Source organism: Coenobita brevimanus, chromosome 102 (genome assembly GCF_032717465.1).
Source record: "Coenobita brevimanus isolate Jiangsu-jjx chromosome 102, ASM3271746v2, whole genome shotgun sequence".
Lineage (NCBI taxonomy): Eukaryota > Metazoa > Arthropoda > Malacostraca > Decapoda > Coenobitidae > Coenobita > Coenobita brevimanus.
The window spans coordinates 40,950,406-41,064,677 of NC_137055.1; the positions used below are offsets into that span (position 1 = coordinate 40,950,406).

At 41.6% G+C, this 114,272-nt stretch overlaps 1 protein-coding gene across 1 annotated transcript; it reads right to left on the minus strand.

Annotated features, from left to right (window-relative positions):
• Positions 1-19,364: 19,364 nt before the first annotated feature.
• Positions 19,365-91,712, minus strand: LOC145415381 (uncharacterized). The gene is made up of 9 exons (XM_080284665.1): positions 91,650-91,712; positions 86,790-87,338; positions 83,615-83,803; positions 81,254-81,434; positions 74,129-74,190; positions 26,734-26,860; positions 23,922-24,235; positions 21,132-21,258; positions 19,365-20,728 (listed from the first exon to the last, which is right to left on the minus strand). The coding sequence occupies exons 2-9, from the start codon at positions 87,315-87,317 to the stop codon at positions 19,437-19,439; spliced, it is 2,820 nt and encodes a 939-aa protein (XP_080140791.1). The 5' UTR covers positions 87,318-87,338; positions 91,650-91,712; the 3' UTR covers positions 19,365-19,436.
• Between the last annotated feature and the right edge of the window lie 22,560 nt (positions 91,713-114,272).

Sequence of the window (114,272 nt, forward strand, 5' to 3'; positions counted from 1 at the left end):
TGGTGCTTAGTTAAAGACTTAATAAAAACAATATTTTTGATGGACATCAACTCCTCTGCTATGAGAAGTCTCTCCATGGAGAAATAATGTACTACACATCATTCTGGCAGAAAAAATTACCAGTATTCAGAAGAATTAAATGGAGACTGGTGTACATACAGCCAGAGAAACAATTTCTACCCCTTTTACTATAACAGGTCTCTCCTAAGGAGAATATAACTGGTGGCAGTCACAACAAAACACTGAGGATATATTAATACTGCATAAATTGTACAGGCAGAGTTGAATATGTCTGTGGGAAAGCTGTTTTACTTTCATCACAGAGACAGAGTAACTTGCAAATCCCTGGAAATAAGAAGAAAAATACTACCTACATATTCTTTGCATTCCATAAAAGGGATATATATATATATATATATATAAAGTATTTCAAAGGCAACAAATTCATACAGCAGTATTTTATAATGTGTATTGGGTTATTAATGATCACATATCCTATATATTGATACTATATAAGTGTACAGGCTGTGGAAGGATATATGTATTTTCTTAATTTGCAATATGCACAGTATATTTCACATATCACCTTCCATGTACAAATGCAGTCTTAAATGTATTGTGGTAAAATGAGTTAAACAAAAATAAGAGAGGTCACATCTGGCGGGAATTTTTAATTAAATGCTTTGCATCATGTAATTTTTTTTTTCACATACCAGTAAGATGTCTGTATAAAACACCCTGTTATATGAGTACCAAAACAAGCTAACTATGTAGTCTTGGATTTGATACACTATGTAATGGATAGTACAGGTAATATATTATAGTCTATTTGATTGACCTGTGCAGCTGAGATGTTTGCAGCAAGTAGTGTGTGTTTGTTACGCGGCTGCTGATTGGCTGCCGATGATGTCATTGAAGTAAATGCAAGCATGTAGTGTTGTGCAAACATGCAGATGTGGGTGTACACCGTGGGTGGATATTATAGCATAACATGCAGACGTAGGTGTACACAGTGCGTGGATGTAATGCAACGTGTGGATGTGGATGTACACCGTGCGTGGATGATTTATTTCAAACGTCACTCATCGTTTTATGAAACTTTATAATCAACTTTAATTTTCTTTGATAACAGTAATCTTTTAAAGCTAATTTTGACCTCTTCAGCCTCGAAAATTATTCCATATTTAATCTGGCAGCTTGTACAGAAGGCAGTTTAAAAATATAAATATTTATGTGTTCAAATAAGAAGTGTAGATTTAAATCATCGGCGGCCAATCAGCAGTCGCATAAAAAACACACCCTACTCAGTCCATGCATCTCAGTTGCACAGGTCAATCAAATAGACTATAGTATGAATGATTTATTTATTTATTTATTTATTTTTTGTGTGCGTGTCCGACTCCGGGCATAGGCTTCACAGCCTGTTCCCAACATCCAGTAGTCCTCCTATATACCATACACCTCTGCATTTCACCACTTCGATGTTAAGACCAACCATTCATATTGAATGCAACCCAGGGATGTCTCATACAGGACTGGCGTATTGGTATTAGTGGGGATATACTCATGACATGTCGGTGGGTCTTCTGGTACATCTGCAAAGTCTGATTATCTGAAATTCAAATCCTTCAAATGTTCCCTGCCCCAGCAGGGGTTTGAACCTGAATCTGGTAGGACTGGGGGCCACCTCTCTACCGATTATGCCACCGCCTCCCCCTTTCCCCCGATCAACTGAGAAATGAACAATGTGCCTTTTCCAGACTTCATTTTAGCTTCTGAGAGGACTAAAAGATAAAGTATTGCCTGGCAGATCATTTTTCGTTTTTGTTTTTAAAGGCTCCAACGTACTCGCATGCGTCGGCCTTGGTCACCTAATGGCGGCTCTCCATGCTGCACAATCTACTGCAGCCTCCCTGTTCAGTCCCTTAACCCTGAGGTCACACTTAATGACCTCATCCCATGTTTTTTTCGGTCTACCCCTCACAACCCCAACCCCAATATTAATACTTCTCACCTTCCTCACTCAATTATCATCCCCCATCCTCTCCACATGCCCAAACCATCTCAATCTACCTCTCCTCATCACAATACCAATACACTCCAGCCCCATCCTGCCTCTTAACTCTTCCATCGTAAACCCATCCCCCTCAAACCTTGCATGCAGGGACACACTACACATCCACCTAATCATTGTCATTTCTGTACATCTAAGCCTGCGAATATCCTCCTCCATTACTGCCCAGGTTTCACTACCATACAGCATTACACTCCTAACACATGCTGCATACAAAGACCCCTTAGCACGTAGGCAGAGTCCTCTCACTGTCAGGAGAGGCAAGAGCTCCCTGAACTTCTTCCAACCACTTCTCACCCTAGCCCCACCTCCAGCACACATTATGTCTCCCAAATAACAAAACTCCTCCATGCACTAAAGAGATTCACCAGCAAGTTCAATCCTTTCACACCTGACAATCACCACCTGCTCTCCCGGGCATGCCGTTCACATAAACTTGGCATTATCTCACAGTCTGTCTCTGATACCACTACATCTCTTGTGCACTCATTTATCACAAACACCGCACAAGATGGAATTACTTCCCATGCCCTTGTGACAAACTGTACATGGCCACTCTCCCTCGTCTGACAGTATCGCCACCAACCCTAGATATCATCACTTTTGTTTTATCTGCATTTACCCTTAAGTCCTTGTGCCCCATACCATCTCTCCACTTCCTAAACCTTTCCTTCACCTCCCTTTTGTTTTCTGCAATCTACACCAAATCATCAACATACAACATCTCCCATGGAAGTCCATTTCTGAAGTCATGTAAGAGGGTTTCATATACCATGATAAACAACATGGGACTCAAAACTGACCCCTGATGCACACCAACGTTCACGGAAAACTCATCACTCAAATCTTCATTCACTCTTACCTGGGTGCGATCACCCACATACACAGCCATAACCACCCTAACCAGCCACTCCTCCAAGCCAAGCTTTCTCATTGCCCACTTCACCACCCCTCTTGGGACTCTGTCAAAGGCCTTTTCCAAATCAACAAAAACAAAATACAGATCCCTTCTCCTACCAATATATTTTTCCTGAAGCTGTCAAACAATGAATATGGCATCAGTGGTCCCCCTACCTGGTATAAACCCACACTGCATCACTATTCACTCTTTCTCTAATCATACCTTCTAAAATGCTCGCCATTACCTTCATTATCTGATCTATGCTTTATACCTCTATAATTTCCTCTTTCCAGGGCATCACTCTTCCCTTTATAAACATTTACAATTACACTCTTCAGGCAATCATCTGGGACAACACACTCATAAATAATCCTATTTATCAGGTCAGTGACTAACCTCACCCCTATATCTCCTGAGGCCTTCAACATTTCGGCAGTCAACCCAGACACACCTGCTGCCTTTCCCACCTTCATCCTGCCTATTGCCTCACTCACAGCAGCAGCATCAATCAAAGGCCAAGGACCAAACACTGGATCTGCTGGCTCCATGCCTTCCCTGTCCCAGTCAAACTCCTCATTCAACAATTGGCTATAATGCTCTCTCCATGCATCTTAATATCCTCACTGTTCACCACTACCCTTCCTTCATTATTCTTCACACAATGCTCACCTATAATATCCTGCGTATCCCTCTTCATCTGATTTGCCACCTTAAACATCATATTTTTCCTTTCCCCATGATTTAGGTTATCAAGTAAGTCTCTGTGACTCAGACTTCATCCCGTATACCTCTCTTCTAGCCCTACGCTTGGCAGCCAAGTATTCCTCCTTGCTACCACCCTTCTTCCATTCCCGGAAAAGCCTTCTTTTCTCCTTAACAGCAGCTTCTACACCCTCATCCCACCACCAAGTTCCTTTAAGTCTAGGTGGTCCTCTTGTCCAACCGTATATTACATCAGTAACTCACAAGAGATTGTTCTTGAGGGCTCTGTACTGTTCATTAACGCCTCTGTCTACGGTTCCCTGTTCAGCCACCACCCTCCTCATCTCGCTATAGAAGGCATCCCTTACTACCTGGTTTTCCAGCTTCCATATTTTCCTCCTAAGTACATAAATCCTCTTTTTCATCGCTCATTCTTTAAGCACCATATCACAAATCAATAGTGTGTGCTGCTGCACACACTCCTCACTTCCTATAACTTTAACATCCCTCACTAACCTCCTATCAGCCCTCCTAACCAGAAAATAATCTATCTGACTGCTATTTCCCCCAGCCTCATACGTAATTAACCTACCCTCTCTTTTCCTAAAATATGTATTGCACACAATCATGTCCATTGACTCCCCAGACTCGAGTATCCTTTCCCCTTCCACATTCCTTATACCATATGCACATCCCCCATGTACTCCTTCATAACCTTGTGCTGCTTCACCTACATGACCATTTAATTCCCCTCCTAAAACCACTATCTCTTCACTCCGCATACCATCTACTACACGTATTAAATCATCCCAGAATCTATCTATCTCTACTTCATCCAATCCTGCCTGTGGAGCATATGCTGAAATAATTGCAGTTATCTTTCTACTGTACAGAATTTTCACTACCAATATCCTATCGCTTACTCTCAAAACATTCATAACATATTCCACCCATTTCACTGCAACAATCACACCGACACCCCCAGATGTTCAGAAAAACACCTCGCTGTCAACCCACACCTTGCCTCTTATCATAATGAAGTACTATATTACAGTAGTACAATGGTTCCTTTTTCACATGACTTTCCCAAGACTTTATTCTACATACTTCTTCCTCTCCAAGCCATTGCAACATTCACAGTTTAATATTCTCACAGGTTCAATACTTTACTTTTCTTCTTCTTTTCAAGAAGTCTCTCCCTTGTCATCTCAAGAGTGATCAGGCTGTAATGAAACATTGTAAAGCCATGTGCCGCTTAGTGTCTATGATACAGTCAGAAAAATAAGACGTTCAGTGATCTGGACGTTAAGTGACCACCGTAACTTATGTACTGTATGCTGTATACAGTACTGTATACGGTTGGGTGGCCGGCCGGCCTCTCCGGCTGCACACTGGTAATAGACCCTAACCCATCAGCTGGGCAAAAATGACTGTCTCCACACTGGAAATTGACCCTAACCCACCAGCTGAGCAAGAATTGCCATCCGCCTCCTCACCATAAAGTCAAAGCTGTCTGGCCGGCCTCTTGTGCCGTGTGCTGGTAATAAACCTTAACCCACCAGCTAAGCAAAAATGGCCGTTCGCATCCCTACCGAATAGTCAAAATTGCCTGGCCGGTCTCTTCAAGCCGTGCGCTGCCCACCGGCTGAGCAAAAATGATCTATATATACAGGTATATGGTATATACTGTACTGTATATTACTTTTAAAGTACAGTACCATACAGGTATACCCTGATATCCAGCAGTATTGCCTGCCGGTGGGAGTGTACGGTCAGCGAGTATGTTGGATATAGAAGCAATTTTCCACATAAGATAGATGCATTCCAGGCAGAAACCCAAACTCTCATATACCTTACTCACTCAATAGAGACTGACAAAGAAACATCAGAGGTAATGTTATAAACAATACTTTACTAAAAAATGGGACATCAAACATCACATGCAGGAAGTTAAGGTGGTGGGAGGTGCAGTGGTAAGATGCATTCAGGACAAGACAACACAGGAGTGGAGAGTGCAGAGCCAGGCAGGCAGCATGCTAATGGGGGTGAGGGAGGGTGGGGGGATGGGGAGGGAGACATGCCTGGCAAAGCAGACTCGGCAAACGTGAGGAGAAATGAAGGAGAGAAGATGGTGCCATGGAAACCTAAGACACACAAACCACCTCTCTCTCTTTCTCTCTCTCTCTCACACACACACACACACACAAACTTCCTCCTGTCTGAATTTTCACTCTCATTTCTTTTCCTCCTTCTACATCTTTCGAATTCTTTTTCATCTCATTCCCTCTCTGTTTCTTCCTTTCCTCCCTCTTGCACATCCTTCACATTCTCCCTGTTTTTTTCCCTTTCTTCTCTAATCTTCCTTTCCTACTTAACCTTCCTGTCTCATGTTTCCTGCACCCTCTTTCCCTCCCCCAATGTCATTTTCTTCCCTCCCTCTGCTTCTCACAGCCTCTTATCTTCCCTCCCTTCCCTTTCTTTTCACATTCTTTTTCCTTCCCTTCTGGCTTAGTCTCTCTCTCTTCCCCCATTTTCTTCTCTCCTCCTCACTTTATCCCTCTTTCCCTCCCACATTTTCCTTTTCTTCCCTCCCTCTGTTTCTCACATTTTATCTTCTCTCCCTCCCGCCCTCTTCTTCTCATGTTTCCTTTCTTTCCCTCTCTCCCTCCCTTCTCCCTATTTCTCCCACTGTTTTCCTCCTCCCTCCCTCTTCTTCTCATGTTTTCTTTCTTTCCCTCCCTCCCTCCCTCCCAGTTCTCTCTCCCTTCTCTCTATTTCTTTCACTATTTTCTTCTCTCCCTTCATTTTCTTCCTTTTTCCCTCCCTCTCTCTTCTTTCCCTCCCTTTGCTTCTCACACCTCCCTCCCTCCTCCTTCTTCTTCTCATACTCTCTTTTTTTCCTTCCCTTCCTCCCTATTCTCTCTCTCCCCCTCTGTTTTCTTCTCTTCCCCGCACTTGCTCCCTCTCTCCCTCCCCCATATTGTTATCCTTCTTTCCCTTTGTCATTTATCACTCATTCTGCTTCTCACACTTTATCTTCCTCTCTTCCCTTTTCTCATATTTTCTTTCATTTCCCTCCTCCCTAGCCTCTCTACCCCCCCTTGTTTGCTTCTTTCCCCCTCACATTCTCCCTTCCCCATGTTCCTTTTCTTCCCATCCTCTCTCTTCTTTCACTCCCTGTGCTTCTCACACCTCTTCCCTCCCTCCCTCTTTTCTTGGCCAGGTGACTTTAATCACTTGGTAGAGTGGTAACATGGCTATTTTTGCACAGCTGGTGGGTTCAGGGTTTATTTGCTGCACATCGCTCGAGGCCGGCTAAGCAACTCTGACCATTCGGTGAGGCGGCAGACGGCCATTTTCACTCAGCTGGGGGGGGTGATGGAGGGAGGATGGGGAGAGCCATACACACCACCACATTCGTGTTTGGATGCATGCGTTTCAAACCTAGGGAGTGGCAGAGTGTTCGGACTAGTGAAGTGAGTAGCAACGGCTGTTTGGATTGTGAGAATGTTCCTAAATATCTTTTGTTCAGTGTAGAGAGTTGTCAGTTATTGATGAGCTGGATATTGGGGTATGCCTGTACAGTATAAAAAGCCCCAAATTAAGACAATAATACAATATGTAATAATAATAATGTTATGTAAACCTGATGCAGGGATGCACAAGAACACTTGAAAGCAGCAGTAAACACACGACTAGACGCGGCTGCCTGTGGCTGATATTGATGACACTGTTATATGGTAAACTTTTTACTGCTTTTAAGCAAAGTTTTTAACATTTCTTTGTATTTTTTACTGCGTTTATGTAAGCAGAGATAAAAAGGAAAATATTAAGACAAATGAACAGTATTATAGGGTATACATATTGGTTAAACATGTTCAATGTATCGGACAGCCTGGAGTGTAATCACTTTGTTTTGGGATGCTGGCTGGCCGTCATGCAGGAACACTGCTTTGAGTCCACATACACTGAGAGTGTCCCGTTCTTTGGATTATTTATTTATTTATTTAAATTTCTATTATATTCTCATGGGTCCCTAAAAGATAAATCTAACAGACGTAGTGCAGCAGGACGTTATGCGGCGCATGACTGTACTTGGCATATTCCAGATTTCTGCAAGAGTGAACAACGTCATTGTACACCCGAGGAATGTTCTGCTTTATACAGCTGCCTGCCAGTTTGGACCTTTATGTGTGAGACAACCTCTAGTGAAGCAGTAGCCAGACACTTAAATGTCTGGTACCACTGTGTGGGAGGGGAGAGGTTAAGGGAGGAGAAAGGCTGGGGGAGCTGATAGTTCCCACCCTTCTCTCTTCCAACCCCATCTTCTCACACAGTTAGAAGACAGATGAATGTTGACTACCGCTTCGCTACCACTTGTCTCACATTCACTATTTCGAAGTGGTGAGCAAATGTATAATGCGGAACTTTCCTTGGGTGTACATGTGGAATTATGGCGATTCTCCCCTCACCTCTTCTTTAACCTTAAGGCTCAAGAATGTTCAAGTGGAAATCTCCCTTCTTACAATCCTAGATATGGGGGAGGCGGTGGCTGAATCGGTAGAGAGGCGGCCTCCAGTCCTGATGGACCCAGGTTCGAATCCTGGCTGGGGCAGGGAATAGTTTAAGGATTTGAATTTCATAAAAGCAGACTTTCCTGATCTACCAGATGACACGCTGACATGTCATAAAAGTACCCCTGCTAATACCAGTATACCAATCCTGTATGAGACAGCCCTAGCATGTATTCAATATGGACGCTGGGTGTTAGTGCCGAGGTGGTGACATGTAGAGAGTATGGTATGTAGGAGGACTACTGGGCCTTGAGAGCAGGCTGTGAAGCCTATGCCCAGGGTCGGACACATTAAAAAAAAAAAAAACTGCACACATTTATATTTCTTTTCTTACAGTACAGTGATCCCTTGGTTATCAAGCATAACTGGTAACGAGCCTAGTGCATGATAACAAAATCAGGTGATAACAAAAGCACAGAACCTATGGAATCTATCCTCATTGGTACCAGGCATCCCAAATGCAAGCACAAATTTTCCCTTTACGATAATTTAGACCTCCTAAATACATACATACATACTGTTACAGTATCAGAAACACACAAAAGCATGGTTAGGCTAATAGAAAGTGATGAAAAGGGCACAATTAGGTAGAAACACATATCATATGGGGACCTGAGAAGGGCATGAGGTAAGGAGTTCTGGGGCTAGAGGGTGGAGAGTTAGTGGTCTCTACCACCAGGGATTAACCTCTCAAGTAGGGCCTCACCTCTGAATCCATCACAGCCATTATAAACCACAGAAACTGGACATTCACTGTCAGCAGAAACATCCCTCAAAGCCATTGTAAATCACAGAAACTGCACCTTCACTGTCAGCAGAAACATCCCTCAAAACCATTGTAAATTAAAGAAACTGCACCTTCACTGATAGCAGAATTCAGCTCAGGTGCACGATAATGATGTTTTTAGCCAAAAAATGAATGATAACAGCGAGTGCAGATTTCATCTCGTAGTGATAATGAAAACTGCAATAAACCACATGCATGATAACTCAGGGATCATTGTACTGTATTATAAAAATAACTTCATTAATTCAGTTCTTTATCAGTATTTCTTCCTACTCTACTATCTCTAAATATATGACTTGAGTGTCAGAATTGGTGTTTTGCAAAGTTTGTGTATGCTCCTGGGAAAGACCTTCTGTGAATGCGTGTTGCACATGAACTGCATCATCCCTATCCACCATCTGCAGTGTCTCCCCCATCTCCTGCACATCCCCTTCTCTGACCCCCTCAACCACCTCCACTACGAGGCCTTCTTCTCTAACCTCTGTGATCAACTGACAAGTAACATCTCTCTCCCCATCCACACTCTGTGCATCTGAAGTACCAGAAGGTTCTTGCAAACTAACTAACTTCCCAGGCAAAGTCTCATTAGTGGATCTATCACTCCTGTCAGAGAGATTCATGGATGGGACATGTGGGGCAGCTGTGCGAATGTAACTCCTTGCATGGTGATGTATGCCATGCACTCGTGCTAAGTGGGTTGTAAGCTCAGATGGGCGAATGAAGGAAGCATCACATTTGGTACATTTGTGAGGGCGCTCACCAGTGTGAGTTCTTCGGTGATAAGTCAAGTCGCCAGCCTTAAAATATGCTCGGGGGCAATATTCACACTTATACCGTCGCTGGTTCTGGTGAGAAGCCATGTGACGTACCAGCTCACTACGTGTAATATAAGATTTGGTGCACTGCTCGCACGAGAATTTGGCATACTGATCACGCATGTGGTGACGCTTTACGTGGTCTAAAAGCCTGGACCGGCTATAAAATGTCTGATTACAATATGAACATTTTTTCTTGTGTTCTTTAGTGTGTTTCTCATTAATGTGGGTTGCAATAAAATATTTACTAAACTGCTTGCCACAGTACTCACAACCTACCTGTTCTGCATGGCGAGTTACCCTATGCTGGCTAAGCTCCCTACCAGAATGAAACTTTTCCCCACACCCTGTGCATTGAACATCACGAGCTAAGCCAAGCTGGTCAGGATGACGAATAACAGCATGAGTAAATAAAGTATTAATTGACTTTGCAACAAAAGAGCAGTACTGGCAATAGAATGATGCTGTGGCACCATGCACAACATCACAGTGATTCCTTAAATGTGCAAATTTGGCAAACTGTTGTTCACATAAAGGACAGTTAATGGCTCCCTTGACATGAGTCTCCGTGTGGTCCAACAAGCCACCACTGGACTGGTACCTTAAGAAGCACACTTTACATTGGAAGTTTGGCTGCTTTCCATGTGCTCGCTGCAGGTGAGATCTGAGTTCTGCAGCTGATTTAAGACTTTTCTGGCATACATCACACCAACTACTTTCTTCTCTACTACCACACACTGACTCAGAACTATCTTGTTTTACTTTGTCCATAATTGCTCCAGCTTCAGCCTGATGAATTTCCATGTGAGAGCAATAGTCTTCAACAGTTACAAGAGAATCTCGACAAACCACACATGTAAATGCTGATGGAACCTCCATGTGGGACTCTTGCAAATGAGCTCGAAAATCAGGTATATCCGGGAAGGCTATAGAACAGGTTGGGCAGACCAGAGTTGGGCCATGAACTCTCAGAACATGGTTACTCAGCTGGCGGAAGGTGCGGAATCGAGAATTGCACAAAGAGCACAGACGAGTCAGTGTTTCTGGGTGGTGTTCAGCATAATGGCGTTCTGCATTGCCAAACGGTATGATTCCACACAAATCACAGGGTCGGTAGGAAGCTGGGCGGGGGCGGGAGCCAGAGGAACGTGTGGGGCGGAGCACGATGGGATTACTGGGACAAGGTGCCTCTTGAGGCCACTCATTCTTTGGAATGTTTGCAGCCTGTCCAATCGTCACTTCCCCCACGCTGCCCTGGAACATATACACACGTCCTCACTGCCTGCATGCCTCTTCTCTCTACCACCAACACAGAGACCTCACCACTACCCAACAATACATTATAGCTATGATACATTCACAGACCACCAAAATTATCAATATTCTATCTCACTGTCACACATGGACAACCTGCAAAATAAATATTTATGGTGTCCTGTATCTTATGAGAGCAAGGAATTCACTGATACTAAGTAAACAGTTAAGGTAAATCTTATAGTGGAATGAGAAGGCACCATGATTTTGCTTCATACTTGTGAAAAGATAAAAATAAATGAATGGTAAATAAAATGAAAACAGATACTAATCGACAAATGTGATACATACGCACAACCAATAAAAAAGATCTATAATATACAGCAAGACCCAGAAGGGCAACCAATTTCTCAAACACATATCAAAACAAACAGTATAGAGAAGAGTACTCCATATCATCACTAGACACACATAACATCTATACACGCACGCACACACACATGCATGCATGCATGCACACACAAAATCTGACTTAGGGTCTAACACAATACATGGGGAGTACAGTTTACTGTCTCAGCACACAACACCCCAGCAACACGTTCATAAATGTATATGGTAATGGTATAGTAAGGTAACAGCCAAACCCGTATCATCCCTACCACAGTAAAGGGGACCCATGGCTACTGCAGTCATCATAACTTCCTTGGCAGTACAGGTATTTTATAAAAAACTAAATCTTCATGTGGTCTGAACTGTGGTACATGCAAGGCATTCATTCCCAATCTGAGGGCTCTACCACTACACCATATGCATCACATCATGAATATTAATATTAATAATAATAAAATGGATGGATAATAATAATAATAATAATAATAAATAATAATACTGTAATAATAGAGATTAGATAATGAACTCGATGTAGTGCTGGTCTCAGGTGTCTGCCTTTTCCTCTCCTCCATCCTTCCTTCCTTCCATCCTCTTCTGTCTTTCTTTCTTCATTGTTTCCTCATTCTTCTGCCTACAGGTGATTTTACCCTCCCTCTTCTGTCTTTCTTTCCTTCATTTTTTCCTCTTCCTTCTGCCTGCGGATGACTCTACACTAAGTGACGAGCCAAATGGTTTCCTGTACACCAGTGAACCATTTACTTTGCTGGGTGGTAACCATATAACCAAATTATGGCACCTGGTGGATTAGTGGGTAATTACAGAGCTCCAATTGGACTGAGCCAGTGAAGGTTTATATCCCAGGGATGGTTGGGGCTTACTGCTCATAATGCCACCCAGGGATGAGTGAGGTTGGTCACTCTCATCTTAAATGTCAGGACCGACTTGCCTAGCCCAGGGCTCCTACACTCCTCATGGGCCAACACAGGACTGGATGATGGATGGATGGACAGATGATGAATGAATAGATGAATAATAGTTTATCTATCTATCTATCTACTGCCAAACACCTTAATTCCATTAGGGGTGGCTACAAACACATTGCCTCCATATTGCCCTGTTCCCCATCATTTCACTGCCCTCTTCCCAGCTCACCCCCCACCTCTCTCATATACCTCTCCACTCCATCCCTCCATCTCATCCTTGGCCTCCTCCTCCCTCTCCCCCCTTCCACCTCATTCAGACACAATCTCCTCATTAGTTTCTCGCTCTCCATCCTCTCCACGTGACCAAACCACCTCACTGTATTCTCCTAACACTTTTTATTACATCCATATCCAACCACAATGCTCCTTCACTTCCTCATTCGTCAATCTGTCTCTCCATATAACTCCACATGCTCCTCCCAAATAACTCATTTCCACTGCTCTCACTCTTGACTTTTGTCCTTCCAATCGGTGAACACTATCATCACTACTCATATCATTACAAATGTGTTTGGAGAGAGTACTGTATACTGTTTGATACTGTACAATACTGTAATGAATACAGTACTATACATGAATATGAAAAATAAAGAAATTAGTGAACATACTGTATATAAATGTAATGGTACAGCAGGCCTACAAGTTCACATGCACTTACCTAAACTTATAGTAGGTTCCTTATTTACATATGTACAATAGAAGGGGTTGATTGGAGTCTGCTACTGCTGGAAGAAGTCCCCAGCAGTAGAGGGTCCTGCAACAGGCTCTAAGGACTTTTCCCCCTGTTGCTGCGGCAGTAGAGCTTGAGGTTCAGAGACTGCTGTTGGTGATGGTGGCGGAAGAATGGCGAAACAGATTCTCTTTCCCATGCTAGACTCACTACATGATTGTCCTCTCTTTATGCTATGGGAGAAAGGGCTAGCCTCTGAGCTTCATGGCAGTGGTAGACTCGTTCCATCACTTCCACTATCTCACTCACTAAGGCGGGTAAAGGCGGGTAGCTAGCTGGCGAGCCTCATGGAGAATTTCAAGACTGACGAAAAAAATCGGAAAATCTGCCGAACAATCAGAGATTTTCGTAAATGGGACTATTTCTCAAAACTGCCGAAATGTCAGATTTGCCGGGGAATTGGATGCTGAAGAATTGGACTTTTACTGTATATATATATATATATATATATATATATATATATATATATATATATACTGTATATAGTGTCCTCGCACAGTAAACGTATTCAGAGTAAACGATTCGCCTAGTGAATGAGCAGGGGGTAATCAGGTCCACAAAACCATAATGAACAAGTTGAACCCTGAGTGAAGGAAATCGGGGGAAAGAGTAGGCCATAACCACCATCTCCCATATTGAACGACCCCCCCCCCCTTCCCCCAGTAGACGCTGCACAAGAGGCCAGATCTGAGCAACCTTTAGAGCAGAATGAAATGGAGGACAAATATTTGCCTATGTCTGTTTGCCTGAGATAAGTAAAATTCTAGTGGCAATGTATGTTCTGAGAGAAGAGGTCAATGCAACTGAAACCAGCTACCTTAGGACACAGGAAGTGCTCAGTGGAGTGGAAACCACTTTTTGTCATTACATTGAAAGACACAATAAGGAAGTCAACATGAGAAAACAAACACTCATCACACGCTACTACTGAACTCAAGAACAACAGGAACCAATTGCCTCTACATCGTCTGCTACACTTCCTGGGGAAGACGATGATGATGTGATGTCAGTGGTGTCATCTTTAGATTTTGAAGGTTTTATGGTAGAGGTGAATGAGGTTGAGGTGAATGAGGTTGAGGCACATGAGAAAGTGGTTCAGTCAAGTGATGAGAGCGAGACTGGTGACAGGAACGAGGGAGTGGAAGGATGTGGCTGGACAAACTAAGTGTATCTCCCTGCCTCGGAAGTTCGGAACCACCTGTATTCAAGCCAATCAGCGCCGCCATATGCGTCATTAAAGGTAAATAACCACGTGTTTTATATTTTATATATCTGAACTGTATGTGTTTGAAATGTGCCCTTTAGTACATTTCTATGGCTCAAAAAGTGGACTTTGAAGAAGCGGTGTCACCCATAAGCTATTTTTTCCATAAGATATGTTGTTCACAGTGAACAAATTCACTTTGAACGAGCTCGTCTGCCGCCCATAAACTCATTGACTGTGCGAAGGCATTGTATATATATATATATATATATATACGAATGGGGTGATGAGAGATGTAAAAACATAAGTAATGCAGAAAGGGAAGGTTTTGGTAATGAATGGTGATGGATGGAACATCTCAAATTTGTTGTACACTGATGATGCAGTGCTACTTGCATTTACCAGGCAAGAACATGGTAGACTAGTGCAGTTTTGTTGATGTCTGTGAGCATCGTGCCTTGAGAATAAATGTAAAAATGAATAAAGTGATGGTTATTGAGTGAGAAGGTGACTCCCAGTGTGATGTTACATAGAATGGAGAGAGACTGTGACTGGTGAGAGCATTCAAATACCTGGGTACAGTGATAGAAAAGAGAGGAAAATGTGCAAAAGAAGTGGAAAGTGACACAAGGACAGTAAGTACCTGGTGCAATGAAGGCCTTGATAAGAAACAGAGGCTTGAGTGTTGCAGCTCCTCGAGGCTTACATGAGGTGTTAGTGCCAACTTTAACATATGGATGTGAGACTATGGTGTGGCATGAAAATGATAAGTCAAGAGTGACAGCAGTGAAGATGGGACTGCTGAAGGATGTAAGTGGAGTACAAAGAGTGGATAGGATATGAAGTACAGGCATATTCCAGTTTAATAATGTAATTGGTTAGGTAAAACCTCATCGTTAGGCAAGGTATCGTATATTGGTGTACTTTTAACATGTAAAGCAATGTGGAGCGTTTATCAGCCTTGGGTTTTCCCCCAAACCAAGCTCAAAACCCACCCAAATGAGCCCCAAAACAAGTTTAAAGCCAATCTAAATGGCCTAACATCTGTCAAGGAAGCTAACCTAAGCATAACACCTGTAAATAACTAAAACCAACAAATATCTGAAAATTGTTAAATGTCTGGAAAAAATCAAGCTTAGTAAGCTGTAAACCATAATGACAATATTCACCCCACCTATGGCTAAAACACATTAATCTAAGTCTAAAAAGTATATAAATCAACCTAAAAACACAATTTTCGACTAAAATATCATCAAAATTGGTAAAAAACAAAACAAAACCCATCGTTAAACCGGGTTTTGGCCATCAAGGTGGGGTATGGTGGTACTTCTACCCCCACTGTTCAGTTGGGTATCGCATCTAGGGGTATCATATATCGAGGTACTGTATTATTGTCATGTGATTCATGAAAGATGTGGAGTGAGGAAGTCTGTGGACACCAGACTCGAAGAGAGTGTACTGAGATGGTATGGTCATGTGGAGAGAATGGATGATAACAGATTGGTGAAAAAGGTATATCTGAGCGAATCTGAAGGAGGAAAGAGGCGAGGTAGGCCAATGAGAAGGTGGAGGGATATGGTGGATGAGTGTGTGAGGAAGAGAGGTATTGATGTCAGTGAGGTGAGGGGACTGACAAGAGATCGAGCTGGCTGGAGGAAAGTTGCAAGAAGAAGTGCATGATCAGGGATTTAACCCCCCTTTAAAAGTGACAGCGTTCGGACTGGCTCTATCGGATACTTTTATGTGAAGCTGCAGAATGTGGCGAAGCTTTTTGGCGTATCAGATAAAGCCAGGATTCTGGTGGCTTGAATCATGAGTGCATGGAAGCATTGCCCATTGAATTGGGCAAACTTGGGTTGTCTGGACGTTGCTACTCCTCACCCTGCCCTAGGGTGGGAAAGGAAATCCAGATGATGATGACGATGATTTTATATATATACAGACAAGAACTTGGTAGACTATTGCAGAGTTTTGCTGATGTGTGTGAGTGTCATGCCTTGGGAGTAAATGTAGAAAAGAGTAAAGTGATGGTTATTGAGAAAGAAGGTGGCCCAGTGTGATGTTACAGTTAATGGAGACAGACTGGAATTGGTGAGAGAGTTCAGATACCTGGGTACAGCGATAGAAAAGAGAGGAAAATATGCAAAAGAAGTGGAAAGTAGAGTGACACAAGGAAGGAAAGTAGCTGGTGCAATGAAGGCCTCGATAAGAAACAGAGGCTCGAGTGTTGCAGCTGCACGAGGCTTACATAAGGAGTTTAAGTGCCAACTTTTAACATATGGATGTGAGACTATGGTGTGGCATGAAAATGAAAGGTCAAGAGTAAGAGCAGTGGAGATGAGACTGCTGAGGAATGTCTGTGGACTAAAGAGAGTGGATAGGATACGAAATAATGTGACGTGAAAGATGTGGAGTGAGGAAGTCTGTGGACACCAGAATCGAAGACAGTGTACTGAGATAGTATGGTCATATGGAGAGAATGGAAAACAACAGAGTGGTGAAAAAGGTATATCTGAGCAAATCTGAAGGAGATTGGAGGTGAGGTAGACCAAGGAGAATGTGGAGGGATATGGTGGATGAGTGTGCGAGGAAGAGAGGTATGGAAGTCAGTGAGGCTAAGACACTGACAAGAGATCTAGTTGGCTGGATGAATATTGTGAAATGCGCATGATTAGGGACTTTACACCCCTTTTTAATGTGACAGAGTTCGGACTGACTCTATCGGATGCGTTTATGTGACGCTACAGAATGTGGTGACTGTTTTTGGTGTACCAGATAAAGCCAGGATTCCGGGGGCTTGAATGGTGACAGAATGAAAGTGTGGCCCATTGGACTAGGCAAATTTGAGATGTCTGGACATTGCTACTCCTCTACCTGCCCTAGAGTGAGAAAGGAGGTCCAGATGATGATGATGATGATGATGACGATATATATATACTGTATATATATACATATATATGATATTTAAGATGAAAGCCACCATTCTCATTCATCCCTGAGTGGCATCATTTGAGCAATAAACCCTAACCACCCCTTGGATATAACCTGCACAGACTCAATCCAATTGGAGCACCATTATTACCCATTAAACCACCAAGCACCATAATTTGGTTATATGGTTATCACCCAGTGTAGGAAAAGGTTTCCTGGTGTACAGGAAACCATTAGGTTTGTCACTCAGTGCAAAGTCACCAGTAGGCAGAAGGAAGAGGAAAGAATGACAGTTGAAGACGGAAGGAAAGAAGGAAGGAAGTGAGGAAAGCGCAGTCACCCAAGAGCAGTACTACATCGAGTGAGTGGATGGTGAAGGACCCCATCTATATATGTGTGTGTGTGTGTGTGTATATATATATATATATATACAGAGAGAGAGAGAGAGAGAGAGAGAGAGAATTAGACGGATATACCATATACTACATCTTTACTCTAAGTAAAGTTAACTTTATGAATAACCCCTTCAGTAGCATGATGTCTTTTTATTACAGTATACAGCTTAAGAAAGACTTCTCACACGAAAGAGGGCACACAAATACTGTGCATCATCCTAATGCTGAAGTTACTCATATTACTGTGTACCCTTGTGATAAATCAGTAAAAGACACCAAACATCCATTATTATTGTTATTATTTTTATTTTTTTAAGTATATTGGTGCAGAAAAGGGAAGCCTTCCTGTGGTGGCACCAACATAGCCAGGCAGCTGTGTTGCCTAGTTACTAAATTTCCTTCAACTTACTCCCCACCCCTTGAAAGGAGAATGGCAGGCTGCAGGAAGGGGGGGAATCTTCAACCAAAAGTCTATTGGATTCATATTCTGGTAAACCTCAGATTTCAACTACAGTATTATTACTGTCTGTACATATCCATCCAAAGAAATTTGGAACTACCTTTTCATTGTCAGAAGCCCACTTAGATAGTTCATTGTAGCTAATGTCAGACAACTTTAACCCGCCCCGTCCCGGAGATGTGAATTCATGTCCTCACATGATGTGCACTCATATCCCGGAGACGTAAATTAATGCGGCAACATTGCAAGGTCCCTAATTTGCACAATTTTCAATTTTCGCAAGTGATTTTTGGCACGTATACACGGGACATCTTCCTCTACAAGATGCCAGGCAGGGACAATGCCTTACCCAGCATGACCTCCTCTGCATGACCTTTTCTTAGCAATTCACCTGTTATCAGTGACCTGGCCAGTAAAGCCATGTCATGCCACGGTACGAAATTCAGGGCCAGAGTGATTCCCCAATCGATGACAATGTGGAGGACAAACATTAGTGGAAGAAACAGTCAGAAATGATGATCAGGTAATGTGGTAAAAAAAGGTCAGGAATGGTGATAAGTGAGTGAAACAATGCTTATAATGCCTATATTACCGTTTGAAAACCAATATACTCTCGTACTTCATATAAATTTGTACCAAATAAATAAATAAATAACGTTTATGAGTGGTGTAGAATAGTTATTCTCCCACAGAACTCGTTTTCTTTGCAGCCAGCCTGATAGAAAACCCTGTAAGGTAAGGAGGTACTCCTACCTGGATCGAGTATTTTAAACCTCAGGTGAGCGATTTCTCTATGAATTTTCGATGTTTCTCACCAAAAGCGGATGTTTGAGGGAAAAAAAAAAAAAAAGTCCAAAAATGTCGGGACTGGGGCGTACCATTGCCCAGAAAATGTCAGGATGGGGTGGGTTAAACAGACAAACCTCTTGGCAATCAAAATATTAATATCCATTTACTAACTCCGTACAGTACTGTATTTTTCTTCCTCCAACTACTGATTTGCCTAAATCACTTAAATTATTTCATCAAGCTCATCATTTTTCATGTGCACTGCAACACTCACCTACAATAAATATAAACTGAGAAATTACAAAAAAATTGTGCATAAAAGGTTTTCAATTCAATATACATAATAGTAAATATCCTTTATTATGAGCAACATAATTAAAAATTCTATACAGGGCAATTATAAGTGAACTTCCTTTCACTTCTTCATGCTAACTGACGACATGAGTGCTAGTCTGCACCAAGATCTGGACCATTGAACAATGCCACATGATTCAAGAGATCCAATGGTGAAATTTCATGCCTAGCAAAACATTCCCAGTGTTCAAAGATTTTTGCCTGCAGACGTGAGTACTTAGCTCTCTGACATTTCACTTGTTCTTCTTCAGAAACCAGGTACACTTGGCTCTCATCAAACACAGACTCTTTGTACAACAAGGTAATAAGCTGGTAGAATCCCATGTTCCGCTTGCTTGCTTTGTGAGTCAACCGTTTCAACCAACCCTCAAAGTCATTCTTGGTTCTGATGGGACGCTTAAATACAGACCATCTTGGAGGTGGCCACAGAGGATTTTCCAACCATGTGTACTTAACGAAATTTACCAAGTCCTTGTAACACTGGCTAGAGTCCTCAGTGGATTCTGTAAACTCTACAAACATAGTTGGAATTTCTGTCACAGGAAGGAAAGGTAATGCCATAACCTGCCTGCAAAACTTCTGTGTAGACTCACTGTTATGATAACTTGGCACTAGTTCGAGCTCATGAATTTTCTGCCAAACAATTTGGTTGAAACTGAAGTGGCAGCCATACAATCTGACAGTGGGAAGAATCTCCATGGCTGCTGCCCACAGTGTTGCCTCAAAATCTAGAGTAATACTTAGGACATGAGGCACTGCAGGCATGAGTTCTAGGATCTTCAGCAACACAGCAACATAATCCTCTTTCCGTCTTTCTGACATAAGTACAAACACCATTGGTACTTGTTTTGATGAGGACCCAGACTTGATGAAAACATGGATAGAGAAAAGTTGCTCAAAAGGCCTGGCTACAATTGAATACCTTGCATCACAATACCAACTGCGAGCTTTTGAAAGCAAACTAGCCATGGTGGGAGTAGTGAAGATCAAATGTCTCTTTCCAGCAATGAAAATATCAGCTTGCAGGAAACCTTGCGGGATAGCAGACTCATTAAGCTCGAACTCCAGAGATGAGGGGTCTTTGGGTCTAGCAGCTCGCCTTTGGTAATTAACACTTCTGATTAAGTTTGCTAGCTTTATTGGTCCCGGTGTTTCTGTATTGAACTCAGATGCAAGAACTCGCTTTACTATTGACGCTGCTGATTCATGGGGTCGTGCTCGGGCCTCCCTGTTGAGCCTGCCAAGGAATTTTGCCTTGGATAGAGCATTTACATCGGGTGGATGGCAGTGCTCTACATGGCCACATATGAAAACAAAGCCATTCTGACGCACAGTAGCCCGGCAATATACTTTGTCGTTTCTGATGGTGCACCTCCATACTGCAGCTGGAATTAAGAAGGCATAATGATAGCTACTTAATGAAAGCTTACCTAAAAAAAAAAAAAAAAAAAAAAAAAAAAAAAAAAAAAAAAAAAATGTACTTTGGAGCTCCGTGTATCGAATCAATGGAATTTTCAAGAAAAAAAAATCTATCAGCAACTGATAAGCATAAAATGTTTCAAACATTTTAGCATATATGTATTGAATACTGCATTAACTCTACAGCAGAGCAATACTGTATAGTACTAGATATTACTAGTATGAACAGTGAAACCCCTTAAATAATCTGGTTAACAAATTAAACAAAAATACATCACACAAACATTATGAAGCTAACCTAATATCTTTACTGTATAGTATACAGATTATTTCACAATTATTACGAGAGTGAGTCTATGGCAACAGTACCAGTGGCAGTGCCCTTCGCCTGGGTGTATGAATATCCACGACTGTCAAGAAGTCTGGGTTTGCCACGCTTTGTGGCATCTTCTACCACTTCGAATGTCCAAGGGGCTGGCTCCTCATCTACCAGCATCTACCATACGGGACAATAAGAACAGTCAGAGTTTGTGTGTGGTTTCACTTCACGTTAAAAATACTTGAGATTTGCTTTATCATAAGAGAAGTTGCTATGGATATTCATCACAATTTATTTGCATTACTGTATTAGTTTATACTGCACACAATTATAAACTTCATGATTTTACACAATGGATTCATCATCTATAAAGTTACATATGATTATAAGCAGTCTTTATAGTGTTATGGTTGACAGCACAATAGCCATGCATGATGAAGCAAACTAATTTTTTACGGGTAAACCAATGTACCCATTATGTAAGTGTTAATTTATAACACAAAGTTTTTATATTCATCAAGCAGATATGAGATGGGGTGGAAGATGATCAGCAATGACTCAATGTGCACGAGAAATTGAAAACCCATGGCAGGTTTAGACCTTGCTTCTTTCAGTGGATAAACTCCATATGCATCTACTACATTTTTTACTCTAGTAAAAAATATACAGGAAAGAAAACTGAGCTGTACTTTGTTTCTGCTCAATTGGAGAAGGCCTTTGACAGAGTCCCTGGGGAGATAGTGAGGTGGGCAATTAAAAAGCTTGGGGCTTTAGATTGGTTAGTTAGAGTGGTTATGGCTATTTATGTGGGTGAGAGTGAATGGGGATTTGAGTGACAAGTTTTCTCTGAAAACTGGCATGTATCTGGGGTCAGTCTTGAGCCTCTTATTGTTTGTCATGGTGCTTGAAGTTTTCTTACATGACTTCAGAAATGGACTCCCAAGGGAGATGTATGATGACTTGGTGTTGATTGCCAAGAATGAAAGGGAGGCGGAGGAAAGATTTAGGAAATGATGAAAGAGAACAGGACACAAGGGTTTGAGAGTAAATGTGGATAAAACAAAAGTGACATCTATGGATGGTTGCAGTACACTCAAACCTCGATTTAAGGGACTAAATGGGGAATCAACTTGTCCCTTACTTGAAAATGTCCATTGTTTTACCACATATAAAGACAATCTTATTATGAAATGCAATGATTGTTTCACTTATCTTATTTATTTACATGATTATATTATTTTGGGGGTACTGTATAAAGAAACATATTAATGTGTATACCCTTGACATTACATATCATTTTTTAATGGTCTTGTCCATTTGTCAGGTAGAATATGGAGTCCCTTAAATCCAAAATCCCTTAAACAGAGGTCCCTTAAATCGAGGTTTGAGTGTACAGTCAAAGCAGAGGAAGTGTGACCAGGAGCAGTTTGCCACAAGGGTGTGGGAAGTAACTTCATCTTGAGTAGTGTTTGTGACAGGTGGATGCATAAGAGATGTAATGGTACTAGAGGTAGGCTGCAAAAACTAATGCTGATTTCGAGTGTGCACTGTGTTGGAGAGAGCATGTAGCAATTGTCAGGAATGAAAGGACTGATCTTGCTGGGGAGTCTTAAGTGCGTGGAGGAGTTCTGTTATTTGGGGGACATATTACGTGCTGGAGGTAGAGCTGGAGCTAGCCCTGTGGGTAGGGAAAGGAGTGGTTGGAGGAAGTTCCGGAAGCTGCTCTCTCTCCTAACACAGAGAGGGTTCTCCTTCCGTGCTAAGGGATCTTTGTATGTAGCTTGTGTTAGGAGTGTAATGCTGTCCGGCAGTGTGGCCTGGGCAGTAAAGGATGAGGATTTTCATAGGCTCAAACATACAGAAATGACAGTGATTACATAGATGTATAGTGCATCCTTAAATTTGAATGAAAGGCCTGGGGGGGGCTAAGACTGCAACTGATGAGTTGAGTGGAAAGATGGGACTTGATTGTATTGGTATTGTGATTAGGAGGGGGTAGACTGAGATGGTTTGGGCATGCTGAGAGGATGGAGGATGACAACTGGGTGAGGAAGGTAATACCTATGAACACTGGGGGTGAGGTTGTGAGAGGCAAGCCAAAAAAGACCTGGGATGAGATCAAAGTGTGTGACCTCAGGGATAAGCGACTGAACAGGGAGGCTGCCAGATATCAAGCAACATGGACAGCCAGCATGTAAGCATGGTGGAGCCATTATAAATGATATGATACGAGCGTAAGTTCCTCTAATAATGAACAATATGTAATTAAATATCCATTATGAAAACAATAGTAATAATAATATTATAATAACTGTTATTATTCTTACTACAGAAACTGAAGTGCATGCATAGAAATTAAAGAGCAATGGAGCAACATTCCGTGAAAAAGAAATTTACAAAAAACAGCATGGTTTCTATAATACTGTTCAATTCTTTCCAAATACACCATCATGGAGGTAGCAAAAATAACAAAAGCCAGATAGAGGAGGGGCTTATTTCTCAGAAAAGACAGCTATATAGAAAAAATGAATAATCCATAACAACTTCCACATATTATTGAAACCTTTCCTTTATATCACCAACTAAGAATTATTAAATACATTAAAAATCCACACATATATCAAAATTCAACTTACACATGATTCTATTCAGAATAGAAAGCATGTTACATAACAGAATATGCATGCTTTGCTTCTATTTACTACTCAAGAATACTACTTCATGTTATGTCTACGTTTCTGTCCACTGTGTTTATACTCCAACTGATACAGCAAATCTCTCACATACACACACTAACACATTAGTGCACAAAATTATAAGCTCAGCGAAAGGTGATTCACCTTAACATTCCTGGGCTGCAGTGATCGCCTATGATATTTTGCCCGTCTAATCAGTTTGGCCTGAGTGGCAGCATCTAAACCCTCCTCAGGAAACTCTGCTGTAATGATCTCCTTTGCCACAGCTCCGGGGGGATCTAAGGGACGAGCCTTAACTTCCTGATTGATCCTACTGAAGGCCTTGGCTACTGAAAGGGCATCATTCTCTGGGGTGTGACAGTGACCCATAGTCCCAGGCAGGAAGAGGTAACCCCTCTGGCGCACTGTGGCCTTGCAATAAGTTTTGGTGTTCCTGATGGTACACCGCCATAAGACGCCTGCAAGTGTGGTGAAAAAAATAATAATAAGAATATGAATACTGACCAATATCACACTTTCTGAACTCTCAACTGAAATACTATTATGTACAGTATATACAAAAATAAGTATACCTGTATATATTACCAATCATCATTACAGGATATCCCTTTTATTATAGCACTGTATCCCAAGCTCTAACTTGACAACAAATATATCATGGCTACATAGTCCACTTGCCAACACACTGGGTTTCATTGTGGACATGAATGTTCTATAGTACAAGGCTTCTTGTTGGATTTGTAATCCTAAGGGTATTGACGACCATGGGCATTTTTTTTTAATGCAAATTAGGGCCATCAATAAAAAAATAAATAAAAAAAAAATATATATATATATCTTTGGGTTGGAGCATGATAGAAGAGACAATTATGGTGTCTAAACCTATGTTTTTAAGGTCAAGGATTAACATAAAGCCATTGAATAATTTGTCACATGCATTTGTCTAAACAGAGAACATTTTACCAGAAGTGGCAGGAAATGCCTATCTGCATTACTAACGATATGGTTGCAAGAGGGTAAAACGGAAGGCAGAAAAGATATAAATCTATCTCAGTCTGCTGCTCCTTTATTCTACAACCAAGAAAACTATGCCACTGCAACTAGTCAATATTAACAGAGAATTAGCTCTGGAAGGATGATAATCGGAACCAGATGTAGTTAACTTTATTTCTAGGATTTGGGGTTTGGCATTGTATTGTAATATACAGTATATACTTTTCTGTTTGCAAGCATCTGTCTCTGGCATGAAGCATTAGTTCCTGCATGTATAGCTAGTGATCAGAAGCATCAGTTCCTGCATGTATAGCTGGTGATCCAAACTAAATTATATGGTTCCTGCATGAAATCAGAACAGTAGAGATAAGCATATCTAATTTGAAAAGTCTGGATTTACCTACAACTGCTTTGATTTGTCATTATTTATAATGCCAGGGTATAATGACATTGATGAAATTCTTTTGCTCATTAGCATTACTTAGTATGGGAACGGTGGTAGTATATGATGTAGCAAACTCTGGGGACTTATTATGGTGCAAATACTAATTACAGTAAATTGGCAGTTTTTGCTTTGTTGGCAGCATTTTACATGGTTTACGTGAAATTTACATTTTAATGGGACCTGTAAGAAGCTGAGTCCTAAATGTTTGCAGTTATTGGGCATGCATGGCTGGTTGTGATACTGTATCGCATCCATTTCAAAAGAGGAAAATTGGCGCTCTAAATATCTTGCAGGCAGGAAATTTCCCTGGATTGGATGAGATACTGGGTGAGGAAGATGCCACAAAATGTGCCCTTATGGAAACAGGACAGGAGTTCTTTGCAGCATTATATGGTCAGTCGTTGGTCACCTTAATGAATGCAGCCCTCTATAAGATCTATACAAGGAAAAAAGGGAACCCAATGCGTATCATGGCCCTGCCTCACAAAGATGCCAACCTGTTTCTCCATGTACAGTGAGAACATCTCCAAATGATATTGTGGAAAGCAACTGATCAGTAAGGCCCTCTAACACCGGATGTCGAGAAGTTTGAATGGAATGTGAAGGATGGAATCCCATCACTCACATTTGCTGCAGATCCTCCAGATCCTACTGGCCTAATTGACATTCTTCGTTGTGGTTGCAAAGCAGAAGGCAGAGCCTGCAGCTATACAACCTGCTCTTGTCACAGAAACCAATTATTTTGCAGTATTTACTTCATATGTGGAGGCATAGATGGATGTCATAACCCATTCTTGTTTAAAGCCAATAATCAACTGGATGAGACTAATAACTATGATTATTTTGATTTGGATGATAATTAGCTAGATGACATTTCCAATGGTATTTTGTTCACTTTTGGCATGTTTGCATGCTTTACCACAGTGTTTGTCTTAGGTGCCATTTAACTGATCTAGGTGTGTATTAACACTGCTAGCGATACACACTATATAATACACATTAATTTTAAAGTAACTGAGGTTCTCACAAACAAAACTGAATTACCTTAAATACACCATAGGATTGCAAAATTAGTACATCATAAAACCCTGAGCAGTAGACCATAGTGAAACATATATTAGTGGCAAATGGACTGTATCATTAACAAAGCAAAAAAGCGTTTCCCCTCATTTCTTGGTACAGTAACAGATATTTCCGTTTGGATGAAATATATGCATATGGCAACATATTCAGTGGCTTTAGGTTACTCCTTGACTTACAAAGCACAGGCTTAGATACCACATTTGTCTAATTGTCATGCTCAGACCCTAAGATATTGATGAAAATAGATAATTCAAAAATGATGGCCCAAATTTGCATTTTAAAAAAACTGCCCAGGTCATCATGAGGGCAACCACCTTGAAATACCCCCCAAACATCTCAGGATTGCAAATCCACCAAGAAACCTTGTACTATAGAACATTCATAGGTCCACCATGTTGGCAAATGGACTAACACAAGCATTTCACATATATTTACCTTTGGGTGTTTCTTTCCCTCTTGTGTAGGTATAGCCTCTGTTGTCAACCAGCAACGACTTTCCCCGACTAGTGGCATCATCGACTAGTTCAAAAGTCAAGGGTCCACCATCGTCATCGAACACAACCTGAACAGGCAGGTTGTTATGTTCAGTGGGTTGTGCTCGGTTCATAGTCTCTCCTACAATGACAACCAACCTCCCTACCATCAATACCATTCATCTTAACAATACCACCCAATCCTTTCACTACCACGATGTCTGTTATACAGGCATTTCATTCTTGCAATCGCCTGAATATTGTTTTGCTGAACCTCTTGAATCTGGGTAACACCCTTTTCAATTAATACTTGCTGCTCTCTGGTTCTTTTATTCATCACAGTAAAGCCCTGTTGTATTAAAGGGATTTATTAATCCAACATCTAAGCTCTCCAGCTTGAAAATACATTTGCCAGGAAATGGCAAGAATAAAATGAAAACGCTATTCCTAGGCTCTAGGGGTTAAGAGAAAGATCAGGTAATAAAAGAATCACAATCTCCATTAACCCCTTCTGTACTTTTTTTTTTCCCCCCCCACTCCCCCACTACAAGACAATTTTCTTCTGCTTAAAGGAGACCTACCATATTAAAGGGATTATATCCTGCAAGCTCTCAATATTGTTGAAAAGAAAAATCCCTTGCATATAATCAACTTATATAGCTTACAACAAATGATACTACAATATACTGTATAATACTGTACAGTATTCATGGCCCTATCAAGGAGCCAAATCACGCCAACCTTTAAAAGAACTCATGGTGTATACAGATACTACTTTTCATCGTGATCATCGCCATCATAAACCTCTTTTTCAACAGTATACATTAGGTGGATAAGATATAAAAACTGGCGCAGGAATGTATAAAATCAGAACTATCATACAATTATCCAATGAGATGGATGGATATATACATACAGTATATACAGTATACATATTATACATCTATCTATCTATAGCCCGACGCCCTAATCCCGCAAAGGGTGGCCGCCGACAAATGCCTCCAAGTCACTGTCACCCATCATTTGACTACCCTCCCCCCCCTCCCTCATATACCTCTCAACTCGATCCCTCTAACTCATCCTCAGTCTACCCCTCCCTCTCCCTCCCTCCACCTCACCTACATACACCCTCTTAGTCAGTCTTTCATTCTCCATTCTTTCCACATGTCCAAACCACCTCAGTGTATTTCTTCTAATCTTCTCAACCACATCCACATCCACCCCACAACATTCCTTCACTTCTTCATTCGTCAACCTGTCCCTCCACATCACTCCACATGCTCCTCTCAAGTAACTCATTTCCACTGCTCTCACTCTTGACTTGTTCCCCTCTTGCAAGGTCCACGCCTCGCTTCCATACGTCAGGGTAGGGATCACAATAGTGTACTATCATGCAGTGACTTCTTAACTTCCATACTCACCTCCCGATTTCTCATCACTGCTTTCAGTGAACCAACAACCTTCCTTCCCTGCTGTACCCTTTCATGCACTTCATCCCCCAAAGTTCCATCCTTACTCATCACACTACCCAAGTACTTGAATGCACTCACATTCTCCATATCCTCACCATCCAACCTCACTGTACATTCTGTGACTTCATTCCTCTCAAACACCATAACTTTATTTTTGTTTACATTAACATTCAGCTTCCTCCTCCTCCTACACTGTCCCAAATTCTTTCACCAAACCTTGTAACTCCCATTCATCATCACTCAACAATACTGTATCATCAGCAAAACAGTAACAACGGAATCTTCCAAATCTCTTTGTTAGAGCCACCCCCACATCCACTGCCCTACCTTGCACCTCCTTTACAACCCCATCCATGTATATATTAAACAGCCATGGAGACATCACACAACCCTGTTTAGGTCCCACACTGAGATCAAAGAACTCTCTCAGCTCACCATCCACTCGCACCATAGCCCTAGTTCCTTTGTACGTACTCTTCACAGCACACAACAATTTCCCCTCCACCCCATATATTCTTAATACCTTCCATATACCTTACCTATCAATTCTGTCATAAGCTTCCTCCAAGTCCATGAAGGCAGCATACACTTTCTTTCCCTTCTCTAGATACTTCTCCACTAAACATCTTAAAACTAATATCTGATCTATACACCCTTTTCCCTTCCTAAATCCCCCTTGTTCTTTTCCAACTAGCCCCTCTGTCATATGCCTAACCCTATCAATGAGTATTCTACCATATATTTTACCAGTCACACTAAGAAGGCAAATACCCCTATGGTTACCACATACTTCTCTCTCCCCTTTTCCTTTGTATAAAGGAACAATTATACCTGATTTCCAGTCCTCTGGAACCCTTTCCTCCTCCCAAGCCAATCTACACAACTTCCATATCCACTTCACAACAATCTCACCCCTATACCTCAGCATTTCACCACACATTCCATCAATTCCTGGGGCCTTACCCAACTTGATCTTCTTCATTGCTTTCACTACTTCTGCCCTACTGATCTCTTCCTCCCTCCTCTCATCTCTTCTTCTCCTAACCATTCCCCAGCCACTTATACTCGCACTGCTCTCTCTCTCTACATTCAACAAATCCTCAAAGTGCTCCTTCCATCTCCTCAGTTTCTCTCTCTTCTCCACCAACAGTCTATTATTCCTATCTTTCACTCCCCTACTATTTCCCCATTCACACTGCCTTACTTTCTTTACCTCCTTCCAAAACAATTTCTTACTCTCCCTCCAATTCACACTCAGATTCCTCCCAAACTCTTCATCCACTTTCTTCTTACTCTCCTTCACCAGTCTCTTCACCTCCCTTCTGCTCACATATACCTCTCCCTTCTCTCTCTCATCTTCTCCCCTACTTCTATTCATCCACTTTCTTCTTACTCTCCTTCACCAGTCTCTTCACCTCCCTTCTGCTCACATATACCTCTCCCTTCTCTTTCTCATCTTCTCCCCTACCTCTATTCGCTAACTATTCACTATATGCCTTCTTCTTTTGTTCCACAGCTCGTTTCACCTCATCATTCCACCATGCTGTCCCTTGCACACCCTTGCATCTCCTCCTCACTCCACAAACCACCTCACAAGCTGCGCTTATCTCTTCCGTGAATATCTTACATACGTCTTCCGCCCCTTCCATCTGCTCTAGATCATACCTTCCCAATCTTTCTTCCACTATGCTCTTATACTCTGCCATTTTCTCATTATCTTGCAAATTCTTCACTCTTCTCACAGGAGCTGTTTCCTCCTGTCTTCCCCTTTGTCTCCTCAACCATTTACTTTGCAGCTTTACCTTGGCCATCACTAAGTGATGGTCTGAGACTACATTCCCCCACCCTCTCCACACTCTTGCATCCAACACTTGTCTTCTCATTCGCTCATCCACACACATGTAGTCTATCATTGCCTTTCGTTCAACAAGTTCACCATCCATCCTCCTCATTACTCTCCATGTATACCGGTGGATCATCTTATGCCGAAAGTAGGTGTTGGCTATTGCCAACCCCTTACCAGCACAGATGTCCACCAAAGCACTACCATTCCCATCTACTTCAGCTGGCACACCCCACTGACCAACCACTCCATCCACTCGTACATTCCCAACTTTGCCATTCATGTCTCCAATCAAAAGAACTTTCTTGCTCCTCTCAAATTTGTCCATACATGCTTCTACTCTCGTCCAAAACTCATCTTTCACTCTTGCCACTCGGTCCTCTGTCAGAGAATACACACACACAATCGCCCACGCTTGTATACCTACTTTCATCCTCACCCATACAATCCTTGCACCCTCTGTTCCATACTCTCTTACATTCTCCTTCCATTTCTTGCTTATCATCAGACATACTCCCTCTCTTGCCCTCTCATTCTCATTAACTCCCGCACATATACCTAAACCATATTCCCATTCTCTCACCCTTTCACCTTTCCAATTAGTTTCAGTCAATCCACATATATCCACTCTTGCATCCTCAAGCACCTGAACAATCTCTCTCTCACTTCATCATTCATTCCTCTCACATTCCACATTCCCACCCTCAGAATGTCCTTTGTCCGTTCCTTAGTCATCAACGTATGGTCCGTCCCGGTCCGAGGTGTTTTATTCGCTTGTTTAGTTAGTTCTTTTTACGGGGTGGGGCACTAACCCACCACCAACCCTTTTAGTCGCCTCGTACGACAAGCAGGGATACTGGGGGAGTACTCTTGAAACCCCCCTACATATATATAAAATAATAATAATTTGGTTTTACGCCTGGTGTCCCTGAAGGGCTAAGGCGTTGCCCCTGGGTAGAGGACATTTGGACTGGAGCGTGTAGCATTTTATGACCGGATGCCCTTCCTGATGTCTACCAATGACCCTTGGGTAGATTCGATCCTCCGACCCTTCGGTCAGAGCAGAGCACTCTAACCCACTGAGCCATGGCTACATATATATATATATATACACAGTATGTCTACCTATATACTGTATATCTATATCTATCTATCTATCTATCTATAGAGAGAGAGAGAGAGAGATATACAGTATATCTATTTATCTATCTATCTATTGCCAGACGCCTCAATCCCGTTTGGGGTGGCCACAAACAAATCGCCTCCAAGTCGCCCTGTCCCCCGCCATTTCACTCCCCTGCTCCCAGCTCACACCCCCCTCTCTCATATACCTCTCCACCCCATCCCTCCATCTCATCCTCGGCCTCCCCCTCCCTCTTTCCCCCTCCACCTCACTCACATACACTCTCTTCGTCAGTCTTTCACCCTATTTATCTATCTATCTATATATATATAAAGCAGTGCTTTAGTGGACATTTGTGCCAGGTGGGGGTTGGTGATAGCCAATACTCTCCTCAGGCACACAATGATCCACAGGTATACATGGCGAAAGATGAGAAGGATGGATGGTGAACTGAATGAAAGGAAGGCAATGATTGATTATGTGTGTGTGGATGAAAGGATGTGAAGATGTGTATTGGATGCAAATGCATATAGAGGTTGGGGGAGTGGACTTTCTGACCACCACTTGGTGGTGGTCAAAATCAAGGTCCAAGTAAAATGGAGAAATAGAAGAACAGAAGGACAGGAGGAAGGAGTTGATGAAAGGAGAGTGGAAAGGTTACAAGAGGATGAGAAAAAGGCAGAATATACAAGAGAAGTGGAGGAACGATTGGGTAAATATGAACTGGAGCAGATGGGGGATGTGGAAGGTGTGTGCAAGTTATTCACAGAGGAAATACATGCAGCATATGAGGTGGTGTGTGGGGTGAAGAGAAGACAAAAAGGGGGTGGAAGGAATAGCATGGTGGAATGAAGAGGTGAGACAGGCTGTGGCACAAAAGAAGAAAGCATATAATCAATGGATGAGAAATAGGGGCGTGGAAGAAGTTGAGAAACGTAAGAGAGAGTTATATGTAGAAGAGAGAGGTGAAAAAATTAGTAGGAGAGAGTAAGAAGGGAGTGGATGAGGAATTTGGAAGGAATTTGAGTGTCAAGTGGAGGGACAGCAAGAATTTGTTCTGGAAAGAGGTAGAGAGAGTCAGACAGGGTGGCAATGAAGTTAGTAGGGGAGTAAAAGATAAAAATGGTAGATTACTAGTTGAGATGGGAGAAGAAGTGAGCACATGGAGTGAACACTTTAAGGAACTGTTGAACATAGAGAATGAAAGTAATGCAAGTATAAGTGGCTGGGGAATGGCTGGGAGAAGGAGGGAGGTGAGAAGACAGGAAGAAATCAGTAGGATGGAAGTTGTGGAATCATTGAAGAAAGTCAAAATGGGGAAAGCCCCAGGAATTGATGGAGTGTGTGGTGAAATGCTGAAGCATGGGGGAGAGATAGCAGCAGAATGGATGTGGAAGATGTGCAGATTGGCCTGGGAGGAAGGTAGAGTTCCAGGGGATTGGAAGTCAGCTATAATTATTCCCTTGTACAAGGAAAAGGGGAAATCATAGAGGCATTGGTCTTCTTAGTGTAACAGGAAAATTGTATGGTAGGATACTTATTGACAGAGTTAGGGAAATAACAGAGGAATTAGTTGGAAAAGAACAGGGAGGCTTTAGGAAGGGAAGAGGTTGTGTAGATCAGATATTCATTCTTAGATCTTTAGTGGAAAAGTTTCTAGAGGAGGGAAAGAAGTTGTATGCAGCCTTGACAGGGTAGATAGAACGGAATCTAAAGGTGAATGTAGGGAAGAGTAAAGTGATGGTCTTTGACAGAAGTGAAGTCAGTGAATGTACAGTGAGGTTGGATGTTGAGGAAATGGAAAATGTGAGTACATTTAAGTACTTGAGGAGTGTGATGAATAAGGATGGAAGTTTGGTGGGTGAAGTGCTTGAAAGGGTACAACAAGAAAGAAAGGTTGCTGGTTCCTTGAAAGCAGTGATAAGAAGCAGGGAAGTGAGCATGGAAGTGAAAAAATGACTACATGACGGTATTGTGATAACAACTCTTAACGTATGGAAGTGAAGCTTGGATGTTGTTGGAAGGACACAAGTCAAGAGTGAGAGCAGTGGAAATGAGTTAAGAGGAGCCTGTGGAGTCACATGGAGAGACGGGCTGACAAATGAGGATATAAAGGAGCATTGTGGTGTGGATGTGGATGTGATAGGAAGCGTTAGGAGGAACACACTGTGGTGGTATGGCCATGTGGAGAGGATGGAGGGTGAGAGACTGACGAGGAGAATGTATATGAGTGAGGTGAAAGGGGGGAGAGGGAGGGGGAGGCTGAGGATGAGATGGAGGGATGAAGTGGAGAGGTATATGAGAGAGAGGTGTGTGTGTTGGGAGTAGGACAGTGAAATGGCGGGGGACAGGGCAACGTGGAGGTGATTTGTTTGTGGCCACCCCGTGTGGGATTGAGGTGTCTGGCAATATATAGACAGATAGATAGACAGATAGACAGATATACTACATATATATACATACATATATGTTTTGTGTGTGTGTGTGTGTGTGTGTGTGTGTGTGTGTGTGTGTGTGTGTGTGTGTGTGTGTGTGTGTGTGTGTGTGTCCGACTCTGGGCATAGGCTTCACAGCCTGCTATCAAGGTCCAGCAGTCCTCCTACATACCATACACCTCTACATGTCACCACTTCGGCGCTAACACCCACCATCCATATTGAATACATGCTAGGGCTCTCTCATACAGGACTGGTGTATTGGTATTAGCGGGGGTATTTTTACGACATGTCGGCGGGTTTTCTGGTAGATCAGTAAAGCCTGATTTAATGAAATTCAAATCCTTAAACTGTTCCCTGCCCCAGCCAGGATTTGAACCTGGGTCCGTTAGAACTGCAGGCCACCTCTCTACCGATTGAGCCATGCCTCCCCCTTGCTCATCATTCAACTCTTCAAAGCCCACAGCTATGCTTCACAGGTTTTATATTACTTTTTTCTTAATAATCCTGTGGGATGGAAATCATTCACCAAATGCCAGGTTCAATACAGAGGGCCAATCATTATTATGTGCATAGCCATTCTGTTGCTACCAGACTTCATCAAATACTTCAGTCATCCATCAATTCTTCTGCTTCCCCAATTTCCACACTGTACTTCACTTCCTCACACATGAATTACATTACTATATCCAGCCATCTTCCACAGTTCCAATCATCAAACTAATGGTCTTCCTTATCTAGAAAAAGAGATTCTATCTTCAACAAATAGACCACTTACTCTATAATTTTCATCCAAAATTTCTTATACAATCCAACCTAAGACGCCAGTGTGTGCATTCCAAAACTGGCCGACTTGCACAGATCTCACACTCAACTTTTAAAACACATTCCATGTGAGTTTCACAAATACCTCAATATGGGTTACTCTGTGATCACATAATGCACCTCTGGACCTTCTGCTAACAATCCACAAGTAGAACAAGACAATTAAATAAAGTAGGCCTCCCCAGACTGTGCAAATACCAGGATCAATTACTTTATAAATGATCAACTAACAACTAATAAAAGCCCATTTATTACATCAAACTTCATTCAAATGCATAATAAATTCACAAAGTTATTAACCCTTTGTGAGAAAGATTTCTCCCTAAGTTGAATAACATTTCTGACCCATTACAGGTGCTGAACTATACGATCATGTGGCATGGCAAGTCACTGTCCAGTGAAAAAAGGATGACACATGCTTGCATGTACAGGAATTCCTCACAGAACATTACAGATGTGCTCCTAAAAGCTATCAAATTAAGTGAAAATTGCTTAAAGTGAGGGACATGTTCCAGGAAGAATGTTTATATTCTCACATTGGAGAGAGAAAAAAAAATAATGGCTGAAAATAATTATCAAAATAGACTTATGTTGCAGCTGGGAAGATCAGTGAGTATTAAATTATTACAGTCTATATGCAAATTAAAGAATACAGTAATGATATACTGAAATCTCTCTTGGTGTAAGCTGTAGCAAGCCTGGCCATTCACTGCACACCCTGACCTCTAACAGTGAAGAACAGCAACTTAAGTAAAAAGTGTTTCAGTGTTGATTAGCAACTTTATAGTGGTGAAAAATGTGCTCTGTGAAAGTGTGTTCAGTGATGAACTACAGTATGTTTAAAATTAAACAGAACATTTTACAGTGCTGGACTTTCCACTTAACTGATCATCATCAAATCTCATTAGCCTGAATTCTGTATAAGCTTTTCACTACGAAGAGTCTCTCCCAAGATAAAATGAACAGAACGGCAGCATTCAGAAAAAATATGTCATTGCACTGCCATGGTTTTAATGTCTTCACAATACAGAGCTTTTCCTGAGTTGAATCAAACTGTCTACTGGCAGAAAAAATTAAATAACCTATACAGTAAGTCATCACTGAACGGAGGGGATTACAAATAAATATGAGCCACTGCTACAGCAATTTATTTCTATATACATAAACTACAGTATACTCAAGATGTAGCCTCATTCTCTATAGCTGGTACCATGTTACTAATTTCACACCTCAAGGAACAGCAAAAAATAAGGTTAAACTAGCAATTCATCAAAGAAGTAACAGCCTGCTCTTTACATTAGGAAAAATTCTGTTACAGGTGATATCCACATTCTGTGTATAATAATACAAAAGGTTGCTGACAACAGACATAAACTATACAGCACAAATTAATTAAGTACAGGTAATCTAGGATTCCTCAAGTGCTCAGAAGCACACTTTGCTTCTTCATACTTAAAAATAAAAAAAAATAAAAAAATAAAATAAAAAAAAGGGGGGGGGGCAAGTATTTTAATGAATAATTACACATCAAATAGTCTTCAGTCCCAGTCAGAGGGGGGGGGGGGGGAATCACGCCAGGTATCCCCGAAGGGCTAACGCGTTGCCCCTGGGTAGAGGACTTTTGGATTGGAGCGTGTAGCATTTTATGACCGGATGCCCTTCCTGATGCCCACCAATGATCCTTGGGTGGATTCGATCCTACGACCCTTCGGTCAGAGTAGAGCACTCTAACCCACTAAGCCACAGCTGCTACCAGAGATGGTTAAATGCTCTGTGCATATCAGTTTCAATGTCCAAGAGATTGTAGATTTTTCATATGGTAAAACCACAAATGGTAAAATGTTGTCAATTACTATTAATCATTTAGAATTAAAGTAACCTAGCCTTGGACCCCTACAGATTTCAAGGAGTATATAGCCAGGTCTCCATTGGTGGTGAGAACTGCCTGCAAATACTGCATCATACAGATACAGGCAAAAGACTATATGGCGTTGGTTCTGGCTCATCTGACTCCCTTTTGATCCACCTAGTTTCCACTCCTATATAACAAACATACCACACATTACTGATTGCAGTCTCACACACACTATACACATCACCCTCCACAAGCACTCCACAATCTAGAAATCATTTGATGCATACTACATGCTCATTTACTTAGTGTGTCAGCAGTGTTTATGCATGAATGGTGGAATGTCTGCAAAGTGTTCATTTTTTCGATCACTTCACCCATAATACTGACAATTCTGATCCTGTTATGAATGCTAAATATGTAAATGTAATATTATTATAAACCGGCTGCTTCTTATAGATCATTAACCTCTGCACTAAAGTTGCTGCACTATTACGCTGGTCTCATTCCATGCAAAGTTTAAACGACGGGAGAAGATAACTATTAAGCATCCTGCCACATTGCAAGAGGTGCAGGTGATATACTATGCTACCCATACTCATTCCATTAACTGACTGTCATTTTCAACATAAGTCTGTCAATCTCTCATACTTGCTCAATTCTCTACATTCACCTTTTTCCTTCCCTTCTTTTTACAATTTTATGATCTAGTAAGCATAATCATATATAAAGTAAGAGTCCAATTATTCGGCAGCTGATTATTCGGTAGATCCAATATTTCAGCAGTTTTGAGAAACAGTCGCATTTACGAAAGTCTATGACTGTTCGGCAGATATTCTGAATCATCTCGGCAGTATCATACAGTACAGTCACCCCCCTCCCCTCAAATCAGCAAAGGGTTATGTTCCAAACCTCCTCGCTAATTCTTGCAATTTGCTCATTCTTGACGCCTTCCTGAAAATGACATTTACCAGTACAGTAATTGCGTAGCCTATGAACCACTGATACTGTAGTGCATCACCCATAAATAAACATTTCTTGTTAAATCTGTTTCCCCGTCGTTTTTAGCTTTTCGGTTGTGGCAATTCTTGTTTGATTCATCTGTGTAATTGTGGGAAGGACTGTCCTAAGTGTTTAACTAAACCTAACCTAACCTAGTTTAACTGTACAGTACCTACTAATTAAACCAAACTGAAACTGGGAATTGAAATCCATCTTTGAGTTCACAGAGAAAGTTTCTTTCATTGCAAAGGAAACAAGCAATGGTAGGCATGGCTTATCGGCTTAACCCCTCAATGGTCATGGGTTCAAAAATTTGCAAGTGCCCCTGGTCGGCCCTGGAACAATTTTTAAAGAGTTCTAAAATCAATTTACTTTTCTTAAAGATGTGAAGAGAATCATCTGGCACACCAAGTAATGTGTTTTTTAGCTTCCTAAACCCATTCTATGATTCGCTATGATTCATGGAAGAATGAATAAAATTATGGTGCATGTGCCATATAGGCGAAAACATCTGAGATTATGTGACCGCCTGACTGCTTGGGATGGTAGAATAGAGTCGTGTAAACATATCAGAGATCTTCATTCCCTTCCCATAGTTGTTCACAACTTTTTATAACTTGATTTCACTAACACCAGTACCGTATAGGGTTGTTCAATGCTGGGGGTTATTAAGGGGTTAATGGAATACATTAGTTTGCATCATTACTCTCTCTTCACATATACACAAAAACAAACAAATGAATGAGTGCTACATGTATGATAAACTTTCAGCAGAAAGACCTTACCAATTCAATTCATATTCCTCCAGTTTATTTTCTATACTTTTCCAACTAATTTTTTAAGAAGAAATCGCTAATTACTGAAGCTGTTTATTATGAGTTCAGAAATTATGAGGTATACAGTACTCTCTCCAAACAAATTTGTAATACTGTAATATATGGTAAGTAGTGATGACAGCATTCACTAATATATATAGGGTACTTAGTGGGTAGGTAATATTCTGTATCATCTCAGCAGTCCAGGAAGTGTTATTGACTTGTAGGCCTACTGGGTTATTACACATGTATTTTCACTAATTTATTTTTCATATTCAGGTATAGTACTGTATTGATTTTAATACTGTACAGTATCATGCAGTATACAGGACTCTCTCCAAACACATTTGTAATATAGGTAGTCATTGCAGTGTTCACCAATACATATGGGTAAGTTTTTTATTATTTGGCAAGTCTGATTACTCAGCATCGGTCTGGTCCCATGGATGCTGAGTAACTGGACTTTTACTGTACATACAGTAAAACCCCCATAAGTCAGAACCCTTTTAGTCAGGATCGCATTTAAGTCGGCATGGCATATGATATTCTTTGATGAAAATAATCTAAATGGGGGGGGGGGATCATCGTAAAAATCCCGGAAAAAACTCCCCTAAGTTGTAAAATGTCGTCTAATGGAAACCCAACCTCGGCATGAAGCACTAGGTTCATCCTGCTTTAGCCTGTGAGGGCCCATCATCCGCCCCCTGCGTCAGTCTAGGATCAACATGCAGCCTCCTAAGCAGTGTGTTGTCAGAGCTTCCTGCACAAATCTTCTGCAGTGACTCTGACAGTGATTAAGTTAGCATACCATAGTGCTTGACAGTACTGAGTAAGGCCTATATATAAAGTGTATACAAAGTGAAATAGTGTTCTCAATCCCTAACAGGCAGGCGACGTTACGTAACGTCCATGTGTGACGAGGCGGGCGACGTAACATACCATCCAGCCATTTTCAGTCCTAATCTATTGGTGAAATTGTGTGATATGGCATCTCTGTCACCTACTGTCCTGCCCTCTACTCTCCCAAGCCTTGAAACAAGTAAAATAGAATATATGATACATATATAAGTTGCAGTGTTATAATTGTTCAAGTAAAATAACATATACATACGTAGGTTTTATTGTTATAAATGTTCAAGTATAACAGAAAACACATACATAAGATTTTGAAGACAATGAACAGTGTAAAGAATGCATAAATGATAAACATAGCGTTCAGTGGTGAAGAAAAAGCAAATGAGTGAAAAGTTTGCTAGCCTCACCCCAGGAGCGCCTGGTGATAAGCTGCCTGCCTGCACTCCTCCCTCACTCCTCCCCTCCTCCCACAGCCAGCAGAGATGTATTACCATGCATGTAACACCTCTTGCCTTCGTTTTTCATCCATTTTCATCAATTTATGAATGTTTAGGCTTATTCCTTGATACATTATTTTTCTGAAAATATGCCGCCCCACAGGGTTGTATAATTGACAAGTTGCCTGCCCATAAGCGGTTAAGCCCTGTATATAAAGTGTCTAGTGTAAGGCGGTGCAATTATGATTATGGTCAAAAAATGTTGCACAGAAGCAATCAAGTGCCCCTCTAACACCTCTATATTCTACCAAATGGCCCTCCTTATCCTTGGATTGCACCCTCTGCCAACGTGGTAAGTGATTTTTTTTTTTTTTTTTTTTTCTGGTTAGTCAGGAGGCCTCACACATTCCATAAGTCAGAATTTCAGTGAAGTACGAATAGCCTCAGCCCCTATTATTCCAACTTAATGAGGTTTTACTGTGTGTGTGTGTGTGTGTGTGTGTGTGTGTGTGTGTGTGTGTGTGTGTGTGTGTGTGTGTGTGTATCTATCTATAACTATCTATCTATCTATCTAGATAGATAGATAGATACACTCGACCCTCGATTTGGCGGACCTCTATTTCTCGGATTTCGGATTTCCCGGACATGGGCTGAGGCCGGACAATATTATCAAATGCCGGACAAATGCCCGTACAACACTGGGAATCTCACGAAAGTCCGGCCATTATTCTCATATAAAATTATAAGCAGTCTGCTGCACAACACAGTAGAATTTTAGCAAGGTTTTGACTCGATAAAGGCCATTTGTAACATAAACAAGAATATATTTTCATACATGAAATGCCTCTTGGCCACCAACCTGCTTCACCCCACCAGTTCCTAACTCTTAGCAATATCCCATTTGCCACTTACCTTTCTCAAATGCCACTATAAACAGTTTATTGCATAACAGTAAAATTTCAGGAAGGCTTGGACACAATAAAATTCATAAGGAATCCATCCATCCATCCATCATCCAATCCTACATTGTCCCATGAGGAGCGTAGGAGCCCGGGGCTAAGCAATTGGTCCCGACATTTAAGATGAGATGAGAGTGACCAGCCTCACTCATCCCTGAGTGGCATTACATGAGCAATCAACCCCAACCACCCCTTGGATATAAACTTTCACCAGCTCAATCGGATTGGAGCGCAATAATTACTCACTAAACCACAAGGCGCCAAAATTTGGTTATATGGTTACAAAAAATATACATATTTTCTTACGGACAAAGTCAATGAGATCCAATCCTAATCATTTAACTCACCTAACTTGGTGCGACTAAATACCGAACAGGCACTTTTCACTGGAAAATATATATATATTTTTTTTTTGCCACAGTGGCTCATACACACCTAATTATCTGAAATCTGCTCAAATAAATTATACTTAATATAAATTACTTAAAAGATCAGGTTTCAGAGCTAAAATGCACCTGTGTTAGCAGATATTTCCCCTTCAGATCGTCAGCATGCCTTGACAGACTTCCATTTTGCATATTTATTTTGAGTTAAAAAAAAGTATCTGCATTGTAAATCGATATTTATACAAAACAAAAGTTCATCAAGGCGAGTTGTTAGGCTAGAGACAAAACACTTCTGTTAACTAAGAAATTTTTGCTCTGAATCCTGATTTTCTGTTAATAATTTAATTAAGTACAAACTTTTGACTGAATTTCAAATAATCAGGTGTACAAACCTACATCGTGATAAAGATTAAAATACTGTATTATCCAATTAAAATTGCCGATTCTGTCCAGGATCGAGATCACATTCGATGACTGTATCTCAATCAGCTGATTATCTTACTTCTATCGTACTTCTACGATGGAACACATTGTATCCATTTCTCCTTTCTCTGAAATCTCCATTCTAGGAGATTTCACTGTTCATCACCACTTTTGGCTCTCCTCTCCTTTCACTGATTCACCTGGTGAACAAGCCTACATCTTTTCTATCCTAAACAACCTAGAGCAAGCTTGTACATAACCCTACCAGTATCCCTGACTGCCTTGGAGAAAGCTCCAACATACCTGACCTCTTCCTTACAGCTAAACCGTCTGCTTCCACTGTTAATCTTTCCTCTCCGTTGGGCTCCTCCGATCACAGCCTTATTACCTTCACCTGTCCTATCACTCTGATATGGCCTGTGGACCCTCTAAAGAGACGTCGTCTGTGGCACTTTGGAGCTGCAGATTCGGAGGCCCTCAGGCAGTACTTCTTTGATTTTCCCTGGAATGATTATTGCTTCCACGGCTGGGAGCCATCTGAGTGTGCCTTGCGCATTACGGAGGTTATTCTCTCGGGTATGGAAGCTTACACTCCTATCTCATATCCTTTGACTAATGCAAGAAAGCATTGGTTTAATCACGTTTGTTCTAATGCTATCTGCAACAAGGAGAGGGCCTATAAAAGGTACCGGAGCCAACCCACCTCTGAATCACATCTTTTTTATGTTCTGCCCGGAATCGTGCTAAGTCTCTTCTTCGCATTGCTAAAAATAATTTCATCCGTACTAAATGCTCTCAACTCTCCAACTCGAATTCTTCCCGCTCCTTCTGGCACCTTGCCAAAAACCTTTCTAACAACTTAACCTCATCATCCTTCCCTCCTCTTTTCTATTCTGATAGCTTTCTAGCTATTTCTTCTGCTGATAAAGCAGATCTGTTTGCTCAGACTTTCTCCTCCAATTCCACCTTAGACAATTCCAGTGCTGTTCCTCCATCCCTTCCCCCCTCTGACTTCCTCATGACTGACATTAAAATTTCTTCAGCTGATGTATTTTCTGCCATCACTGGCCTCAATACTAACAAGGCATATGGGCCTAATGGAGTCCCTCCTGTTGTTCTCGAGAACTGTGCTTCTGTGCTTACACCCTGCCTAGGTAAACTCTTTCGCCTTTGTCTTTCAACTTGTACCTTTCCTTCTTAGAGGAGTTTGCTCTCATTCAGCTAGTCCCAAAGAAAGGTGACCATTCCCAACCCTCTAACTATCGTCCAATTGCTTTAACATCCTGTGTCTCAAAAGTTTTCGAGTCTATTCTTAACAGAAAAATTTTAAAGCATCTTTCCTATCACAACCTTCTTTCTGATCATCAGTATGGGTTCTGTCAGGGATGCTCCACTGGCAATCTTCTCACCTACCTTTCAGACTATTGGTCATCCTCCTTTTGGGACTCTGGCGAATGCTTTGCCACTGCACTTGACATCTCAAAGGCTTTTGATCTTTAATTTCCAAACTGCTCTCTTATGGTTTCTATCCTTCAATCTGTGCCTTCCTCAATACCTTCCTTTCTGGTCGTTTTATAGCTGCTGTTGTAGACTGCAATCATTCTTTTTTTTTTTTTTCCGACTCTGGGCATAGGCTTCACAGCCTGCTTTCAAGGCCCAGGGGTCCTCCTACGTACCGTACACCTCTACATATATATATATATATATATATATATATATAGAGGTACCAGATGACAGGAAGGACATCCATCACCCCACGAAGACACTGAGGCTGCTTTGCACGGCCAACAATAACGGGCTTAAGTTGGTGCATGCCGTTAGCATTGACACAACACAAAGCAGATATCCGTTGCTTGGAGAGCTTGCGGCCAGGTACACGCTTCTCCGTCTCCTCGGCTAGAGTGTTCGTTGGCAAAGAGCGATAGAATAAACCAGTTTCGCCAGCATTGTAGACTTGACCGAGAGTGAAGCCCTCCCTGTCGATCAAGCGCTTCACTTTGTGCCGAAACTCCCTCTACTCCATCCTCGTTGGCGCCCAAACCTTCACCAGGGGCCTTACGGTTGGTAAGGCCATGTCGTAACTTGCATGCGAAGAGCCAATCCTCGGATGCCTTGAAGCCTGGGGCGTCGTGAAGCCTTGCGAACTTCTCAGCAGCAGCCTTCAGCTCCGTGCCATGCACCAGCACACCTGCAGCACATTGCTGTCGATACCAAATCAACATGGAACGGTCAACTTCAGCATACTTGGGAGTAAACATCATCTTCCCCTCCAAGTTGCGTTTGCTTTTCGATGAGAAGTCAGCCATGTACTGCATGAGTTTGTCGTGGGATCTCTTGATATCAAACAAAGTAGATCGGGCCAGGCTGGATTCACGAAGGATGCGTGAGGTTGACCATCCCACATCCACCTTGTCCAATATCTCCCTCTTCTTCTCCAGAGTCAAAACCACTCTTTTCCTCTTCTCAGGCGGTGGGGCCATCATCATGCACACTAACAAGAGGCAGGAGAGCAGCAGCAGAGCCTGCAGCAGGTATAGAACCACCACAAAAGCGAGCACGTGGGCGGCCATGATCACAAGCGTGCACTGACAACAAGACGGAAGGTAAGTGTGGAGGATGCAGGGGCGCTCTAGCAGACGGCGGCGGAACTATGCACCAAAACACAGCTGGTCCACGCCGCGTGTGCCGAGTTCAAATAACGAGCAGATAAAATTCAGATTTTTTTTAATTTTTTGCGATTTTTGGCCCATTTTGGGAGTATTGGATCCCGGGACCAAAATATCTGGTAAGTGGGGATGTCCGGAAAGTGGGCGTCCGGATAGTATGGGGATTACTGTATATATATATATATATACTGTATTATACATATATATATATAATTTGAATGGCAGGGGACTGAGGGTCTTTCGGACTACTGCTTTTTCGGAATATCGGGAGGGACCTTTGAAAACATTAGAAATATGTACAGAATCATTAAATAAACACTTAAAATTACATGGATTATTGTTTTATTCTCCGGAAATGAATACACGTGTAATAAATAGTTTCAGGCAGGTACATACAAGTCCAGAGGCAAGTTCAAGCCACGTAAATCTTAGATAAAGCCCAGAAAAATTAGGAAAAAATATATAAAATAAAAATTTCGCCCTGAAAAATCTGGAGGACTGGATTATTCGGATTACTGGTGGTCGGATTGGAGGACTTCTACTGAATGCAGTAATCACTCGTTTATCCATACATAATTGAGCCAAAGGCATGTCCGAGTAGTGGCAACATCCGGATAATGAACACTATTCCCCCTATTATACCCAGACCCTACCTATACCCAACCTCCAACCTATACCTAACCTATTTGTACCGTACCTCTGCTTACTCTGGCAATGTTTCCAGTCATATTTAGACATCAAAACACTCTTATGAATATCCAAAGTAATGCTAAACACCAAGACTACCCTTAAAAAAAAACTATGTACAGTACCCCTCCTAATTTAGGCATTGTTTTCAGGTCAATCTGCCATATTTAGACATCAAAACACACATAGGAATATAAAAAAAAAAAAAAAAAACTGAAAACCAAAAAACACCCTACCTATAAACTACTGTATGTACGGTACCCCTCCTAATTTTGGCACTGTCTTCTGGTCATTCTGCCATGTTGAAGCATGAAAACACACATTGGATTATCCATGTTAACGCTAAACATCAAGAAAACAATGCACAAAGAACAAAAATCCAAAAAAAAATCTGAAGACGGTTTGAAAATCAGTTATCTGTGACGAGTGATTGCTCCTGGGGCTTTAAAAAAAAATAAATAAAAAAAATAAAAAAATAAAAAAAACATCATGGCCAAATATCTATCTATCTATCTATAGCCCGACGCCCTAATCCCGCAAAGGGTGGCCGCAGACAAAACGCCTCCAAGTCACTCTGTCACCCACCATTTGACTCCCCTCCCCCCAACTCACCCCCCCCTCCCTCATATACCTCTCAACTCCATCCCTCCACCTCATCCTCGTTCTACCCCTCCCTCTCCCTCCCTCCACCTCACCCACATACACCCTCTTAGTCAGTCTTTCACTCTCCAGCCAAATATGCTACCGGAAATTGGTTATATTGGTATAAATGGTATACCATCATCTTTGCTGGTGTTTATACTATAAGCTAATAAAAACACAAAACTGAGAAGTAAAAGTATAGAAATGCAGTGAGAATAAAGTGTTCTCAAGTAAAACTTACTTCATATAACTTCCCACCATCCTAGCGCAAAATTCTGCCAGGACCTTCCAGGAGTTAAGCATATGTCTAGATACAGAATTTCATGAGCTTTCTCGTGGATTTTTCATTATTTCGATATGACCAATAGTAATTGAATAGCCTAAATTGCAAAAAAAAAATAAAAACTCATGAGTCAAGTGTTATCACCACTGAGGGGGGTAGGGAGTGAGGGAATGAGGGGGGAGCTGGGAGGGTATGGAGGAGGGATGGGAGGGGGGCAGAAGCGAGGCTGTGGGCAGGATTTTCACCCTTTTCATGAGGAGGGCGGGCGCTTTTACCATACTGTACATTTACCTGTGGCTTGCAGTGTGTTAGATGCCCCGTGGCCACGTGGAAACACAACTCTCAGTAACAAGGCGACTTTGGACGTTTGACAGAGAGGCAGATGGTCGCTGTCACCGAACATGTACTGTACTCGTGGCTTGTGGTCTGTGTTACACTCTCAATGGCAGTTAGGAAAGACTTAGCCCAGTGGCTGTGCGACTTTGGACATTTGGTGGGGATGCGTAAGGACATTTTGACACCGCTTGTGGGTTACAGTCGTATTATTCGGGTTCTGGAGGTTTGTTGGGAGTGATTGGACAAGTGCGTAACATTGACCATTGATTGGGAGGGGGGGGGGAGATATTTTACCCCTGGTTGTGGGTGACGGCCTACTTCCCACTCACAGCTTCAGCACAGTGACCACGATACTGAATGTTTGAACGTGTTGGCTGGCCGACCAAAGTTCTCGAGAATTTTTAGGTCCAGATAATAACAAATAAACTTGGATAATGGTTTAATAAAGCCAGGGTCTAGCGTCCAGACAATGATCACATGTGGACAAATGAGGGACTACTGTGTATGTCTCTCTCCCTCTATACACACACAGACACCACAAAAATTGCTGGCTTAGTTTCAAAGGTCACCTCAATACTGTACTGACAAAGTGCTACACGAGCCTAACGACACCTTAGCCTGAACAAGCTCAACTCACATGAACCCCAAGGTTCATTTAATCATTCTTTGTTCAGTAATTATGTCCCCACAGGGAGGGGGGGGGTGGAAGAAAAAAAAAAGAAAATGAAATGAAAGATAAAAGAAATGTCAAGCAGGTGGATGTCTATACATATAACAAATAGCAATGACGGAGAACCACAGTGCACAATCACTGGCAGCCTCCCTTACCCCTGAGGTAACACTCTATGACCTCTTCCTAGATATTTTTCGGTCTGCCTCTCACAACCCTACCACCGACGTTCACGTTTCTAACCATCAGCATCCAATTGTCATCCTCCATCCTCTCAATATGCCTAAACCACCTCAATCTACCCTTCCTCATCAGAACACCAATACACTCCAGTCCCATCCTACATCTCAAGTCTTCAATTGTAATCCTAGCCCCAACCCAGACCTTGCATTCAAGGATGCACTACACATCCGTCTAATCACTCATTTCTGTACATTGGAGCCTAGGAATATGCTTTTCTTTTGCTGCCCATTCTCACTACCATACAGCATTATATTCCTGACACAAGTCACATACACAGATCCCTTAGAACTGAGGGAGAGGCCTCTCAACATCAGGAGAGGCAACACCTCCCTGAACTTCCTCCAACCACTCCAAATCCTTGCCACAGAGTTCACTCCAGCCCCACCTCCAGCACATAACATGTCCCCCAAAGAACAATACTCTTCCACACTCTTAAGAGACTTGCCAGCAAGATAAATCCTTTCAAGCCTGACAATCTCTACATGCTCTCCCCAACCACCGCACCCACAAAATCAGCATTATCTCAGTCTAGCCTTAATACTACTACTACATCTCTTATGCACCACTTATCACAAATACTGCACAAGACGGAGTTACTTCCCACACCCTCATGGCAAACCACACATGGCCACACCCCCTTTGCTTTGACAGTACTGTACTGCAACGAGCCGCAGATATCATTGTTGTTTTATCTGCATTTAATTTCAGCCCCTTGTAATCCATTCTGTCTCTCTGTTTCCTACATCCTTCCTCCGCCTCCCTTTCATTCTCTGCAATCAACACTAGGTCATCAGCAGACAACATTTCCTATGGAGGTACACTTCTGAAGCCATGTGAGAGAGCTTCAAGCTTCATGACCAACACTAAGGGGCTCAAGATGATCCCTGATGCACAACAACATACACAGAATACTCATCACTCAATCTCCATTCACTTTCATCTGGGTGTGAGCAACCACATACATAGCCATAACCAATCTAACCAGCCACTCCTCAATTCCAGGCTTTCTCACTGCCCATTTCACCACCTCCCTAGGGACTCTGTCAATGGTTTTCTCCAAACAACAAAAACAAAGTACACCTCCCTTTTCTTTCCGATATATTTTTCCTGAAGCTGTCGGACAACGAACATGGCTTCAGCGGTCCTTTTCCTGGGGTGAATCCAAACTGCATCTCACTAACATTCACTCTTTCCCTAAACATACTCTCTACAAATCCCTCCATTTTCTGGTCCAAAAGTTTCATGCCTTTTTAATTTTCTCTTTCCAAGGCATCACTCTTCCTCTTGTACACATTTATAATCATACTTCAGCCAGTCAACTACGACAATACACTCATATACAATTGCATTTATCATATCATTAACTAAACCCACTAATACACCTCCTGAGGCCTTCAGCATTTCAGCAGTCAACCTAGACACACCTGCCATCTTCTCCAACTGCATCCTGCCTTTTGCCCTGCTCACAGCCGCAGCATTAAGCAAAGGCCATGGGCCAAGAACTGGCTCCAAACCATCAATCACTGCAACTCTTGGACTGATGATGAGATCATGTTTAAACCTAATCTAAGGTGATCCTACTTGCATGAGGGTAAGTATTTCTCCAGACTCATCTTGCAAGATAGCACCTGGCTGGACCACAATCCGAGCTCCATCCCAATCCTCAGTCATCACCTGTCCCCCTTCTGTGTCTGTTGGTAATATTAAGTCCCAACCTTCAGCAATCATAATCTTAGCTCTTTCACTTGCTTGGGAATAGCTTGCCTCACTCACAGACTCCATTGTTGCAGTGTTAAAGTTTGCAGCTGATGGCAGATTTGAGTTCGTAGTGGTCATATCAGTTTCATCAACCCCTGAAGAACTAAGTCCTACCTCAAAGGCATCAACAGTATGAACTAAAGGATTCTTGGAATCATCGTATGACACAATCTGAATGATATCTTCAACATCCTTCCCTGGAACACTTACAACAGTCTCCTCTAAACCTATACCTAGTGTGGTAGAGTTTTCTCCATCTAGGACATTTAAATGTTGGTCATGATCAACCATTCTACTATGTCCCTCAGGAGGAATTATATAGAGAGATGACTCATCTTTTTTAATGGCTTGCAGGATCCCATGCTGCTTTGTGTACTCCTTAACACAAGACACTCCATGAACACGTTTCATATGTGCACTCCAACCTACATAATTCTTAAATTTGGCCTGGCAATCCTGGCACACAAACATGATATTGGAATGCTTTTGCATGTGATATCTAAGTGTTGATGAGGATAAATAGGCTTCTTTACATATGTTACACCTATATGGCCTCTCACCTGTGTGGGCTTTTATGTGATATTTTAGTTCCGAATTTGTGAAAAATGTTCGGCCACACAGTTTGCACTCCTTATCTCTCACTTGGTCAACATCTTCATGAATTCTTCTCATGTGATCAAGTAGGGTGTACTTCGTTACAAATGACTTTTCACAAATATTGCACTTGTAGGCTGTCTCTCTAGAGTGGGTTTTCATGTGTGTTGCAAGGGAATATTTGTTTGAGAGAACTTTCCCACAGATTTCACATGCACATGCCTTGGCAACTTTTAATCTGTCATGCACCCTAAGGTGTCTTACAAGATTCCCTCTAACCATAAATTTCATCCCACACTCACCACAACTAAATCTGGCCTTTTGAGATTCTTCTGATTCAGGATGCTCCTTTCGCCTATGGCATATAAGGGTAACCTGGTCACGGAATTCCTTGTTACAGTATTCACATACTTTAGTTGGAGTCACTTTGTGTACTTTTTCCTCATGAATTGTTAGTTGATGGAGTGAAGCAAATTTGATGTTACACTCACAACACTCATAATCTCCAAACTGGTGTGTAATTAGATGATCTTGCAAGAGTGCTGGTGTTGGATAAGTGCTTTGGCAATGCTGACACACAAACCTCCGACTCCTGTGAATTTTTTCATGAGCAAGGTACAAGGAGGCTTTTTTAAACCTCTTCTGGCACAAAGAACAAACTAAGGATCCTCTAGTACCCCATATCATACCATCAATGTTCACTAAACCTTTGTGAAGCTTTACAACATGGATCACAAATTTGGCTCTAATTCCATATGTCTTATTGCACACTGGGCATGAATAATTCTCCTTATCCTTCATGACATGCATCAAATTTATATGATTTGTAAGTTCATCAGTGGTTCCAAACTTTATGCCACATGTAACACATATGTACTGGCCACTGATATGTGATAACTGATGATTACTGAAGCCTTGGGAATCTAAGAACTTTAGGGAGCACACTTCACATGTTAAAAAACACATTGGATGCTCCTCCTGCAGGTGTTTTGAGAGAACTAGTCGTGTGGATGTGTGCTGACAAAAGGGACAAAAGTACTGCTGATGTTCATGGCTATCCAAGTGGCTCATAAGATGAATAACAGGAACTTCTTCCTGACAGTAAGAACAAGTTTTTGTTTTCACCATTCCTTGCTGACCAAGATGACCCTCCTCCACTTCAGCTGCATATTCTTTACCCTCTCCTCTTTCAGCAATATTATCTCCATCCAACTCCTGTAATGGAGAGGGGTGCTCTGTAGCGAAATATCAGGCACAGGAGACTGGGGTAATACCAACTGGGTATCAAGTAGGGTAGACAAGAATATTGTACATGGGTGAAACAAAGTAACTCTGAAATACTTCAGGTTTACATGAAAACACAACTTTATTTTCTTGTACATTTCCTGTATTATATAAATTACACTCAGTTACTATAATGCCAGCCATGGTTTACACTTCATAGTCATCTACCTTTATTATATCAATAATCTGCTGATTATGCTTAAGGCTACTTTCCTCTACTTCATATACAATGGCAATTTCCTGCTTCTCATTTGCAGTTGTGGCAACATCCTCCAGTACCATACTGTCTGGAATCACAACCTGAAGTGGAGGTTTCTGCTCCCCTTCCATGCAATATACTGTGATATGTTCAGAATCTACTTCCTCCAACATTCCATCCACTTTTGCTCCTGCCACTTTTTTCCCTTCCTGTCCACCACTTGCAACCATCTCTATCTGAGATAACTCTCGGGCTTTCTCAAGACCATGACGAGAGCAGAGGTCCATAAACTGACCAGGATGAAGAACTTTGTGAACCCTTCGGAGATGATTCTTGGTATCAACATCACGACGGAACATCTGAGAACAAATAGGGCATTCAGAGTCACGTGTAGTTTTGTGTGTGGCCTTGTGATATCTCATCCGAGAGAGGGTGTAAAAGCCATCGCCACAAACATCACACTTGTAGTTTCTCTCATTTGTGTGGGTTTTGTTATGAAGTGTTAGTTCCCACTCCTGAAGATACACTTTTCCACACTGTTGACATCTGAACTGAAAATCACTACGATCACTGTGAACTCTCTTAACATGCATTTGCAACAAGTGCTTCGCAAAGAACTCTTTGTTGCAGTGGCCACAAAAAAATGAATGCTCCCTTGTATGAACCATGTTGATATGAATATCAAGAGAAGCTTTTGAACTCAAAAATCTCTCACAATATTTACACTGATATGACCTGACATGTGAAAGCATATGGCGCCGGAGACCAGATTTAGAAGGATACTTTTCACTGCAGTAAGTACAAATTTCAGGACAATCGACATTTTCTCTATGTTCCATTTCCTTATGGGTCTTTAGAGATGTTGGGCTGCTGAAGAACCTGTTACACACATCACACATTAAAACCTTCTTTTGCCCATGAACATAATACATATGATCAACAAGGTGGGATTCAGTTCCAAACTTCACACTACATCTTGAACACTCAACTGACCCATTTATATGTGTCTTTAAATGGCTTTCTAGGAGTTTTGGCTTGGTGAATCTTCTTAGACACACTTTACATTCATGAGGGTATAAATGTATATGTTCATTGTATTTATGGGTCTGATATGCTATCATGTTTTTGCAAATATTTCCACATTCTTCACAAATTATGCTGCTGGTTGGTATCTCAGGCTTATCAGTACTAACAAGCTTTCTTTTGCCTCTTTTATGCTTCTGTTCATTATGGAAATGAAGCTGTTCTTCGTTAATAAAAGTTGCATTGCAACGAGTACAAGTATTGGCAGTGTTTGGGTGAAGATCTTTAAGGTGTTTTATTAATAATGCAGCAGTTGGGAATCCCACACCACACTCTTGACAAGAGTGATTATTTGGGGTGTGATTAATTAAGTGGGAATCAAGATCATATCTGCGGTCAAAAACAAGTGGACAATGAGGACATTTGGCACTGGTGGACTCTACATGAGCCTCAGAACAATGAATTTTGTATAAAGGTTCACTATTGAAAAGTTCACCACACTCTGAACAAGACAAGAGCTCGCTTAAATAAACATGTGTTATGACATTTGCTGTTCTGCTTCGTCTCTTCCCCCCACCTCCCTCTGAACTCTGAAATCCAGATTTAACCTTAACTGGTTGATTCCCCTCGACACTCACTATGCTCTCCTCCTTCTTTAACCTTCCTTCAACGCTACTCTGTACACACGCCTGTAACAAGAAAAAATTGCTCTTAGTCATACAGACAGTCCTCGTTATACGGGATGTGTTCTAAAATATCACAGCTTACTACAGCTTTTTACACAGAATTAGCTCTGTAACTTTGGTGAAACTTGCAAATCATCTTCATAAGTAGCAATGAAACTACTAAGTTTACCAGTCATTTATAGGCTTAAAAGCAAAAATGAACATAAATAGGAAACTAATAACGAGGACTTTCTGTACTCTTTGCTTCCTTTCTCATTTCCTACGCTGAACCTCTCCAAATGAACTTTAAAGAAAATATCACTGTCTCTCTTTGTCAATAATTATTATGCACTGTTTACAGTAATGAAAGACTTATGTTGCTGCAAGCATAAGCATTGTCAATCTATTAAAAAAAAAAAAAAAAAAAAAAAAAAAAAAGCTGCATTGCCTAAACCTGTTCCATTCCTTACAGGTCCTACCATACATCATCTAATCATCTAATTCAGTGTTGCTCCATGAGGAACGTAGGAACCCGGGGCTAGGTAAGTTGGTCCTGATATTTAAGATGAGAGTGGCCAGCCTCACGCATCCATTAGTGGCATTACGTAAGCAAGAAACCCCAACCATCCCTTCTCCCTTGGATATAAACCTACACAGGCTCAATCCAACTGGAGCACCTTAATTACCCACTAAACCACTAGGTGCCACAATCTAGTTATATAGTTACCACCCAGTATAGTAAATGGCTTCCTGGTGTACAGGAAACCATTTGGCTTGTCACTCAGTGTAGTCACCCACAGGCAGAAGGAAGAGGAAACAATGAAGTTAAGAAAGACAGAAAAGGGACTTTAAAGTCACCTGTAGGCAGAAGGAGGAGGAAAGAAAGACAGGAGAGGAAGGAAATGAGTGAAGAAAGGGAATTCACCCAAAGCAGCACTACATCGAGTGAGTGGGTGGTGAGCGTCCCCACTACAAATGATAAATACACTTCACCAATAATTCTTGGGAATAACTGAAGCACAATACTGTCTATCAACAAATTCAACTACTGCAACAAAATATTTAAACACAATGGAGGCCTCTGACCGCAGATCCTCTTGGTAGCGGGAGAGGACATAGGCTTGAAAAACAAGGAGACATTAGCTTGGACCATCCTTGGCTTCTGCAGCTGTGTCAGCTTCAACCCAATGAGCTGCATGATCTCATAATAATGAGAAAGAGGCCCACAGGCCTGCAATCTCTGTCTATGACGTTAAGGATTGTGACTGCAGCCAATGATGGTCCACGTGCCTCCTCCTTTACTTTGTTTCCTCCTTTGCCTGACTATTCTTGTTGCGCTTCAGCAGCAGTCTCCTTTTCCACCTGGTGATAACTGCCAGGTGCACCAGCATCCTCATCCAGCCACCTTGCAGCTCCTCCTGAGCAAGCTTCCCCTGCTTTGCAGTTGCAAATATTTCTGTCATCCCTGGTGACTTAAACACCTCAAAATCATGCACTGATGCTGGAGTTTTGAGGGATTTGTGGAGTCTGCACCACCCACTCTTAAGCAGGGCAAGACATACTTTCTTTGACACCTCTGCCCAACTAAATATGGCATCCATGATGGTGTACTTCTTGAAGAATGGTTTTCTTGCCTCTGGTGTCCTCATAGCTTTCCTGGTCCAACCCATCGTGTCACAAGGCACTGGTGTAGGTACAGGTTTCTGCAGTGCCATTTTACACTCAGTAACTCACTGGTCCACAGGCTGGATACGGGCAGTGGAGTTTGGCTGGCAGGAATAAAGTCTTGATTCATCCATCCTTGCTGCAGAGTTTGATGGAGGAAGGATGGGTTGGTGCATTATCCAAGAGCAGCACGGCCTTCATATCATCAAGACTGATGCCATACCTTTTTTGGAACTGCCTCATGGAAGGGCTGAGGCTGTGGTGGAACCAGTCATGACTGATATCCTAGGTATACCACACAATCACGGTACTCCACAGAAAACTTGGCCATGATGCCCTTCACAGACCATGGTCACTACTATGACTGGCTGTAAGTGACGAGTGCCATCAGCATTGGCACAGGCCTGACTGGAATGATGTTCCTTCATTGTCATCTGCCCTGGATTGCTGCCAATATCCTTCAATGCCTGGATATTTTGAGGTAGCGCACACAAGCAGAAACCAGTTTTGTCGGCAGTGTAAGTATGGAATTCATGCATGCCCTCATCCTCCATCAGCTTCTTGAAGATGCTGAAGAAACAGCTCCACAGCACTAACATAGGCAATGAACATCTCCCCAGTTATTGCCTTCTGAACAATGCCATGTCGCTTCCTAAACCTCTACAGCCGGTCATTACAACACTTGAAATATTCAACTCCGAGTAGCAAGCTTTTGTGCTGTGTGCTGGATGTCCAGGCCATGCAGAGAACAACCACAGTTCACTCCTGTGTGTACCATTTATACACCACTTCATCCAGTTTCTCTTTGGGCAGCTTCCAGCTCCTGAACACATCCTTACCCTTCGTCAGGCCTTCCATTTTCTTCATAACCAAGTCTGTTTTGTCCTTGACCTTCAGGATGTCCTGCAGGGCTGACCTCTTTATGCCACATGTGTGAATGAGGTTGCTCCTGCTTGTGCATTTCTCATGTGCCTCAATCAATTCCATCTTCCCCACAATAATCATAATTGTCCTCTTTGCTTTCTCACCAGAGGAGGGGATGGGTGATTCCTTACAAGAAGCCATTCATCACAATCACTATTTTGTAACATTTTTCACACAAGAGACACGAGATGCAGAGGTGGAAATGTTAACACAATAAAAGACACAGCAAGACTGAGCTTGACCATGTGCGGTGCAAAGTCGCCACAACCTCCGGTTACGCCCAGGCCTTCCGGAAGTAGCCCCAAAATACCCTAACATGCCACTGCTTCCCTTTCATTACTTCCCAACCTAACCCAAGAGTGTAAGAAAAATCCCTGCCAGCACTGGTAACTGTGTTCTGCATCATCCTGGGCACTGGGAGTAATCTGGTATGCCTGTGTCATGCAGCAGACTCCATGTAACAAATAGCATAAATGAAAAAAAGAAAAAAAAAAAATTGGTTTGGCCCACAGATGTCCAAATAGTCCATGTGGTTTTTCCAATTTAACAGATGATATCCAGTACATCCAACAGTTTGTCTGGAGGCCCTAAAATTGTCTGTTAAATTTGATATCTGGTCTAGGAGGGTCCAAAGAGGAAAAATGAGGGCGTTGTTCTTTGTTTCTGTCGATTTGGAGAAGATCTTGGCAGTCCCTAGGGAGGTGGTGAAGTGGACAATGAGCAAAATCAGAATCCACAAGCGACTGATTGAAGTGGTTACAGCAATGCACGAGGATGCTCGCACCCACGTGAGTGAATAGAGATTTGAGTGAGTTTTCTGTGAATGTTGGTGTGAGGTGGTCAGTCCTGAGCCCCTTAGTGTTTATCATGGTGCCTGATGCTCCCTCTCAAGACTTAACCCCTACACGCCAGGGGTTTTCTGATGTTGCATGCTCCTCCCTACAGGGTATATCCGTGACAGAAAAATACCCTTACTTCAAACCCTAATATCTGCCAAACTATAACGGCTAGAGAAAAAATTAAAGATACATAAGACTCACCAACTCTTCCTCTTTCAAATGAAAGTATCCCCACGTCCCCAGGTGGTCCTGTCAATAAGTAACGAAAAATTTAAAGTCCAAAGGGTGGTGGGAAGACGCCTGTGGCTATACACACCAACTGGCAATGCTCTGCGTCCAAATGCGTGACGGCTATATATGTCAACCAGAGCGTAGAGGTTAAGGAATGGGCTCCATGGGAGAAGTTGTACGCTGAAGACTTGGTCTTGATTGCAGTGAATAAGAGGAAGGTGGTGGAAAGACTTAGGAAGTGGAGAGATGGATTAGGGTACAAGGGTCTGAGAGTACCTGTATCATCATCGTCATCATCATTATCATCCAATCCTGTGTTCCCCTATGAGAAGCACAGCCCAGGGCTAGGCAAGTTGGTCCTAACATTTAAGATGAAAGTGACCAGCCTCACTATTCACTGAGTGACATTACATGAACAATGAACCCAACCATCCCTTGGATATAAACCTGTCCAGGCTCAATACGATCGCAGTACCTTAATTACCTACTAAACCACCAGGTGCCATAATTTGGGTACAGGGTTATCACCCAGCATAATAAATGGTTTCCCGTACCATTTGGCTTGTCACTCAGTGTAGTCACCCACAGAAATAAGGAAGAGGAAAGAATGAAGGAGAGAAAGACATATGAGAAAGGAAGGAAAGAAGGAAGAGATGAACATGCAGTCACCCGAGAGCAGCACTACATTGAATGAGTGGATGGTGTGCACCACCACCAATCACAAAACATGGTTAAAACAAAGGTGACTGTATCTAGGGATGGTGGTGGTACTGTCAAAGCCGAGGGAAAATGGCCTTGTGCAGTTTGTCACAAGGGTGTGGGAAATAACTCTATCTTGTTCAGTGTTTATTATAGCCTATGTGGGTGCATGACAGATGTAATGGTCTCAGAGGCAGGCTGCTTTCACGTGTGCAGTATGTCAGCATGACCATGGATACACTGAGGGGCAAGAAAGGACAAACCTTGCAGGAGAGTCTCTTCAGGAAGTGGAGGAGTTTTGCTATTTAGGGGACATGGTATGTGCTGGAGGTAGGGCTGGTGCTAGCTCTGTGGCATGGTATGGAATAGTTGGAGGAAGTTCAGAGGGCTGTTGCCTCTCCAGCTTCTGAGAGGGCTTCCCTCCATTCTAAGGGGTCCTTGAGTGCAGATGTGTTGGAGGAGTAATACTATGAGGTAGTAAGACCTGCACAGTAAAGGAAGATGATATTCACAGACTGAAGCATACAGAAATGATAATGGCCAGGTGGATGTGTAGTGTGTCCTTGAATATGAGGCATGGGAGGGATTAGGATTGCAAATGAACAGTTGAGGAGAATGACGGGACTTGAATGTATTAGTGCTACGAAGAGGAGGGCTAGATTGAGGTGGTTTGGGCATGCTGAGGGGATGAATATAACAAACAGCTGCCGAAGGTGACAGTGTGAACGTCGGTGGTAGGGTTAAGAAAGGCAGACCAAGAAAAGACCTGGGATGAGGTCATTGAGTGTGACCTCATGGATAAGGGACTGAACAGGACAGCAGTCAAAGACTGGGCAGCATGGAAAGCTGCCACTAGGTGACCAAGGCCAATTCATGAAAGCTAGTTGGAGCCATTATGAAAGAAAAGAACATCAGAAAGACACACACACACACATAGAGAGAGAGAGAGAGAGAGAGAGAGAGAGAAATTAATATCAATAATTTAAATCATTGTGGTAGCTGGGGGCACTCACCATCCACTCACTCAATGTAGTGCTGCTCTCGGGTGTCTGCCCTGTCCTCTCCTTCATCTGTTTCTATCTTTCTTTCATCCTTTCCTTGTCCTACTGCCTACGGGTGACTTTACACTCCCTCTTCTGTCTTTCATTCCTTCATTCTTTCCTCTTTCTTCTGCCTATGGGTGACTCTACACTGAATGACAAGCCAAATGGTTTCCTGTACACCAGGAAACTATTTACTACGCTGGGTGGTAACCATATAACCAAATTTTGGCGCCTGGTGGTTTAGTGGGTAATTATTGTGCTCCAATCGGATTGAGCCAGTGAAGGTTTATATCCAAGGGATGGTTGGCATTTACTGCTCAAGTAATGCCACTCAGGGATGAGTGAGGTTGGTCACTCTCATCTTAAATGTCAGGACCAACTGCCTAGCCCCGGGCTCCTACGCTCCTCATGGGGCAACGTAGGATTGGATGATGATGATGATGATGATTAAAAATCATAGCAGATAAAGGATGGGCATGAAATTTCAGCACCAAGAAACTTGATCCTGATCATTAATAGCAGTCAAGTACAGTCTATCCTCATCTAACACAGTTTTCACTAACATGAAAACGGTCTAACACGGCACAATTTTCTGGAAGCACTATGGCTTCTAACACAGCCATCGATGAGGCTAAAATGGTTATTTGAACCTGATGGGCGGTGATGAGATGAATCATAGGAGTGTTGCCTTGCCAACGGGCGTCATCTGCTTACTAACTGTGCCAGGAAGGGATGCTGTTGTCACCATGGGCTGATTTGCGACATTCCACCGCATTTAGTGACGCTTGTTCGCAAAATCCAGGGGAAGTTCAGTCGTGATCTGGCTGTTCACTATATCCAAAATTCGCAGTACTGGGGTTCATTATATCAAGGGTTTACTGTATATGTATAGTAAAACCTTGATATAAGATACCTCTAGATGCGACACCCCGGTTTAACAATAGGGGTAGAAATACCACCATACCCCACCCAACGATGGCCAAAACCCAGTTTAATGAGCATTTTTTTTTTTTTTTTTTTTTAGGTTGACTTATAAACTTTGATTAATATGTTTCAGCCATAGGTGGGGTGAAGATTGTCATTTTGGGGTACACTTTAGTAAGCTTGAAATTTTCCAGACTTATATTTGAAAATTTTCATATTTTATTTGTTAGTTTTAGTTAGTTATTTACAGGTGTTAGGGTTAGGTTAGCTTCCTTGACAGCTGTTAGACCATTTAGACTGACTTTAAACTTATTTTTAGGCTCATTTGGGTGGGTTTTGGACTTGGATGGGGGGGGGGGGAATCCAAGGCTGAAAAATGTATCCCATTACATTACATGTTAAAGCTACTCCGATATTTGATACCTCACCTAACGATGGGTTTTTCTCTGACCAACTGCATTGTTAAACCAGGGTATATCTGCATACAGTATATACAGTAAACAGTAATCCCTCAATTATCTAAACATTCCATATCTAGTCATGCTCTGTATATGGATGTTGGGAATTGACGCTATTAGGTCCGTATCCAGATTTATTTGTCCGTAACCCAACATAAAAGTTCTGGCATCGGCGGCTGGCCGGCCTTAAGAAAAAAAAAAAAGGTCATTGGGTGGCTTGCTGGCCTCTCTGTTCATGTGCAGGTAATAGACCATAACCCACAAGCGGGGCTAAAACGAATGTCCGGGTCCCTACTGAATGGAGAAAGGCTGCCAAGATCACCCATCACGTATCGCCAGCATGCAAGTAATACCGAACGCAACCCACAAAGCTGACTTCAAACGCCTGCCTGTCTCCCAACCAATGGCCAAAGTTGTCCGGCAGTCAGGATCACTTGAACATACTGCCAGCACGCGAGAAATACCTACAGCAACCCACAAGCTAACTGAAAACCCTCGTCAGCTTCCTCACCATATGAGGAAAGTCCTCCAGTCAGTCTCGCTCCCCCCCCCATCCCTCCTCCATCCCCTTCCATGCTCCCTGCCGCCAGGGCCCAGGCTTATCTCCCACCCCTTCCTGTTCCTCAGTCCTACCACACCACTGTGCCGACAACCATCCATCAGTGAGCTTTTAAGGTTTTTGGCAAATTATTCGAATACTTGGCCATATCAAAATTCCAAAAACACCACATGAAAGCTCATGAAATTCGGCATCTCGACATATGCTTAGCTCTTGCACGGAGTGGGCAATTTTTGTGCTAGGATGTTGGGATTTTTTTTTTTTTTAACAACTTTATTCTCACTGCATATCTGTACTATTACTCATCAGTTTTGTGTGTTTTTATTAGCTTATAGTATAAACACCAGCAAAGATGATGATATACAAATTATCTATCTATCTATCTACTGTCAGACGCCATAATCCCGTAAGGGGTGGCCATTATACCGGGGTCATATTTGGCTGTGGATTTTTTATTTTATTTTAATTTAATTTTTTTTTGCTGTGGAAGCAGGCATCACTCAAGTGTCCCATAAACTTAACTCTTCTTGCAACCTTCATCAGTGATTTTTTGTGTGGATTTTTTTATTTTTTTTATTTTTTTAATGGATTGCTTTCTTAAGTGTCTAGCATTACACTGGATATCCCACATGTGTTCTGATGTCTACATAGATGAAAGACTGAAGAAGACTGTCACAATTATCGGGGGTACTATACATCATTGGAAGGGAATTTGTGGATTCTTTTTTGTTTATTCATTGTTTTTTTTAGTGTCTGGCATTACACTGGATACTTCCATGTGTCTTTTGATGTCTAAATACAGCTGACAGACCAGAGAACACTGCCAAAATTAGGAGTAGTACTGTACATATAGGATGTGTTTTTGTGGATTCTTATTGTTTTTAATGCATTGTTTCCTTAGTGCTCAGCAATATTTTGGACATTATTATTATGCGTTTTGATGTCTAAATAAGGCAGAAAGACCAGAGAACACTACCAAAATTAGAAGGGGTACTGTAAATATACATAGTTTTTTTTCTTTCTTTCTTTTTTTTATGCACTGTTTTCTTAGTGTTACGCAATATTTTGAATATTATTGTGTGTTTTGATGTCTAAGTACGGTAGAACGACCAGAGAACATTGCCAAAATTAGGAGTACTATACATATAGATAGTTTTTATTTTTTTTACACATTGTTTTTTTAGTGTTTAGCATTATTTTGGATATTCCTATATGTGTTTTGATGTCTCAATATGGCAGAAACGCCAGTAAACACTGCCAAAATAGGAAGGATACTATGTATATAGGAATGCTTTTTTCTTTTTCTTTTTTCTTGTTAATGCAGTCTTTTCTTTGTGTTTGGGATTATACTGAATATTCCAATATGTGTTTTGATGTAAAAAAAAAAGCCAAAAGACTGCAGAACACTGACAAAATTTGGAGGGGTACTGTGCATAGCGATAGCTGTTTTTTCTGTTGTTGTTTAAGCATTGTTTTCTTAGTGTTCAGGATAATACTGCATATTCCAATGTACCTTTTGATATCTAAAAAGAGCTGAAAGACTCCAGAACACTGCCAAAATTAGGAGAGGTACTGTACAGTACATATTGGTAGGGTTATGCATATTGGTGTTTTTTTTTCCAGTGTTTTCTTGGTGTTTAGGATTAAACTGCATATTTCAATGTGTGTTTTGATGTCCAAAAATAGCTGAAAGACCACAGAACACAGTCAAAATGAGAAGTAGTACTGTGAATATTAGTAGGGTTTTTTGTTCTTTATGCACTGTTTTCTTAGTGTTTAGGATTATCTTCCATACTGCAATGTGTGTTTTGATGTCTAAAAACAGCCAAAAGACTGCAGAACGCTGCCAAAATTGGGAGAGGTACAGTACATATAGGTTGGGTAGGTACTGTACATATGGGTTGGGTATGGGTACAGTAAAGGATATTGTTCCGTATTTGGACATTGCCCACGTCCGGATATGCCTTTGGCTCTATTATGTCAGATAATCAAGGGATTACTGTACAGCATATACAGTATATGAGAGAGAGAGAGAGAGAGAGAGAGAGAGCGCGCGCCACTGATTGCGTTTGCTTCTCCTCCATGTTCTTTTTCTCAATTTTGTTCAAGATGAAACTTAATGACAACAGTTTCGAATAAAACATAGTGCAGTAAAAATCTTGCAAAATTTATAATCACGTACACTCATACCTTTAAACATTTCCTCTCCACAATAGTTAATACAGTATAAAGGAGCGATTGAGTAATATGATATGGAGCAGATGGGGGACGTGGATGATGAGTGCAAGATATTCACAGAAGAAATCTGTACAGCATGTGAGGTGTGTGTGGGGTGATACGAAGACAAAAGGGGGTGCAAGGAACAGCATGGAGGAATGAAGAGGTGGGACACGCTGTGGCACAAAAGAAGAAAGCACACAGTGAGTGGATGAGAAACAGGGGTGTGGAGGAAGTTGAGAGAGAGAAGAGAGAGTTACATGTAGAAAGAAAAACAAGAGGTGAAAAGATTAGTAAGAGAAGGTAAGAAGACAGTGGATGAGGAATTTGGAAGGAATTTGAGTGTAATGTGGAGGGAATATAAGAAAATGTTCTGGAAAGAGGTACGGAGAATTAGACAGGGTGTTGAAGAAGTTAGTCGGGGAGTGAAAGATAAAAATGGTATACATCTAGTGGAGAATGAAGAAAAAGTGTGCAGATGTAAAGAACACTTTAAAAAATTGTTGAACAAAAAAATGAAAGTAATGTGAGTATATATGGCTGTGGAATGGCTAGGAGAATGAGGGATGTGAGAAAAGAAGAAGAAATCAGCTGGATGGAAGTTGTGTTTCATCAATGAATGAAGTCCAAATGGGGAAAGCCCTAAGAACTGATGGAGTGTGGCAAGAGTTTGGTGATGCATGGGGGCAAGACAGTAGTAGAATGGATGTGGAAGATGTGCAGATTGGCATGGGAGGAAGGTGGAGTCCCAGAGGATTGGAAGTCAGGTATAATTATTCCCCTCTACAAAGGAAAAGGCAACGTTGGGTCTGGTTAGTACTTGGATGGGTGACCGCCTGGGAACACCAGATGCTGTTGGCATCCCTACGTCAAGTGGGGTTGGTGGAGGATTAGTGCCCCTCCCTGTAAAACAATTAACTCTAAGCCCTTGGCCACCCCGTCTGGGATACATGGCGTCTGGCAATGAATGAATGAATGAAAAACAAAGGAAAAGGGGAAAAATAAGTGTGTGCTAATCATAGGGGCATTTGTCTTCTTCGTGTAAAAGGAAAAGTATGTGGCAAGAAATTACTGACAGACATGGGGAAATAACAAAATTAGTTGGAGAAGAACAGGGAGGTTTTAGGAAGGGAAGAGGCTGTGTAGATCAGATGTTCATTCTTAGGTCTTTAGTGGAAAAGTTTCTAGAGATGGGAAAAAAGTTGTATGTGGCCTTCATGGACTTGAAGAAAGCATATGACAGGGTGGATTTACAAGGACTGTGGAAAGTATTAAGAATCCATCCATCCATCCATCCATCCATCATCCAATCCTATGTTGCCTCACAAAGAGGTAGGAGCCCAGGACTAGGCAAGTTGGTCCTGACATTTAAGATGAAAGTGACAAGCCACACTCATCCCTGGGTGGCATTACGTGACCAATAAACCCCAACCACCCCTGGGATATAAACCTTCACCGGCTCAATCCAATTGGGGCACAGCAATGGCATAAATGGCAAGTTGTTGAATGCCCCGAAGACTATGAATGAGGGTGCTAAGGCTGAGTGCGTGTGGACAGTGGACTTAGTGAATTTCTCTATTTAAAGGTTGAATTGAAACAGGGACGTGTCATGTCTCCATGGTTGTTCAATCTGTATATGGATGAGTCTATAAAAGAAATATGAAGCAGGGCAGTGCATGTTGGAGCGGCCCTAATGAGAGAGGACATCATGTGGAAACTCCCTGTACTAGTGTTTGAAGATGACACTGTGTTCTTAAGTGAAGACAAAGGGGAGCTGCATGGCTTGGTGAATGAGTCTGGGAGAGTGCTTAAAAAACGGAATCTAAAAGTGAATGCAGGGAAGAGTAAAGCTATGGTCTTCGAGAAAAATGTAAGTCACTGAATGTACAGGGAGGTTGGATGAGGAGGAAAGGGAAAAATGTGAGTGCGATTAAGTACTTGGGTAGTATGATGAGTAAGGAGGGAAGTTTATAGGGTGAAGTGCTTGAAAGAGTACAACAAGGAAGAAAGGTTGCTGGTTCTTTGAATGCAGTGATAAGAAACAGGAAAGTGTGCATGGATGTGATTACTGCATGACAGTATTGTGATACCAGCTCTAACGTAGGGAAGTGAAGCTTGGATCTTGTTGGAGGGAGACAAGTCAAGAGTGAGGGCAATGGAAATGAGTTATTTGAGAGGAGCATGTGGAGTCACATGGAAAGACTGACTGACAAATGAGGAAGTGAAGGAGCATTGTGGTGTGGATGTGGGTGTAATAGGAAGTGTTAGGAGATACTTAGGTGGTTTGGCCATGTGGAGAGGATAAAGAGTGAGTGAATGACGAAGAGAGAGTATGTGAGTGAGGTGGAGACAGGGAGAGGGAGGGGGAGGCCAAGAATGAGACAGAGGAATGAAGTGGAGAGGTATATGAGAGAGGGAGGTGTGAGCTGGGAGCAGGGCAGTGAAATTGCGGGGGACAGGGCGACATGGAGGCAATTTGTTTGTGGCCACCAATTATGGGATTATGGCATCTGGCAATAGATAGATAGATCATTCTCCTTCTTCCCATCTCGTCCCTGCTCAAGCATCCTGTAGGCTGCTATCCTGGTTAAGCAATCATAACAAAGGTTCATAGCAACTGAGACACAGCAGGGCACTGTGTGTGCATATGTAGGCATACACTAAGTTACTCCTCACTTAACACTATACGAGGTGCTACCCAAAAGTTCCAGTAATTTGAACAGGGGGAGCCAACTGTTTGCAGTTTTGCTTTTTGCCGCTAGGAGGAGTCAGCAGCATCCTTTGCGCATCAGTGTGGCCCCGGCTGTATGTGAGTGGACGTGTTGTTGAGTTATGCTTACTATTGTAAAGTGGTGTGTAGATGGTTTGGTGGTTTTGCAATAGTGGACCTCATGGAACAAAGAACCTGCATCAAGTTCTGCTTCAAGATCAACAAGACAGCTGCAGAAACTCACTGTTTGCTTCAGCAAGCCTTTGGTGACAATGCCATGTCCCAGAGCTGAACATTTTTCTGGTACACGCAGTTCAAGGAAAGATGAATGTCTGTCGAAGACGATGACCGTTCTGGACGACCGTCAACGGCAACAACAACAGAAAACTTCAGAAATGTTCATCAGGCTATCCTTGCAGATCGTAGACGAACTATCCATGAGGTCAGTGATATCGTTGGACTGTCGTACAAAAGTGTGCAACGCATTTTGTCGGACGTGTTGGGCATGACACGCATCGCTGCAAAATATGTGCCAGGACTGCTGAGTGACGAGCAGAAGGCACATAGCGTTGCAGTTTGCAGGGATCTCAAGAATCAAGTCAGAGATTAAGCCACCTTCATCTCCAAGGTCATAACTGGTGATGAATCATGGGTTTATGGTTATGACCCAGAGACAAAGCAGCAGTCATCACAATGGAAGTCTCCCAATTCACCGAGGCCGAAAAAAAAACGTCAAGTTCAGGGCAATGTCAAGTTGATGTTGATTGTTTTCTTCAATATCCAAGGGGTTGTTCACGAGGAATTCGTCCCACCTGGTCAATCTGTCAGCGGAAGGTTTTACTGTGGAGTTTTGCAGCGTCTGAGGGAGAACATCTGCTGCAAACGTCCAGAACAGTGGATGAACAAGGAATGGGTCCTGCATCATGACAACGCCCCCACCCACACATCAATTGTTGTCCGGCAGTTCCTGGCTTCCACTAACAGGTTAGTCGTTCTATAGCCGCTGTTGTAGACGGCCATCATTCTTCTCCTAGATCTATCAACAGTGGTGTTCCTCAGGGCTCTGTCCTATCATCAATTCTCTTCCTTTTATTCATCACTGACCTTCTAAGCAGTACATCTAACCCTATCCACTCATACGCTGATGACTCCACCCTTCACCTTTCCATTCGGTTCCCACAACGCCTATCTCAGCAGTTACTTAAACAAACAAGGGAAGAGGCTATGGCACACCCAATGTCTGACTTGGCTCGTATCTCTGACTAGGGTAAAAATAATCTGGTTGTTTTTAATGCATCCAAGACAGTTCTTACACCTATCAACCCGACAAAATCTTCCACAGGTATACCCACTAATGTTTAATAATATTCAGCTTAATCCTGCATCATCCTTGAACATGCTTGGGGTTTCATTTACTCAGGACTTATCTTGTAAAGATCATATTACAACTCTCGTAAATCTGCTTCCAAGAGATTAGGTGTGCTAAGCCAACTGTGTTCTTTCTTTACCCCTGCACAATTGTTGACTCTATACAGGGGTTTTATCCGCCCCTGTGTGGAGTACAACTCTCACATCTCTCATAAAATCTGCTTCCAAGAGATTAGGTGTGCTAAGCTGACTCCGTTCTTTCTTTACCCCTGCACAATTGTTGACTCTAGACACAGGTTTTATCCACTCCTGTGTGGAGTACAACTCTCATGTGTGGGGAGGCTCCCCACATACAGCTCTTCTCAATAGGGTGGAGTCAAAGGCTTTTCGTCTCATTAACTCTCCTCTTCTTACTGACTCCCTTCAACCTGTCTCTTCGCCGCACTGTTGCATCTTTATCTCTCTTCTATCGCTACTTCAATTGTCACTGCTCCTCTAAACTGTGCATGCATTCCTCCACCTTTACGTTGGGCGCGTAGCACACGTCTAGCAGCAAACTCTCATCTCTTTTCTGTCCAACTCTCTAATGCAAGAGTTAACCGTTACTCCCATTCCTTCAGTTATGCAACAGGTCAACTCTGGAACTGTCTCCCACTGTCTGTATTTCCTGCTGCCTATGATCTCCAGTCTTTCAAACGCACTGTGTCCAGGCATCTCGAAATGAATGGATCTTGAATTTGGCTCTCTATTGTATTTTGTTTTTTTCTTGGAGGGAACTGTTACTGCGGGCTCATGGCCTTTGGTTCCTTCTTCCTCACAGTATAAAAAAAAAAAAAAAAAAAGTTCCCCATCCACCCTATTCGCCTGAACTTGCCCCCTGTGACTTTTTTCCTGTTTCCCAAGCTGAAATTACAATGGAAAGGACATCGATTTGACTTGATTGAGGAGCTCCAGACAGAATCACAGGAGGTGCTCAAGACTATCACACCTGAAGCCTTCCAGGGATGCATGGACCCAAGGAAAAAATGCTGGGACCACTGCACACATGGCCAAGAGGACTACTTCAAAGGTGACAGTGAATATTAGGAGGTAGGGTAACTTATTTTCCTACAATATTCCAAGTACCGGAATTTTTTGGTAGCACCTCATAGATGCGTTCCTAAAAACTACCATGTCAAGTGAAAGTTATGCCAAGTAAGGGCTGTGTTCAAGCAAGATTATTATAAAAAAAAAACACGTTCTGTGTTGCAAATAATTATCAAACTTACTTTTATGTTATGACTGAGTGGATCAGCAAGTAAATGACAAAATGACAGCGCACCTACTGAAATCTGCACTAGTGAGAGTTCTATCAACCCTGACTCTTCACAGTGCATCCCGACTACTTAACAGTGGATATTATGGTGAAAAACATGTTCTGATAGTGTGCTATATACAAAGAATTACAGCAATCAGAAAAGCACTGCATTTTAACTTTGCTCAACACTTCCAATATAAATTTGGGAGGCTACTTTTAATAGGGTCATTCCATGGTTATAGCGCACTTTGTTATCACAGATTTCATTACAGCTGCAAGATTAAAATCTGCACATTTGTCGAGGGAGGAGGGGGAGCCATCATGTGTCTGCGCTGTGCCAACCGCTAGGTTCACAAACACACATGCACTCATACATGTCTCATGCACAAATCTGCCTAGTGCTTCAGCCCACAACGTCTTCATATGAGTAAATGGTTTTCACGGGCCAGGACCTTTTAGTTGTCAAAGCTCACTGTTCGCTGGCCCCCACCATCAATGTTAGATAAAAACAACAGGAAAACAAAAAAACCTAACCTATTCCTACTTAGCCTAACTAAACCAAACCTAACCTAACCTAGTCTAAACTAACCTACTTAACCATAACCTAAGCCATCCAGTGGTAACTTAACAAAACATGCCAAAATTAAAAACCAAAGTATAACCCTCAAAAATGGGTGCTGTAGGCTTAATAGCAAGGGACTATGAGTGTATACCCATTGGAAATTGCTGCTGCAGGCTCAATGGAAGGGGACCAGGAGTATACCCTGAGAAAATGGGTGCCTGAGGCTAAACAGGAGAGGACCATAAGAGTATACTCCATGAAAATGGGTGCTGCAGGCTTAATAAGAAGGGACCATAAGAGTATACCCCATGAAAATGGGTGCTGTAGACTAGAGGACCATGAGAGTATACCCCATGAAAATGGGTGCTGTAGACTAGGGGACCATGAGAGTACACCCTGTGAAAATGGCTCCTGTAGATTAGGGGACCATGAGTGTATACCCTGTGAAAATGGGTGCTGTAGACTAGGGGACCACAAGAGTATACCCTGTGAAAATGGGTGCTGTAGACTTAATGATTTGGAAGTAGTGAAGTTCATTTCAAAGTCTTCAACAACAACAGTAAGAACAAAATGAGCTTGCTTTGCATTAATCAGCCTGGCATTTTGCAATGGACCAGTAAAAATCATAAAATTGTCACAAGCTAATTCACAAACATTATGCATCATCACCGTAAATACAACAGGGCAGGTATTACGAAGGAATGAAAACTCAAGAGCCATTAAAAAAAAAAAAAAAAAAAAAAAAATGCGACCGTCAGTCTGATGACAGCATGAATAAATTACGTGACAATCACAACAAAGGAGTTAATCCAGCAGTATAATGACACCTTTCCTGTTCCATTTTTGCCACTGCTGGAATATTTTAAAGTATGTATACAGCTTACGAGATACATTTGTTGAAAGTGTTGACCATTTCATTCCAACAATGAACTAATTCTTCCAACCTTTAGACAACTTTATTCAGCTCAGGAAAGACTTTTCTGATTCCAGGGGTTTGATACAGTCTTCATTAATCCATTAAAAACAAGAGCTCTCTCCTAAGCTGAATAAATCCATTCGGGGTATCAAGTACAACATGAAAATCTGTTCTCTGCTTGCAAAGGCTAAAGAAGAGTACCTGCTGAAGAAATCTTATCACTCAATTTGAGGGATAGTACTTATAAAATAAATAAATCTTTCACTGATGAGATACTTATCCTTCCTTTTTTTCCAAAATCATTCCATGTTTCATCTGCTTGACTACAGAGCAGCATTTTTGAAAATGAATCATATATGTACCACGTCATGAAAACGGAACCATCAGACCTTTCCTTAACTTACACTGACAACAGTATATATGCCCTGGAAACTAATAAGTGTATTGTAATCAAATAATTCTCACAGATGGATAACTCTTTCAGTAAGTGAGGTGCTTCTGAGAGAGAGAGAGAGAGAGAGAGAGAGAGAGAGAGAGAGAGAGAGAGAGAGAGAAAGTTAACCCTTTCATTAATTATTTTAGGTAATATGGTAATCTGTGCTACCTCCAGATAATTTCATTAAGCTTAGGAAAGATCTCTCTTACTGAAGGAGTTAGTGTGTATCCAAAGAGTTACTATAAGAATGAGACAGCCCTGTCCTGAATGTACATTAGCCAATTCAATAAGAAAAATACATCATATTCTTCCATCTCTCAAGACGCATATATTCAGCTTAAGAGACGTCTGCCTGTACGTGGGTTAGCTTAAAATTCTGTTAAGCTTTTCACAATGGCAGGGTTCCCTTCAGCTGAATAAAACTGTCTGGTGGTAGCAAAAAAGTAAATACATATACTGCCAACATAAGGAAATGGTTAAAAAGTTAATAAACTGCATAGCTGACCCTAAGTTTAGCTCACCTGGTGTTGATGGACCCACAGCAAGAGGAAAATACACTGCAGAAATAATTCAATAACCTAAAAATTTACATACTAGGATACACTATACTAAATCTTGGACATAATGTACTGAATCATGAGGTGTTACTGAATTTGTGAGGGAATATTGTAATCATCACCACCATCATCATCATCATCATCATCACCACCACCATCATCCTACCCGACTTTTCCTTGATCCAGTTGTGTGGTTAAGATCTAGAAACAATCAAGTATAAGGAAAGCAACATAAGGAGAAGGTTGCAACACTACCAAGTGAAACACACTTAATATCCATTTATATATCATTCAACATTTCTGGTTTTATTACATGGATATGGCTCTTGTCACAATTAACTGATTTAGTATTAATAATCCATCCATCCATCCATCACCTAATCCTATTTTTGCCCCATGAGGAGCGTAGGAGCTCAGGGCTAGGAAAGTTGGTCCTGGCATTTAAGATAAGAATAACCACCCTCGCTCATCTCTGAGTGGCATTACGTGAGCAATAAACCCCAACCACCCCTTGGATATAAACCTTCACTGGCTCAATTCAATTGGAGCACCTTTATTACCCACTAAACCACCAGGAGCCAAAATTTGGTTATATGGTTACCACCCAGCATAGTAAATGGTTTCCTGGTGTACAGGAAACCATTTGGCTTGTCACTCAGTGTAGCGTCACCCACAGGCAGAAGGAAGAGGAAAGAATGAAGGAAAGAAAGACACAAGAGGGAGTTAATTAATAATACTACTACCAATAATAATAATTATCCATTCATCCATCATCCAATCCCGTGTTACCCCATGAGAAGCGTAGCAGCCCGGGGCTAACCAAGTTGGTCCTGGCATATAAGATGAGAATGACCCACCTCACTCATCCCTGAGTGGCATTACATAAGCAATAAACCCCAACCACCCCTTGGATATAAACATACACAGGCTCAATCCGAATGGAGCAACTTAACCTGATAGCTGCTACATACATCACATGAAGAATAGATTGCGTCTGCTATATACATCATGTGATCAAGCTTTTTTTTTTTTTTTTTTTTTTTTTTTTTTTTTTTAAGGCATGCTATATTTTTCACCCAAATGTCCATAAACAGCATACCACGGCCAAACTAAGGTAAATAATAAATTCACATTTGGTATTCCTATTTTTTCCATGCACTCTTTCATTTATATGAGCAAAAATGTTTTTTTTTTTTTTTTTTTTTTTTTTTTTTTTTTTTCCATGGGGGGAAAAACCATGAAACCTAATGCTGCAGTTAACAGGTTAATTACCCACTAAACCACCAGGAGCCACAATGTGGTTATATGGTTACCACTCAGCACAGTAAATGGTTTCCTGGTGTAAGAGAAAGCTTTTGGCTTGTCACTCAGTACAGAGTAACCCATAGGTAGAAGAAAGAGGAAAGAATGAAGGAAAAAAAAGAATGGAATGTAAAGTCACCTGTAGGCAGAAGGAAGAGAAAAGAATGAAGGAAAGAAACACAGAAGGGAGTGTAAAGTCACCTGTAGGCAGGAGGAGGAGGAAAGAATGAAGGAAAAAGAAAGACAGAAGAAGAAGGAAGGAAGAAAGGAAAGGGCAGACACCCAAAGCAGCACTACATCGAGTGGGTGGATGGTGAGTGCCCCCAGCTACCATAAATAATAATAATAATAATAATTATCATCATTGTTATTATTCAATAATGCCTTTACTGAGCTCACGAGGATGCGAGAGTAGGCTACCAGCCTTGACCATCAGAAGCTGTAGGAGACCATCCTAAGTTCCTAGTAGCATTTACATAATGCAAAAACTGTAGCATCTCTTGGATTTAGACTGTGTACTTGTTAGCACATAACCTATAAGACCCACGAATTCTACCATCATGCAAATGATACAGTACCATAAAAAGTAGGTGGGACTATCTACAATAAATAGTGAATTAAGCCATCACTCAACAAGTTCAACAGGAGGTGGCAACTGGAGGAGCCATTGAACAGACAGGCCTATGACTCTCTGGTCCCTGGCAATTGAGCAAGATGATCTAGACTCTGGAAGACTCAGAACACCCATTACCATGTAGACAATGAAGTCCCAAGCAAAACAAGGATTTCAGAATCAGAGATGAAGCCCCAGAAGACCAAAACTGACAACCCAACAAAAGCACCACTGATTCCATATGGCAAAACAACAAAACCAAACAGAATGAAGAAAACACAGAGGAAGATGACTCCTGGCCTACCATATGGAGGAGTGAAGGAAAGAGCAACCATTAAATATCAACTCCTTTCCAATGAAATCTCTCTGGTCAGCTACGTACTGAGTGAGAGGTTCAGCTAAGAAAGTATGAGTGAGAAGCCATGGAAGGGGGACGTTCTGCTCTGTCTTTCATATTTTTCTCACTTCTTCCTTCCCCTCTCCCACCTACTCCACACACATTCCACTTTTGCCCCCCTCCCCTTTTTCTAGCTGTTAACCCCTCTGGTGCCAATTGGATCGATTTTCAGAATTACGCAAGATTTCTAATGTGATCAATAGAGGGGCTTCAGGGAAAAACTGGGGACACCATGCTCTGCCCCGATTGTGACGTATATCCCTTCCAACCAATCAGAACTAAGTGCTGAATAGGTGGGAGGGGAGATCCAGGCCCGTACCCACGGTGGGGGGAGGGGGGCTCTCCCACGGCCCTCTCGTGTCCCCCCTTTACTCCCCTACCTTTGTTCCCTCTCCCCCTCCCTCGCCTCTGACTGCCTCCTGCTCCCCCCCCTTCCTCCCCTCCCTGTCTCCTTGGGGAGGGTTATATCCCCACTACCCACCCTCCACACCCCTGTACTCCTGCTCTGCCTGTACTTTTTATCAGGTGACTGTCTGTCTCCCACCTCTATACCCCCATAGCACCCCTCCAGGCCTCTCCCCACTCCACCTCCACCTCCTGTAGTACGCTGTAAGCTTACAACTCCCCCCTCCCCCCCTCACCTACAGTATTATACGTCAATGTTACTATTCATTTTGCGTGTTTTCATTCATTACCAGATTACTGTTTGTGTAACTGCATACACCGACACATGAAACATACAATGTATGTTTTTTCATGTTTTTTAAAATGAATTTCCACATTTTTTGCAGCAGCGGCGGTGGCGGGGTGGGGGGGGGGTTATGTGCACAATTATGTACCTGCCAAAGGTTTTTTTGCATATCCTTTTGATTTTTTTTTTTTCCTATACAGCTATGAGGGAAGGGGATAGGGGGAGGGAAGGTGGGGAGGGGAGAAGTGTTGGGGGGGAAGGGGATTGGGTGTAACACCGAGAATTATTTTGCATGCTATTGATTGGGGGGGGGGGATAAAGCTAAAAAATTCTGAAGGGGGAAAGGGGGGGAGGGTGATAGGAGTGGGCGAGGAAGGTCATGGGAGGGGAGGAATGAGGGAGGAATGGGGTGGGAGCACATAGAAAACGTAAGGTGCTCCGCCTGGAAGGGTAACTTCATTCAACTTTGATGGGCTATACAGTAGTTCATGAACCAGTTGGTCAAAATGTTCTGGTTTTGGCATAAGGTGTGTAAATTCAAACTCTAAAACTTCGGCATAACAAATTTTACTTCTGCAATAGTCGAATAATCGGCTCCACATACAGATTTTCAGTCCGTTTCGGTCGATCGAATTGTGTACCCTAGGGATTAACTACATACTCTGGCTGGATGGCAACTGTTTGCTGGTTCTATTTCCAACCTGCATATTCTCATGATCAGTCCCTTTACCATTTGTAGTAAAGATGATGATGATAATGAAGCATTATAATAAAACATATCATGGAAAGCATTTCAAAGTTGCTGAATATCACTGCTTTTTATTTTTAATATCTCATTTTACCCAACATGATTCAGCACACCTCTGTAATGTTTATAATCAGGTACCAAGAGAAGAAAGATGATTAAAAAAAAAAAAAAAATCAAAGTAAAAAAAAAATCCCTTATCGGAAATTCTACCGTAATGGACAATGAACAAAATGTGAGCTTAAAGTCAATTCTACTCTGTATCAAACTGGCAAAACCAGTTTGAACAGCAATGTAATACAATATATCGGGATTAGGACACATTTACTGTACATATACATTAACAACAAATCATCTGGTAAATGCATGAATTCACATCACATTACCATGACTGGTCTGATCAAACAAAGCAATACTTGTTACATACAATGGGCATGTTTTAGTTGTAAGGAAACTAACACAGATTCGTTATTATTACTGAAAGAACATTAAAGTTCACAATTAAGGGCAACATTTGTATCAAACTACATATAGCTTAAAGACCCTTCATTTCACTTAAACCAATTCAATCGACAAAATTACTTTTGCTTCTTGAAAATCGAATTAACAACTTCCAAACCATGGGTGTTAGCTTATTCAAAAATGAATTCATGACATAACATTATCTTCTCTTAGTACCTGTCAACAGTGAAATACAAAATACAGACTACTGTATTTCATCCCTTACCTTTGGTTTCACTGCATCTTTCCGTGGACGTCCTCTTTTTCGCTTAGGTGGCAACCCAGTATCTAGAAAATAAAACAAGAGTGTCTACATGCAGTCCATTAATAAAAAATATAAAGTCCTATCGCTCATACAATCTTACAAAATTGTTACTCTTAAAGCATGGCCAATGTACAAGGGTTAAATGAAAGGTAATTCTGTCACAATTATAAACATTCAACATGTGGTGGCACAGATGTGTCATGTGTTTAAAATGACCAATACCATTTCTTCACTGTTCCCAGTTAGGGTTGATTTCATGTGTTGAGCAGTTGTGTTGCTGTTATGCATGATATGAATGTCTGTGCTGAACACTTGTCAGTGCTTTTTAAGTTGTGTGCCATGACTGAAAATCTGATTGCCGAATTACTCTCTCCTAACGAAGTTCACCGATGAATATAAGTTGTTTAAGGTGCTGACTGTATATTGGAATTCTATCACAAAAATTCACCTATAAAGAGAAAATTCAAACCCATGGATTCAACAGGAAAACTAATGGCTTTAGTTTTCTGGGATGTAAATGGCATTATTCATATGGATTTCCATGAACCTGGGAGCAGTAGGACAGGTGAAGGTAATAAGGCTGTGATCGGAGGAGCCCAACGGAGAGGAAAGATTAACAGTGTAAGCAGAAGGATTAGTTGTAAGGAAGAGGTCAAGTATGTTGGAGCTATCTCCAAGGTGGTCAGGGATATGGGTAGGGTGCTGTACAAGCTGCTTTAGGTCATTAGGGATAGAAAAGATGTAGGCTTGTTCACCAGGTGGATCAGTGATAGGAGAGGAGAGCCAAAGGCAGTGGTGAACATTGAAATCTCCTAGAATGGAGATTTCAGAGAAATGAGGAATGGAGAGAATGTGTTCCATCATAAAAGATAGTCAAAGAATTTTTGATGGTCAGTAGAATTAGGGGTTAAGTAAACAATGCAGATATACTTAGTCAGAGAATGACAAGAAAGCCAAAGCCAGACAGTAGAGAATTCAGAAGAATCAAGTTCAGGAACACGAGAGCAAGATAAATCGTTACATACATATACACAACATCCACCTTTGGCTTTGAAATGAGTATAGAGAAAGCAGAAGGAAAAAGAAAAGGGTTTGCTGTCAGTTGCCTCAGACAGCTGAGTCTCTGTCAAGAAGGTGAGGTTTAGTGGAGGAGAGGTGGTGTTCAACAGAGAGAAAGTTTGAGGAAAGGCCGCGACTGTTGCAGAAATAAAGAAGAAGTGAGTCAGACAGTGGTTCCAGGCATCTCTTTGAGTCATCACTGGGAGAGGGGCTGATGGTGGGGGAATTTATCGTCCTACCCCCGGGGACTCTGAGGCCTGATTTTACAGACATTACAAAATACAATACCTGTTATGTTATACTGAAGAGTGAAAAACTAGTCAGTAATAGTAAATACTTGTAATGCTAAACTCAACGAAATATAATTATTTAATTTACACCAGACACTTTCACTTTCCAAATATTTTATTCACTTACAATTAGTTTCTTTCACTTATTTACATTATATGAGTTACAGTACAGGTAAGCCCTTAATTCACGCGAGGGTTACGTTCCCAGACCCTTCGCGTATGTGGTAAATTCGCGTATACATTCTGCCCTTGTGTGCACAATTACGCATGTCTACTAAGTATATTACATCTGAATAATACTGTTTATGCACTACATACACCTTATAAACTAGCATAAAGTATGAAAAACAACAAAAATGTAAGAAATTTAACACTGAAACCTGACAAGCACAGGCATAGGTGGAGACACTTCAGCAGTCTGGTGCACAAACCCTCACTGCCATTCCATATGCTACATTCTGCCTTCTTTATTGTCCAAACAGTTGACTCATTCACCCCAAACATACAGTTCCAAGCCAGTTCACAGGCGTAGGTGGAGACACTTTAGCACAGTCTGGTGCACTAGCCCTCACTGACTCCCGTATGCTACGTTCTGTCTTCTTTATTGTAAGAACAGTTGACTCACCCCAAACACACGGTTCAGAGACAATTCACCATCAAGTCAATTCACCATCAAAACATGGACGATTCCCTGTCATTCTATAAATATACTTATTATTGATTAATTAATACTTTAATAAATAATTTTCAGGGGGATTTTATAACTCATATAAGTAAAAAACTAGCGTACTGTACTTGCTAAATAAACTGGTATGTAAATAAATGACGGGGAATTGTCCTGACGGAGAATTGTCGCCGACATTCCTCCCTTAAGTTTGTCCAACACTTTAACTTTCTCTGTCAGCAACATCACTTTACGAGTCCATTTTGGTGTGTTACCACATGCATCACTAGCACTACGCTTAGGCCCCATGTTGACAGACAAGGCAAGCAATCACTGGAAGGCAGAAAAATAAGCCACAAATAACGATTCGAGAGTCACGCATGGTTCGACCGTCAGATTCAAACTGACTGTGTGGTGCAGGGTAGACCGACAGGGTTGCCAAGTCGCACCCAGCTCTACCCATGGAAACCCAACTGAAAACCAGCCCAAAAGTAGCCCAACACCAATAATTATTTTAAAAATCCTCTTATTATGCAAAATTAGTGTTTTATATAAATAATTCATGATCATCATCATTGTGTTCTTTGTTGTGTACATTACATCATATGTGAAATTTGCTAACATCATTTTGTTTGATGTGAATCATTACAACACATTTTATGTCTTTGCATATTATTATGCTCTGACATGAAGAGTGTTTTCAACTGTTTCATGCTGCAGTCTGTTTCTAAATTTACTTTTCACTAAATTATATTGAAAGAAAACCCTCTCTACTGCGGCAATGCTTCCTGGCAACGATAGCAGGGATAAAACAAAACTGCCTAATTCTTGGAAGTCCCTCTCTCCGCACGAATCTGTACGGTTATATAGTTATCCAGAACTGCTCTGAATCTCTCGTGGGCTGCACCCACTGGTTCCTATGGGAGTATTAGAGGTTCTCTCTCTCTGCCGTATGTTTAAACAACTCTCTCTTTCTCCCTCTCTCACTCTCTATCTCAGTAATTTGCCGTGATGTGGTTTAACTCCAAACTAGCCCAAAAAACCGCAACCCGCAACCAATAAAATTTGCCCGCGGAAGAGCTTCAAAACCAGCCCAATTTGGCGGGAAAACCGCGACCTTGGCAACCCAGTAGACCGACCTCCCACACACACACACGCACACACATACATAAATTGTATGCACATGGGCAGCAGGTAGGAATTTTTATATTTTATTTATTTCTCTTGTATATTAAAATTATTTATTGGAATACTATAATTTTAAGTTTTAATTATTGTACAAAAAATTCGTGGATAACCGAAATCACATGAAAAAAGTTCGCGTGAATTAAGGGCTTACCTGTATGTACTTTTCTAAAAGTTGACGAGTGTGTGAAAGTCATGGTAGCAATCTCCCAGACATGCCAACCTAATACTGTGGGCACCATATTGTCATTTTCCTTCATACTTGTTCACGTCTGCTTGTGTTCATGCAGACATAGCAGGAGGTTAAAATGATGAACTGGGAACCCCAAGCATGACTGGACGAATACGCAGTGTTCACAGGGCAGAATTCAGGGCGCAACTTTTGAAACAGAATTGTGGATTTTAAAATGAACGCCACAGTCTGTCAATAGGTCCAATCAGATGGAATGTAGCAGTTCAGCGGTTAAATCAAGCATAAATCCATTTAGAAAATTCCGTACACAATACCACATTTCTGGGGGTATTAAATATGCGTGCAAGCTGCTGTGTGTAGCTTTGAGTCAGCATAGGCTGCTACATTTGGGTTGGTTTCAAGGACACCTTTATACTGACTCTTGATCATGGAACTTGATCTGGCGAAAAATTCGAGATACAGTAATGGAATGGGGGTTGGGGGTTAGCTAAATTAGTTCGATAAATTCAGCATCTACTTTACTTCCTGTTGGTGGAGTAAACAAGACCATCTGTAGCAAAATGAAATCATTTCACTAAACCTTTTCTTCATTTCACTTTCTGAAATATATACAGTAGATACTCTCTCAGCGATAATGTACTGAGAAATAGTTGTAGGTAACTTTCTTTTCAGCACAACCGAAAAACAAAAGTTCCTAAAGCTCAATTAGAAATAAGTTTAAGATAAGAAGATGTTCCCCTAGCTCTGGCCATGGGAGTGGCTTCTTCCATCCATCCATTGCCAGACGCCATGTATCCCAAATGGGGTGGCTTCTTACAGTGATGAAAGAAGTTTACGGTACACCGGGCACTCCACATTTGCAGGCTTCAAAGATTCGCAGATTGCCCGTCTTTGGAGTCAAGACTGAATATAATGGGTGTGTTTTTTTTTTTTTTTTTTTTTTTTTTTTTTTTTTTTAAATGCTAGGAAGAAGGAACCAAAGGCCATGAGCCTGCAATAACTGTTCCTTCCATCATCATCACCATCATCCAGACCTCCTTTCCCACCCAAGGGCAGGGTGAGGAGTAGCAATGTCCAGACAGCCCAAAATTGCCCAATCCAATAGGCCATGCTTCCATTCACTCATCATTCAGGCCCCTGGAATCCTGGCTCTATCAGATACACCAAAAACATTCACCACGTTCTGTAGCTTCACATAAGCGTATCCAATAGTCAATCCAGATGCTGCCACGTTAAAAAGGGGTGCCGAAAATCCCTGATCATGCACTTCTCCTCACAAAATTCATCCAGCCAGTTCGATCTCCTGTCAGTTCCCTAGCCTCACCAACTTCCAAACCTCTCTTCCTCACACATTCATCCACCATATCTCTCCACCGTCTCCTTGGCCTACCTCGCCTCCTCCCTTCTTAGAATTCGCTCAGATATACCTTCTTCACCACTCTATTGTTATCCATTCTCTCCACATGACCATACCATCTCAGTACACTCTCTTTAATTCTTGTGTCCACCGACTTCCTCACTTCGCATCTTTCACGAATCACAGTATTTCGTATCCTATCCACCCTCTGTACTCCACATACAATCCTCAGTAGTCCCATCTCCACTGCTCTTACTCTTGACTTTTCATTTTCATGCCACACCATAGTCTCACATCATTATATGATAAAGATGGCACTAACACTCCTTCAGGTAAGCCTCGTGCAGCTGCAACACTCAAGCCTCTGTTTGTTATCAAGGCCTTCATTGCACCATCTACTTTTCTTCCTTGTGTCACTCTACTTTCAACTTCTTTTGCACATTTTCCTCTCTTTTCGATCACTGTACCCAGGTATTTGAACTCTCTCACCAATTCCAGTTCCTCTCCATTCACTGTTACATTGCACTGGAAGTCACCTTCTCTCTCAATAACCATCACTTTACTCTTGTCTACATTTACTCTCAAGGAACGACACTTACAGGCATCAGCAAAACTCTGCACTAGCCTACCAAGTTCTTGTCCAGTAATTGCAAGCAGTACTGCATCATCAGCATACAAAAAATTTGAGATATTCCATCCATCACCATTCATTACCAATGCCATCCCTCTCTCCATTACTCGTGTTTTCACTTCTCACATCACCCCATCCATATATATATTGAACAACCATGGTAACATCACACAACCTTGTCGCACGCCCACACTGATCGTGAACCATTCACTTAGATGCCCATTAACCCTGACACATGCTTCACTACCATCATAAAAACTTCCGACAGCACCTAGCAGCTTACCCTCTACACCATACACGTGCAAAACTTTCCACAATCCTTCTCTGTCCACTTTGTCGTATCCCTTTTCCAGATCCATGAATGTCATAAACACCTTATGGTCCTTCTCACAAGCCTTGTTGGACTGGTTACTGCTCCTTCCAAGAGAAAAATAAAATACAAGAGAGAGCCAAATTCAAGATCCGATCATTTTGAGATTTCTGGACACACTGCAGCTGAAAGACTGGAGATCACAGCTAGCAGGAAATACAGACAGAGGGAGACAGCTCCAGAGTTGACCTGTTGCATAAATGATGGACTGGGAGTAACGGTTAACGCTTGCATTACAGAGTTGGACAGAAAAGGGATGAGAGTTTGCTGCTAGACAGGTTCCACGCACCTGTTGTAGAGGTGGAGGAATGCAAGCAGACAGTTCAGAGGACCAGTGACCATTAAAGTAGCGACAGAAAAGAGATAAAGAAGAAACAGTGCGGCAAACAGACAGAGGTTGAAGGGAGCCAATAAGAGGAGGAGAGTTAGAGACAAAAAGCCTTTGACTCCACCCCACTGAGAAGAGCTGTATGTGGGAAGCCTCCACACATGAGAGTTGTACTCTACACAGGGGCAGATAAAACCCGTGTATAGAGTCAACAAATGTGCAGGGGTAAAGATGGAACGGAGTTGGCTTTGCACACCTAATCTCTTGGAAGCAGATTTTACAAGAGATGTAATATGATCCTTCCCAGATAAGTCTCAAGTGAATGAAACCCCACTCATGTTCAAGGATGATGCAAGATTAAGCAAGAAGTTGGGGTATGTATGTAGCTGATGACTCATCAGCTATTTGTAATATTTTATGCTGATTTCAGGTCCCACATATGGTATATTTGGTACAGTATGTGCACACTTGCTCACGGGAGATGATTTGTGGCTGTAGAGGTATTGCCCCTCTGTGGAGCCAAGACTGAATGGGTATGATTGCAAGAAGTTGGGATCATCAGCTATTTGTGATATTTTATGCTGGAGATATCACTTGTCCTTGACAGGTATGCAAACCTCACAGACGGATGTTTCGCCCAATTCATAACAAATGTATACAGCTCAACAGGGCATAGATTGTTTTTTCCTTGAGTGTACCAAGGCCCAAGCACATCGATGGATGATCATAGGACTTCAGGGGTTAAAGAGTTAATCATGTCTCCACTACACCTTTATACAGCTGTTCCTTTACTACTCCGCCTTTCACAGCACTCTTCGTTTCCATGAACGATACTTCAGATAACACATTCCTCCTCTGTGTACTATCACATGATAGCTACCCATTTTTAGTCTCTTAGCATTTCCATTCATCATATGATCTGAAATTTCATGAATAACTAATTCCTATGTACCTACACTCATCTCCCTCAAGAGCCAAGCCTGACCACTACTTGCATCATTCAACCTACCAGTATCGATGATCTCTCTCTTGATTCTGGGTCTCTTGAACTCGGGCTCCCATTCTTCATCATCTGCATTGATATCCTCACGACGGTCATGTTCCTCTTCCATCAGGTCCTCGAGACGAGGCTCAAAGGTTCCATCTGTTTCTAGCCCAACCATTTGCTCATCTTCATCCTCTGGTTCAATCTGAAATAATGTAAATATTCAGCAATTGTGCAGGAAGTCACAAACCACTACCACTCAGGCCCATTCACCAAGAACACACACTTCAGAATTACTGATGCACGTCTGTGAGTGTCGTACCTTGAGACTAAACGCGGAAAAGAGAAAAGTGATGGTTATTGAGAGAGAAGGTGACCCCCAGTGTAATGTTACAGTGAATGGAGAGAAACTGGAATTGGTGAAAGAGTTCAAATACCTGGGCACAATGATAGAAAAGAGAGGAAAATGTGCAAAAGATGTGGAAAGTAGAATGACAAAATGAAGAAAAGTAGCTGGTGCTATGAAGGCACTAATAGGAAATAGCAGCTTCAGTTTTGTAAATGCATGAGGCTTAACAGAAGGAGTGTTAGTGTCAACTTTAACATACAGATGTGAGACTATGGTGTGGCATGAAAATTAAAAGCCAAGAGTGAGGGCAGTAGAGATGGGACTGCTGAGGAATGTATGTGGAATGCAGAGAGTGGATAGGATACGAAACAATGTGATTCATAAAAGACGTGGAGTGAGGAAGTCTGTGGACACCAGAGTCGAGGAGAGTGTACTGATATGGTATGGCCATGTGGAGACAATGGATAACAAGAGAGTGGTGAAAAAAGGTATATCTGAGCGAATTTGAAGGAGGGAGGAGGTGAGGCAGGCCAAGGGGAAAGTGGAGGGATATGGTGGATGAGTGTGTGAGGAAGAGAGATATGGAAGTCGGTAAGCCTTGGGCACTGACAAGAGATCAGGCTGGCTGGATGAATGCTGTAAGAAGAAATGCATGATCAGCGATCTGGCACCCCTTTTAGACATGACAGCGTCCGTACTGACTCTATTGGATACGTTTCTGTGAAACTACAGAATGTGGTGAATGTTTTGATGTATCAGGTAGAGGCAGGATTCTGAGGACTTAAATGATGAGTGAATGGAAGCGTGGCTCATTGGACTGGGTAAACTTGGGCTGTCTGGATGTTGCTACTCCTCACCCTGCACTAAGGTGGGAAAGGAGGTCAGGATGATGATAATGATGATAAAATAATTTTTCCAAAATAAATCCAACAAGAGTGAAACCCAAAGAATGTTCTAAGATGATGCAAACTGAGTTGGGTACTGTTAAAAATTAGAGGATGCTCCTATGGTAGATTCTGACCAGTCTAGAGATGTAAGAACTGAGTTTCTAATGCATTAAAAACAAGATTACTTTTGCCCTAATCAGAAATATCAGCCAAGTCAGAGATTAGGTGTACCACAGCCTCATCCAGTGTTTATTGAAGTGACTGCTGAAATGGATGCAGTGAGAAGCAAATGGAAAGGTGAAGGGTGGAGTCATCAGCATATGAGTGAATACACAGATATTCTCTAAACTGCCTATCACCGGTAAAATATCCATCCATCATCCAATCCTACATTGCCCCCTCAGGAGCACAGAAGCCCAGGGCTAGGCAGTTGGTCCCGACATTTAAGATGAGAGTGACCAGCCTCACTCATCCCTGGATGGCATTACATAAGCAATCAACCCCAGCCATCCCTTGGATATAAACTTTCACACAATTAAAAAATAATAATATTAATAATATAACTATTTTTACTGATAAATTGTGAAAAACAAGATGCACTTGAAAGTTTACTATAAAAAAAAAAAAAAAACAGAGCCACAACTCTTGAATTTACACACTGACTGTGCTGCCACCTGGTGTCTGCTTGTGAACATTAACATTCTCAATGAAAGCACAGATTTTTAGGATGAACAAGTGTTTGTTACTGTTTATTGGTCGCCCCCATCTTTTTTTATTCACTTTGCATGAACCATACTGATACTTCACATGCAGTGGAGGACAAACCCATCTGGTTCAAGCTCAAAACAGACGAAGGGTGGACAGAAACAATCTAGTTACTTATGTATGACCTACAGATTTTCACTTTTATAAAGTACACTGATGAATAGCACTGAATAGAGATAATGAGAGGTCAATATGTATTTACAAATCCACCCAAGTCAAACCCAGTAAAAAAAAAAAAGCAGAGGGGTGGACAGAAGTAATTTCAAGTGTAAATATGTATGACCGGTGGATTTCCATTATTGTAGTTCTTTTATTTAATAATCCTGAAACAACTGATTGGGCACAGTAAACTAAATTCATGCAAGGCTTTATGCAAAAGCTCACCTTTGGGAACACATAATCAGTTTTCTTTGCTGTTGCTGGTCTTCTTCGTCTGGCCCGTCCTCCATGAACCGACAGTGTTTCATGGTACTTGTTGACTAATTCTTCCTTTGTCTCCCGGATCTCCACCTCCAGTGTGTCAACACGATCCAGGAGACCAAAGCATCGCCGGCATATGATATCGCTGTGGGCCTGGAAAAAGGTGAATGGCTTTTTTTTTCTTTTCTTTTCTTTTTAATGGTAGGACTGAGAAGAATGACATTAACAATCATCTTCTGTCCTCTCCTTCCTTTATCTTTATACTATTAGTACATACCATATTTTTATGATTATCTTTAGTGTGACACACCCAAAACACTTGACTACACTTTTCTTCTGTTCTCATCTACAAAAATAAAGCATATTTCTTTCTAATGTCAAAAGTAGTCCTGGTGAGAAAGATTTTAACACAATGGCATTGACGACTGTGCATCAAGTTACACAAACATCCCTTAATTTTCATGTCTACACACATATATGTTCACATATGATCTACAACAATAAAGCATACATGTTTCTTTCTAACTTCAAAACTATTCCTGGTAACAGACTTCCACACAATGGCACTGACATATTCAGGCATCAAAGTTATACAAACATCCTTTATCTACCTTCCTATCCCCTGAAACTGGGAGGAGGACAGACTGCAGGTCAAGGGCAACTACAGCCAGCAGTTCACTAAGCTCATGTTCAGATGAGCCTGGAGCCACAATAACATGAACAAAAACAAACTACTGTAGGCACTTACTCCAGCAGCTGTCCAACTTGTAAAATTATTTCCATGAATCAATGTACCTTTTCCAGGAACAATGCTTACCTGCATTTCATGTATATTAACTTTCCCCTATCTGTGTAACAAGAACCATTACTACAACAGTATACTGTACTGGACATTTTCGTCCCGGGATCCAGTATTCCCAAAATGGGCCAAAAACCGCAAAAAATTAAAAAAAAAAATCCAACTTTTTCCTTCCTTTTAGGTCCTAGCCTGTCTTTATGTTGGGGAATTGTGTATTTTGGCAGGTGGCAGGCAGCAGCGAGGAGTGCCATAATGGTAGATTTTCCTCACCCAGTTCGAATACAAATATCCTTAATTTTTACATTTTCCTCTCTCATAGTTAAAATTCGGGCTTTTTCTACATCAGTTAATGGCTTGGGACCAATCTCCAATGATTCACTAAGGATTTGGAGGGTGTGAAAACGAGAGCTTTGAAATTAACAAGGGCCAGGCAGGACAAGAAAATCTGACGTGCTTTCCCATCCAAAGTCAGGCAGGCACTGAGCTCATAATCTCACAGCATTTGGTGGTAAGCCTATAAAGTTGACAGAAGCCACCAGAAAAAAATCCACCGACTATAGGAATTTTCCTACAATATTTCTTGGACCCTACCAAATATATGGTGCGAATTAGAGGGTCCAGACTTCCATTAAGCTGACTGTACATATATATATATATATCCATCCATTATCCAGTCCTACTTCGCCCCATGAGGAGCATAGGAGCCCGGGGCTAGGCAAGATGGTCCTAACATTTAAGATGAAAGTGACTAGCCTCACTCATCCCTGAATGGCATCACATGAGCAATAATCCCCAACCACCCCTTGGATATAAACCTTCACCGGCTCAATCCGATTGGAGCGCCTTAATTACCCACTAAACCAACAGGCGCCATAATTTGGTTATATGGTTACCACCCAGCGTAGTAAATGGTTTCCTGGTGTACAGGAAACCATTTGGCTTGTCACTCAGTGTAGAGTCACCCACAGGCAGTAGGAAGAGGAAAGAATGAAGGAACGAAAGACAGAAGGGGGAGTGTAGAGTCACCCGTAGGCAGGAGGAAGAGGAAAGAATGAAGGAAAGAAAGACAGAAGAGGATGGAAGGAAAGAAGGACAAAGGAGAGGAAAGGGCAGACACCTGAGAGTGGCACTACATCAAGTGAGTGGATGGTGAGCGCCCTCACCTACCACAATATATATATACAGTATATATATATATATATATATATATATATATATATATATATATATTATAATATAATATAATATAATATAATATATATATATATATATATATATATATATATATATAGGCACACCTCAGTTTAATGATGTAATTGATTAGGTAAAACCCCATTGTTAGTCGGAGTTATCATATATCGCGGTACTTTCAACATGTAAAGTAATGTGAAGCGATTACCAGCCTTGGGTTTCCCCCCAAACCAAGCCCAGAACCCACCCACATGAGCTCAAAAAGAAGTTTAAATGGCCTAACAGCTGTCAAGGAAACTAACGTAAGCCTAACACCTGTAAATAACTTGCTAAAACCAACAAATAAAATCTGAAAATCGTCAAATATACTGTATCCGGAAAAAATCAAGCTTAGTAAACTGTACCCCAAAATGACAATGTTCACCCCACTTATGGCTAAAACACATTAATCTAAGTCTGAAAATGGTTTATAAATCAACCTAAACACAATTTTGGTCTAAAATATCATGAAAATCTATTTTTTAAAAATCAAAACCCATTATTAAACTGGGGTTTGGCCATCATTCGGCAAGGTACGGTGGTATTTCTATCCCCATCGTTAAGCTGGGGTATCGCATCAAGGGGTATCGTATATCGAGGCATTACTGTATGCGTACATATACTGTGTATATATATATATTATATATATATATGTCCATCCACCCATTATCCAATCCTATAGGGGAGCGTAGAAGCCCAGGGCTAGGCAGTTGGTCCCGACATTTATGAGAGTATATATTTTAAATAACAGAACAGAGGAAGGAAAAACAAATGAGTTAAAAAAAAATAATCCACACACCAGATTACTGGCATCCTCCATTCATAAAATATCTGTAACAGTTGGAGTTGAACTGCTGTAGCTTGAAGTTAGTAGGGAAACAACCCTGGGGAAGCGAGCTCCAGAGAGAGGCAGTATATCTGGTCACTTAGCATAAAGCTATCTGGTCACTTAGCATATAACTAAAGCTAACTCTGATAACAAGGCATACAAACAAAGAATCAAACAAACAAACCAATACTGGCAAAAACATAATCTCCTTGGCAGAGGGGGGGGGGGATCTCATCACTCGCACACAGTACTTTAATTACTTGTACTATTAGTATTCTTACCTTGCGTGAGGTTAGTTTCTGTCCAATGAAAGACCCAAAAAATATGGAAAGTCTTCTGGTTGTTGCAGTAGTTTGCGTTTTGAAAAAGGACACCTGCTCCTCTGGGTCACTCATCCCCATGTCTGCATTACATATCAGGCAATGCTGACCAACTGGTTCATTTTCCTCTTCCTCTGCTTCCTCCATCCCCTCCCCAAAAGTCTCAGACAGTTTGGTTTCTACTTCACCACTGCTTTGTTCAGGTAGCTCATGGTCTGGGTTCGAAATGTTTGATATGATGGGTAGGTCTTCTGTCCCCATGTGTGTTTCAGTAACAGATTCTAAAATACTCTTAGGTCCATGGCCTTCATTTGAAACAACTAAGAGGCTGCTATTTTCTACACTGCTGCTGTGTGCATGAACTGATGTAACCAGAGAGGAATCAAGTGCCGTATTTTCCAAAGCAGATGGATCCATGATGGTGATAGTGATAGCCTGGGGAGTCTCTTGAGACTCCCCAACAGGCAGGATCTTCTCCTCCTCAGCCATGGTTACTTCAGTTTATTACTCCTGCAAAAAAGAGAAATGTTGGTAATTTTAATCCCTAGAGTACTGTAACATTAGCACACCAAAATGAGCCGTAGAGTACTGTAACATTAGCACACCAAAATGAGCCCTAGAGTACTGTAACATTAGCACACCAAAATGAGGTGACTTAAGACATATTTCATTTTTATTGGAGTAAGTGAACTTTTCCTTTTTATATATACTGTATTTTTAATGTTTATTTTTTTGGCTGCAGTCAGACTGAAGGCTAACAATGATATTATGGATGCCATGATACTTCAATTAATTAAAGTTGAGTATATCGCCACCAACTTGGCATATGAAGTCTGTTCAGAAAGTATCCAACCACGGGCTCTAAAACAACAAACAGCTAACCTGTTCAGCTAGGACATTAATCCCCCTCAAAGGAGGCCCTTTCTGATTAGACACACGTAGCCCATCGTATTTTCCACTGCCTGAAACATTTTTTTAAAAGTAGTTTTTTGGTATCTCCTGCAGGTGCTCCTGTCGCATTCGTTATGATCTCTTCTCTCAGATAAATGTTGCCCGAGACATGTTGGAGTGTGGAAATGCGATCCAGAATTTCTGAAGACTGTTATCACTGGAGATGAGACTTAGGTGTAGCGGTAGGACCCAGAAACCAAAGCACAGTCGTCCCAATGGAAGCATGCAAGGTTGCCTTGGAAAAAAAAAAAAAAAGAAGAAGAAGATGAAGAAGAAGACAGTTCCATGGCAAGGTGAAATGTGCTTGCACGTTGACAGTTTTGTTAACTACTGTGGTGTTGTGCATCACAAATACGCACCAGAAGGTGAGACTGTCAACAAACACTACTACCTCGATGTTATCTGTCGTCTCCCTTCGCAGTTTAAAGGAACAGACCAGACCTTTGGAAGGTGGCAAGCTGGAAGCTGCATCATGACAATGCCCCTGGCCAAGCACAACATCCAGCAGGTCTGGCAGGCTCCCTACTTACTAGACATGGCTCTGTGCTACTTTTGGTTATTCCCCGTGCTCAAAACTTCTCTGAAGGGTTCCCGATTTGAGACAAGAGAAGATCATAACAAGCGCGATGAAGCACCTGAACAAGACACCAAAAACCGACTTTGAAAATTTTTTCACGCAGTGGAAAGAATGCTGGGCTAAGTTTGTGAAGTCAGAAGAGGGCCTACTTTGAGGGGGTTTAGTGTCCTCGCTCAACAGATTAGCTATCTAATTTTTTAGAGCCTAAGGTCAGATACTTTCTGAACAGACCTCATATCATATTTTTTCTGAAGAAATACTGGTGTCTGAAATTACCCTAAGCTGTGTTTTAGAGATTTTAATAAAAATTTCCCACTTGGTCTACCAGCTGAGCCGCTCTGGTGTTCAAAAGAACAAGAAAACAGGAAAATTAAAAGGTGGTTCTGTCTCCTTAAGGATTACCTTTAAAAAAAATAAAAAACTGAAACTTGAAAAAGCAATGAGAAAATACAGTGGAATCTCCTAAATTGTGGTCTTATGTGACTGGGCACAGGTCGCAATTTGAGAATTCCATGAGTTAAAAATAATTAATCTTATAGGAAAAATTACTTATGAGTCTGTCATCTTGGAAAGTAGCCCCCCTTACCCCCAAACTTACATCAAACTTGTCAAAACAATTGGCAAGAGTAATAAAATGCAAAGGCTCATAAACAAATCACTGAGAATTTTTTTCCCAAGGAGAAGACACAAGATATTGTTGAAAAGTGTGTTCCCAAAAAGTCATTCATTGATGGCAACACAAAAAGGAGGCTAAACAGGAACTTACCAAAACATGAAACTATGGAGGAAACAAAGACTATGGGAACAAATGAAAAGAATGAAAGACAATTACTATAGGATCTGTGAGAACAGAATGGAAGGAAGGATGTACACTGAAACTGAAATAGAATATAGGAGAGTCAACAACCAAGCGAGAGGGGAAACAAGGAAAGCGGTGAAGAACACGGAGAAAGAAATAGCAAGGCTTGTGAAGGAGAACCCAAAATTATTCTAGAAATATGTCCTGTCAAAGACTAGAACCAAGGCAAGAATTCCAGAGTTGTGAGTTGGTCAAGACAAATCTAACAGGACGGTAAGTGACATAAAAAGCTGAGGTTCTTTCAAGGCACTTCTCTAACGTATGTGTAAAGGAACCAGATAGGGGCTCCCAGAAGGGGACACAGGAGGCAATATCACCTCTGCCGAGACTAGACATCACCAGGAAGCAAATTAGGAGCGTTATACAGAAGATGAAGAGGGACAAATCACCAGACCCTGGTTAGCTATATTCAAGGATAGTTAAAGAGGTGATGGAGGAAACAATAATGCTATTGAGAATCCTCTGTAAGTGTTCCTTCCACACGCAGCAATTACCAACAGATTGGAGGATGCAGACATCATAGCAATATTCAAAAAAGGGGACAAGTGACCTGGGAACTTACAGACCTTTAAGCCTGACCAGTGTTATCCATAAGTGTATGGAGAGTTTGACTGGGGAGAAGATAATGGCTCACATGAGGAAAAATAACTTGTTCATTAAAAAGCTGTAAGGATTCATCTCGGGAAGATCCACGGTCGTACAGCTTATCAAAGTACTTGACAGCTGGACAAAGGCAGTGCACGATGGGAAAGCTGTTGATATAATTTATTGTGATTTCATGAAGGCCTTTGATTGTGTTCCACTTAAGAGACTCCTGGAAAAAAGTTCCTGTTGTGGCATAAGGGGTAACTACCTGGGTTGGATTAAAGAGTTTCTCACAAGAGTGTTGGTCTCTCTCCCTGTCGCGGGGGCTCCCGGGCATGACGTCATGCCACTACAGAGCATGCTTGGCCGTCACGGTCAATGAAATGAAAATCAACCAAAACGTGGGCCAATCAAATCATTGATAGCATTAGGAGATTTTCAAATTTCAAACATCCCTTACTTTAGTCAGTTCCACGATGGCTTCCACTTGCAGCGGGTGTGCTGTAACTGAATACGAGGCCATCGCTCTTTTTTTTTTTTTTTTTTTTTTTTTTTTTTAAAGAATAATCAGGAAAGTGTGAATTTCCTAGGCAGTCACGGTGTTCTGCCTTCCTCCCTGAAGTGTAAGAAGTGTAGAAGTGACCTACATTATAGATAGGACCTTCACCGGTGGTACTGTAAGAATTTTAAGAATTACGCAAATTCAAAGGAGCAGAGGACATGTGGGTTTAGAGGACTGAGGCAAACCTCTCCACCTCATTCTCCGACGACATTTAAGGTATGATAAGGTTAGGTTAGGTTGGGTTGGGTTAATGTTAGGTTTGGTTAGGTTAATAATACGGGAGGTTCTAGGGGGGCTTTTTAGGGTATACGGTTCAATCCACTTCCTCGATTTCAAAACCGAAAATATTTATCCTGGTCAACTTTAGTGTGATTTGAATGAATTTGACCTTCGCTTTTGTCTGAAATAACTTGTTTTGGTGATAGGCTTGGGTAAGCCAAACTCCAAAATGAGTGATTTCCAACAAAAATAAAGGTCAAATTCATTCAAATTACAGTGAAACTGACCAGAAAAAATATTTTTGGTTTCAAAATGGAGAAATGTAGTTTCTAAAAACTGACCCAATCCACCAAAGAGCTCAATTGATATGGTGTGTCTTCTGCTTAAACTAAGCTGTTGCTTTACCAACAGTCAAAAGAAAATTATTGTCATTCATAGGACCATGAAATGACTTCATGCCTGACACTACAGCAAACTGACATCTCAGATCTACACAGCACTGCCATGAACCATTATCAGGACTGGCAGTTACCAGGAACAACATTGCCCTAGGTAAGGCTTAGGGATGGCTAAGATTTATCACCCATTTTATAAACAGGATTGCAAAGCATGTTCTTAATACCTAACCTAATGTACCCTAGTCTGCCCTAAACAAAGCGTAGTCAATAGTGTTCTTATTAATTACTGCTCGCTGGACTGACCACCACCCAGCTTAGCATTCATGGAGAGTCGGTGCCGAACCTCTCCTGGCGTGTAGGGGCGAGTTTAGTGGTCGCCGAGATAGTTTTAAACTCCCCCCTTGTTATAACGCTGCCATTCCAGCTCTTACTTACGATGTCACCCCCTACGGAACTCAGAGTACTAATGGACTGGATCTATAGTTACTTACAACGATTGGAGAAGCCGTATTGGTAAACACTGCGTAATACTACAAACTACGAGAGGACGACACCTATTCCTCTTGTATTGAAGGGTTTCCTTGATTAATAAATATCATCACAACTGAGAATTGAGGAATAAATGTTTCTAACTGATTGGTATTGCTAAATAATGAGCACAGGGCAGGACAGTACCTTGATAACACAAAGCGAAGCCGTGCATGTAATCAGCCGCCATACAACGCCATTTTCCAAAGCAACAATGGCGCTCGTTCGATTCTGAGTCACTGTTTACATGGAATTAATATCTATCCTTCAGGCTATCTTACGCTAAATTTTCAGCTATCATTTTAATATGATGGATTAGCCTACTCTGGTTCTTAATTAAATTTATATACAAGCAATCACATAAAAAAATATAAATTCGTTGGTACAAATGCCAGATGCCACGTACACAAAACCTCTCAATTATTATCCCGGTAACTGGTTTGCAGTAGCCCTGATAAACATATTCACGAAATCGTAACAGATATAATTAGTGTGCAGCAATGATCTCACTGGGATTCAGTGTACCACATTGCATATAAATGCATTATGGTCTGGCAACATGCACCGAGAAGAGTATTGGAACGAAATCTCTTTAGAGTTGCGTTCCCGCTGGAGTTCTCACCACTTATTCCCGCGCTTTTTTAAAAATGACACCTTTTAAGGCCTAATCACAAGGACGCATTATACTCAAGCTAAAACAGAACATTTTTTAATGCTTCTGGTGCATCACAGACGCTCTTAGCTATTATAGCCATTTCACTCAGGCTAAAACCTGACGATTTTTCCTTCTGCAGCACCACATGAACGCACGCAGCTATTACAAACTTTTTTTTTTTCTTTTTTTTTAAGCTGTGGGGAATCTTTGCTGTCAGGCTAAAAATATATCAATTAGCCCTTTTCGCTGCTATAGACACACTTAGGTGATTTATCCGGGCAATCACTTGAACGACTTCCGCTGAGAAATTCTTCTATTCTATCTATTGCCAGACGCCTTAATCCCGTACGGGGTGGCCACAAACAAATCGCCTCCAAGTCGCCCTGACCCCGCCATTTCACTGCCCTGCTCCCAACTCACACCCCCCTCTCATATACCTCTCCACCCCATCCCTCCATCTCATCCTCGGCCTCCCCCTCCCTTTTCCCCCTTCCACCTCACTCACATACACTCTCTTCGTCAGTCTTTCACCCTCCATTCTCTCCACATGGAAAAACCACCTCAGTGTTTTCCTCATAACGCTTCCTATCACATCCCCAACCACACCACAACGCTCCTTTATATCCTCATTCGTCAGCCTGTCTCTCCATGTGACTCCACAGGCTCCTCTTAAATAACTCATTTCCACTGCTCTCACTCTTGACTTGTGTCCTTCCAACAACGTCCAAGCTTCACTTCCATAAGTTAGAGTTGGTATCACAATACGTGTCATGTAGTAACTTTTTCACTTCCATGCTCACTTCCCTGTTTCTTATCACTGCTTTCAAAGAACCAGCAACCTTTCTTCCCTGCTGTACCCTTTCAAGCACTTCACCCTCTAAACCTCCATCCTTACTCATCACACTACCCAAGTACTTAAACGTACTCACATTTTCCAATTCCCCACCATCCAACCTCGCTGTACATTCACTGACTTCACCTCTCTCAAAGACCATCATTTTACTCTTCCCTACATTCACCTTTAGATTCCGTTTCTTACACACTCTCCCAAACTCGCCCACCAAGCCTTGCAGCTCCCCTTCGTCTTCACTCAACAACACAGTATCATCTGCAAACAACAGTACAGGGAGTTTCCAAACACTATCCTCTCTCACCAGGGCCACTCCAACATCCACTACCCTACATTGTACCTCTTTTATTACCCCATCCATGTTCAGATTGAACAACCATGGAAACATGACACATCCTTGTTTCAACCCAACTTTCAAAGAGAAAAATTCACTTAGTTCACCATCCACACGCACTGCAGCCTTCGCACCATCGCACATACTCTTCACAGCATTCAACAACTTCCCATCTACTCCATATATTCTTAACACTTTCCACAATCCTTGTCTATCCACCCTGTCATATGCTTTCTCCAAATCCATGAAAGCCGCATACAACTTCTTTCCCTTCTCTAGAAACTTTTCCACTAAAGATCTAAGAATGAATATCTGATCTACACAACCTCTTCCCTTCCTAAAGCCTCCCTGTCCTGTTCTTCTCCAACTAATTTCTCTGTTCTTTCTCTAACTCTGTCAATAAGTATCCTACCATACACTTTTCCTATTATACTAAGAAGACAAATGCCCCTATGAGTACCACACACTTCTTTTTCCCCTTTTCCATTGTACAAGGGAATAATTATACCTGACTTCCAATCCTCCGGAACTCTACCTTCCTCCCAGGCCTATCTGCATATCTTCCACATCCATTCTACTACTATCTCTCCCCCATGCATCAACATTTCACCACACACGTCTACCAGCTACACTCCTGCAAAACTGATGCTGGGCCACGAGTTACGTTTACCCGTTGAATTGTTAATGGGAAAACCACCTGGTGAGAAGCTGTCTACAGACACCTTCAGCTATGCTAAGCAACTTCAGGAACGACTGGCTGATGTACATCACCATGTGCGAGAAGCTCTAAAGTTTTCAAGTGAAGTGATGAAGTGCAAGTATGATGCCAAGGCAAGTGAGGTGAGCTTCAAGGGTGGTGATAAAGTTTGGTTATACAATCCTCAGCAGAAGATAGGACAGTCACCGAAGCTGCAGAGCCCGTGAGACGGACCTTACACTATACTGGACCACCTATCAGACGTACCGTACCAGTTCGGGGAGGCAGGAAGTCTCGCCCAAAGGTGGTACACGTGAATCGTCTGTGGCAGTACCATGGGCGAGGACAGTACAGCTGGGACGTCTCCGAGGAATTGTGCTCTCTCGCAGCCGAGGATGTTGAGGAGGACCAAGGAGCTGAAGTGCAAGAGGATGGTGACAGTTTCCCAAAAGAAGAAGCGCATCAGGAAGAGGAGCAAGACATTTCAGGTGCAGTGGACTGTGTGAAGGAGCAAGGACTTCGTCGGAAGCGGTATGGAGAAGACCTGATAAGTTGAAGGCATATTTTGTGTATAATTAAATGCTTCGTTTAGATTAAATATTATGTTTGTATACATTGTGTAGTTTTGTCGGGACGACAAAAGGATTAGGGAGGGGGTAATGTTGAGAAGCGGGATTTGCTAGTTAGGTGGTGCTGGAGTATTACCGATGATTCTCATAGTTCAGTTACGTGTCAGAGTTGCCAGTTAGCCTGCTGTTTGTGAGCGTAGTTATTTTGTAAGTTGTACATTGATTTTTGTGCTCTTTTTCTCTATAATGTTTTATTTATGTGATTATCTGTTAAATTATGTGCTTTTATCTCAGTTCGTACGCTAATAATTTAGTGTTATGTAGTGCAGGAAAACTCTGGCATGTTTTAGATGTCTCTGATTTGGTAACTGTAAATAGGTGCTAGAGTAAACTAGAAGCTTCAAGAGCAATGCAAGGCTATATAAGGTTGGGGAAAGGACTAGAGCGGTTTCAGTCAGTCTCATTTCTGTCAGAGTTAGTTCAGTGTCAGTTCAGTGCAGATTGTATAGCTCCGGTATTTGTGAAAACAGTGAAGTGCGGTTGGTAAGCATTAAGTGTAAATGCAGTTAGTGAAGACTGTATGGTTCCGGTACTTGTAAAAACGGTGAATTGAAGTTGCCAAGCATTAAGTGTAATTATCTGGAAAATAAAGACAGTGAACTTAAGAAGCCAGTGTTTATTTGCTACGCCTCAACTGATATTGCTGATCACACCAAAAGGCTGACTATAGGAAGAACAGTTCACTGGGCAACGTCCTTCCTTTACTGCACCACTGCTGTTGGAGCCTGTGGCAATGTGGTACGGGGACGTAACAGTACTCATAACACAAGTATAGCTATATTCTGCACTATCAGGAGAATCCAGCTGCAGAGCTTTATAAGCAAAATAGCTTTTTCATTGAGGGGTATCCCAACATGGGAAGGAATCCATGTGAAATGGACTTTATGAACTGTGCAGTAAATCCACCAGATGGTTGACAGACATCTACTGACTACATCAGTATTTAGGAGTATTACACAGTAATTATAACAGAGCTCTCTGACTGTCAACAAAGAAATAAACATCCTTAGATAACGATACTATACAATCAGATCCCTCTTCTATAGAATATAGCTCAGCCTTTGCACAAGAAAGACAGCCTTTCTGAGGTTATCCCCCTCCTCACTATCTCCTCGGGTCAACCCTGATCGTGGGCCAAAAATTTTGAGAACCACTGCTGTAGGTTGTCAAGATGACAGCATGGACTGGACATGAGACGGATGATGAGGGTGTATCTGTAAATAAGGGTTAGCCAAGGGCTAATTTCAGCTGTGTCGTTGGTGAGTCTAAACATGGGACTATAATCAATCCACCACTGCAGGGGCGCAAACAGGGAGGAGATCCGTATTCTCAAATGACGCATCAGAATAACAGCTGGACGCTCGTTTCGCTTCGTTTATAAAGGCTCCAACATGCTTGCATGCGTCGGCCTTGGTCGCCTAAAGGCGGCTCTCAATGCTTCTCGATCTCTAGCAGCCACCCTATTCAGTCCCTTATCCCTGAGGTCACACTATACAGCCTCGTCCCAGGCCTTTTTCCGTCTGCCTCTCGCAACCCTATCCCCAACTTTCGCACTTCTCACTTTCTGCACCCAGTTATCATCTCCCATTCTCTACACATACCCAAACCATCTCAATATCCTCTCTTCACCACGACACCAATACACTCCAGTCCCATCCTTCCTCTTAATTCTTCCATCGTACCCTAGCCCCTCCTGGCCTCGCATTCAAGGACGCACATTACATCCACCTAATCATTGTCATTTCTGTACGTTTGAGCGTGCGAATATTCTTTTCCTGTCCTGACCACTGAGCTCTATAATAGAGGTCAGTGGTACTATTATAGAGCTCAGTGGTACTGACCAGGTCTCACTACCATACAACATTACACTCCTAACACATGCCGCATGCAAAGATCTCTTAGAACGGTAGTTCGGAAAAAAAAAAAATGAAATAAAACTCACGCTGAAACTTGTATTTTGATTACTAGTTTCTTTCCTGCCCATTACATACCGCCAAGGAGAATACAGTCACTAAGGATCAAAGAGAGATTTAAGGGGAGATGCAAAAGGTACTTGCTATTATATTAAAACAATAGTTTGCCCTCCCTGACGGAAAACACCGTTTTCCTTCGAGTATCTGCTCGAGGGGACACTATATCCATTGATATATACATTACAATATCAGTGGTGTCCCACACACACCACAAACTCAGCCAGGAGACAGGGCGTGTGTGCTGAGCATTCCCCAGGCCCTGTCTTCCCCCTTACTCCACTGAAGCCAACCACCACCAACCGGGCTACAGCAAGGCCCGGTCTCCTCTAATGAGGAAAGAATCAAAACAACAACAAAAAGTGGTGTCCCCAGTTTCCTAAGGGCACGTTTTGGCGAGAGAAAGTTTAATCCCGAATCGAAAGTCGATCCCGACAGCCGACCCTGTTTTGGCGAGGCACAGTCCTGGTCATGGACTGGAGTGAAAGTTGATTCCGGATCGATCTGAGGCATTCCATCTCCCCTAGGACTGAGCTGGACGATCCTGGATTGTGATGTCACATCAAAACAAACACTGCGTCAGCTCGTACACTGTAAGTGCCGTATTTATTTACTTTTTTGTAATAACATACTGATACAATGCTACTGCCAGTTCTTAAGGTGGGTGTCTGGTTTCATCAGTAATGGGACCGTATTGATGAAAATGAAAGCAGAATTACTGCTGACCAAATCATCCCACTCTGAACTTTCAGCCGCCATCGTTTTGTTTACAATCACGTGAGGCAGTGGGGTGTCGCCATGGCAACAGGACAAGCCGATCCGAAACTGCTGGACTGTTCCAGTGTGACCTACTGACCTCTGTATTATGGAGGGGCTATCTCACAGTAAGCGTGTGACTTTGGCCGCCACATTGAAACACCCGCATGAGTGTAACCCTTCTTGATCAAAATCCGCCTCGATCCTTATCCGATCCCATTTGACACCGCCAAAATAGGCCTTAAATCTTTAACAGTGGTCCTTAGTGACTGCGACTTCCAGAGAGCTTGTATCGCATAGTACTGTAAATAGAAAACATAAATATTACCTACTTAACTCAAAGGAACTATTATTTTTTCTTGCTTCCATCTGGTAATTTTACTGAACTTGGGAGTCTTGTCGAACCAAAGAAATGAAATATAACCTTCATTTACCCCTTCAGTACAAGAGATCTCCCTTCAGCAGCTAAATAAAATCGTCTGAAGGTAATAAGACAATTAAAAACGTCACCACTTCAGAAGATTAAAAAAAAAAGAATGGTCAAGCGTGATGACTGTCTCGTGCTCATGAGGCCCTTGTCACATCGTATTAATTCCTTTTCAGGGTGAATGTATTTTTTTTTTAATTCTTGCTGGCTCCAAATTATTTAATTCATCCCATGGGCGACCTCTGTGGTGGATGGATTAACTACTTCACTCCAATGACGCATTTTTTATTTTGATCCTGTACCGCGAGCAAACTCTTAACAGCCTAATTAATCTAACCGAAGCCTTACAATCTAACCTAATCTAAGTTAACCAAGTCCTAACAACCAAACCTAACCTAACTAATAATTTAACCTAACGCAATATAACCTAGCCTAACCTAACTTAGCCTCAACCTAACCTAACCCTACATCTGACCGTAACCGAACATTACAACTTAACCTAGCTCTAACAGTCTAACCTAACCTAATCTAATCCTAACAAATTAACCTAACGTAGCCTAGAGCCCCCTGGAAAAGAAAACTTCAAATCAATACGGAGGTGTGCAAGATATCCTTCAAGCAGACACGCCCTTCCCGTCATGCTAGATACACCCTTTTCATTTTAACCTAAAACTCTCATCTCTCCATCTTGAGGGCCAAACTGTAACAATGGATAAACTGTAGAATATGATACTAGTCACGAGGAGTGCTGGGCAAAGGATACAAAGCCGTAGTAATGTCTTTTTCTGCATCTGATCCACGTAAAACAAGCCGCAAAAGGACGAAAATCTGGGCCAAGTAATGATGAAAAAAACTATAGGACTAAAGATTATATTCATGATCCTTTATATTTTACTTGTGCCTTCATCGGTTAAGGAGACTCCTAAGCACCTCTTTCTTGCCGGTTTATTTCTGTATTATCGTACGGTACGTTAATATATTCTTAAATGATGATTATATATGTAACCTGGTCCATATAAAACAATTAATATGCAAGAGAGCAGCACTGACCAGTGTTTGGGTACTGATGAGGCTGAACATGTATAAAAAGGAAAAAGAAAAGAAAGAAAAAAACAAGAAAAGGAAAAAAAAAGGAAAAGAAAGAATTTTGCTTAGCATGCAAAATTTATCGTTCGGGAGGAGGTTCTGGAAGGCCACGTAAGCTAACGAGAATATGGCCGTAAGACTGTGTATCTTCTTATCTTTACGACTACCAGACACCTGACAGTCGCATTTCAGTAGTGGTAGTAGTAGTAGTAGTAGTAGTAGTAGTAGTAGTGGTAGTAATAGTAGTAGTAGCAGTAGTAGTAGTAGTAGTTGTAGTAGTAGTAGTAGTAGTAGTAGTAGTAGTAGTCAGTTAGATAGCTGCAACCCCAGGACCATCTGAACGTGAACCCAGATCACTGCACGTTTAAGATGCCCTTCTGTTCAGGGACGTTTGTATAACCAGGCAGTGGAGTCGCCTGGTTAGATCGGTGCCACCACATGAAGGCTTCTCTCATCATCACCCGCACTTGAGTGCATCGTAGGACGGAGTGTCGCTGCTAAGTAAGAACTGAAATACTTAGAGGCCTTTCTGCAAATGATACCCCTTACAAGATACGAAGCTGGGCAGTACATTGTTATGTTTTTTTTTTTTCCTTCCTGCTACTGCCTGATGGTTTTATTTAGCTTAGGGGAGACCTGTGTGGTGTAGAAATTAGGAATATATTTTGAGGGGTAATGAAACAATGCACTGTATATTGCTAACAATAGTAAATTTTAGTGAAGAATGGGCAGCAAATAATCTAAACATCTTTAATTCATTCACTGAAAGGTCTTCCCTAAAACGAATTTGATCGATCGTGTGACAGCAACAAGAAAAAGATCGATCGTGAAAGAAAAAAAAAAAGTCACCATACTGAATGCGTTAGTGTGGAATATTGAACCCCTTCTGCAGATGCGTCATGTAAGGTAGGCCTGACGTTAGTAAGAATAAAATCATACTACACTGATCGTACTGGAAAATTTAACTCCATGGTATTATAAACACTGATTTGATTATCAGTTTTCAAAATATGGGCCTTGATGATCATGTCCTCCTCCACCCCACTGTTGTGCAGGTGGTATATATATATATATATATATATATATATATATATATATATATATATATATATATCATCAGCCATAACTAGTCCACTGCTGAACAAAGGCCTCCCCCAACCTTTTCCACGAATTCCCTGACTGAGCCAATCTTTGCCACGTTTTCCCTACAAATTTCTCTATTTCATCTCTCCATCTCCTGTCTGGCCTTTTGCTGCTACGCTTACATTCTCTTGGTGTCCAGTCAGTCAGCCTCTTCCTCCATCGGTTATCCCCTATTCTTCCTATATGGCCTGCCCACCTCCATTTCTGTTCTTTTATAACTTCTATAATATCTTTGACTTTAGTCTGCTCTCTCAAACAAGTTGATCTTTTCCTTTCTCTTAAAGATATTCCCAACACTGACCTTTCCATTGCTCTCTGAGAACGGATTAATTTATTTTCCATTGATTTTGTTAGTTTCCAGGTCTCACAACCATAAGTCATAGCTGGAATTATACATTCGTTATATACTTTTCGTTTCATACAAACTGGCAAGCTACTTTTCATAATGTCTCTATGTTTACCGAAAGCTTTCCATCCAATTGTAATGCGTCTTTTTATTTCGCTATCATGATCTTTTGTTAATTTTAGTATTTGTCCCAGGTAGTTGTACTCCTCAACTTCTTCAAGAATTTCATCGCTTATTCTGATGACGCTCGTTGGTGTTTGTGGATTTAACATTTCTTTCGTTTTACTTCGGTTCATCTTCAGTCCTACTTTCAGACTTTGTCTGTTCAAGTCATTTAACATTTCTTGCAATGCCTCCGCTGTTTCTGAGATTAGGACAACGTCATCTGCAAATCTTAAATGGTTTAGCTTTTCACCATCAATGTTCACTCTTTTGTTTTCCCAGTCTAGCTTTCTGAAAATACTTTCTAGGCATGCTGTATATAATTTTGGTGAAATTGTATCTCCCTGACGCACGCCCTTTTCAATCTTAACTTTTTCTGAGTCCTTATGTAATTTAACTGTAGCAGTTCCCTCTTTATATATGTTTTCGAGCAGTTTTACAATGTTCTCATTCACTCCTTGTTCTCGCAATGAATTTATAATTGTTATGTGCTCCACTGAGTCGAAAGCCTTTTCGTAATCAACAAAACCCAAGCACAGTGGTTTATTATATTCTGTAGTTTTCTCAATTAGCTGGTTCATTGTATGAAGATGATCAATGGTCGAATACCTGCTTCGGAATCCTGCCTGTTCACGAGGTTGGTTTTCCTCCAAAATTGTTGTTATTCTGTTCGTAAGGACTTTAGTGAAGAGTTTGTAAATGACTGATAATAAGCTAATGGGTCGAAAGTTACTAAGATCTTTTGAGTCACCTTTTTTGTAAAGTAAAATAACTATTGCATTACATCATGTTTTGGGAATTTTCTTCTGTTTTATACAGTGGGTAAACAAGTGAGCAAGCCTATTTTGTACTTCTACTCCGGCATCCAACAGTAAATCTGTTACTATTCCATCTTCTCCTGGAGCCTTCCCTCTTTTCATATTTTTAAGACAAATATTTACTTCGTCTGGTGTTACCTCAGGTATTTCACTTGTGTCAATTGAAAAGTTAGCTATTGGTACTACTGTCTTTGATGCATACAGTTCTTTGTAATATTCTTCAACTCTCTTGACCATCTTATCTCTGCATTTCATTTCACCGTTTTTTTCTTTCAGTGATGTCATTTGTTGCTTTCCTTGTGCCATTTTACTTCGGACCTGTTTCAGACTTTTTCCATTTTTGATGGTTTCTTTGATCTGATCCATGTTTCTCTTTCTTTTTTCTTCTCTTTGTCTTTTGTTGATAAGCTTATTTAATTCTGCTCGTTCTATTTCGTCTTTCTTTGTCTTTACTTTCATTTCCTTTCGTTTTTTCATAAGCTCGAGTGTCTTTTCTGAATACTTCTTGGCTTTGGTTGTATTAGGTTTTCCTACTGCCTCTGCTAATTCTCTTAGCACTTTTGTTACTCTGTCATTCAGCTCATCAGTGTCACATTCAGCATTACTTAGAGCCTGAAATCTGTTCCTTATTTCCAACTGAAAGGCTGCTTTGTTTTCGTTTACTAATATTAGGCATATCTTTTTATCTTTCATCATCTTATTTCTTTCATTTCTGAAACTGAATCTGGCTGTGCAACCCACCATTCTATGATCACTTCCAATATTTACTTTGTTGACAACTGTGACATTTGTGATCGTGTTATTCTTATCTGCTATAATGAAGTCGATTTCACTTCTCCAGGTCCACTTTCTTCCTGTTCTTTTGTGGAAGAATGTGTTCATTATTCTGATGTTAAACATTTCAGCAAAATTTACCAGCATTTCTCCTCTTTCATTCCTTTCTCCCACTCCAAATTTTCCCATACATGCTTCTCCATTTTTCGACTTCCCAACTTTTGCATTGAAGTCTCCCATGAGTATAGTATATGTTGTCTTTTCTTCTTCCATAATCTGGGAGATGTCATCACAGAATGTTTCTATTTCTTCATCTGGGCTTTGAGAAGTTGGTGCATATACTTGTATGACTTTCAGGGTATATTTTTTGCATAGTCTAATGACAACCAATGCTGCTCTGTCCGATACACTGCTGAATTTAACAATGTTGTCAGCAAGATTTCTATCAATTAGAAATCCTACACCACTAACTCTTTAATTTCCCTTTCCTCTGTAGTATAATAGGTGTTTGCTGTCTTCGAGCTGAATTACTTACTTACCGGTATATATATATATATATATATATATATATATATATATATATATATATATATTCCAGCCCCTTCACCCCGACGGTTTTACACCTCAGCTGATAAAAACTGTTTGGTGTTAGCTGGAATTCCTGGAAAAAAAATACTGAAGGCTGAAGGCGTTAACAAGTGAAGGCCGGGATGACTTTTTCGTTTTTATTCTCGCTGTCTTTTGACGATTTTATTCTACTTAGAAGAGACTTTTCAAACTGCACGGAAGGGCTACATACAGCCTTAATAAGCCTCTTCAGCACAAGAAGCCTTTCATAATAATAATAATAATAATAATAATAATAATAATCTGGTAGCAACAAGAGTAGAGTGAAAAGGACTTAACCGGGAATGAACGGGGGTAAGGAGTGGAGGACACACGTTCTTGAGGTGCGAGACAGTCAAGGTTGCCAGGCTAACAAATTGTCAGCACCTCAAATACGAGAATGAGAACCACAAACACACATGAATTAATCTCCTGATGTACCAAGAACTCGTTTTTGCAGGAAGAGCAAGAGATGTAGGGAAATTCTCCACTGTCCATGAAATGAGTGGACGATGGGCGCCCTCACCTACCACAATGCCCTCACCAAGCCTACCTTGATTTACAACCGCTGCGTAAAATCGTATGGCGTTTGAACATAATACCTAAGTCTGACAGTACCATGCAGTGAAGGTGTTACCCTCTCGTACCCAGTGAATACAACTGCATGCTGGTAGCAAAAGAAAATTATGAAGATGCTTCGTATATTACGTTTTAATAGATGAACAGACTAGCATATCAAGAGACTCATACGATAAAGCCTATTAAATTAACTACTTCTCATATATTGCTATACTGTATAGGGTGATTTACTACTTAGGTCCAAGAATAATATAAAGAATCCTGTTATCAATGAATCAATTTAGATGAAATTTGGTTATTATTTTCACTTCATTACAATGGATCCAAAGTTGCACCAAGTTTGAAAACTGTCTCATTCATCATTTAAAAATAACCTTTGCGTACCAAACTTGAGAATATTCGGCGCAACGTATCCTCTCGGCTCGCTGCATTCTCCCTCATGATGTTAAAAAATCTTAAGTAAAGAAAAAAAAAATAGTCACTTATCGAGTATGGCATAATCAATGGATCACTGCAGTTGGCCAGCGGATGCCTACTCAGCGCCTAACTGATGAAAGAGCAGCATTTCATTTCCGGCAACTGTCTCGTTCAGTTCTAATGAAGGGGAGTTTCTCAAATGCAGTAAATGATTGGCAACGACTAAATACTGTAAGTACAGAGTTTCATCTAAGTCCGATCAATAATTACGTATACATTACCATTATCCTGGGGCCTCAGAGTAATGGATCATCGTGTACACACACACACACACTATATATATATATATATATATATATATATATATATATATATATATATATATATATATATATATATATACACACACACAGGTATATGTATGTATGCACTGGGCAAAATGTGAGCTGAGATAAATAGATGAACAGATATTGATAGGTAGATAGACAGTCAAATAAGCAGACAGACAGATAGACAAACAGTCAAATAAGCAGACATATAGACAGACAGTCAAATAAGCAGACAGATAGACGGACAGTCAAATAAGCATTCAGACAGCCAGCCAGCCAGCCAGAGAAAGGGTAGATAGATAGACAGATGGATAGACAGATAGACTGATTCAGATAAGCAGATAGATAGATGGATAGATTCAGATAAGCAGACAGACAGACAGATAGAGATATATAGATAGATAGGCAAATAGATAAGCAGACATACAGACAGACAGATAACCAGACAGATCATCAGACATACAGACTTAGTGCTGAAACACAGAAGAGGAATAGATACACTAGCTGGAACCTGTTTGATTTTCACCAAGGTTATAAAAGCTTCACCCATGTGTGTGTGTGTGTGTGTGTGTGTGTGTGTGTGTGTGTGTGTGTGTGTGTGTGTGTGTGTGTGTGTGTGTGTGTGTGTGTGTGTGTGTGTGTGTGTGTGTTTTGGTACCGAGACACCAGTTCGTTGATGAATCGTATTATGGGGAGAAGATGGAGGAAAACATGAGAACACGGGTGAAGTAGAGTTGTTGTTATTATTATTATTATTATTATTATTATTATTATTAATTTATCTTCACATTTAGTTATCAATTCGAAAATTTCACTGTACCATACTGTAGTTTGAGATTACAGTTGCGTGTAACATCATTCATTTTCGTTACACAGTCATATTAGTTACAGTCCTTTTTGTTAATACACTGTTTCTTCCGCCAAACCTCCAAACCACCAAATCGCCATTCTTTTTCCCTAATTCGTAAGCATTTAAAAGTCCGCTCTGGTGAAAAGAGGGAGAGAAAACTTTATGAGGTTTGAATCTATGAACGTTTTTAATGGCTGTAACTTGTCCCATCATGGCCGCTTTTTACTCTTTCCTTTAAACTGTCGAGATAGTTTTTGTTATAGCCATGGTATCTCCAAACGATTTTATTTACCTCTGGAAGGCTTTCTGAACTGGAGGTGCTACATACGGCTTTCACTATCTCACTGGCTACCTGACGTCCTTCCCTAAGTTGAAAAAAATAAAACCGTCTGACGGAAGCAAGAATGAAACATAAAATACGACATTTGATTGAAGAGATTAACTGAGAATTCCAATCTCTCTCTCTCTCTCTCTCTCTCTCTCTCTCTCTCTCTCTCTCTCTCTCTCTCTCGATGATTATTAGAAGATATACACCCATACTGTGAACCTGCTTATTATGCGCATATCATTTTCGGCCTAATATATAGTTTTCCATCTGAAGAACTCAGGGAACCGTGGAATCAAGGTGGCAGCAGCAGCAGCAGCAGCAGCAGTAGTAGTAGTAGTAGTAGTAGTAGTAGTAGTAGTAGTAGTAGTAGTATCACAGTATTTTTATTAAAGCTTCCAACATCCCTGTAGGAAGTCTTCTTATTTTTTATAATTATTACAATTATTATTATTATTATTATTATTATTATTACTTATTTAAAAATTGCGATACTGTACTTTAAAGGCTATTTGGCCTAGAGCCTTCAACCTTTGTCAACTTAGCCGGCTGGCTATCTAATTCTTTTGGCCAAATATGATGGCCATCCGTCAATCGGATCTCTGGATATAATCCGGAACAAAGATAAGCGAGTCAGCCACGCTGTCTCAAGAACCGCTCAAGCTAGGAAGCTGGAATTTTACTTCAAAATAGGCTTAAGGCGACGCAGTGCAGAAAGGAGTACGGCTCTAACAGGCTGCTCACCCGTCCCTTTGGTCCGACCCACTCTACTGGGTATGGATTTGCTTGCACCCTCACTTTCGTAATCTCTCCTTCCTTATTTCTGGATTACTTCACCCAGTCCTTAGGTGGAGAAAAAAGGTCATGATGATGATGATGATGATGATGATACTGACTTTCCCTTTTCTTTCTTTCTTTTTGTTTCAGAAAATAAAATGGAAACTATATGATAAGAGGCAAGGTTTTTAAAGTGGCTGTGTAAAGATTTGGATGCAGCCAGGGCGGGTTCCAACCTGCCGAGTCACAAAGTACACGCAGGCGGCCACAGCGTAGGCGGGTGGGGGGTCCGGCGGTTAATCTTGCCAAAGCTTTCCATTATACCTCACGGCAATCGCACCCACGCCCATTAGGAAGCCAGGGGTGTATTGAAGCTGAGTTAGTACGCTGGAATCGCCTTGCCCTGTCGGCTGTTGGACCTGAAACCATTCCTGTGAGGCGTAATGGAGATGTTTTTTTAAGCACGTGTGTTATCAACCCTCTCCTTCTTTTTCGCAGAGTGACTCCCTCCTCTCTGGGTCTTATTCACCTCTCCCCACCTAGTCTTCCTCCTGCATCACCAGCCTCCTCTCTCCTCCTCCTGCATCTCCCCTCCCCACTCTTGCCACACCTACCTACCTCCCTTTTTCCTCCTCCTACACCTCCCTGCTCCCCACCTCTCTCAACATCGCCCTTATAAAGCAGGGGCGCTGCTGTCTGATCTGGCCACTTCTAATATATTCCAGTTGGGTTGAACGCTGCACCGCCTTTACACCTTTCGCAGTGAAATACATAATACGCCTGAAGCATCAATACGACAGAGCTCCACTTGATTTCAATTGTGTTTGCGTAAGTCTGAGATATCAGAAGTGATTAAAGAACTTGCTGAGTGACGATGATTAAAACGTAATGAAGGTAATAACTGTCTCCATGTCAGCACGTTAACCTGTGATTTATTCTCATCCATTAATCGTATCATACAGGTGTCCGTCAAGGCATCAACAGCGAGGTACAAAAGATGCTTCCCCTGACGCCACGAAACCACCTGTACCTACTCCTAGTACTGGCTTACTTGCTTCCAACGCCATGCTTCCTGTACACGTTAGAGCCGTCCTTCTCCTGTGCATCACAAGTCACCACCTTGACAAAATGGTCCACCACAACAGTCACCGTACCAAAATCATCTACCGCGACTGTCATTACAACCGACTATCGTGGGAAACAGATGGCTTTCACCCGGTACTTATCAGCGCCCATCCTGGTACCAACACATCTCTCCTCAGCAGCTTCCTGGTATGTCCCTCCCTTCATGATACGCACTAGTTCTGGTAATCCATCGACTTCCCAGCGGCCGGTGGGGGCTCGACCCGTGGCCCCTGCGCGTATTGTGGAGGCCCCGTGTCGCTGCGGCCCTTGCTCCTACCAAGTGCAGAGAAACCCGTGCGTCTGTGCGCAGGAGTTTGGGTGTGGTGCGGCGGTACCAGTAAGAGCCACTAGAAGACTTACCTAATTATAATACCATGCACATTTTGAACATTACAAGTGTTGGCATAGCGTCTCTTTTTAGCTTTGAAAATCATAATATGAAAGTAGAGGTGAAAGATAGTTCAGCAGCTTATATTACCCATGATTAGTGTGATAATCAAAGATGTACAAATTATGACTTTCTAAATACAACAAAATATTTCGGTGTGTATTTCAGCATAGCATATCTGTGAAGACTCCATTAAAATTTAACAAGAAATCCTTTTTTTCAAGATAGTGTATCCCCAAATCATACGTTTTCTGTCATTTCAAATTAAAGAAAATAAACAAAAATTTAAGGATGGTTCTTGTGAATGGGAAACAACAGATATATTTCGTGTGTCAGTTAATTAACAAACAATAATGCCAACGGGTAATTTGCCGTTTCGGACAACACCTTCTTGGAAAACGAAATTATATTTTTCCTACGGTATTCTTTGTTTCAGATGAATCTTTCATTTTTACCTGCAATCAGTAGTTTCTCAGACGCTATTTCAACCCCCCATCAATCTTAAAACCCCTATAAAGTGGGGCGGGTTTTGAAGATCAGGGAAAATGAGGGGTTAAATAATTGTTAACTAGAGAAACTACCAATTTCCGGTAAGAATGAAGCTAAAAATTCGTCTGAAACGCACCGAAAACCATCGGATAAATATAATTCCTTCTTGACCCAGAATCACATCTGAACATATCTAAATTATCCATCCATCCATCCATCATCCAATCCTACATTGCCCCATGAGAAGCGTAGGAGCCTGGGACTAGGCAGTTGGTCCCGACATTTAAGATGAGAGTGACCAGCCTTACTCATCCCCGAGTGGCATTACATGAGCAATCAACCCCAACCACCCCTTGGATATAAACCTTCACCGGCTCAATCCGATTGGAGAGCAATAATTACCCACTAAACCACCAGGCGCCAAAATTTGGTTATATGGTTACCATCCAGCGTAGTAAATGGTTTCCTGGCGCACAGGAAACCATTTGGCTTGTCACTCAGTGTAGAGTCACCCACAGGCTGAAGAAAGTGGAACGAATGAAGAAAAGAAAGACAGAAGAGGGAGTGTAAAGTCACCCGTAGGCAGAAGGACAAGGAAAGAATGAAGGAAAGAGAGACAGCAGAGAACGGAAGGAAAGAAGGATGGAGAGGAAAGGGCAGACATCCGAGAGCAGCACTACATCGAGTGAATGGATGGTGAGCGCCCCCACCTACCAATAATTCTCTAAATTAACCAAACCAAAAATTATGTAACCTAACCCAAAAACAAAAAATGAAGGTGCTGTCTGAACGCGCAATAGTACCACCAAAACAACACCACAAGCATGAATATTTTTACGATCATTTTAGTTCTGCCCTTGCAACAATATTGACAAATCAACACTATTAACAACAGCAAATATCTGTCTATCTATTTATCTACTGCCAGATGCCTTAATCCCGTAAGGGGTGGCCACAAACAAATTGCCTCCATGTCGTCCTGTCCCACGCCATTTCACCGCGCTCCCCCCAGCCCACCCACCCCCTTCTCTCATATACCTCTCCATCCCTCCATCTTATCCTCGGCCTCTCCCCCTCCACGTCACACATAATCTCTCCTCGTAAGTCATTCGCTCTCCATCCTCTCCGTATGGCCAAATATAAATATATATAAAATATATGAATCTATCCACAACTTTCGTTCGCTTGGCATGTTACTGATACAAGCGCATTATTATGTCGTCTGGGTTTGACCCGCATGCTTTTCATTAACGATTTATTTTGTATACTGCACTTTCCCAGTCTCTTGTATCTTAATTATATATCTCCTACTATTACCGACAAAGACTGCATATATACGATAAAAGCAACTATTAAAATGGCACATGCAGGAATACCGACCTTTGTCTTGCTGCCGTACAGATGCCTCACGACCATACGTTAGCGCCCCGACGAATAACTGGGTGAGTAAATGGATGCTTGTGCGACAGGCGTAATTTTTTGCACCTTATGCATTATACAGTACAGCTAAGGGCACAAATAGACAAATTTTACAATATACAGCGAAACGGTGACTAACAGCTTTCGAAACGCAGTAACGTATTTTTTCCCGGCTTTCAAACAAACTTCATAAAATTTACTGTTAGAGTTTTATAATTTTTACAAAAAAAAAAAAAAAAAAAAGATATTATTATTCTAGCACAAAAGTGAGATCGAGATGTGACATGGGCAGTAGGCACTCTGACCGTAGTTTCATTATATTCTCCCTACCTTCATATGATTTTCTTCAGCTTAGGAGAGACTTTCGAACTGGACGTGTAAGATATAGCCTTCATTAACCCCTTCACTAATAAAGGTCTTTCCAGCAGCCTATATATAAAAATATGTCATCATGTTGAAGGGAGTTGCCTCTAAACTACGATGCTCTCTTATTTAATCCATTCTTGGTGCTGAAGAGGGACGCCTTCACGCAGTGGCATCAATTTAAAAGAGTGGCCCTGCTGCCCGGTTATATAGGCTTCCCTTAACTACCTCTCTCCCCTCAGAGGAAGGTGGTGGCCTGCTGAACTAGGGTGACCAACCTGCTGGCCACCTGGTTCACATTTCAGACGAACCAGAGACGACAACAACAATAAAATAACAGCAACAACACCAACAGCCTGTCCTTTCTACCACCTGAGTATTTTAAAGTTTGCTCCTTAAAGACGCGACGTAGCAAAGGAATAAGAAAATATCCAGTAACTCCTGTTCTTAGAGGTAAAGCCTGCTCATGGGTAAATTGGCCAGGCTGCAACAAGAATATAGCGCTTCAGACCATCGTAGTGAATGGGTTAATTGTTCCAGCCTCTACATTATGCCTACTCTTGTTTTATTAGTGATGATGATGATGATGATGATGACAGTGGTGGTCGTGGTAGTTGTGCTTGTGATGATGATAATGATGATGATACGAGCTTCTGACGGTTAATTCAACGGTGATCATGACGACGATTATAATGATGAGGATGATAATAATGACGACGATGGTGACGAAAATGCCTGTAATGATGAAGACGATGATGATAACAATGACGAAGACGAATATGACGACGATGATAACAATGATGACTTTTCTATCCTCACCTATCACTCACATACACCTTTCATCACCACCACCACCACCACCATCACCACCAAACACGTCACCTCCATCACCACCACCACACACGTCACCACCACCATCACCACCATACACGTCACCATCACCTTCACCACCACCCAACACCATTACCATAACCACGTCACCACCACACGCGTCACCACCACCATCATCATCACTACACATTACCACCACCACCATCACCACCACTATCACCACCACACGTCACCACCACCATCACCACCACACACGTCACCGCCACTATCACCACCACACAACACCTCTACCATAACCACCACCATCACCATCACACACATTACCACCACACACGTCACCACAATCATCACCGCCATACACGTTACCACCACCATCACCACCACACAAGTCACCTCCACCATCACCACCACACACGTCACCTCCACCAGCACCACCACACACATCACCATCACCATCACACACGTCACCACCACTACCATAACCACGTCACCAGCACACGCGTCACCACCACCATCATCACTACAGATCACCACCACCACCATCACCACCACACACATCACCACTACCATAACCACCATCACCACTACACACGTCACCACCACCACTATCACCACCACAGGAAGCTTGATACATAAGATATAAATAGGCTGTTTATTTATTTACTGACACGTGGAGGAAGCCATTATCAGAAAACCCAAAATAAGTGAAAAACCAGTATGTACTCGTAAGCATCCTCAATATTAGTCTCGCCCTACTACACCGGTGGAGACTACTCTTTGTGCTGATATTATTATTATCATTCCGGCGTCAGAGTCTCGTGACGATTCCAGGAGAACCGGGGACTGTGGAAGGAGTCTGCAGGGCCCAGGTTATGTATCCTGCCATGGGCCATTGCTAATAAAAAAAAAAAAAATCAAATCCTTTACGCGCAGTGGAAGGGCATGGCGGAAAGGGTCATATCAGTACTATGAGTGAAGGAGATATGTTGGTCGTGTCTAACTGGAGATTTCAGTCCGACCTGCACAGGGAATCTGAAGGGTGAAGTTGAAGCAGTTTCCGCAAAATTACTAAAGAATGTACCCTACCATGACCTATGAACACTACTGAGGTGTCTTGTTCATGTCTTAGCAACTGTTAATCAAGGGCCTCCATCCGGAACAGCAGGTGAAGACTAGTGACCTTCCGCAGGACAGTTACAGATTTCGTTATTATCATTATTATTATTATTATTACTATCCTTATTCTTATTATTATTATCATTATTATCCTCTTTTTATCGTCATCTTCACCTTTCCTATCTACACTATCATCATTATCATTAACGCCATCCTCATCACCATCGCTGTCACTGTCATCATTATCTCCCCCATCTTTTTCACTACAGCCTACAACGTCATCATCATTACCACCATAGTCCAAATAAATAACTCTGACACCTCATTATAATTTCTGACACCCATTATTATTTTGGGTCTGTAGTAGAAAAAAGTGGCTGCCATTTTTTTTTATAACCAGGATTAAGGTCATTTTGAGGCCTACGAAGGTCATAAGAGTTCAAATATACTCAAAATATATCAGAATAAGTTGAAATGTTGTGAGAAAGAGAGACAGAGAATAAAGGACTCAAGCCCTAATCTCTCTCTCTTCCACCCAACATTTCCACTAATCAAAATTTATCGGAATAAGTTTGATAATCTTTTTGCAAATCTTTTATTATGTGAAGGTGTTGATTAATGAAAGACGTACCTTGGAAGAATGTATTTGTGTTTTAAGGTCAACGATCAAGGTGTTTTCAAGGTTGCGATCCAGGTATTTTCAAGGTCAACGATCAAGGCATATTCACGATCAAGGTGTTTTCAAGGTCAATGATTTAGGTATACTCAAGGTCAACGATCAAGGTATATTCAAGGTTAACGATCAGAGTACTTTCAGGATCAACTATCAAGGTATTTTCAAGCTTAACGATCCAGGTATTTTCAAGGTCAACGGTCCAGGCATTTTCAAGATTAACGATCAAGGTGTTTTGAAGGTCAGCGATCAAGGTCAACGATCCAGGAATTTTCAAGGTCAACGATCAAGGAATTTTCAAGGTTAACGATCAAGGTATTTTCAAGGTGAGCGATTAAGGTATTTTCAAGGTCAACGATCAAGGAACATACAAGGTTAACGATCAAGGTATTTTCAAGGTCAACGATCAAGGTACAGTATATTCAAGATTAACGATCAAGGTATTTACGATCAAGGAATATGCAAGGTCAACGATCAAGGTATTTTCAAGGTCATCTTTACCTACTAAAATGCTAACTTATATTAAACAGTATCCTTTTTTGCTTTTAACCCTCGAAATCCAGGTCACATACATTTTTATTTCTTCCTCCTGCTACCAGATGATTTTATTTATTATTATTCATGGTACCAGACGATTTTATCCAGCTTAAGAAAGGCCTCTCACATTCTAAGGGGTTTGGGAAGGCCGTGTCTCACCCAAACAGATAGAAATGTATATATATAATTCTTAAGTGAATAAAATCGTCTGGAGATAGAAAGGATATGGCAAAAATGGCGTCCCCGGGCTGAATGGGATAAATTTGGACTTTTGGGGGGGGTTTGTCTGTTCGTATCATCACTGCAGGACCAGACTCGCTCTTCAGTGGGGAGTGATGGCTTGAATTATCTTCCCCGATGCTGGACAGGCACGAGAAAGAAACGGGTGTCTGCGAAGGTCAAAGTGTTGTCTTGGCTAGGTGTGTGTGTGTGTGTGTGTGTGTGTGTGTGTGTGTGTGTGTGTGTGTGTGTGTGTGTGTGTGTGTGTGTGTGTGTGTGTGTGTGTGTTTTAACATGAAAGGAAGTGTTAGCACCATAAATATTAATCTCTTGTTACAACTCAGCTTTCAAGACAGAGAGATGGCAATGTTGGGCCGAGTTGACGTGGACAAAAAGGAGCCACAAGGAATCCTGCCGTCGTTCAAGAGTTCAGTAGTCTATAGATGAACTGATCTGAGCCAGTTCAAGTTCAGTGTGACCTTGTTGGCGAGGGGGGGGGGAGGGGGAAACCACCGGATGTACGGGGGGATGAGAAGTGGAGGGGGAGGGATGGAGAAACCAGGGGACGGAGGGAGAGGAGAGGTGGGAGAAAATGAGGGAAGGAGAAAGCAAAAATATGGGGATATAGGGGATGGATAGAGTGAGAAAGGGGGAGAGATGGGGAGGGGAAAGGAATGGGGAGAGGAGAGGGGTTGAGGAGGTGGGGAGAGGGATGGCTAGGAGAGAGAGTTGGAAGATAAGGGAGAGGAGGAGACAAAGCAAGGACACAGAGAAAAGGGAAATAAAGAAAGAGGGAGGGGGGATAGGAAGGAAAGACAGATTACACATGGACATGGTGGATGGGGTAGAAAAAGGGAGGGAGGAAGGGAGGGATAAGAGGTGAGGGGGAGAAAGAAGGAATAAAAAAAAACAGGAAACATGGTGGGTGGAAGGAAAGAGGGGGGAGGGAGGATAAACTGAGAGGGAACGAGGAAGGATGAAAGTGATAGGAGAAGGAGGAGAGAGAAACAGGTGATTAAAAAGGGTAGGGAGGGGAATGTACGAGTAGGGGAAAGGGAAGGAGAGGTGAGACGTG

Bases quoted from the DNA above. Each gene is read 5' to 3' on its own strand.
- LOC145415381 (XM_080284665.1), bottom strand. From the start codon at position 87,317: ATGGCTGAGGAGGAGAAGATCCTGCCTGTTGGGGAGTCTCAAGAGACT. The intron at 74,191-81,253 runs GTAGGTTGAATG...TTTATTTTCTAG, and splicing joins GAGAGAGATCATCGATACTG to ATACTGGGTTGCCACCTAAG. The intron at 20,729-21,131 runs GTACTGTTGCCA...TCTTAATTCCAG, and splicing joins GGCGAAGGGCACTGCCACTG to CTGCAGTATGGAGGTGCACC.